General features: G+C 35.2%; 11 protein-coding genes and 1 pseudogene across 12 annotated transcripts in view; 6 read left to right on the forward strand and 6 right to left on the reverse strand.

Annotated features, from left to right (window-relative positions):
* Nucleotides 1-5,721: 5,721 nt before the first annotated feature.
* Nucleotides 5,722-6,957, forward strand: LOC115695453 (F-box protein At5g42460-like). The gene has a single exon (XM_030622517.2). It carries the CDS (start codon nucleotides 5,722-5,724, stop codon nucleotides 6,955-6,957), a length of 1,236 nt encoding a protein of 411 aa, XP_030478377.2.
* A 1,005-nt stretch (nucleotides 6,958-7,962) lies between these two features.
* Nucleotides 7,963-8,397, reverse strand: LOC133039365 (uncharacterized). The gene has a single exon (XM_061118243.1). The coding sequence runs from the start codon at nucleotides 8,395-8,397 to the stop codon at nucleotides 7,963-7,965; it is 435 nt and encodes a 144-aa protein (XP_060974226.1).
* A 7,299-nt stretch (nucleotides 8,398-15,696) lies between these two features.
* LOC115695620 (uncharacterized) lies at nucleotides 15,697-17,260 on the forward strand. Its single transcript, XM_061117482.1, has 4 exons — nucleotides 15,697-15,826; nucleotides 16,006-16,112; nucleotides 16,202-16,286; nucleotides 16,953-17,260. Exons 1-4 carry the CDS (start codon nucleotides 15,773-15,775, stop codon nucleotides 16,974-16,976), a joined length of 270 nt encoding a protein of 89 aa, XP_060973465.1. The 5' UTR covers nucleotides 15,697-15,772; the 3' UTR covers nucleotides 16,977-17,260.
* A 7,547-nt stretch (nucleotides 17,261-24,807) lies between these two features.
* Nucleotides 24,808-26,862, forward strand: LOC115725161 (pentatricopeptide repeat-containing protein At1g07740, mitochondrial). The gene has a single exon (XM_030654593.2). It carries the CDS (start codon nucleotides 25,168-25,170, stop codon nucleotides 26,542-26,544), a length of 1,377 nt encoding a protein of 458 aa, XP_030510453.2. The 5' UTR covers nucleotides 24,808-25,167; the 3' UTR covers nucleotides 26,545-26,862.
* A 1,406-nt stretch (nucleotides 26,863-28,268) lies between these two features.
* On the forward strand, nucleotides 28,269-28,783 carry LOC115725167 (auxin-responsive protein SAUR21). The gene has a single exon (XM_061117483.1). It carries the CDS (start codon nucleotides 28,269-28,271, stop codon nucleotides 28,536-28,538), a length of 270 nt encoding a protein of 89 aa, XP_060973466.1. The 3' UTR covers nucleotides 28,539-28,783.
* A 4,065-nt stretch (nucleotides 28,784-32,848) lies between these two features.
* On the forward strand, nucleotides 32,849-33,821 carry LOC115695456 (uncharacterized; annotated as a pseudogene).
* Nucleotides 33,822-34,046: 225 nt separating this feature from the next.
* LOC115725162 (thioredoxin-like fold domain-containing protein MRL7L, chloroplastic) lies at nucleotides 34,047-36,714 on the reverse strand. The gene is made up of 5 exons (XM_030654594.2): nucleotides 36,576-36,714; nucleotides 35,265-35,958; nucleotides 34,759-34,840; nucleotides 34,559-34,670; nucleotides 34,047-34,466 (listed from the first exon to the last, which is right to left on the reverse strand). Exons 1-5 carry the CDS (start codon nucleotides 36,604-36,606, stop codon nucleotides 34,318-34,320), a joined length of 1,068 nt encoding a protein of 355 aa, XP_030510454.2. The 5' UTR covers nucleotides 36,607-36,714; the 3' UTR covers nucleotides 34,047-34,317.
* Nucleotides 36,715-44,109: 7,395 nt separating this feature from the next.
* LOC115725163 (truncated transcription factor CAULIFLOWER A) lies at nucleotides 44,110-71,261 on the reverse strand. Of its 2 annotated transcripts, XM_061117484.1 has the most exons (8): nucleotides 70,994-71,261; nucleotides 70,656-70,859; nucleotides 47,096-47,162; nucleotides 46,429-46,481; nucleotides 46,256-46,346; nucleotides 44,990-45,031; nucleotides 44,463-44,504; nucleotides 44,110-44,340 (listed from the first exon to the last, which is right to left on the reverse strand). In XM_061117484.1, the coding sequence occupies exons 2-8, from the start codon at nucleotides 70,838-70,840 to the stop codon at nucleotides 44,242-44,244; spliced, it is 579 nt and encodes a 192-aa protein (XP_060973467.1). In that variant the 5' UTR covers nucleotides 70,841-70,859; nucleotides 70,994-71,261; the 3' UTR covers nucleotides 44,110-44,241. The 2 variants fall into 2 exon arrangements, with proteins under 2 accessions (XP_060973467.1, XP_030510457.1); XM_030654597.2 differs by having other exon boundaries at nucleotides 70,656-71,260.
* A 16,547-nt stretch (nucleotides 71,262-87,808) lies between these two features.
* Nucleotides 87,809-89,091, reverse strand: LOC115722844 (uncharacterized). Its single transcript, XM_061118244.1, has 5 exons — nucleotides 88,677-89,091; nucleotides 88,508-88,592; nucleotides 88,297-88,392; nucleotides 88,084-88,182; nucleotides 87,809-87,994 (listed from the first exon to the last, which is right to left on the reverse strand). The coding sequence occupies exons 1-5, from the start codon at nucleotides 89,075-89,077 to the stop codon at nucleotides 87,809-87,811; spliced, it is 867 nt and encodes a 288-aa protein (XP_060974227.1). The 5' UTR covers nucleotides 89,078-89,091.
* A 31,902-nt stretch (nucleotides 89,092-120,993) lies between these two features.
* LOC115695457 (uncharacterized) lies at nucleotides 120,994-122,203 on the reverse strand. The gene is made up of 2 exons (XM_061117485.1): nucleotides 121,820-122,203; nucleotides 120,994-121,723 (listed from the first exon to the last, which is right to left on the reverse strand). The coding sequence occupies exons 1-2, from the start codon at nucleotides 122,168-122,170 to the stop codon at nucleotides 121,139-121,141; spliced, it is 936 nt and encodes a 311-aa protein (XP_060973468.1). The 5' UTR covers nucleotides 122,171-122,203; the 3' UTR covers nucleotides 120,994-121,138.
* Nucleotides 122,204-122,808: 605 nt separating this feature from the next.
* LOC133038897 (uncharacterized) lies at nucleotides 122,809-123,751 on the reverse strand. The gene is made up of 2 exons (XM_061117486.1): nucleotides 123,254-123,751; nucleotides 122,809-123,172 (listed from the first exon to the last, which is right to left on the reverse strand). Exons 1-2 carry the CDS (start codon nucleotides 123,617-123,619, stop codon nucleotides 122,918-122,920), a joined length of 621 nt encoding a protein of 206 aa, XP_060973469.1. The 5' UTR covers nucleotides 123,620-123,751; the 3' UTR covers nucleotides 122,809-122,917.
* Nucleotides 123,752-143,604: 19,853 nt separating this feature from the next.
* Nucleotides 143,605-144,179, forward strand: part of LOC115725165 (auxin-responsive protein SAUR21-like) — a 648-nt gene continuing 73 nt past the window's right edge. The window contains exon 1 of the mRNA XM_030654598.2: nucleotides 143,605-144,179. This exon is cut by the window's right edge and continues 73 nt beyond it. Within this exon, the coding sequence (XP_030510458.1) occupies nucleotides 143,833-144,129 (297 nt within the window). The 5' untranslated portion in view covers nucleotides 143,605-143,832 and the 3' untranslated portion in view covers nucleotides 144,130-144,179.

The raw sequence follows: 144,179 nt of genomic DNA on the forward strand, positions 1-144,179 counted from the left end.
TTTAATCTCCAATGCAGCCAATTTTTGACTTCCTGGAGACAGTTCCTGCTGTAATCACAAGCAAAGAACAGGTGCTTAATTGATTCTTTCTCTTTCCCACATAAGAGACAAGTCTCATCTATACTCACATCATACTTAGCTAGCCTTTTTTTTGTGTTTAATCTTCCCCACATGACTGACCAAAGAATGAATTTATGCTTTGGAATAATAAGCCTATCCCAGACATCTCTATGCCAAGAAACTTCCTCACTGTTAGAGAATAACAGATTGTATCCCTGCTGAATTTTGTATTTCTGCAGTAAAAAACCAGCAGCATCAGTCTTCTCTTTCAATCGATTTTTGACTCCAACAATCTTCTTCCAATACCAGCTACAATCGGTAGGAGTATTATACTCCCACCATTGTTGATCCTTAAAATAGACAGCATGTATCCATCTCACAAATAAGCAATCTTTCTTGCTTGCTATATCCCAAACGTACCTACCAAGTGCAGCAGTGTTCCAGTTCTGAATGTTTCTGAAGCCTAATCCCCCCGATTTCTTTGAATTACATACACTCTCCCATGCTATCAAACCAGGCCCTGCTCCTCCTTGAATGCCTTTCCATAAGAAGGATCGACAAATAGCTTCTATATCTTTGAGTAACTTCTTAGGCAAGATCATTATTTGAGACCAATAAGTGTGGATGGAAATCAACACGGAATTGATCAAAGTCACTCTTCCCATGTACGATAAGTTTCTTGAACTCCAAGACCTGATTCTACTCACCATTTTCTCCAGAAGTTCCTGACATTCAGCTTTACTAATCCTCTTCGAACAGATGGGAACTCCCAAATATCTAAAAGGAAGAGTACTTCTTTTGAATTTTGATGCATCAAGAATCCTGTTCACCTCTTCTTCTGCCATACCCGAACAATAGATAGCAGTTTTCTGCTCATTAGGAAGAAGGCCAGAAGTTGCTGAAAACAGTTTCAAGCCCTGGAGCATTAACAAGCTGGAGACATAATCTCCATTGCTGAATATTAAAAGATCATCAGCAAAGCAGAGGTGATTGAGTTTCAGACTTGAGCACCTATCATGGAACTTAAAACCTGGCCATTCTCCCACCTTCTTAAGGATTCTAGACAGATATTCCATGCCTAGAACAAAAAGCAAAGGAGACATAGGATCTCCTTGCCTTAAGCCTCTTTTAGCACTAAAAAATTCACATAAAGATCCATTGAGAAGCAAAGAAAACTTCGGGGTACTTATACAATTCATTATGAGAGTAATGAACTGATGTGGGAACCCAAAAGCTACCATCATTTCCTCAATAAAACCCCTCAATTGTATCATATGCCTTCCGAAGATCGATTTTGATCATGCAACTTGGCTTACAATTCTTCCTTCCATATAGTCTAACCAAATCCTGACAAATTAGGACATTATGTGCAATAAATCTCCCATGAACAAAGCCACCGTGGTTATCTGCAATCAAATCAGGCAATATAGTTCTCAATCTATTGCAAATCACCTTGGTGGCAATCTTGTACAACACATTACAGCAGGATATTGGTCTGAAGTCCGCAACAGTTTTTGGACAAGTCGACTTGGGAATAAAAGTGATAGTTGTGGTGTTGATCTCTTTTAAGATCTTCCCTGAGTTCAGGAAAGAAAGGACAGCCTCTTCCACTTCAGCTCCCACTATATTCCAATTATCCTGGAAAAAAGCACTCCCAAATCCATCTGGACCTGGAGACTTCAAACCAAGAATAGAGAACAGAGCCTCCTTCACTTCCTTTGGGGTATATTCAGCATTCAGAATGCCTCTATGAATCTCATTGATCTTAGGGCCAAGATCAACAACACACTGCTTGACTTTCCTCCTTTGTGCCATGGAATTCCCCAACAACCCAGTATAATAATCAAGAAAGGCTTGTTGCACCCCTTCCAAACTATCACACCAGATGCCATTCCCATCTTCAATGGAAAGAATTCTGTTATGAACCCTTCTAACTTTCAGAGATGCATGGAACAAAGCTGAGTTTTCATCCCCATATTTCAGCCATGCCATCTTTGCTTTTTGCGAAAGGAAAAGAACATAGGCCTTGTGAACCTCAGAATACCTCCTGCAAGCTTCCTGCTCTGCTAGCATTTTTTCCTCATTAAGCGGATCTGTACTCAACTGTTGCTGCGCTTCTTCTAATGCCTCCTTTGAAATTTTTTTCAGCTTTATGAATCTCTGAGAAGCCTTCCCTATTTATGTCTTTGAACACCTGCTTTAGCCTTCTTAACTTGGTGACAATTCGAAACATTTTGGATCCCTCTACCATCTGATTCCAACTTCCAGCCACTTTATCTTCATATCTAGGTGCCATTTTCCACATATTGAAGTATCTAAAGGGTTTTTTCCCAAGATGCCTTTCCATGTAAATGGAAACCAGAATCGGGCTGTGATCAAACACACCTTCAGGCAGAAACATTGCTTCAGATTCCTCAAAGGATTCTATCCAATCTGAATTCACCAATGCCCTGTCAATTTTGAAAAATACTCTGTCATCTGGTTTTTGTTTATTATTCCAGGTATAAAAATTACATGAGAATTTCAAATCACTCAAGCCACAAACATCTACACAGTCCCTAAATCTCTGTGACAGATTACTCCCTGCTCTTTTTCCCACCCTCTCATTGGCATTAAGTATTTCATTAAAGTCCCACAAGACTAGCCAAGCTTCTCTAATATTATTACTTAATACTTCCAAATCCCTCCACATCTGTTCTCTACTATTTTCATCATTGAATCTGTATACCAATGTAAGCTGGAATTGACCAGAACGTTGTTTGAATTGCAGAGAACAATGCATCAATTGGCTTGAACAGAACTGAATGTCTACTGTGTATACATTTGGTTGCCAAGCCAATGTTATTCTTCCCTTATCCACCCAAGCATTATTATTCGAAAAACACCAACCCGAGAAAATACTAGCATACAATTTACCCATATATTTTTATTCTGAACCTTCGTTTCAAGGAGACTAACCAAGCCAACACGCTTAGAGTGAATCAATTGCTTGATTTCTTGATGCTTCTGTTGACTGTTAACTCCCCTTACATTCCAACAAAGCATTCTATCCATTGGAGGTAGAGGGATCTCCCCCTCTCCCATAAAATAATGTTCTGCTAGAGAATCAAACATATTTCCTACCTCAGTTGGAACCACCTCCTCATCCACTACAACTCTTTTTCCTTTCATCACCCTCTGAAAACCATCACCATCTGTTTCATTCACGACTTTACTCTGCTGTTGTTTTGGCACCCAAACCTGGTTCCCCTTTTCCTTTCCTTTCTCCTTGTTCCTGCAATTATCAGTCTCATGCCCAATACCAGCACAATTATAGCACACAAGAGGGATCCATTCATACTTAACCTCCAACTCAATATCATGATCAAACTCATCAGTAAAAGAAATCGAGTTAGGAAAGTCCTGTGAAAGGCTAACCTGAACAAGAATCCTGGGATACTGTAATCTGTCCCTGTTCTTCGTGATGTTATCTACTTGTAATGGTTCCCCAATTTGCCTTTTAATCTTGAAGAGAGCAGTCTCCCCCCAATATTTGATGTCCAAGCCCTTCAGTTGAATCCATGTAGGAACATTAGTAACCTCTTCCTTCGTAAAATCGTCTATGGGATTCCACGGCTTCATCACCATCGGTTTCCTATCAAAGAACACATATCCTTGCTGCATCACCTTGTCCCTTTGCTCCATGTTCTGAAATCTTATTATGAATATCCCCTTAGCAAGAAGTCCGACCTTCACCACTGAATCTTTCCATATACGCCTCACAAAACCATCCAGTATATTGACAGGAGGATTTGCACCAATGACATAACAAACAATAGAAGGTTGCCAATAATTGACTTCATCCTCAATATCAGTAAAATCAATCTTCACCTTGCTTTTCGATCCCTGTAATTTCACCTCACTCTTCGGTTTGGAACATTCAAACGCACTATCCAAATTCCGAACTATGTTAGATCTAAGTATTGGGGGAGATGGATGCTTTCCAATACTTACCTCCTGAGAAACCTTGTTTGCAGCATCAATCCACGCTGAAAATTCCTGTTGAAAATCACTTCGAGTTGCTTCAGTCGCATCAGGTGAAGAGCAATGCTCCTGGTACTGTTCCATTGAATCTGGTATCTCTGGTATTTCTAGTTCCTGTACTCCAAGAATAGCATCCATAGATCTGGTCTTGATGACCCTATCCGAGGATGACGGCCCTGTTTTCTTCCCTTTTGCTTTAACTTTCCCAGCCAGTTTCGCCCTTTTTGCCATGGCTCCGGTGAACACCGAAAGAGAGAGAGCAGCGGAGAAAAGTTTACTCCGGAGACCAAATATGTATTATATAAAAATCGGAAGTTAAAAATATTTTTGTAACACTTGTTTTATTAGATTTTGTTTTTTTAATTAGAAAAGTGAAAATATTTTCTAAAAACATGTTCTATAAAATTGTTTTCACTTCTTAATTTTTTAATTGAGAATCAAAAGTTTAAAAATTTTGTAAACAAAAAAAAATCACTTTCAAATTTTTTTAATTTTTTTTTTCTTAATTAATATTTTAGACTTCGACCCCAATCTGGATCTTGGGACTTAGACTCTGGCCCCGCCCCAGCCTTAGACTCGGACATGGACCTGACTTAAATAAAATTAAAAAATAAAAATAAAAATTAAGGTTATAGAACACACTTGTGTATTTTCTGTTTTTAAAATTAAAAAATAGAAATTGTTATAGAACACATTTTTATTTTTCAAAAATAAATTTTAAAGACACAAATTTTACTTTTATTTTCTATTTTTAAATGGGAAATTTGAGAAATCATGCTAAAAAATAACATATAAAAATGGTTTTAATTAAACTAAAAAATTACACGTTGTAAAAATATGCTAAATTTTCAATTGGCTTCCAAAATTACCCATAACTTTTCAGTTTCCCCCTCTTCTCTAAGAGCCTTCTCTCTCCTCCTTCCCTCTCCATTCGAACCCAAAAACCTCGAACCCACCCCCTCCATTCGAACCAGACCCAATCGACCCCAAGCTCCGACGACCCTCTCGACCCCAAGCTCACAAAAAAATTGTGTTGTGATAAAAAGGTTGTCACTTAACGTAACAATTTTTGTAGTGACTTACACAAATTTAGAATATTGGCTCAAATAAATTTTCTTAATTTGTAAGCCCACATAATGGATTATTAAAAATAAAAAAATAACTCAATATATCATTAATAGGTGTAATTAGTCACATGTTCAATCATTCGGGATATATATTCTACACATTATTTTGATGCTTAGCTTATGGGTCATATAATTGCTGTTAAACAAATAGTTTGGTTAATCTATTTTTGCTGATTATGTGTAATTGCTGTTAAAAATCTTTCTCTATTTTTAATTATTAATTTTTCACTTAATGAGTGAAAAGATCTCCTCGTCAAACAAAATATATAAAATATAAAAAAGATCTTATATATTAAATTAAATTTATTATGATATAAAATATTTTCCTTAAAAAAATCTTATATAAAATCATATTTCTCTTAATAAATTCTCCTAAAAACATTCAATACGTATCGCCAGTCTTCTTAATTAATTATTAAGAAAAAAAAAGTGAGATGCTTCCCTTACTCTCTCTGTGTTTTTCAGAGAAAAGAAAATAAAAATTCAAAAAAAGGAAAAGATAAAAAGTGAGATGGATGAATTACCTGAGGATATAATTGTCATCATCTTCTCAAATTTAGATGTGAAAACTCTTCTAAGTTTAAGGTTCACATGTAGACAATGGCATCAAATAATCAGTGGAAGCTCTTTTGGGAGACAACTTGCAGAGAAGCAAAACTTGAAGAAAGGTGTAGTCCAACAACCCATGCTCTTAATTTTCTATCATAATCATAACCCTTCTTCTTCTGATGATGATCATCATCGTATCCTTAACCCTAACCCTAATAATAAGGATGAAAGGGTTTTGGAGATTGATTTGAACCTATTTCCATGGCCTAATTGGCATTCGAACAATAACAAGGACCCATTATTGTTTGAGAGTTGTGCCAATGGTATATTTTGCTTCACAAGAAACTCATCTTGCACTAAATCCTATTTGGTTAACCCTTTGAGAAAAGAGATTTTAGAATTACCACCTCTGAATATAGAACCGCCACCGCGATTGAAATACCGCTATTGTTATTACGGATTAGGGTTTGATAAATTAAAAAGAAAGTACAAAATTGTATGTGCTGTTATCGATTGTTATAAAGATTCGATAATCTTTACTTTTTACACACTCAAAGAATCAAAGTGGGTTCAACTCATCACAAAATTACCATCACAATATGTTCCACTGAGATGTCCTATATGGATTGATAATAAAGGAGTTATGTATTGGATTTGTTTTGATCCTTATGGTAATAATATTGATTATGATCATAATCGTTATATGGTTATGGCTTTACATCTTGAGAAAGAGGAGTTTAGGTTTGTTTCTTTCAATAAAGGCGAATATGGTTATTCTTATAGTGCTAATACTCAATTGGTTGATCTCAATAATGGAGTTTTGAGTTTAGTATATTATTTGGAGTATGATACGGAAATATGGAATTTGATCAATGTTGATGAGAAAGAAAATTGGGTTAAAATGTACAAAATTGAAAATAGCAGAAAAAGTAATTATGTGTTTCCTTATAATATTCACCACCAGTATTACTATTGTCATTATCATGATCTTCCATATAATGAAGTTATAGGGCCATGGGAGAATGGTGAAGTATTGATAAGATGTAGAAGAGGGACTTTCATGGCTTATAATCCAAGCACTAATACATTTAAAAAGCTCAATTTTTCACCAATTGATCATACAAAATTCTGCTATTCCAATAGCTACACTCCAAGCCTTGCTTCTGTCTCTTGGATTCAAGATCATTTTCTTAATTAATTAGTTATGATCTATTTTTAGTTTATTAATTTATATTAATTTTGTTAATTTTTTTATTTTTATTAATAAGAGTGATGAATTTTTAGTTTATCTCATACATATATATATATTTTTATTTATAATAGTTTTATTTTAAAATAGATAAAATTCTATTGTTCCATTTCACATGAATTTTGTATTGTCTAAAGCAAATCCAAATGAAATGAAATAATCGTACAATATACTCACTATAAGAAATTACTATTTTTAGTGACAACCTTTTAGTCACAATATAAATTTTTTGTGATTAAATGTGACTTTATTTAGCTACAAGTTGGGACTAATTTAGTTTTAGTCACAACATAAATTTTTTGTGACTAAATGTGACTTTTAACATAGCATTTAGCTACAAGTTGGGACTAATTTAGTTTTAGTCACAATATTTAGTTTTAGTCACAACAAATATTGTGACTAAAAATACATTTAGTCACAACAAATTGTAATTTTTATGACTAACACTTTTAGCCACGGACCTTTTACACAATAATGATAATTTATAATTAGCCACAACCTTTTTATCTTTAATACAAATTTTGTTGTGACTAAAGTAAATTTTTTTGTAGTGACTCGATGTCGTAGTTGTTTCTTTTGCCATGAGATTGAAAATTTTGAAGGTTCATATATTAAATAAATATATAATTAGGATGCATATTTAGTGTTTTGAAGAAACTTGACCCAGTTATTTATAGTGATGAAATAGTAATCTAAGTTAATATATTAAAAATAAATTTGCAGTTGTATAAACCCACATTAGGTTCTTGAATTATGATCTTGTAGTTGTACGCTAAGGGTGTGTTTGGTAACACTTTTTTTTTTTTTGATGAATAAGGTACTTGTATTGCTCAAACAACATTTACAAATTCACAACTTTACATCTATTGATACATACAATGATCCAAATTCCTCAATCTACCCCCAGACTATCTATGCAAACAATTACATCGAGTCATTCTATCTAGCAATGAATTAGATATTCACAATCCATTCTCTATCTACATCTTTAGTTTTCTTGGGCATAATCTCTATGATCCTAATCTTGCTCTCCCTTTGAATGTGCTTCACTACTGCCTGGCTGCGCCTCACCTTTTGGTTCCATAGAACATCGTTCCTAGCTTCCCAAATATGATAAATCAACCCAGCTATTACAACTTTCAGCATGCTTCTTCTCGTTGCTGAACTGGTCTTGTTGTTTTTTATGTTTTTCATTATGCCTTGCACCGACTCTGCATTTAATCTCCAATGCAGCCAATTTTTGACTTCCTGGAGACAGTTCCTGCTGTAATCACAAGCAAAGAACAGGTGCTTAATTGATTCTTTCTCTTTCCCACATAAGAGACAAGTCTCATCTATACTCACATCATACTTAGCTAGCCTTTCTTTTGTGTTTAATCTTCCCCACATGACTAACCAAAGAATGAATTTATGCTTTGGAATAATAAGCCTATCCCAGACATCTCTATGCCAAGAAACTTCCTCACTGTTAGAGAATAACAGATTGTATCCCTGCTGATTTTGTATTTCTGCAGTAAAAAACCAGCAGCATCAGTCTTCTCTTTCAATCGATTTTTGACTCCAACAATCTTCTTCCAATACCAGCTACAATCGGTAGGAGTATTATACTCCCACCATTGTTGATCCTTCAAATAGACAGCATGTATCCATCTCACAAATAAGCAATCTTTCTTGCTTGCTATATCCCAAACGTACCTACCAAGTGCAGCAGTATTCCAGTTCTGAATGTTTCTGAAGCCTAATCCCCCCGATTTCTTTGAATTACATACACTCTCCCATGCTATCAAACCAGGCCCTGCTCCTCCTTGAATGCCTTTCCATAAGAAGGATCGACAAATAGCTTCTATATCTTTGAGTAACTTCTTAGGCAAGATCATTATTTGAGACCAATAAGTGTGGATGGAAATCAACACGAAATTGATCAAAGTCACTCTTCCCATGTATGATAAGTTTCTTGAACTCCAAGACCTGATTCTACTCACCATTTTCTCCAGAAGTTCCTGACATTCAGCTTTACTAATCCTCTTCGAACAGATGGGAACTCCCAAATATCTAAAAGGAAGAGTACTTCTTTTGAATTTTGATGCATCAAGAATCCTGTTCACCTCTTCTTCTGCCATACCCGAACAATAGATAGCAGTTTTCTGCTCATTAGGAAGAAGGCCAGAAGTTGCTGAAAACAGTTTCAAGCCCTGGAGCATTAACAAGCTGGAGACATAATCTCCATTGCTGAATATTAAAAGATCATCAGCAAAGCAGAGGTGATTGAGTTTCAGACTTGAGCACCTATCATGGAACTTAAAACCTGGCCATTCTCCCACCTTCTTAAGGATTCTAGACAGATATTCCATGCCTAGAACAAAAAGCAAAGGAGACATAGGATCTCCTTGCCTTAAGCCTCTTTTAGCACTAAAAAATCCACATAAAGATCCATTGAGAAGCAAAGAAAACTTCGGGGTACTTATACAATTCATTATGAGAGTAATGAACTGATGTGGGAACCCAAAAGCTACCATCATTTCCTCAATAAAACCCCACTTAATTGTATCATATGCCTTCCGAAGATCGATTTTGATCATGCAACTTGGCTTACAATTCTTCCTTCCATATAGTCTAACCAAATCCTGACAAATTAGGACATTATGTGCAATAAATCTCCCATGAACAAAGCCACCTTGGTTATCTGCAATCAAATCAGGCAATATAGTTCTCAATCTATTGCAAATCACCTTGGTGGCAATCTTGTACAACACATTACAGCAGGATATTGATCTGAAGTCCGCAACAGTTTTTGGACAAGTCGACTTGGGAATAAGAGTGATAGTTGTGGTGTTGATCTCTTTTAAGATCTTCCCTGAGCTCAGGAAAGAAAGGACAGCCTCTTCCACTTCAGCTCCCACTATATTCCAATTATCCTGGAAAAAAGTACTCCCAAATCCATCTGGACCTGGAGACTTCAAACCAGGAATAGAGAACAGAGCCTCCTTCACTTCCTTTGGGGTATATTCAGCATTCAGAATGCCTCTATGAATCTCATTGATCTTAGGGCCAAGATCAACAACACACTGCTTGACTTTCCTCCTTTGTGCCATGGAATTCCCCAACAACCCAGTATAATAATCAAGAAAGGCTTGTTGCACCCCTTCCAAACTATCACACCAGATGCCATTCCCATCTTCAATGGAAAGAATTCTGTTATGAACCCTTCTAACTTTCAGAGATGCATGGAATAAAGCTGAGTTTTCATCCCCATATTTCAGTCATGCCATCTTTGCTTTTTGCGAAAGGAAAAGAACATAGGCCTTGTGAACCTCAGAATACCTCCTGCAAGCTTCCTGCTCTGCTAGCATTTTTTCCTCATTAAGCGGATCTGTACTCAACTGTTGCTGCGCTTCTTCTAATGCCTCCTTTGAAATTTTTTCAGCTTTATGAATCTCTGAGAAGCCTTCCCTATTTATGTCTTTGAACACCTGCTTTAGCCTTCTTAACTTGGTGACAATTCGAAACATTTTGGATCCCTCTACCATCTGATTCCAACTTCCAGCCACTTTATCTTCATATCCAGGTGCCATTTTCCACATATTGAAGTATCTAAAGGGTTTTTTCCCAAGATGCCTTTCCATGTAAATGGAAACCAGAATCGGGCTGTGATCAAACACACCTTCAGGCAGAAACACTGCTTCAGATTCCTCAAAGGATTCTATCCAATCTGAATTCACCAATGCCCTGTCAATTTTGGAAAATACTCTATCATCTGGTTTTTGTTTATTATTCCAGGTATAAAAATTACATGAGAATTTCAAATCACTCAAGCCACAAACATCTACACAGTCCCTAAATCTCTGTGACAGATTACTCCCTGCTCTTTTTCCCACCCTCTCATTGGCATTAAGTATTTCATTAAAGTCCCCCAAGACTAGCCAAGCTTCTCTAATATTATTACTTAATACTTCCAAATCCCTCCACATCTGTTCTCTACTATTTTCATCATTGAATCCGTATACCAATGTAAGCTGGAATTGACCAGAACGTTGTTTGAATTGCAGAGAACAATGCATCAATTGGCTTGAACAGAACTGAATGTCTACTGTGTATACATTTGGTTGCCAAGCCAATGTTATTCTTCCCTTATCCACCCAAGCATTATTATTCGAAAAACACCAACCCGAGAAAATACTAGCATACAATTTACCCATATTTTTATTCTGAACCTTCGTTTCAAGGAGACTAACCAAGCCAACACGCTTAGAGTGAATCAATTGCTTGATTTCTTGATGCTTCTGTTGACTGTTAACTCCCCTTACATTCCAACAAAGCAATCTATCCATTGGAGGTAGAGGGATCTCCCCCCCTCCCATAAAATCATGTTCTGCTAGAGAATCAAACATATTTCCTACCTCAGTTGGAACCACCTCCTCATCCACTACAACTCTTTTTCCTTTCATCACCCTCTGAAAACCATCACCATCTGTTTCATTCACGACTTTACTCTGCTGTTGTTTTGGCACCCAAACCTGGTTCCCCTTTTCCTTTCCTTTCTCCTTGTTCCTGCAATTATCAGTCTCATGCCCAATACCAGCACAATTATAGCACACAAGAGGGATCCATTCATACTTAACCTCCAACTCAATATCATGATCAAACTCATCAGTAAAAGAAATCGAGTTAGGAAAGTCCTGTGAAAGGCTAACCTGAACAAGAATCCTGGGATACTGTAATCTGTCCCTGTTCTTCGTGATGTTATCTACTTGTAATGGTTCCCCAATTTGCCTTACAATCTTGAAGAGAGCAGTCTCCCCCCAATATTTGATGTCCAAGCCCTTCAGTTGAATCCATGTAGGAACATTAGTAACCTCTTCCTTCGTAAAATCGTCTATGGGATTCCACGGCTTCATCACCATCGGTTTCCTATCAAAGAACACATATCCTTGCTGCATCACCTTGTCCCTTTGCTCCATGTTCTGAAATCTTATTATGAATATCCCCTTAGCAAGAAGTCCGACCTTCACCACTGAATCTTTCCATATACGCCTCACAAAACCATCCAGTATATTGACAGGAGGATTTGCACCAACGACATAACAAACAATAGAAGGTTGCCAATAATTGACTTCATCCTCAATATCAGTAAAATCAATCTTCACCTTGCTTTTCGATCCCTGTAATTTCACCTCACTCTTCGGTTTGGAACATTCAAACGCACTATCCAAATTCCGAACTATGTTAGATCTAAGTATTGGGGGAGATGGATGCTTTCCAATACTTACCTCTGGAGAAACCTTGTTTGCAGCATCAATCCACGCTGAAAATTCCTGTTGAAAATGACTTCGAGTTGCTTCAGTCGCATCAGGTGAAGAGCAATGCTCCTGGTACTGTTCCATTGAATCTGGTATCTCTGGTATTTCTAGTTCCTGTACTCCAAGAATAGCATCCATAGATCTGGTCTTGATGACCCTATCCGAGGATGACGGCCCTGTTTTCTTCCCTTTTGCTTTAACTTTCCCAGCCAGTTTCGCCCTTTTTGCCATGGCTCCGGTGAACACCGAAAGAGAGAGAGCAGCGGAGAAAAGTTTACTCCGGAGACCAAATATGTATTATATAAAAATCGGAAGTTAAAAATATTTTTGGTAACACTTGTTTTATTAGTTTTTTGTTTTTTTAATTAGAAAAGTGAAAATATTTTCTAAAAACATGTTCTATAAAATTGTTTTCACTTCTTAATTTTTTAATTGAGAATCAAAAGTTTAAAAATTTTGTAAACAAAAAAAATCACTTTCAAATTTTTTTAATTTTTTTTTTCTTAATTAATATTTTAGACTTCGACCCCAATCTGGATCTTGGGACTTAGACTCTAGCCCCGCCCCAGCCTTAGACTCGGACATGGACCTGACTTAAATAAAATTAAAAAATAAAAATAAAAATTAAGGTTATAGAACACACTTGTGTATTTTCTGTTTTTAAAATTAAAAAATAGAAATTGTTATAGAACACATTTTTATTTTTCAAAAATAAATTTTAAAGACACAAATTTTACTTTTATTTTCTATTTTTAAATGGGAAATTTGAGAAATCATGCTAAAAAATAACATATAAAAATGGTTTTAATTAAACTAAAAAATTACACGTTGTAAAAATATGCTAATTTTTCAATTGGCTTCCAAAATTACCCATAACTTTTCAGTTTCCCCCTCCTCTCTAAGAGCCTTCTCTCTCCTCCTTCCCTCTCCATTCGAACCCAAAAACCTCGAACCCACCCCCTCCATTCGAACCAGACCCAATCGACCCCAAGCTCCGACGACCCTCTCGACCCCAAGCTCACAAAAAATTTGTATTGTGATAAAAAGGTTGTCACTTAACGTAACAATTTTTGTAGTGACTTACACAAATTTAGAATATTGGCTCAAATAAATTTTCTTAATTTGTAAGCCCACATAATGGATTATTAAAAATAAAAAAATAACTCAATATATCATTAATAGGTATAATTAGTCACATGTTCAATCATTCGGGATATATATTCTACACATTATTTTGATTCTTAGCTTATGGGTCATATAATTGCTGTTAAACAAATAGTTTGGTTAATCTATTTTTGCTGATTATGTGTAATAACTATTCACGGATATTTCATTTTTCTTAAAAAAAAAAAAAAAAAATCTTTCTCTATTTTTAATTATTAATTTTTCACTTAATGACTGAAAAGATCTCCTCGTCAAACAAAATATATAAAATATAAAAAAGATCTTATATATTAAATTTATTATGATATAAATATTTTCCTTAAAAAAATCTTATATATAATCATATTTCTCTTAATAAATTCTCCTAAAAACATTCAATACGTATCGCCAGTCTTCTTAATTAATTATTAAGAAAAAAAAAAAGTAAGATGCTTCCCTTACTCTCTCTGTGTTTTTTCAGAGAAAAGAAAATAAAAATTCAAAAAAGAGAAAAGATAAAAAGTGAGATGGATGAATTACCTGAAGATATAATTGTTATCATCTTCTCAAATTTAGATGTGAAAACTCTTCTATGTTTAAGGTTCACATGTAGACAATGGCATCAAATAATCAGTGGAAGCTGTTTTGGGAGACAACTTGCAGAGAAGCAAAACTTGAAGAAAGGTGTAGTCCAACAACCCATGCTCTTAATTTTCTGTCATAATCATAACCCTTCTTCTTCTGATGATGATGATGATCATCATATCCTCAACCCTAACCCTAACCCTAATAATAAGGATGAAAGGGTTTTGGAGATTGATTTGAACCTATTTCCATGGCCTAATTGGCATTCGAACAATAACAAGGACCCATTATTGTTTCAGTGTTGTGCTAATGGTATATTTTGCTTCACTAGAAAATCATCTTGTATTAAACCCTATTTGGTTAACCCTTTGAGAAAAGAGGTTTTGGAATTACCACCTTTAAATAGAGAATCTTTTGCGGGATTGAGATTCCGTTATTTTTACGGATTAGGGTTTGATAAATTAAAGAGAACGTACAAAATTACATGTGCTGTTATCGATTTATGTGAGAGTAATTTTGGAGAATATTCGATTATCATTACTTTTTACACATTGAAAGATTCAGATTGGATTCAACTCATCACAAAATTATCATTACAACCTCATCGATATGTTCCAATGGGATATCCTACTTGGATTGATGATGAAGGAGTTTTTTATTGGCTTTGTTTTGATCCTAATACTAATTCTACTCATAATAATAATTGTTATATGGTGATGGCCTCACATATTGAGAAAGAGGAATTTAGGTGGATTTCATTACCTTTAAAAGCTAACTGTGATTATTTTTTTGGTGTTAATATTAAGTTGGTTGATCTCAATTATGGAGTTTTGAGTTTGGTACATTATACGTCTTCAAATAACATTAAGATATGGAATTTGATCAAAGATGATGAGGAAGAAATTTGGGTTCAAAAGTACAAAATCAAAATTAGGACAACACTTATACAAGATTCTTGGCCTTATATGCCTAATTACCATAACCCTAAGCATTCATATGTACATATGAAGTCATGGGATTCGTACTCTCATCATCCCTATGAAGTTATAGGGCCATGGGAGAATGATGAAGTGTTAATAAGATATTTAACAGGGACTTTCATGGCTTATAATCTAAAGACTAAAACATTTAAAATGCTCAATCTTCCACCAATTGATTCAAATTGCTTTGCCTATAGCTACTTCCCAAACTTGGTTTCTGTCTCTTGGATTCAAGATCAACAATTATTGGGAATATAGATCAATGCTTCTTTATTACTTAGTTCTATTATTTTACATTAATTAATTTTATAGCTTTCATGCTTTTTATTTTTATTTCTTTGTGGATATGTATAGAAGAAAAAATAGTAAAGAATGTTTAGTTTATCTCACACTAGGGAACGATACCCGACAACAATTGTAAATTGGTATAGTTTTGTAACAAATTTTATATATTTTTTAACATATTTTTCAATTTTTATTTAAAAAATATATATTATACTACTTGAAACTATAATCCTTATTATTATTATTATTATTATTATTATTATTATTATTTAAAGTGCTACAACTTATTATAAGGATTTAACTTTTATGTATTTTTAATTTTTTTTCTTAATGATAAAACTTATAAAATAAAGGGATTATTTCAAAAATACACAAAAATAACAAAAAAATTACAAAAATACAGTTTTATTGCCTCTCCTCTCTTCCGCTTCCAATTCATGGACCTTTAAGCCTCTATTTGGCGCTTCTTCACCAATGCATCATTCTCTGGGTGTTAACTCCATTATTTCTTCTCGATTCCCTATGTCGGTGAGTTTGGCATTTGATATCTGTTTCAATTTGTATGCATTTTCTCTTTCCGTTTGGTTGCTGAGAATATGCGTCATGAAAACTAGGATCCTCTTTTTCTTTCACAGAAGTAAATTAGGGGTTGTGTGTTGATTGAGCAGTAACTAACTGAAATTGTGTTTCTTTTCGTGTTTGTTAAGATGGTTCAACTGCGGCACGTCGTTTCTAAGAGGGATAGATGGAAGAGGAGGAAACCGATGACACCAATCACTTCCAAGCTCAAGAAAATCAAAATGAAACCATTCTCGTAGGTTTATACTCTGATTGATAATCTTAAACCCTGTAAACTTAAGGTTTATTAAGTTTCCTAGAATAATTGGTTTAGATGTCAACCAGGTCTTACAAATCAAGGTTTAGGACTATGAATGATGGGAATATCCGACGGTGGAGGGAGGGAAAACGACACAATGCGCATTTGAAGGTGTGCTTTCTTATCCTAGAATAATTACTGATGCATGATATAAGCAAAAATATAATCTTGAAGGGAACATACATTGGGCGCTTTGTTTGTGGATGTTGGATTCATATGATTGATAATAATTTTCCTGACTTTAAAAGAATATAAGTTGTTAGTGATTGGATGATATTTGTTTGCATTGTAGTGTAGTTTATATAATCTCTTATGTGTGGTGGGTTCTTTTTAGTGAAATTTGTTCTTCTGAGTTTGTTCATGCTAAGTAGAACGAATGAGAAAATTAAATAAGGTATTATATATATTATGTAGAAGATCTCTGTTATGAGATTTCATTATTTCAGTTGTTCACCATTTTCTGCTATCTTAATATTGCTAGAAAGCATTAAGAAATCTGCTCTTTTAGTGTTATGTTGAACATTTGATGAGGAGCTTTCATGAGAAATTTCTATTTGCATTTGAGCTCTCTCTCTCTCTCTCTCTCTCTCTCTCTCTCTCTCTCTCTCTCTCTCTCTCTCTCTCTCTCTCTCTCTCTCTCTCTCTCTCTAATGAATAATAAATTTATTGAAAAGTGATATTGACTTGCCCTACATTATGTAGCTATATAATAAAATTCTTGGTTTATGAGAAATTATTGGGTGACTTTTTTTAAAGAAAAAAAAAATTTCAATGTAGGGATGCAGCTCATCAGGTAACTAGGGCTCTCACAGAATACCAATGTTAGACCCATCGCCAACAAGTCGACGCACACCTGCCCGAACTAACTCCTTGGCCTCAAAAACACTTCTCCAAATATAGCTTGAATTACTACCCAACGAAGCTGTAAGAAAAGAGCCAGTAGAGAAGTACCTTGCCTTGAAAATTTTCCCCATCAAGCTATCCTCACATGTCAATAATCTCCACCCTTGCTTAGCAAAAAGAGCCAAAATAAAATCTCTTCAAGCTCTCGTGGATGCTTAGCAAGGAGAGCCAAATTGTAATTATGCGTTTCAAAAAAAAAAAAAAAAACCCATGTTATGTGTTTCTTTACAAGTAAACATCCAGGATGAGATTAATTGTGCAGGATAGTTTGTCTAGGATTTGCTTACTATATCTAAGGAGTGGTTATGAAAGATAGGGGTCATGATTTCGCTAATGCTTTTAATCGTCTTGGTAATGTTGAGATATTTTCTATTTCCATATAGATCGGAAAGGTAGGCATTAATGTATTCCAACTTTGTTTTATTATTTGAAATATTTTAAGAACAACATGAACTTTGTGTTACCATTTTTCCACAAATATTATTGACTTTTCTTAATTTTATTTTGTGTATGTTTTATTTTTCGAACATTAATTTTTGGTTTATTTTTGGATTAACTTAAGAACAAATTACAGTTAGATTATCAAGATTTCTTAAACATTTATATATTGTATTATTAATTGAATATACATATTAATAATATCAAACAATAATTAATAATATTTTTTCTTTAATTATTTATTGTATTATTTTTAAATAAAGCAAAACACATCTAGCATAAAACTTAATATATATATATATGTGTTTCGCACGTAACATTCTACTAGTATATATATATAAATATATATATATTTATATTTAAATTGTATAAAAATAAAGATATATTAAATAATGATGTATGAGATTATAATATATATCTTGAAACTATCGTAGTATCATGAGGTTTCTAACACTACAAAATTTTTTACTTTTAGTTACAATAAAACTTGTGACTAAAAGTGAAAAAATTGTAACTAATTATAAATCATTATTCCTATATGTTGTGATTAAAAAGTCCGTGGCTAAAGGTATTAGTTACAAATATTACAATTTTTTTGACTAAATGTATTTTTAGTCACAATACTTGTTGTGACTAAAACTAAATTAGTGACGACTTGTATCTAAATACTTGTTTTAGTCACAAGTAACATTTTGTTGTGACTAATTTATCATATTTAGTCACAAAAAATAATGTTGTGACTAAAAAATTGGTCACCAAAAATAACAATTTTTTTGTAGTGTAAAAATGATATAGAATAGATATATAAAATAAAATATTATATATTTGAATATATGATATAGACATTGTTGAGGTGTGTTAAGATCAGTGTCACCGTGGAGTTTGTTTTAAGGTGCATGGAGAAATATTAAAAGGTATCGGGCACTATTACATTGTTATTAGTAAAATCTAGTATGGTGTCTCACATAATTTAATTAATGAATAATTTTAGGGCAGCTGTAATACGTGGGTAGAGTGTTAGGATTTTTACAAAAATATTAGATTTTGAGCAAAAATTTATAATTTTACTGCCAAATAGAATTTTTACAAACATACTGTCTTTTTATAAAACAACATAAAACAACAGTAAAAAAAAACAGAATAATTAAAAATAACAGTAGAACAATTAAAAAATAATCATAGAACATCAGTAAAAATTTAACACGATACAAACAGGAGCAGAGGCAGAAAAAAATACCAAGGGGGCCAACTAATATACCAAGGGAAATTAGTCATGTTGATATTTTCATACAATTATAAAATAAAGTTTTAATTTAAAATTATGTTAGATAATTAGACAAAACAAAATACTTACAAAAACCATACACTCAATGAGTGATAATAATATATCCTAATAAAAATATCTTTTTTTAGTACATCATAAAAATATTTTATAATCTTAATTTTTGAGTACCAAAGACACAAACTCTAATATACATAGGAATATATATTATCGTGGAATTGCTGGGGTATTCGTAGAACCCCGGCGACTCAAGCTCTCCAAGCTTGGGTTAGGATACACAAGCCGAAATGCGTGTTCTTAATGGAGACAAAGGTGAATGAAGAAGAGGGCAAATCAATAGAGAAGCTTATTGGTTTTTTGCACTCGATGTCAATCCCTGCTGTTGGAACTGCTGGCGGCTTCATGCTGTTATGGAACCAAGACATTAAACTTAAGGTTAGTGACTCCTCAAATGGAATATTTTCGGCCATAATCTTTGATCCTTTAAATGGCCTTAAGTGGATGTTATACACTGTATACGGTAGGCCTTACGAGGCCAAAAAAAAAGTGTAAAAAAGTGTTTTGGGACAACCTCACGGATAAAATCAACCTATGTCATCTGTCGTGGCTCTTGGTTGGTGATCTCAACCTCATCGCTCACACATGGGAGAAGAGGGGGGGAAGAAATGTTCGCTATTAAGACACTCTCACCCTTCAAAATTTCATGTTGAATTCGGGCATCGTCGATCTTGGCTTCAAGGGCTGCCAATTCACTTGGCAAAACAATCGATTCAACGGGGATATCACCAGGGAGAGATTAGACAGAGCTTCAGCTTCAAGAGACTGGTTAACTTCTTATCCAAATACTTCGATCACCAACTCCCCCCATCATGGTTTCTGACCATGGTTACATCTTGGTAGATACCAGTGACAGAACTAGTTTGGGCTATAAACCTTTTCGATCTTCGAAGCTTGGACCAGAGAACCGTCTTGTTTGACAACCATTGAGAAAGCTTGGGGCACTTGTGACCCTCTTGGGAAGAAACTCTCTGCAAAACTCATTGATACCCGACGAGCTCTGCAGAAATGGAGAAAAGATGTTTTCGGCGACTGTGAAAAATAGATCAAGGAAGCGGAATCCCGCTTGGCCTGGATCCGAAATCAGCCAATCTCCTTGGCCTTATCTGCTGAAGAAGAAACAATTCAGCGCCTCATTAGGGAGCTGTGGCTCCCTAAGGAAAGTATATGGCGGCAGAAGTCAAGAGAAATGTGGCTCAAACTTGGTGATCATAACTCTAAATTTTTCCACGCATCGACAATTATAAGGAGACGAAGAAACAAAATTGTGACCATCAAAGATAACAACGATAATTGGGTTCGTAATGAAAAGAGGATTGGCCAAATTTTTAATGAATTCTTCAGCAATTTATTCGAGTCCTGCAACCCGATCATTGGGGAGGAATTTGATCTCCTTTTCAACCCTATGATCTCTCGAGAGGATAATGATATGATCAAGAAAGTCCCCCTGCTTGATGAGATCACTTCTACGATTGCATCCATGCACCCCTTAAAGGCCCCAGGCCCTGATGGTATGCCGGGGTGCTTCTACAGGAAGTACTGGAACGTGGTTGGTAGTGTGGTTTCTTCCATGCTTCAATCTTTCTTCTCGAATGGTTGCTTAGACAGCCAAATCAATTACACTTACATTTGTTTGATCCCTAAAGAAGAGAACGCATGCATGGTGGATAAGTTTAGGCCAATTAGTCTTTGCAACTTCGCCTACAAGATCATTTCAAAAATAATCGCCACTAGGCTCAGATGTGTCATTGACAAGTTGATCTCTCCCCTCCAATCCTCTTTCGTCCCTGGAAGATGGATTGCGGAATCATCAATCTTAACTCAAGAGTTGGTTCACACGATTAACACAAAGAAAGGCAAAGGTGGACTAATGACTATTAAACTTGATATGTATAAGGCGTTTGATAGAATGGAATGGAGCTTCCTTGAGAAAGTTCTACGGTGCAATGGTTTCGACAGTCAAGTTAGCGGGTTAATTATGAAATGTGTCTCCACGGTCTCTTACTCGGTTCTCCTAAATGGGGTCCCTCAAAAGAAGCTCTTTCCAAAGCGTGGCCTACGCCAAGGGGACCCCCTTTCCCCCTTCCTCTTCCTTTTATGCCATGAGGTTTTGTCCAAGCTCCTCCTCCGGCAACAAGGTTTGAAGAATCTCCAAGGTATCACAATCTCAAGATCCGCTCCGGCCATTAGTCATCTCATGTTTGCCGATGACACAATCCTTTTTGCCCGTGCAAACAAGCAGAATGTGGATACAATTTTGAAGTGCATCAATAACTATGAAGCTTGGTCAGGCCAGAAATGCAGCCTCTCCAAATCTAGTGTGCTATTCTCGAAAAACACCTTACCTTCTGTTAAACAGAATATTAGTAGAATGCTGAAGGTAAAAAAGTGTCTGGGAAATGAAAAACACCTCGGGATCCCCTTAGTCTTCAAAAGAAAAAATAGAGAAGAATTCAAGTTTCTGAGAGATAAGATCCTTCAAAGAATCGAAGGTTAGAAATCCAGGTTGCTTTCTCTAGCGAGCCGCACCACTTTGGTTAAATCTGTTGCCTCTTCTATCCCCATCTACACCATGTCCACTTGCAGAATCCCCCTTGGGACTTGCAGAGAGTTAGATAGCCTAATCAGAAAGTTCTGGTGGACAGGGGGAAATGACAAGCAACGGTATATGGCTTTGACTAGTTGGGATAAACTTTGCCACCCTCTAGTTAATGGTGGGTTGGGTTTCAGGAGACTAGAAGACATCAACAAGGCTCTTTTGGCAAAATTGGCTTGGAAATTCGCTTCGGGGCGTGACACACCCTGGATCAAGTGTTTCAACGCTAAATACTGCCGGCGAAATTCCTTCTGGGACACTGAGTCCAAAGGGAATGACTCTAGCGTCTGGAAAGGGATCCTCCTTTCTAGAAGCATCTTGCGTTTAGGTAGCTTAACTCTCGTTGGTAGAGGCGTCTCAATCGACATATGGAAGCAACCTTGGATCCCTTGGTTGGATTATGATGAGTTCTTGACTCTCATGAGAAATTTTCGATCTCGATTTCCTTTGTTAAAGATAGTGGGCGACTTATCCAATTCGGATGGGGGGTGGAATCGTTCTCTTGTCTCCAAAGTGTTTGGTTCCGATATGGGCAACAAAATTTGCAACATCACAAGACTACCTACGAATGGGCCTGATACTCTTGTCTGGAAACCCACTAAAGACGGCAGCTTCTCTGTGAAAGAAGCTTACAGAGCACTCAATCCGAACCAAGGTAATGACTACAACCCGAAATTTTGGAATTTAATTTGGAACAAAGACATCCACACTCGCCATTCTATCATGATCTGGAGGGCTCTAACAGGGTGTCTCCCAACCAAAGACAAATTGCCTTTTGTTATTGATAAAATGTGCCCTTTGTGTGATTCGGCTCTTGAAGAGTCTACTCATTTATTTTGGGACTGTCCTTTTACTAGTGCCTTGTGGTTTGGAGGCCCTTTCCCTATGAACCTTGCCAACTTCATAGACTCTTCTCTGGCTGATAGAGTGGCTGCGGCTGCTCTTGTTATCCCCGCAGAGCTCTTGGTCCAATTCTTTATCTTTCTGGGATGCCTTTTGGAGAGCGTTTGGAAATCAAGAAATGAAGCTATTTTCAAAGGTCAAGTTATCAAATTGAGATTACTAGAAAAATTTTGCTCTCTAGATTTGAGGAATCAATCCTTATGAGTAATCTAGATGAGTATCATGCCCCCGTAACTCACTCGGCTCCTCATAGAAACTCCTCAGCATGCCTAAATACTTCTCTCATCTGTATGGTGGACGCCTCCTGGAAAGAAGGGACTGCAGGCTTAGCGGTTGTTCTTCTTGATCGGTTGAATGACTCTTGGAAGTGGTATGCCAAAAGTATAAAATCTGCCTCAGCTGTGGAAGCAGAATTACAGGCCATCTCGTGGGCCATGAAGCTTGGTAAGGAGATGGGGCAAGACTCAGTGACTATACTGCCTGATGCTCAGCTGCTAGTGAACGCCTTAGATCACAGACGCTGCCCTCCGCTATGGGATATTCGTGCTTTGGCTCTCTCGGTTCTCAATGATTGTAATAGTTTTAGTTTTTGTCATTTCTGCTATATCCCTAGATTAAACAATGCTACTGTTGACTTTATTGCCAAGAAGGCTAGAACATATATTAGATGTTCAAATGGCCATTGTATTAGGGAGGGGTCCCCTGTTGTGATTCCCAATTTTCTCTTTCAATGAACTCTCTTGTGTTCTTCCAAAAAAAAAAAAATTAAAAAATGTTGTGACTAATTAAAAATCACTATTCCTATATTGTGACTAAATGTATTAGTCACAAAAATCACATTTTTTTGTGACTAAATATGTTTTTAATTATAATACTTGTTATGACTAAAACTAAATTTGTGACAACTTGTATCAAAATACTATGATTTAGTCACAAGTAATTTTTTTTTGTAAGTAAAAAAATTACATTTAGTCACAAAAAATTTATCTTGTAACTAAAAAGTTGTTACTAAATGTAAATTTTTTTTTATAGTGTATAGATATTTATTGTCACAGATATTTATTGTTACCTTTTCATGAGAAAATTCTCTCAAGACTCATGTTTGACATTCGCATTATGAAAAGTTAACAGTCTTTTTCAGAAATTGAGTTTGAATCATGTAAATTTTTATTGATTCAATTATTTTTTAGATTTATCCTATTTCTTTTTAATGTTTCTTTGATTATGTTCTTGAGACTTGAGAGTGTTACATTGAACACTATAGGCCCCTTTAAGCAGGGTAAATCAATTCTTGTCCTATTTTGGAAGCACCACCTATTTTTATAACACTATTCTAGAACCAACATTTCTAATTTCAAATGTCTAAGAATTTGTTTGCCCCAATTTGTTAAGGTTGAGACTCACATGCAATAACAATTATAACCACACTGAAATCCAATATCAAATATGTGGAAAATGGTTATTACTAAAATCCAAATGGCAATAAGAAACCTGATCAACAACTAATTGGAAATTTGCTTTAGTTGTCTCTAGATGTCTCAAACATGTTTCTTTCATACTCACTAATTAGCCAAAGAGGCTTATCTTCAAGAAGAATTTTCAGTTTTATTATTTTACTTAATGGTGGTTAGCTCTTGCCTCAAGCCATTCATATTTATTAGAAGTGGTAGGACATTATGTTATCTTTATATAGATAGAGTTAGACCATTTACATGTGAAATATTATTCTTGATACTAAGATAGACACACAAAACCATGTGAACTCTCTCAACTCAAGCTAGTGTGTCCCTCTTTTTCAACAAATCACAATGATTATCTCAAATAACCTTTCAATTATAACTATATATATATATATATATCAAAACAATCAAAGCTGAGAAGAGAAGCTAAAGAAGGGGTTTGGTGTTCCTATTTCCTACTGTTGGAACAGTCTTCATTCCAAAATTTTACCAAAACTACTCTGTTTGAAATTGAAAAGTGTGTCATTACTAATTATAATGTTGTTTGGTTGCTAAGTCTCAATGAGAAAAGACTATTTATGAAGCTTGATTTTCAGACATCCTTAATTCAAGGTGAACAACTGTCCAACACACTCAAGAAAAGAGGTCAGACTGTAATTTATTCTCATCATGTTGGAGTCAAACTGGATACTTATGGAGGCAGTTTCTTTCTCTGAATATATTTATATAATCACAGTTTTATATGCCACACAAAATTATGAGCTAATAAGGTTAGATGAGAATACTACCTAGTTCATGTAATTCATGTCAAGTCAACCAAAGTGTTGATTTTCGAGTACTTGAAATCTGATTTATATTCTAATTAGTATGTCAAAAAAATACTTTACTAATATCATGATGATTAATTTCCTTAAATTTTGATTAAGAATTTTATTATTATATTATTTTATACATTTGGGTTTTCCCTTTCTAATAAATAGCTTCAATAATATTTATATGAAAATTATTTTAAGAAAATGTTAAAATATTTATTTCATATGTTTATAATCTGCTCAATTCTAAACTTATAGTAACCCCCAAAGAAAAACCTCAAGAATTTTCATAGTCCTAATAATTAATACTTATTGAATAAATAGTGTAAATTTATTCATTATAAAAAAAATAAAAATAAAAATAAAAAAAGTGTTTTTTTAAGAGAATTTTTTTGCAGACAATTGACTCACTGTTTGAGACGACATGAAATCGTGTATTGATTTTTAATGCCTAATCTGTTTTTCATTTTCTGATTCTAACTTCTCCCAATCAGAACATATATATATATATATAATTACAACTTCTTGGTGTAAAAGGAGGATGAAGCTAATACAATCGAACCTGGTTCGTCGTCTTTATAGTTTAATACATTCTCAATCATACCGTACGATTCGTTTCGACGGAGCTAAGCCGCGGCCCCAACCAGAAAGACGTCGGCCATCTTCGTCTAAGATTCGCAATCCCACGCCTTTTGTGTCCGATGTTAAACAAGTAAACGACCCAGATGAAGCTTTGTCTCTGTTCCATGAGTACACCCAAATGGGTTTCAAACACGAGTACTCTTCCTACTCTGCTCTAATTTATAAGCTGGCTCGTTTTGGGAACTTCGAAATTGTTGAGACCATTCTCAATCAAGTTCGAGAAAGGAACGTTCGGTGCGAAGAGAAACTTTTCATTGCTTTGATTCAGCATTATGCTAAGGCCAATTTGATGGAGAAAGCAATTGAGATTTTTGACAAGATTCCATCTTTCAATTGTGAACGGACGCGTCAGTCCTTCAATGCTCTCCTTAATGTTCTTGTCGATGGTGGTCGGTTTTCTGATGCAAGAGCGGTTTTTGATCGTTCCTCTAAGATGGGTTTTCGTCCAAATTCGATTTCTTTCAATATAATGATCAAGGGTTGGCTTGAGGAAGGTGAATGGGAAGAAGCGTGTAAGGTGTTCGATGAAATGCTTGAGAGAAAAGTTGAGCCTAGTGTTGTGACTTATAATAGTTTGATTGGCTATTTGAGTAAAAAAGGTGAGTTGGATAGATCTTTGGGCTTGCTTGAGGAGATGATCAAGAAAGGAAAACATCCTAATGTTGTGACATATGCAATGATAATGGAAGGTTTGTGTTTGTTGGGAAAGTATTCGGAAGCAAAGAAGATGATGTTTGATATGGATTATCGAGGGTGTAAACCAAAGCTTGTGAACTTTGGTATTTTGATGACTGATCTTGGAAAAAGAGGTAAGATTGAGGAGGCAAGAGCTTTAGTTAGTGAGATGAAGAAAAGGAAGTTTAAACCTGATGTTGTGAGCTATAATATATTGATAAATTATCTGTGCAAGGAAGGTAAGGCAATGGAGGCATATAAAATTTTGATGGAAATGCAAGTTGAAGGTTGTGAACCAAATGCAGCTACATACAGGATGATGGTTGATGGGTTTTGCAGGGTGGGCGATTTCGAAGGTGGTTTGAAGGTTTTGAATGCAATGCTGAGAACTAGACACTGTCCTCGTTTGGAATCGTTTAGATGTTTAGTGATAGGTTTAGTGAAGTGTGGTAAGCTTGAAGATGCTTGTTTTGTTCTTCGGGAGATGAGAAAGAAAGATATGGAATTCGATTGTGAAGGATGGGAAGCTGTGGTTGTAGAATTGTGTGGTGGTGATGTGGTTTCATGTAGCATGGTAACTGAACTAATTTCTGCAGCCTAGCAGTGTGACATGAATAGAATTTTAGTTTCACTAAAATTACTAACTATGTTTGCAAGAAAAACTCATATTGCTATCCTTTGGCCTAGATGAGTGTTACAAAGATGGATGGAACTTTTGATTAGTGATGTGAAAGGGAAAAGTGATAACAAAATTGCAGTCCTTTGGAGATGAAATAAGTGTTTTCTTTTTTCTACTAATTGTGGCCATTGCAAATTGCAAAGCCAGTAAGTGTTGAAATTTTTAACTTCACAATACTTGTGTTGATACAGGATTATTGCATACAAAATAATCAGAGAATGAACTCTTTTTCATTGGATACACAATTGAAACCAAGTATGCCTCTGGTTTATGACTGGGAGGGAGGCATTGATGAAAAAAAAAAAAATTATGGTATCACACACACATACACACGTGTATTAGTAGTTAAATAACTTTTGTGAATAGATTTACTTTATTTTTTTCCACTTTAAAGACTAAATGACATTTTTTTCTTGCTTGGCAAACCCCATGTATACTTGTTTCATTTTTCTGAAAGAAAATAGTAAAGTATCATTATTCTATGGTGATCATGTATTAGAGTAATAACTATGACTATGAGCTAGGAGCTTGTGTGCTTTGATACCACATTACATTATTCTAATCTCCTAAAAGCCAGCTTTTTGAGGGAGTCAGCCACTAATTTCACTAACAGATACAAATTTTACTTCTTTGATACACTTGGAAGAATAACTTTGACAAATTGCTGAGTCTAGTCTTGTAACATTTCTAGAAGAAAATTCTTTTAGTATTATACAAGTAATTTATCCTTAAGACTCAACTAGAGAGAAGCAAAAGCTTTTCAAAATGGATAAATGTATTGACTCCTATGTTTCTCTCATTTTAACATGAACTGCCTTACCAAGCTTGAGAATCTGAGTTACCTATTACAGTTTTCAGACATATAAAGTAATTAAAGAAATAGCTCCAAATGGACTGAATTCATTTGGGACCACTCATAATATTAGTAGGACACACTTCACGTGCTCATCAGAAGGGTCTGTCCTAGAAATAGTCTAGTGCACTACTACAAACATATGGTGTAACAATATGCACAGAACATGTCATTTAGCTCTATTTTTCATTTGCCTTAACTTTCTTTGTGATGACATTTTCAATGCTTTGCTGGCTTTTATGTTTTTGAGTTTTCATGTTCTTCTTTTATATAGTTGTGTTCAATACTTGTCCAAATTCATCAAAGAGTGTGATTATGTTAGTTACTCAATAATTGTATCAGTAGTAGTAGTAGTAGTAGTAGTAGTAGTAGTAAATTCAAATAATCAATATATCATTAAATATCTAATTATTTCAGCCACTTAAAATGAACCAGAGACTTCTATTATAAACTTACTTTTATAATGCGTTTGGATCCATGTAGATTTTGAAGACATGGACAACACATACAAAGTCTCAATTAATACCAAGTTATTACCAAAACTTGTAAGACAATACCATGTGATGCATACAAGTTTATGCTTCTTCTATTCATTTTAAGCCACCAAATTTCCTCTGTATTACCCACTTGTTCCATATTTTGGTGTATTTCACTTCTCACCCCCCTTTACATTCTCTTTCTATAAATACACAAACATACAATCATCCAAACCAAAAAAAAACCTCACTTTTCTCTTCTTTCTCTTAAATCACTAGTGAACTTTCAACCACTTCCTCACTCTACATATACTCAAATGGCTATTAAATTAGGTTCCATTATGCAAACCAAGAAAAACAACAACAAATCAACTAATATCCCAAAAGGGTATATGGCAGTGTATGTTGGAGAAGAGCAAAAGAAGAGGTTTTTGGTACCTGTATCATTTCTAAAAGAGCCTGCATTTCAAGAACTGTTGGCTATGGCAGAAGAGGAGTTTGGATACAACCACCCAATGGGTGGTCTCACCATTCCTTGCCCAGAAAAGATCTTCATCAACCTTACTTCTCAGCTAAATTGGTCTTAGTTTCCATGTCAGCACCATTGAAAAGTCAAACCCAGCTGAGAAAGAAGTACATGCAAACAGCTTCTGAAAAAACCTTTAAGAACAAGATGACCATGCACACTCATTTTTTTGGTTCTCTGAGGCCCCTAACGGCTATATCAATATATCTGTATCTCAGGATGAAAAGTTTTCTTCAACTTTGTTGATGTTTCATTTTTTTTTTTAACTATCTTTCTGAGGATATGAAAGAGAAGAAGCCCTTTTGATGTTTTTTTCTCTCTTGAAGTGTAGATGAGATTTGTAATGGCAATGGCTGCCATTGCAGTGCCTATGAAGCTTGAAAGCTTGTGGTTATTTTTTTATTTGCCAAAGTTTTGTAACTCTTCAATAAAATAATTGAAGTCCAAGCTTTTCTTACCAATGTAAAATCTAAGTACGTTTCAATAGTAATGCTTTGCATTTCATGCGAAAGTAACAATCTTGAATTGTCTATTTTGGTTTTTTTTTTTAGCACCAAAAAAAAAATTTAAAGCATGTTTGATATTGTTTTCTGTTTTTATGTTTTCAAAAAATTACTTTTATAAATGAGAACAAAAAAATAATTTTTGAAGTTTTTAAAATACAAATCACGTTTGGTTTTAAAACAGAAAATAATATTTTGTTGTTTTCAAAATTCTTGTTTTTTGAGACTTTATTTTCTGAAAACTGTTTTAAAAAAAAAAATAGCTAAATAAGCCTAATTGTTTTCACAAAATAATTTTCTGTTTTTTAAACAAAAAAACAGTTATTTAATTATGATGTCAAGTATACACTTAATTTTCTTACTTAAATTCTAACATATAAAAATAATTTAGTTTAGTATCAAAATAAAAAAGGCCTTGGAACATATTTTTTTTGGTTAAAGTGAACTATATTTTAACTGTATATTACTTATTTGGAGATGCTCTTATTGCCTGACTAAAAACTTTCAAGTGTCACTAAAAAAATTCTTTTTTAATGAGTAATTTGTAGTATAAATACTTAAGTTTAATTTTTAACGGTAATAATATAATTTAAAATTCCTGCAGATATTTGGTCATTGCATGTTAAGTAAAATTGCCACGCGACAATCTCTAATTGGTTCAGATCATTAAATTTTTATTTTTTTAAAAAAAAATAATTTAAATATAACAATAAAAAATAACACGTAAATTATAACTTGACATTTAACGATCAAGACTTACAGAATTCTAAAAATATAACATAGATATTATTACGGTCAAAAATTAAATTTAATTATTTTTTTGTAACCGAAAATTAAACTTAAATATTTATACCGCAAATTACTCTTTTTCTAATTTAAATATGTCATAATAGTTGTTACCCTCTAAATTAAGAACATTAAAGAACAATGTAGCATATCTTGTAATGGAAATGGTATATAAACTTCATTTGCTACTATTTTTTTAAAACCAAAGATTTAGCTGTAGAACATTTCTGAAAAGAAAGTAGGCATCCTGGTCAGATCACAGTTGGCCCATATGACCCTATATATTAGATACAAATAAAGTCTGTCCCCTGCTTAGAAATTAGAATGGCCAGCCACATAATATTATTGTTGACCATTTATCTAACAGAAGAGAAAAACCATTGTCAATTTTTACAAAATTAGGTAGTATTTGGCATTAATATATTATAAGCTTCAATAAATCACAAACTACATTGGGGTGAGTTTCATCAGAATAGACAGTCCCATATGATGTTTTAGGTGCTGATGTTTCCCTCCACATAATGACATAAATAATATCACTGTACAAAATAATAATAATAATAATAATAATAATAATAATGTATGTGCACAGAAACTACACCAAATCAATATATACATTTATGGCAAGTTTTTTAACTAGTTTAAAGTAACTTGACAGGAATTGTAATGATAATCAAAATGCTCATTACCTTGTTTGCTTTAACTTTTTAAGTTATGTAATCTATTATGGTTAAGAAAAAAAAAAACAAACAATGCAATGATCATTATAATTACACCCCATTACAAAACTAATATAATATTATCATAAAAATATAACAAAAGAAACTCACAAGTCCATTCTATCTTTCATTTAAACTAGGTGAATGTACGTGCCGGGCCACGTATTGATAGTTTTATTTAAGATTTTAGTCTTTTTAAGATTTTGAATATATTTTATTTTTAAAGATTTCAAATTTTTTGTTTGAAAAAATTAAATATTTATATTTGAAATATTATTTAATAATGTATTAAAAATAATATTAGTGTAATTATAAAATTGTAAATAAATTTATTATTGGAGTAGTAGATTATTCTATTTAGTTCTTTTTTTAACATAACATTATAATGTAAGTTTATATTTATAAATATTCTGTAAAGTGTTAATATTATATGAACATCTGCATTTATAAAGCTATAAAGTAGGTCAATGACAGAAGTGGTATATCTGCAATCACACAAAGATAGAAGTGGTATTTCTGCTAAACCATGACACTTGAATCATCGGGGCGAATTAACACCAACCAATAAGAAAGAAAAAAAAAAACAGAGAACGGTTTCAAAGTGGAGTATTGTGTTTAATATATGAGTTTGCACGATCATATTTAGAACAATTACAAATAATGAGAAAGTAGATACAGAATTAAATCTAATCAAATTTAAATTTAAATAGTATATGATTTAGATATTTTTAATTAATCTATTTAATATTTAATAATTATTTAGTCAAAAAAAAATATCTACAAACATCATAGTGAAAAAAATAAATTAACAATAAAAAAAATAGTTATCCTTATATAATAGAAAAATAGAAAAATTAAATTTTATCATCAATTAAAATTAATAATTATACGTGTATAATCAATAGGTTAAAAAAAAGAGTATTGACCTATATTATAGATAGATATATAGATTATGGAGTGTAAACACTTGACTACATTTGATGACTCTCTATTGCCAAAAATTTCTTTACATTAGAATAGAAAAAAAATTAATAAAGCAATTAAAAAGAATAACATCACATTATGCATAGGAATCAAAAAAAAATAAAGATTTTTTTAAAAAAATAAATAAAAAAAAATTATTAATATTCTCCCAAGATAGGTTTGTTAGAGAGATATATGGTTAAGATGATTTTTTTAATTTAAAAAGAGATTATTAATATTTAAAAGATTGTTTAATTTTTTGGGTTTAATTATTGGGTTTATTTGTTAACGGGAGATAAAACCTAATCGTTAAATTTAACAGAATATTCTTTTTTATTTTTAAGTATATTCTGTTAAACCAAGAAATGTCGTTAGATAGACAATAACATCACATTATGCATAGGAATCAAAAAAAATAAAGATGTTTTTAAAAAATAAATAAAAAAAATTATTAATATTCTCCCAAGATAGGTTTGTTAGAGAAATATATGGTTAAGATGATTTTTTTAATTTAAAAAGAGATTATTAATATTTAAAAGATTGTTTAATTTTTTGGGTTTAATTATTAGGTTTATTTGTTAACGGGAGATCAAATCTAATCGTTAAATTTAACAGAATATTCTTTTTTATTTTTAAGTATATTCTGTTAAACCAAGAAATGGCATTAGATAGACACTTTTAATATATAAAGATATTTTATAATTTTATAATTATAAAAATAAAAGTAAAAGAGATATTTTAGTCAATATACATTGTATTCCGTTACATTACCACACCAAATTAAACACAATAATGTTGACCACAATACTCATTCCAACACCAAACCAAATATTATAATCAATTCTAATTACGATTCTTATTTCCATTGCCATTATTATTACCGTTGCGCCAAAACAAACATCACCTAAGTGTGTGCGATGTTTTAGGATAGTTTTTATGTAAATATATCATTACCAAACAAAATATTCCGATACAACTTAATATATTTATTTATTTTTGTTAATAACAGCTTAACATATTTATATATTGTATACTATGCTCATATTTTCCATTTTCATCTCTTATCTCTCTCTATATAAATATTATACATGTAATTAGTTACATTAATGTGTCCAAGACAATAGTCAAATTAACTAATGATTAAAAGATATCTTTTAAAACAAGACAAATGAGTAAGAAATTTGATGCTGAATCCCAATATAAGACCAAAATTGTCGATGTTATCAAATAAAGTTAAAACATGAAAGTAAAACATGCATAGGCCAGCCTCTGCCAAGCTACACAATATGCATATTATATATTATTATGTTATGATTGCCAACTTTACTGACTGAAAATTAAATCACATTGAAGCAATTGAAAGACAAAGGAACTGATAACATCGAGGAAAATATCTGCTAAACAAGTTGTCATGTAAGCAAATATAGAATATAAATATTATATTTTATATATGTATAAAAGATGAAATTACCATTGTGAATTAAGAAGTGATGAGCATGGAGGGACACAGGTTGATGGGGTTGTGTCTGATTGTGTTGATGGTGGTGCTAAGCAGTGGTGCCTTGACAGAAGCTTTGAAGAGTGAAAAACTATGCAGCCAATGCTCCAAATGTGAATCAAGTAAATGCCCTCCAAGTGAAGCCTACCCCCACATGACAGCTTTTGATGATTCTCTTATTGTTGCTGCTTTACAATCAGATTATGTAGCTTTAAATGATAGAGGAGTTTACTCAGTACCTAACATCAAAGGTGGTCAATCTACAAAATACAATGTCTATTTTGGTTGGGGTTCAACTTCTGGATCAGCTTCAGGCTACCACAGGTAAAGATATTGAATCGCTATTAATCTCGGTAAAATAACAAAGTACTTAACTAAGCCTAGGCCGTTTCATTCCATTGTAGGTTTAACAATTACATGGACAAGTGCTCTGATGAGGATACTTATCTGACAGTGGACAAGCATGGCAAAGTGAGCATGCGTAAGTTGAGCTCGTTGCATAGCTTAGCTGAGGCCGATTGGAAATCAATTAATCCCCCAAAGAAATTAGACCACCGAGAATTACGATTCTGGGTATCCAACGCTACAGGAAAATGCCTAACTGTTTTTGGAGGCAAAACAAAGAAAAGAACTGTAGGTGTAGCTGACTGCAAGTTTGATGGCTCGAATCTTGGACAGCTTTTCGCCTTTCGCTTTCATTACCATAATGCCTTTTGTTGTTGCGGAGTTCACAACATCTAAGTTCACCCCCACAATATATATATTACATTTGTTGTGACATGCATTCTAAACTATTATGCCAAGCAAACTCCTCAACTTCCAAAGTTGAGACATATATGAGCTTACAATATACCTTTTCATGTTCTGATATAAAGAAAAATTCCACTGAGGTCCAGACAATATAATGAACGGAATAAATAGTTGTTTACCTCATTACACTTGCATCAAATCAACATGAAAACTCTCCAGATTTTGATCATTTAAAATGTTAAATGTAATTAAAAATGAAACATAGACTTGAGCATAAGTTAACTGGCATGCTTTACCTTACTGATTCATATATGAATCTCCCCATCATGTTTTTGGTGATGCTGTTAAAATTAAGAACAAAGTGCTAAAGAAGCTACATAAAACTTTTTGGTTTACTCTGTATAGTAAGTATACTTGCAAACTATGTAACTGGACAACAAAAATTTCCTACGAGTTCATTCGTTTATTGGAACAGATAGAAAACTACAATATACGAAAGCAACTTTCCTACAAAAATGGATTTTCTGTATAAAGGGATATATAGGTGAAGAAACAACATATCACTGTGAGATCATACATAACCTAGGAAACTTCTAATGAACCAATGGCTAATGACAATTATCAGTTACCATCAGTCATAAGTTGGGCAGTAATTGAAACTGAAGGAATTGCTTCCTCACTAGCTACCACAGTCTTCAAACAAGGAGGCTTTGCTGCTCCATAATAATAGTATGCCATTATCTTTGAAAGCTCGTCTGCAGTTCGCATTTCTGGAAAAACAGCCAAAGAATATTTGAGAATCATACAATAAAAAGAACAGAATCAAAACTGAGATAGTAATACTAGCATCAACTAAAATAACCTCTTTCACGATACAAGATCTTTCCAGCCTTGGTAAAAATCATCTCAGGGAAGACAGACACTTGAAGTGCAGAAACCAAATCAGTCTCGATAACAGCATCAACAGCGACACACTATTCAATATGACAATAATAGTCATTAGTATGACTAGTATAGCAGATGTGGATAAATACCCTAATGATAAATACTAGATTTTCTCACTCTTGGTGAAGGTAGTCGACAGTTCCAGATGATGTGCACAGCCTTCTCTATTTCATCTCGAATTTTTTCATTTTCCTTTGGCCTAGGAAGTGTCAAAAATATTCATTATTCCGAGACAAATATGGTCAATACGCATTTGATGAAAACCCAATAAAGATCAAATTTGTAAGAAGATCGAAACAAGATCATAGATATAAGTGAGAAATAATTGTTTCCAATGAGTAAAAATTGCTTATATCAAGTGTATGCATGCAGAAGCAGAATTATGTGTCAATTGTAAGCCAAAAATACTTGTGCTTGGAGATCACCCTCTTATCTTATAGAATAGTCTAATGCAGAAATATATTTGGGATTGACACTAAGTACTTTCATTAGGTTAGTTCCTCTATAGGTTGATGAAATTTACATAAAAATCAGCAGCAAAACAGGCAGTGCAGTAAATTTGAATCAATAAAGATATAATATTTAAAAGTAAAAAACAGAAAATTGAGAAAGAAGGAGCACACCTTCTATAGCGATTGTGTACAAGAATAATCAAAGGGCTGATGTCCTTGAAAACAGTCTCCTCCCAATCAGCTGTGGTTATGTCTTTGATGGGGCGTATATAGTTATCATCTTGCCATACAATTTCATTTTTGCTATCATCATCATCGTCATCGTCATCATCAACTTTTTTAGGATTATTCTTAATGGTTATTTTGTCAAAGAACTGGCCCAAGTTGAATCCCCAACCATCAGCATCTTCTGGCCAATCAGGATCATCCTCCTCCACAACAAGTGGGTATTTATCAACAAGCTCTTGTACCTTCTTCCTCCTCTCCTCAGGCATAACCTCTTCTTTAACCTCAAGGTTCCGCACCATCACTTCCCTAATCTTCCTCCTCCATTCTTCTCGTTCTTCGAGAGTCATTAAGTAAGGATCATTCTTATCAACAACAGGTTCATCCTCATCATCAGAGTCACTAGAATCTTCTTCTTCTTCTACTCCCCTTCGCGCTCCTCTGGAATAAGCAAATGTGTTTCCTGTCTTGGGGATATGTGATCTACTACCATTGAAACTAAATGATAGAGTTCTACATTCATTTCTTTGGATACAGTTGTATAGTGAATTCAGGCAAACAATTGAATTAGACACTGCAAACTTGTTCTTAAATTGTGGGAAAGAATATGGCAACCTTGTGGTACATTGTAGAGCCATTTCTGTAAATAAAAAACACAGAAAAAGAAATGACACATGAGCAAATAGAATCAATGCAACAAGGAGTTGGAATTGCCAACACTAATACATGTAAAGGTTTAAACTTTAGTTTGACCACTGTACTCCTGAAAACCCTAGCTCACCCACACCAATAAAAGAAATCAACAGTTGGGTTTTGGTGTCAAGCTCAGGCATTCAAAACCCATATAGCAAGTCTCAAATAAACCCATTAAAACACATGACTTGTCCAAACCATCAATATAAACTATAAAGAGTTAATAAATCATATACCTCTCTTGTCAAGTAGTTCTTAAGATATATCAGCTTATCATATTACACCCAATGTCCTTTCTTAGAGCAAAACCTTCATTCTGCTATTTCAGCTTTCTGTCAATCTTTGTAGTTTTATCTTAAACGAAAAGAAAATACCCCTTTTATATCTTCTTCTTCTCTGTTTTATGTAAGATAAATTTGGGCAAAGATTTGAGCAGTGTTAGAGTCAGTAGAGAGAGAGACAGTTTGCATGTAACCAAAGTTGACTACTTTTGAAGAAAACATTTGATTAACACGAAGTTAGAGCATAGATATTAGATGCGGAATCAAAAGTGTAAAACCAAACCTGAGCAAGCAGAGAACTCGGCTGGTCTCATCGGCAACCAAATTTTGTGTGCTACTCTCTATTTATCTTTTTCTTTTTTTCATTTAACAATTTCCGTATTATCTATTGTACTTTCTTGTTTTTCTTTTTTGGTTTTCTTTTAAAAAAAAAAAATGAGGGGGGCTTATTATTGTTTTTGCTTTGATGAAAAATTATGGCATGTTTTACTAATAAAGGAATCAATGCTAATGCTAAGGTAGTAATTCTCTCAATGCATCTCCCAGTTCCCACTATTTTTTTTAAGAAACATTATTAATATTTTTATTTTATTTTTTAATATTAAATATATAATAATAATTTTATTCTTTAAAATATGTGTTATAAAATAATTATCATATATTATAGTTTAATTATAAAGGATAATTTAATCAATTTAAGCATTCTGTTTATGTTTACTGATAAAATAAACAAGATGTTGATATTAAAAAGTAGTCAACATCTGCTCGTTAGATTTGTGAGAATGAATAAGTTATTAAGTAATTAATAAGAGTGACACACAAAATTTATAATAGTTTACCCATATGTCGTGATAATAATGGGGCTACGTCTACTTTGAATTTTATTTCTCACAAGATGGTGACTACAGCAAGTGTTTAAGTATCAAAAACTCCAAACTCTAGAGAGAGAAAGTCTAGAGAGAGAAGCTTTGACTTTGTGGGTATTTTCTGAATCTAAAAAATGAGCTAAGGGAGCTTTTCTTTTATAGGTGACAGAGGCCCACAAAAATAGGAATAAAATGCAAATAAACTATTTTCCATCGTTGATGATAATCTAACGGTAAAAATTAGCTTCTGGTAAAGAAATTTAATTCTTGGTGTCTGGCAGGTCTCGTTGACTATCAGCGCCCAAGTTAACATTGCAGCACCCAGGTTGACATCTGAAGTCAAACTGGACATGGTATAAATGTGAAAACATCCAAGGGGAGTCCTTTGAGATGCCTAAGTGATGCCGACTTGAATGGAATAAAGCTCGACGATCTCGAGTCCTATGTCACGATAACAAAACTCGATCATCAACTTATCCAATCCCCGAAACAAACCCTAATTAACAACCAGACAAATTCTAACTCCCACTGGTTCAAAGTTAGCTTAAACATCCTTAAAACACCCTAATCCAAGCTCTGAGAAACACCCCGAGCAAAACCGGTTTCGAACCAAAAAACTAGGGTTTCCCCTATAGGAAAATCGGTTGACCGGTTTCACAGCACCTGTAAAACCAGTTAACCAATTTCTCAGCTGCAGAAATGGGAAACTCAGGCTTTCGCATCAAAACCCAACCAAAACTCCATCAAACCTGCTCAAACTCTCCAAAATAGTTTAACAATATAAAAATAATAAATCCAAACATCTTAACTTAGAATTACAATCAAATCACAAAATCACCATGCTTGAACCAAAATTAGGTTCATAAACTTAATTTTCCAATTCAAACCTCACAACTCACAAAAAACATCACAAACACACTTGAACAACCTTCAATTTAACTTAGAAATACACTCTGAACATAACTTAGCACTACAGCCCCAAAACATATGAAAACACCACAAAACCTAACTCAAAACCTAGAAAATTAAAGAGAAGAAGAAGGTGATCTTACCTCCAAGCTTGAACAATCCTTAAACCTTATCAATCCTGCTAGAAATGGTTGAATTTGAAAGAAAACCCCATAGCTTCAGCTGGGTTCTAAGGCTTCGAAGGAGAAGAGGAGGGAGAGAGAAAATACTATGCAATGATCCTTATTTTTCTACATTATCCCATCTTATTTCCTAATATTATTTAACTTAATATAAACTTAATTTTAATGAAACCTCAGCCTAGAAATTCCATACAAAATAAAAATCCTAACCCCCACCAAAAAAGACCATTTTACCCTTCGTAAAACATTAAAGCCTAAAATTAATCCTAGGGGTATTTTAGTCGGGTATTTTAGTCATTTCTAATTCCCCGAATAAACTAGTATCTTAAATTCCTTAACTAGTCTGGTAAAAATCCATCGTATCACAACTCAAATTATCGTGATATTTCTGACCACTCCGTCGAGTTTTCCATGACCATCGAACTCGAAAATATTTTATCCTAAAAATAGTATCTACGATACCCCCATAGTCAATAAAATTTCCGTAATTAATAAATTACGCTTTATTTATTCATTTACTCATATTTTCCTAATTAACTCGTAATTAGTTTAAATAGGATTATAATCCTACTCTAATGGCCACTCAAATCACATATTTAATAAAATATGTCCAATTAAAATATCATTATATTTTCTAGTATATTACATTATTCTTCACTAAAGTCAAAAAAAGGAGAACAAATTCATTTGGCTTCTTCGAAAGCATTGACAATATAAACTTAGACACTTATCATTACTTATAACTTCAAGCAATTACATTAACCCATTCATGTACTTGTAATTCACTTCAAATTTCAAGTCATATTGCACTTTGTCAACCTCCAACTACGAGTACAAAAGTTCAACCAGTTGTGAGTAACTTATGTTCTTATCAATTTCCAATGTCAAATTTTTTGCTCCATTAAAAGTCAATCTTTATCCTCACGCTCACAAACACCATTATACATCAAGAACACGAACACAGTTGACCTTGTCATTCGAAAAAAAATACAATAATGAAAAACATAAATGCTAAAATAACTATTGAATATGTGTAATATCGAACGTATATCGAACACCATCAGGCTATAATCGTACTCAAAGAAGAATATTTTAAAATATTATCCTATCACAATCGAACAATCATTGACCTATATCGTACTTAATAGGCAGTGTTAAACATCAAGCTCTTCTCATCCCCCATTAAACAATATTGGGACATTATTCTTGACTCTTCACCCGAACATCATTAGGCTTCTATCGTCCCCAATCAAATGTTCATCTGGACATCACCCCTAATCTCTGAACTAAAAAACCATTGGGCCTCTATCGTACCCCTATCAAAAACCATCGAGCTTAATAGAAAAACTCAAAAACAAAAAAAAAAATGAAGAATTTTTGAAAAACAACGATTCACATAAAACATTTAGCAAAAAACACCAACAACCCACAGATTGAACATTTAAACAACATTCTTATAAAAGCATTTACCCATTGCTCAAAATAATGCTTCCCATGAAGCATTGTGCTTGGCTCTTGGTGCAGCAAAAATCATCCCACCTCCAATCCACCTCCGATCTAAGCTTGGAGCAGCTTAAATCTTCACTTTTTAGCAAGATGTTAGTGGGATTTGGTTAGGGAGAAAGATAGAAAATGAGTGAAAGAGTGAAGTGAGAAAAGAGAGAAAAGAAAAAGAGAAGAGAAAATGATGTTAACTTATGAGAGGGGTATTTTGAAAATAAAATTTAAAAATCAGCCTAGATTACATATCGTCTTCAACATGGGTTTAAGTTTTTATTTTTAGCCTAATGCATGCTTGTAAAATTAAATTTCTCTTATAAAATACATTATTTCAAAGATTATCAATTTAGTAACTACAAATAATCAACGAGTACCCGTAACCTTTTTTTTTTTTGTAAGAATTACAAAAACAAATTACCAATCTAGTTTTTTTTCTTCTTTCTTTTAAGAGAAGATTTACTGATCAAGTTACTCATGTAATTACTATTTTCTTTTCAAGCATTACTATTGGATACCAATGTTGCTTATCATCACCTTGCAATTGATTAACGATACTCCCTAAAGCTATTATATTAAAAGGATTATTTCACAAAAACATAAAAACAACAAAAAAAATTACAAAAATACGGTTTCACGGAATTTTAAATATTTTTACGATTTTTTTTTATTTTATTTACAGAAACTACGGTCTTTTTATGTTGTAATCTTGTTAATTTGTTGATTTTTTGTTATCTATATGTTATTTTTTGTTGTTATTTTGATGTTATTTTCATGTTACTTAATTTTATGTAGTTTCCTTGTTGATTTTACGTTGTTTTCGTGTTATCTTTTGGAAAACTGTAAAAATATAAAAAAATATTCTTTGAACGTAAAAATGTAATTATTTTACAAAAAATGGTACCTTATGTAATTATTTCTATATTAAATTATATGTGACCCAATACTTAGGTGACATTTGGTTTACCGTCATGGTAATAAATAGGTCCATTATGTTATTTACTTTTGGGCATTTTACAATTTTGTATACATTATTTTAATTAATTACAAAATATATGTGCAAAAAATTTTATTATCATTTTCTCATACATTTTTATATATAACTAAAAACTTTTTTTAATTTTTGTTATAATATATATATATGGTAATAATTATTGATTATTATATATATGGTAATATTGACTATGTTTATTTTTATGTTTACAATTATAAAAACATACCAATAATATAAAATATTTTATATATTTGTTTATTTTATTTTCTATTAATTAAACATACTAATTTAATAAAAAAAAAATAATAATATTCACATAGGTTTATTATATCACTCTATGTGTGTTATGTTTATTTTCTAGAATTTTTTTAAAAAATAAATAATATATATATAAATATTGTTTATCTTTATCTTTTTCTTTGTTTATTGTGTCATGTTTATTTTTTCTAATTAAATAATTTTTGGAGTTTATAAAGTTATGTTTGTTTATTTATTTTTTGATGTAAGAATTATATTTCAATAGAAAATTAGTTCACTAACTCATTGAAAAATAATCAATATATAGAAACAATAGAAAAAAAAAATATACTTATTTTAGTATAGTATAAATTAGCTATGTCTATTTTTATGTTTACAATTATAATAAACATATTAATAATATAAAATACTTTGTATATATATGTTTATTTTATTTTCTATCTATTAAATATACTAATTTAATAAACAAAATAATAATATTTACATATGCTTATTATATCACTCTATGTGTCATGTTTATTTTTAGTAATTTTAAGTATTGATTTATATTTATATATATTAGTGTTTATAATTTTGATATTGTATTTTATTAAAAAAATTCTTATTAAATTATAATACTTCATACTAAAATAGATAATAAACATTAATCTTTTAATAAAAAAAATATGTAATTTGTTTATTTTTATAAAACTGTTTAATTAATTTTACGAAATTGTTTATTTTGAGTTTTAATAAACATATTTTATTATTTAATGATTAAAATGTATGGTTCCATGTAATAAGTTTTTAAAATAATTTTTTTTTGCACATTTTTTGTAATTATGTTATTTTTGTTGTACATTTATGAAAAGGGGAGTTATATTTGCACCCCATAAAATTATAAATACACCCCATTATTAAAAAAAAATAAACTTAAATAATTTTTAAAAATTACTCTTAATATTTTTTCTAAATTTTTTTCTCACATTATTTTATGTTAATTTCAATACTTATTTTGATTTTAATTTTATAATTTTTTCTAACTCATGTATATTTTTTTTTTATTTTTTTCTAAGAAAATTTCATATAATTTTTTATTTTTAATTTTTTTGTCATAATTTTTAAAATGTAATTTAATTTTGTTTGATAGGTATATATTTTAAGAATATAAATTGAAAGAAAAAAGTTAAAAATACTTAGTAAAATTAAAAATATAAATTTTATATTAAATAAAAATTATTAAAATGGGGTGTACTTAGAAATTTTTGGGGGTGTAAATAAAATTTCCCTTATGAAAAAAGCCCTTTGCTTTTCCTTTTAAACTTGAGGAAATTACACTCTATACCCTTTTTATATTGTCCTCTTTTATTTTTACCCTCTTTTTTAAAGTCTATCATTTTTACCCATTTTTTTAAACATTGTACTAATTTTACCCCTGTCACTTCAAGATACTCTCCATGTGACTCTCTTATGTCAGAGTATTTTGGGTACAATACATATAAAAAGAGGTATGTTTCAAATAAATAGAAAATTAAAGGTAAATTTGATTAATTGATTAATAAAAGGGGTATTTTTCAACTTACCCCTTTAAACTTTTGTAATCCATTACAATGTAATAGTTATTACATTGAGTATTGTAATGATGATTATATACCAAAATTAATGTAATTCTCATTACAATTACACTCCATTACAAAAGAAAAAAAATAATATTTTAATAAAAAATATAGTAAAAATGGTCAAGGGTCTATATTACCCTTTTTTAATATTCTATAATTATAAAATAAAAACAATAGGGTTCTTCAAGTCCGGCCCCCAAAAAAATTTTCTTGGGTCGTTACTATAAAAATAAATGGTATTTTTAAAAATTATTAAAAATATATATATTTTTTAAAAGATATTTTTTTTATTTGGGCTCCTAAAATAAGTGGACCCTAAGCGCGGGTCTAGCCCACCTATGCCTAGAGGTGACCCTAGGGTTCTTTTGTTCAATAAAAAATTGAGAGATAAGTTGAAATATACCTATTTTTTGTATTCATTAATCAAAAATACCCTGATATTGTTTTTTTTTTATTAAAATATACCCACGTTTTTGAGTGGATTGTCTAATATACCCTCACTCTCTACTTAAGTCTAACATATTACTTACATAACCTAAGGGGTCTTATGGAAACATGGGTATATCTAAACAAATTATGAAAATAGAGGTAAAAATTAAAACAAATAAAGTGGATATACAATGTAATTTCCTCTAGAAATTTATTCCATTACATTCTTATACTAAACCACTAATACCATTTTCAAAAAAAAAAAAAAAAAACCACTAACACCACCTTAATATGTAGAGGTGATAGGGCCTTTTAGCCTTCTCTTTCTTTTCAAAGCTTCAAATGTTTTCGAGCTAATAACATAGTTAGAAGAGAGCTTGGGAAAATGTCATTATTTCATGGGACTTTTATGTTGGAGAAAAAATCTGCCGAGGATAAAGACGTTTGTGATTCCAAACCAATGGTTTTTTTTTTTTTGTTGACGTTTCATTGGTGGCTTCGAGATCTGAGTACTGAAATGAAATTCAGAAAATTAAAGAGCCACATGTTTCACATTGCCAAGAGACAATGTATTAACAACATCAAGTCCCAAATTTTTGTAATTTTTTTTTTATTTTTATTTAAGCATATAAAATATATACTAAAATAATATTAGAATGATGTAACAATATTATATCATACAACTTAAAAAGAATGCTACTACTAATTGTAGTATTTCCATTTGTCAAAAAACAAAAATTGTAGTATTTCCGCGTTTATTTTTGAATTAATATTATAATTTATCTTTAGTAAAAATAAAACAGAGTAATATTTATCTTTGAAAGAATATATAGACTCAACTCAAGTACAAACAAAAATAAAGTGAAATCAGTATAATAAATTTGGGAAAATCAGTATGCAAAAGACTTTATTGTCACCATCATTATTGGAAATCAAATTATATGAACAAAGCAAGAGCTGTCATATATAGTATTGTAGCTAAAATAGCAAACCATGATTGGTGGGCAAGACATGCAAATTGACAAATGTCAAGCCATTAATGACACACTTATTAATTATGTTTGTATATATAAATATTGTAATATTATGAAGTTAGAGAGTCTTTCTATTACAATATTTCTATTCAGACAACAACAACAGTAAAGTTGGAATATTTGGTCAATATATATATATCTAAATAAATATTGTAATATTATGAAGTTAGAGAGTGTTTGTATTAGTAAAGTTGGAGTACTCGGCGCATGGAATTGGGAGCGTTACCCTTAACCTCATTCGCCTCCACTTTCTTTCCTCGTTCTCCAACCATTTCTTCAATCTGAAAACTCAGAGGTAGGTACATACATTATATATACATATATATATATATTGTGTTTAGATATAGAATGACATGAGTTGAGAGAGAGTTCTCTGTTATTATCACCAGGTTTGGAGTTTTACCTTGTTTTCTAGGAGCTGCTTCTCTTCTCTCAGTTGCTTTTCCTGCATCAATTTTCATATAACATGGCAAATAGAGTAAGTAAGTTCCTTTGGCCACCACAGCCATATTTTCTTTGATTGATCATATTGTGTATATTTATATATATATAAATAGTTCTGAATATGGTCAAACCATAATGGTTATCAAATGACAGAGTACTTTTGCAACTTTTGTCCTTTTGTTTTTGTAGCATAATTTTATAGCTGTGAAAAATCTCAACTCACAATGTTGTAATTATTGGGCAAAGAATGGATAAATATACCTTTACATTTTCTAACAAACAAGATGAATCCTTTAATTTCTATTTCAGTGATAATTTGTATTATCCAACAACATTAATTCTGTACAAGTTTGATGTTACTACACTTTGTTAAAGGTAGTGACCTTTTTTTTTTGTTACTCATACAAAGTTACACAACGAACAAACATGCATGATTTGCCAAACGAAACAAGTTAACTTTATAAAAAGATAATAGGTGGAATGTACCTGATCAGAAAGTGTTGATACAGTCTCCATCATTAGTTGTGCCTGAAAAGTAGAAGATTCGTTAGCAACATACCATCATATTCCTTTAGTGACAATTACACTTGTCAGTGTCATGAAAGAGTAGAAATGACCTATAAGTAAGGGCGACAATTGGATCGTTTTCGTGTTGTCTCGAGGCTTAGGTTTTACAAGCAATTACTAAATTTAAATCCAACTCATCTATTAATCTAAAAAAAACTAAAACACAAATCTAATACGTTTATAAACAGGATTATTTAACCTAACCTGTTTATATAAAGGATCATGCTTAATTTGATTACTTATCAATTCATTAGTTATAACAAGTTAAACATATTTACAACAATTTTATGGCATATTTATAAGTAATTTAACATGTTTATATACTATTTAACTAACTTAATACACTTAACATGAAATAAAATAATAGTAAGAAGAAGAAAGTATACTTTTAAATAGGCCCTAGTGTCATTTTTTGGTTAGGCATGCCAATTTGAATATAATCTGTTTAATAAACAAGTTAGTTGTGTTACCCGAAAATGATCCAAACCCATATATGGTAAATTCTATTGTGGACATTGTCCCACATAGAATAAATGGTAGAGAATTGAGAAATATATAATAACATGGGCTACTCCACTCATAGCCAATTGGTTTTGAGATGGAACCTCATGATTCTTAACATGGTATCAAGAGTCATATCCCTTGCGGGATCCGCACCTATACAGATAGTGACCATGTCCACTCTGATACTGTTCAAGATTGATGAGCAAAAACGAATAAATAGTAGAGAATTGAGCTATATATAAGAACATGGGCTACTCCACTCATAGCCAATTGGTTTTGAGATGGATACTCATGATTCTCAACAAACCCAAACCCAATTATTTTGCATGTCTGACAAGTCGTGTTATCTTGTTTAACCCATTTTGCAGCCCCTCCCTACCATAAGGATGAATTATACTTCATCTAAACATTAGAAAGTGAATCACTCTCTCTTACCGTCAAGGTAATGGCTAGTGTAGTAGCAATACATTTATGTTTACCATTTTTTCTGTTTGATTTTGTCCCCAGCTTTTATACATAACAAATAACAATAGGTGAACTCAAATTCTTGCTTCTAACAAAACAAGTCTAAATTGGTTAGGAAATGGTTTATTAAGAGTTTGTGGGTGTATATAATTGAGGGAAACATCTAGTTAATGGCATGTGAAAAGTTAAAAAATGTATTATTGGAAATTATCTAACCTTTCTTTGCCTTGTTAGTCTTAATAAAGCCTCCAGTTGTCTCTCCTTATGAGCAAGTTCATCCACTGTTAGATGTTCTACATCGAGATTACTGTGTTCAATGTGTAAAGATAAACACCAATATTAATTTCAATCTCCATATAATCATGTAGACATAGTCTTAAATAACATACCTAACCCCTTTCAACAAATCAACATCTTCCCAAAGTCCATCATAGTCACAATTCTGCATAATCAGCCAAAACAAGTGAGGATTTACACAAGAACAACATACTTTCTACATCCATAACATACCTTTGAACATTTACATTAAGACTGTGTTTAGTAAAAGGGAGATTTGGATAGTTTGATTCTCTCATACAAAAGTCAAATTCCTTTCCTTAGTGTGTGTATTTCTTCTCCCTAATATAGGCTAAACTTTGTTCATATTATTAGCAAGGGCATCCACAATATTTCACAATGAAAGGTTTGCTTCTCTTTAAATTTGAAAATGGAATAAAACCAACCAAACAAGGGAATGAGTACTCTACTTCCTATCTTCCTTCCTAAACATAGCCAAAGTCTACAATTTGATTATTACAGGCAGAGTCAAACACTGTTTTTATTAATGTTATTATTATGATCAGAACAAATTACTGTTTGCTTCAACTATCTAATCATAATACATGTATCATTCACTTTCACACGTTGTAAAACTAAGGTCTAAACATAATTACACTTCCTTGGTTATATTTATAGCCAAATAAGAGTATCAAAATAATTGGTATAAGAATGGCCATTCAATTAAAGAGGAAACATTATATTAGATAAAAGCTTTTCTATTGAAGAAGTGCGGTTGACCTCCAGTTCATTAGAGCTCTTTTCTTCTTTTCCTTTCGTCTTGTAGCGTTCGATTGTGTTTCCTAAGCTGAAGAATAACATAATGTTAGGATATAATCATCTGAAACATGTAATTTGAATTCATAGCAACAAAGAAGAAGGCTATATGAGCAATATAACAAAATTGATGTATGAAAGCTAAAACCAATTAAAAGTGATTATTGTAGCATTTGAAGGGGTAGGCCTATTTAAGGACATTGAAATGTTTATTTTTGATAACGAGTTCCAAATTGATAATGTGTGTAAACTTAATGTTATTTATAAGATGTATAAGCTATTCTTCTCATTACCAATTAATTTTGAGATAAAACTTCAGACTTTTTAGTATATACCTTACCGCATTTTACTTTTTAAACCATATTGCCACATTCTAACATGGTATCAAAGTGGAAAGAAGATTAACAAGTATTTGATCCAAATTAAAAAATAGATTGAAAAATGAGGGCAAAAAGTGCCACTTGTGATTTGTGATTAGGGAATGGTGAGTCAAAAATGAGCTACTTGTGATAGCTGTTTAGGATTGGTGAACAACAATAGCCACTTGATAGGAATATTAGAGAATCCAACATTAATAATGCGTGGAAACTTAAAACTATATAGAAGATGTATGGACTACTTAACTCATTGTAAATACTTCCGCATTCTATCATTTAAGACCTTGGAACTGTTTCCATTTTCGTATGATTCATTAAATTTAGCCACAAAATAGATCTTGAACATGGAAACTACAATGACATTTTTTTGGCTTCTACTTCTGTTTTCCTTAAAAGGTTTTGGAGAATTCTCATTCTCTTTGATCCTTTCAAGATGATAATCTATCAACTAAGGGTTCTAATTTCCAAATAGAACAAAAAAAAAAAAAAAGAATTCAAAATGCTTAAAAAGTACAAATAACTAACAAAAGTTTACTTTTTTTTTTCAAAGTTTGTAAACTTTCTACATAGTGTTTATTTCTTTATTGTGAAAGAACCCAACATGTTGTTTAGGTAATTGCATTCCATAGTCTTTTCCTTATTTTTGATCTGGATCCTAATTCTCAAATTAATAAGAACATATCATGGCAATGATGTCATATAGATAATCTTGAAAGTAGTATTTGTGTTTAGTCATTTTATGAAATCTTTGAAAGATGAAAAATAGTAGTCAATCCGTTGGCATAGGCTCACAAAAAGAGAAACTATGAAAAAACTTGATCCTACCATGATAGTTTATTGGAGGAGATGATTGGGTTGTCAAACTTCTAAATGGTTCAATCTCTAATTCGTTGTAGTGATAGAGATGGACTAAAACAACAATCACGTGAAAAACTATAAAAATATTGTACAGAAATGTAAAACAACATTTAAATTAATTCCAAGCCTACCAAGTAGTTCTTTATACAGCTAGGGTAAATTCTAGGGTTGTTAGTCTATTCCTATATTTGTGTAGTTAATTATTAGTCTTTGTAGCTACTTGAAAGAGCTTTTCAACTACAATTATGATTCAATTATTCAAACCCGCATGGTATCAAGGTCGAACCCTAAATCATAATATTTTAACCTTAAAACCCTAACGTCATAATACTAATGGAAAGCCCTAAATCCTAAGTATCATAACGAAAATAGAACGTAGTCTTTGACCAAAAAAAATCTTTCTCTTATTGCTACCAAGACTATTAGTTAGGGAGCTGCAGTTAGTTCAGTTAGTGGTTGACAGTTGACTGTTTTAATAGTTAACTAATCGAGTTAGCTAATAGTTAATGATTAATTAGTAGTTGTTTATTAGTTAACAATTCCACTTAGCTTTCTTATTGACTTCTTAGGCCATTGTAATAGATACAAAGCGTTAAGCTTGTACAAATTCATTCAAAGGCGATAAAAGAACCAATTCATTTATTTTTTCTTGTTTTTCACTTGAATGGTGATGTGAATTGGAATCAAAGACTTGCATTCATTCCAAACAAACTGGTATCAGAGCTTGGATTCGATTGAAAGACTTGAATCGATTAGAGGATTAGGAGAAGAACGAAGATCTCTATTTGTTCGAATAATTGATTCAAGGGAGAGATGGGGAGTGCGAAGTTTGATTTGGAGAAATTCATAGGGAAGAACGACTTTGGCTTACGGAAAATAAAAATGAGAGCTCTTCTGGTACAACATGGACTTCAAGGAGCCAAAGAAGGAGAAGACAAGATTGAGGGGAAGGCAGAAAATGAGACATTCGAACTGCTCGAGAAAACTCCTAGTGCAATTATTCTATGTCTTGGAGATAATGTCTTGCTGAAGGTATCGAAAGAGAAGAGTGCAACAAGTATGGAAGAAGCTTGATCAACTTACATGAATAAATCCTTAGCCAATTGATTGTTCTTGAAACAAAAGCTATACGCCTTTAAGTTATCTCCTGAAAGATACATTAAAGATTATCTTGATGACTTTTATAAGGTTATCCTTGATCTTGAAAACATAGATGTTAAAGTAGAAGATGAGGATCAAGAGATCATACTTATGAATTCACTTCCAACAGATACATATGAGCATTTCGTGGATACTATGATGTATAGAAGGAACTCATTGATATTGTACGAGGTTCACATTGCTATAATATCGAAAGAGTTAAAGAAGAAATTAGAATAGAGAGATGAAATGGCAGAGGAAGTTCTATTTGTTCAAGGGAAATAGATAAGAGAGATAAAAGGGTTCAAGAAAATGGCAAGAATGGAAAATCTCATCCAAAGCACAAGAAGAAGTGTTACATCTGTCATATAACGACTCACTTAAAAAGAGATTGTCCTGAATTGGAAAATGTTGGAAACAACAGAAAATCTGGCAATGTTGATATTGCAAATGGGGATGAGAATGATGGATATGACAATGTTGGAGTTATGGTGGTGTCAAATCAATACTTTGGACTCGATTGGGTAATTGACTTAGGTTGTTCCTTCCATATCTGTCCAAATAGATCTCAATTTTGCGGCTGCAAGGAAATTGAGGGTGGGACAGTGGAGCTTGGTGATATTAGAGCTTGTCGAGTGGTTGGAATGGGATTTGTGAAAATTGAGTTGTTAGTAGGAGGTTTGATTGAACTCCAACATGTAAGACATGCACTACAAATTTAGAGAAATCTCATCTTAATGGCTATGTTGGATAAAGATGGCTATCTGATGAAAATTGAGAACAGTACCATGAAGATTCTTAAAGGATCAATGGTTATGATGAAAGGATCAATGCTAAATGGAGTGTACATCCTGCAAGAGAATACAACAAAGGAACAAGTAGCAGTGGCATCAAAGGCTATGGTAAACTCCACTATGCTTTGGCATAGAAGGCTTGGACATGTTAGCAAGAAAGGCCTTGAGATTCTGTCAAAGCAAGGACTACTTGGTGAAAATATTGTGGAACACATGGAGTTCTGTGAACAATGTGTGTTAGGGAAGGCAACAAGATTGAGATTTTTGGTTGGAAAGCACAACATAAAAGGAACTCTTAACTACATACATTTAGATTTGTGGGGGCCATCTAGAGTAATGTCCAAAGGTGATGCCATGTATTTTCTAACCTTTGTTGATGATTATTCAAGATATTTGGGTGCACATACTCAAGAACAAGAATGATGCCTTTAAGACCTTTATAGAGTGGAAAACTTTGATGAAAAATCAAAAAGATAAAATGATTGAGAATTAATAATGGATTGGAGTTTTGTTTGATGTGTTTAGGAACAATTGTAAACAAGTTGGAATAGCCAAGCATTTGATTGTAAGAGACACACCATAGCAAAATGGTTTGGCTGAAAGGATGAATAGGAAAATCCTTGAAAGAGTAAGGTGCATGTTGATTTATGCTAGTTTGCCAAGAGACTTTTGGGAAAAAGCTATGTTAGTTGCATACTGCCCTTCCTCAGCAATCAACTTCAAAACTCTAATTGAGATGTTGTCAGGGAAGCTAGCAAGATATGATCACTTGAGGACTTTTAGGTGTATTGCATATGCTCATCTAAGACAAATCTCTATATGGTCTAAAGCAATCTTGTAGACAATGGTACAAGAGATTTGATGACTTTGTCACCAGATCTGGATTCAAGAGGAATGCTTATGACAACTGCTTCTACATCAAGATAACAAGGGTGAGATTAATTGTTTACTTGCTATTATATGTGGATGATATGCTCATAGAAAGTAAAGAAAAGTCAAAAGTAAGTAAAGTAAAGGTAATGCTGAACAAGGAGTTTGAGATGAAGAATCTTAGGCCAGTAAAGAAGATTCTTGGAATGGAGATTTTGAGAGATAGAAAGAGTAGAAGGTTGTTGATCTCTTAAAGTGGATATATCTCCAAGGTTCTCAAAAGGTTTGGGTTTGAGTATGTTAAAAGAGATTAAGAGAAAATCATAGTTGACTGAAGAAAGAATAGGAGATGGCTTGCTTGTTTGACGAAAATTATTCAAGAAAGGGAACAAGAATTAGAACCCTGCCGGAAAGGAGAAAACAAGTTCAAAATTTGAAAGAAGGTATTTTATTTGTAATCAAACAACACACCTTAAGAGGGACAGTCCAATCATGAAGTAGTACAATATGAAAAGATATGGAAATGTTGATTTTGGTCTTAAATGGGAATGACATCGATGGCTATGATAGTGTAAGTGTATGGTGGTAACAAAGGAAATTCCAAACCAAAGATGTGTTCTTGATTCAGGGAGCTTTCTTCATAACTTTCCTGATAATAACCAATTCAATAATTACCAAGAAATTAAGGGCTGCATTGTCATGCTTGGAGATAACAGATCATGTCAAATTGAGGTAATGGTATAGTTGAGTTAAAACTCAGTGATGGAACCGTTAAAACTTAGAGCAAGTTTGACATATTCTAGAGATTAAAAGAAACTTAATCTCAATGCTAGGTTAGACAAAAGGGGTCAAGAATAATCATGCAAGGCTCAACTATGAATGGGATCTATGTTCTACAAGGAAGTCTAGTTTAGAGTCAAGTCAATGTGATGACAACAAATGTAAGAAACAAAACAATGGTTTTTCATAGGAGGTTTGGTCACATAAGTCATGGAGTGCTTAAAGTTTCAACAAGAGTTATGCTCATGTGATCAAGATAACTAGAGTTAAGTTTGGAATTGGAATTCATAAATTTAAGCGCTTCCTAGACTACTTGCATTCAGATTTGTGGGACCCTCAAGAACAAGTTCGAGAGGAGGTTCTAAGTAGTTTATATCCTTTGTTGATGATTTTTCTAGGCATGTTTGGGTATTCCATTTGAAGGAGTTTTGTGCTAACAATGTTTTAACCTAATTTGCATGAAATTTGGTATTGGAAGGCACTTTATAGTACTAAAAACCCCACAACAAAATGGAATGACAAAAAAGATGAACAAAACAATCCTAGAAAGGGTGAGATGTATGTTGATTCTCTTGGATTTTCTTAAAATTTTCTGGGCTAAAATTGTTGTTACAACATGTTAACTAATCAATAAGTGTCCCTCCTCTACTAATGAATTCAAAACACTAATTGAACTATAAACATGGCACTATGCTAAGTATGAGCAAGTAAAGGAAGCTTATGCTCACATTAAGCAAGGAAGTGCATATTTTTGGTATATCCAAAAGAAGTGAAGGGATACAAGGTATGGAGTATAGATCTCGAAAACAACTAGAAATACTTTATCAGTATGGGAGAGCCACTTTCTTAATTTTGTTGCCCAATTTGTTACTCTCTTTGGATGCAATAGTCTCACGTTAGTTGAATCTAGCTTCCTTGCTTTATCCACGAGTCAATTGGCCACCATAGTTTGCTTTCCTCTTTTTATCCCACAAGCACATAACAGGGTGGAATACACAGATAAAACCATAAATTTGAGGAGAGACCTTGACAACTCCATCTCGGATCTCTTGCAAATATTCTAACTTTCATAATGATCAACTAATGTTCGACACCCAACTTTAATAGATGAAGCCTGTGAAATTATGAGAAGAAATAAAAGACAGGTTGCCCGACTCCCATGAGATTGACAAAGCCACCTCACCTTCCTGAGGGTTAAATGGTGAAGGTAAAACAAGCCTTGTGACCACCAATCCCACGACTCTGTGGTTTTCTAGAGCTGGAGGACATTCGTCTCTCCATTGTTCGTGCTGAAGGACTCACATGATGGTTGTGTGGTATTCTCGAAGAGGAAGAAGAAGAAGATAAAGTTGATTTGGCTTCACCATGGTCCCAAAAGGTCAGCCCATTAACTTAAATATGTAGGTTGAGATAATAAAAAGTGATTTCATTTCTAGGAATATGAAGTTTATGGTTTAATCAATTTGTCATGTTTACTCATTTGGGTCATATCTGAATTAACATTCAATGGGTTAGTTGTGGACCAAATAAGAAAGAGTTTAATTGCATGACCTTTTCTAAGTTGGGCTGACTTTATATGGATCATGTTGGAAACAATAGTGAATGGGTGTACAGGGTTTGATCACCAATTGGTAGTGTTTTAGTGTTGAATTAGAGGGGAGCCTCTTACTGAAGTTATTCTCATAAGAAACGGTTTGTTTGCCCACTAGTAAAGTTGACTTCTTGCCCACCTTTGGTAGCACCACCAGTAGCTCTTCCTCCTCCAGCATTGACTCTTTCTTTGGTGTCAACTCCTTCTCTGGCGTCGAATTCTACTTTTGATTCTTTTCCAAACTTTCGACGGCTAATACAAGTACCCTGGTTGGACTTCTCTTAAGGTCAGACTCGAATAGAGCCACGAAAAGAGTCCAACCGCGATGCTCAATCTTCTCCAATGACTTCTCCCGCTTCCGCTGTTTCTCCAGCATACATAATCAGTGAGCCCCACATGTTGGTTCATCGTATAACCTTTGAACCCCAAAATAAGGATGAAGTAGAAGAAGAAGAAGATCGATCATGAAATTCAGAGCCTTTCTCCCTTCCTGATTACGACCATTAAAACTCCTTCTCCCAATCGTGATAAAACCCTGCACATGAAGACGATGGTTGGAACCACGATTTCCGGTCGTTCCTTCTCTGAGGGTGATGACTTTGGTGAGTTTATCTTTGACTATGTCTTGTGTAGCTTCCAATCAGTCTTGGGCAATAACCAAGTGATCCACACCTTTTTGGACATAAATTTCACTCCATGATCCTTTAATTCAACTTTATAGTCATTGAGTTGACCTTGTACACCAGAAACTACTGATTCCAACCTATCCACTATGGTTTCCATCCTCATCGTCACTCTCTTACACCAATATGATAACTATGATATCAAATGATAGACCTTGTTGCCACATTCTTAAGCAAGTAGCAAAATAGCACACACAATAGCAAAGTAGCATTATGGAGTAGAATGTGGAAGTTAATATTGAATATATGAGAAACCAATTATAATTGATTAGAGCCCTTAGGCCTCTTTAATGCAAAGATTTTACTTAGTACATTGCAAAGATAAAAAATGCTACGCTACTTTTTATCCATCGCATTGTCATTTTCAAGACTAGAGTTGGAGAGGACAATTGACAATGTTAGGGAAAGTGATGGACTCTATATAAGAGGTGAAGAGAGAGCGCTTGCCTACATATTTCTACCAACCAAAGTATAATGAGATTCATTTGTTGCATTTTTCGTCTAAGAATGAGATTATTTGTAGGTTCAAACTCTAAGTCTAAAATAGAATGATTCATCAAAGCTCTTGCACTGAAATTTTTGACAAAAATAGGTTTATTTTGAAGTTACCCGAGCATAATGGGGTGATAGTTCACTTGATGCTATTTATTTGATAAATCAAATGCCTTCAAATGTTTTGATTTTTTTCTTAATGTACTATGTATAAAATATTTGGATAGCCCCAATTTAAAGTATACAAAAATTTTGATCCACGGATATTTAATTCTTAAAGTAAACATTAATAGTGAGACTTCAAAGTGACAAGCAAAACTCTAACCTTTATCCTCCGAATGCCTTTAGAAAAGAAAAATGAGCATGAGCAAAATGTCTTGATCCTACTTATGTCTCACATTCAAAAATCTCTTGTAAATACACTATTTTGTCAATTTGCAAAACGTGTCAGTGCTTCTTTTCTCAAGAAAATGTTATACATAGCAACCCTTTCTCCCTTGTTCTTATTAACATATGGGAACCCTCCAAAGTCACTACTTCTCATGGTAACTGTTGGTTTATTATGTTCATTGATTATGGCACACATATCACTTGGGTCTATCTTCTTAGGTGCAAAGACATTACCATGTATCCATTCAACTAGCTAGAATTGACAAATACTTTAATTCAGCCTTTGATCCATTTTCACATAAGGGATTGTTAATCAAACCTAATGTGTGGATACTCCTAAACATAATAGTGTTTTCGAGTGAAAAATGTTATCTCTAGAAGTAGCTTGTGCTTGTAATTGAAAAACCATATTACATTCTTCAAAATCTCTACCATCGCGTTTCTCCTAATACAAAGTTTTTGGTTCTACAACTTTTGAAAGTGTTCATCAACGCATTGGAGTAAAGTGGATCCTTGAGCTCTTAACATAATTTCTCATGGCTAGTCTCTTCCCAAAAAGACTATCGTTGCTACTCTTGGAGAAAAAATCGCAGTTCCAAATGATGTCACATTGTTTTTGATAATGCTTCGCATTTCTTTCCCTCCTCGATTTAGGGGAGCACATTCATCACAAGGAAGATGCTTAGTGATCATGGGATTAGAAATATCACTCAATTATCAATCTTCAATACATCCCTCTCCTTCCAAGCCAAATCGATCCACTATCATCATCACCCAAGTCATAAATTCTTGTGTTCTATTCTTTTAAGTCAAAAATTTTCTAATTTTCACAACATCCATCAAAACTAAAACATGAAAAAAGAGATATATGTGTACTCTAAAAGAGAAAGAAATAATCAAGTTACAAATCCTCAACACATGCAAAACACCAATTTGATGGATTCTTCTCCACAAAATCAGTATGATTTAGAGAATCATTCCTATAGCATTGAAAGTAAGTCTTGCACTCAATATCACATCCCCAAGTTTATTATTGTGATACTTAAAAATATTAAGTATGATTTATACACTCCTATAATTGATGTATTTTTAAGTATGATTTAGACATACCTATAGCATTGACCTAGAGTAATTTTTGGATGGGTGATTTCGTGGGAAGTTTTCCCAAAGAGCGCGGAGCGGGGACAAAGCATGCTGGAAACACTTGTTTTGGTTAGTAGGGCTAGTCGTCAATTCAAGAAGCAGCCAGAGTGACGTACTCGTGTATAAGAGTCATTATTTCGTGGGTGTAAGAATTTAGTGGAGGCTTAAAGTGGGAACGTTACAAATGGTATCAGAGTCTTGACTTAGCCGGAAGTATAGTCAACGAGGATGTCTGACCCCGTAAGGGGGGTGATTGTGATAATAAGTAGTCCCGTGATCCATAACGGAAAACGGCAGGTAAGTTGTGTCACGTGTCATGATTCTGACACTGTGTAGGTATGAGATTACACAATTGAGGAGGACTTAAATGGATTGATGGAAACTACCTATATCAACAAGGTGCATCTTGTTTTCTGGTAGCCCATCATGAAAATAACTCCAAAGTTAAGCGTGCTTGACCTGAGATAATTTCAGGATGGGTGACCTCTTGAAAAGTTTTCTGAAGGAGCGTGTGAGTGAAGACAAAGCACGTTGAAAACACTCGCATTGGTCTGCAAGACCAGTCGTCAATCCAAGAAGCAACCGGAGTGGCGTACTTGTGTATAAGAGCCATCATTTCGTCAGTGAAAGGACATATTGGAGGCTTAAAGTGGGGATGTTACAGTTGCAAAGACTCAAAAACTCAAAAAAAAAAAGTATTGTCAATGCTTATTTATTTCTTATTTCAAAATGAATTTCCAAGCCTTTTCTTACACATTGATTTTATATGTCATGCCTTTGAATAATACATGTGTGTATATCTACCCCGCTTGTTAGGGTTAGGTAAGTTCACAAACTTGACTTGATATTATAACTCAAAGTCTTTTGACTTTGGTAAAGTCCTAAGAACATAAATGGCTTTAATTCCACTAAACCTTGCAGTGCAATTTCTTTCTTTAAACACACTAAATTTTAAAATTAGTTTACAATTCCAATTTACTTTCCTCTAAGAAATATATCTTGGGTTAACAAAGGTGACATGACTATTTAGAATGTATATGTTGATGATATTATAGTCATTGACAAGAATACAAAAGAGATGAATTCAATTAAAGAATTATTAGTAAAATAGCTTGAATTCGAAGATTTTGGAACACTTGGAAATTTTTTGGGTAAGGATTTTGTTAGGAGTAAAAAGAGTATTTCTGTATCATAATAATATACTCTTGATCTCCTAAAAGAAATAAGAATGCTAGATTGTAAGGCTTGCAAAACTGGAATCAAACTTTGGAACAAAGTTCGAATGCTCAAAAGAAAAGCAGATGATAAAGGAAGATACCAAAAATTTGGCAAAGCTTATTTGTCTCTCACATATTAGGACAAAGTGCATCGAGTTTTGAGGTATTTAAAGAGAAAACCGGGCAAAAAGTTATTTTTCAAGAAAACATTCAAATGTAAATGTATTCATCGATGCAAAATAGGTTGGATCGATTGACGATAAACAATCAACATCTAGCTATTGTACTTTAGTGTGGGGCGAAAAAGTAAGAAACAAATTAGTGTCGCAAGGAGTAATGTAGAATCTGAATATAGAATCAAGACTCATGGAGTGTGCGAGGCAATTTAGCTTAGGAGACTGAATATAGGAGAAGTGTTCAACCCTACTATGACAAATAGTATACAAAATAACAGGAAACAAAACACTTGAAAGTGATTCATCACCAAAGAATTATGTGAGAGTATTTAATTTCCTTGCAGACAAGCTTAGGCTCATCAACATCTATAATCCAGCTTGAGTGGGAGTATTGAAAAAATAGGAAATCAAATCTTAAACAATTTGTTTGTATGAAGCATTTGAAAAATTATACCAAAATTATATACATTATTCTCCTAATTTTACAAATTTTACAGCATATCTTAGATTTGTAATGCAAGAAGTTTCATCCTCTAGCCAATGAATGGCTAATTCAGTGTGAATAGTTGCATAATAAATTTCTTTACACAAAATGACTCATTAACAAAGTTTTTTTTGTTGAGAAAATTACGCAAATTTGATAACAAATTTTGGTAGGTCTCTAAATCTCCTACAAATCTTTTATTGAAATCAAGAAATAAAAATACACAGTGTTTTACAACACTCCTCACAACGTACATATGCCCAAGAATTTTTCTCACAAAAATTTCTCTTGAAAGCTTTTCTCTCTCTAAGCTTCTAACTAAATCATTTCTTCTTTTTGTTTTGTGATATGTGAGAATGAATACATAACATTAATTTATAGGTTTTTCTAAACCATATAAGTACACATTTTTAGTCGTCCTATATTAACTAATTAACATAAGCCTTGCTTTATTTTAGTAAAACTATATTAATAACTCTTAATATAAGAGTATCAAAATATAATATTTATTTTCTTAATAGTCTTCCAATTAAAGATTGATTTCGATTTGTTTTCACATTTCACCTCTATGCAGTCTTCTCATTCTTGTACTCTTGCATGCCAACTAAAGGTGAACACAACTTTAGTTTCTCAATCAACTAAAGTTGAACACTTCATCTTCCAACAAAGATATGATAAAATAATAACGAAGTCAAATATGCTTAGTTCTAGAAAGAAATGCTAAATTATTTATCAACTATCACCTATGCAAAACATTATTCTCTTGCTTGAATTCTAGCTTTCAACAAACCTTGAAGCCATTTGAGTTTAGACTTGAGTTTTTAAACTGTTTGGGTTCTTTGCCCCTTCTCCCCTCCTCCCAGAAAGACATTTTGGTTTGGAAGGATTCACAGGATGGGAGGTTTTCTGTTAAGGCTGCTTATCATTCGATTTCCAAAGGGAGGCAGGGTGGAGTGGATCGTCTTTTCAAGAGTTTGTGGAAATCCTCTCTCAGTGAAAGGGTCAAGCTCTTTCTTTGGAAGGTTGAGAGAGACATTCTCCCCTGCGGGCAGAGGCTTCATTGTTTGTTTGAGAATTCTTCTTTCTGTGTTCTTTGTGATGGTGATGTCGACTCCCTGGAACATCTGTTCTTCCACTGTCATGTGGCTCATTTTTGTTGGTTTAGAAGTTCGTGGGGTATTCGGAGTGATCTCATTCACTTCGGGTCCCCGCGGGACATTGTGGAATGGATCTTCTTCCCTCCTTTTGCTGACTGTGTTGACTCAAATCAATTCTCCCTTTTTGCGGCGTACCTCTGTTTTTATCTGTGGAAGATTCGTAATCTGTGTTATCACGAAGGTGTGCGAGAACCCCCTGAGGTTATTTTTAAATTCTACACTTAGTGAACTCCTGTGATCTCAGGAATCGAGATGATCCCCCTCCCCTGGTACTGTGCGACTCCTTGTCTTCGGTTGATCTTGGTTTGGGCAACCGGGTGAATATCTTCGTTGATGCTACTGTGAGAGACAATGTCGCTTTCTACGCGGTTCTTGTTCTTGATTATTCGGGGAAGGTTTTGGAGGCCTTTGCTGGTAAGGAGAATGTTGTTTCGTCTCTTGATGATGAGGCTCGTGCCATCCTCAATGCTATCTCGAGATGTCTTTCTTGTGGCTGGTCCGGGGCTATGATATTTTTTCAGATTGTAAAGTGGCGGTGGATGCGATTCTGGCTAGGCAGGTCCCTTCTTGGAGGCTTTATCCTGTTTTTCTGCAACTGTTTAACTCTTTTTAATAATGGTACTTCTTGTAATGTCTGTTGGATTTCTAGTGTGAACAATGGCGCAGCTCATAAGCTTGCTGCCAGGGCTGCGTCCCAGAGTTTTTGTGGCTTTTTTGATCAGTCGGTTGTGTACTCTGTGTTGTAAGCCCTGTTTTGTGTTTGTTTCTCGTTTACTGTTTTAATGAAAGTTTGTTTTCTATCAAAAAAAAAAAACCTTGAAGCCATATTATCTCTTTATTGGCTCAATCTCTACGACATACTTAGCCTATGTAGTGGATAAAGCTAAAATCTTTTGCAATTGAGACATCCAACTAACAACTGTATTTCCAACAGTGAATATGTAACCTGTGGTGCCTCGTAGATACCTCAAAAGCCACTTCACTGCTTCCCAATAAGCTTTCCCTGGATTTGACATAAACCTGGTAAAAACTACAACTGCATGTCCATTATTTGGTCTTGTACAAACAATCGTGTACATCAAACTCCCAATAGTTGAGGCATAATGAATTTGACCCTTGGATAAGTGAAAATGACTTGCCAAGGGTGTACTAACTGGCTTGGCATCACCCATGTTGAATCTCTACAAAATATGTTTGATGTACTCTGACTGAGATAACTATGAAATCCCTATATGCTTATCTCTTATGATTTGTATTCCAAGAATCTTCTTTGCTGGACCTAAGTCCATCATGTCAAACTCTTTTGACAATTGTTGCTTGCAAGTTTTGATATCCTTCATATTTAAACTTTCTTTTAACATATCATCTTCTGAAATAGCAACAGTGGTCAGTATTGTACCTTTGGAAGCCTTATGCACAAAACTGTCAAACTTTTTGTACCATTGCCTTGGGGCTGGTTTTAAGACATACAAACTTTTCTTAAGTTTTCATACCATACTCACATTTTCTAAAAAATATTCTGATTGATGCATGTATATCTCCTCATCCAAGTCTCCCTGAAGAAATGCAGTCTTCCTGAAGCAATCTTCACGTCTAACTGTTCAAGATGATCTTCAATGGCAACAATACTCAACATTGATCTAATAATATTGAGCATCACAACAGGAGAAAAATCTCAATATAGTCAACTCCTTCCTTTTGCAAAAATCTTTTAACTACTAAACGAGTTTTATATCTCTTAGAACAATCGTACTCTTTCTTTACTCGGTACCCATTTGTTGTGAAGTGCCTTCTTATCCATGGGCAACTCAACTAGTTCCCATGTCTGGTTGGAAATCAAAGACTGCATCTCATCTTTTATGGAAAACTCCCACTTGCTTACATCACTAGTCTTACATGTTTCATCATAACATTCAGGATCTCCTTCATCAGTCAACAACAATTAGTTCATATATCTCCTGTTAGGCACATGAGGCCAAGAAGACCTTCTCAATACAGGAGCTGGAGTAGGAAGTAGTGTTGCATCAGATTGTTGGATATCGCTTTGTCCAATAAGTTCCTCTTGCTGAGGACTTGTCTCAATCATCTCTGTCATAGAACTATTTGGATCATAATCTCCATCTACAAATATTGGCCCAGTACGCTCTGAGTCGCTAGTGTCAATTTTGTCTCTATCCTTGTTCACTCTTTCATTGAAAATCACATCTCTACTACGAATGACCATTTTGTTTTCATCATCCGAAATATGATAGCCAGACTCATCCCCACCATAGCGAATGAAAGTGTATTTCTTAGATTTAGGATCAAGGTTATTCCTGCCTTGATCACTAATTTTCCCATAAGCTACACAACTGAAAACTTTTAGATGTGATAGGTTTATCACTTTTCCACTCCATACCTGTACTCAAATGGACTTGATGGGCCTTGATTAATCAAGCTAATGTGTTGATTGCTTTGGTAAACCTAATTGTATACTTTACTTTGGCTGCTTCTGGAATAACGAGTGACCTTCGAATCCAACATGATTCTTTCCAGCGTGCTTTGTTCTCACTTGCACGTTTTCTAAAAAACTTCTTAGGTCACTCGTCATAAGATTTCTCTAGGTCAATCATCACTTAACTTTGGAGTTCTTAAGTGATTGGCTAACGAAAGGAAGATGCATTTTGTTGTCATAGATAGTACCTATCAATCTATTTAAGCCTTATTCAACTACGTAGTCTTACACCTACACAATCTTAAAATCATCACATTTGACCTTCCCTAAAAAATGTGCGATTGCACAACTTACCGGTCATTACCCTTACAGATCACGGAACTCTAAATCTCATACTATGAGACTAAATAATTTTAATTTAAGAAATGTGCCTACAATCATTAGCTCCTCATATACACGAAGTTCTTACACATTGTAATAAAGAAGAGTAACGACTAAGGATCTAGAAGATGAATATTTTCTATTTTTCACTAAAATCATATTTGAAGTTGTTAGTCTTTGAGAATACTCTTTCCCCCTTCATAAAGCTTTATAATGAGGGCTTTCAAATAATAGGATAAAATAAGCCTATGAATTTTAAGAGTGCTTCGAAGCACAAGGTAACTTTCTAAGTTTTCACTTTCATGAGATACAATTCAAATTCAACTTTCGAGATTGAAATTAGCTATTCAGGCTAGACAAGATAATTGACAAATTAATTCTGATTCCTTTCAAGGGCCACTTATTTCTCAATAGGATAAGTCTAAGGTTTATTTGAATTGGGACTTACAAGGTAGAAGGAGCATGTTCAACAGAGCAAGTATGTTGGAGTGTTTTGAAGGCAGTTGAAGACACATACCTTAATTCTCCTTTTTGTTTCTTTAATTACTCCATCTTTGTTTTATGAGTCAGGATGTTCTAGCGGTAATTTATGTTCATAACTTAGACCTTTTATAGTATCAGTCCAAAAGAAAAAAAAAGCAATATGCCATATGCAAAATGCAAGTTACCCTAGGCGATTTTTTATGTGTGTTGATGGCACCTTTACTTTTGCAAAGCCAATTTGAGTGAGATTAGGGTGGTCCAAGATTTTATTTAGAAATAATGTGATTGGTCGAGACAGACTATCAATGTCAGGAGATCTATTGTGGTCTTCTCTTCGAATAGAAAGTTGAATGTAAAGAAAGAGATGTTTTTGTTGGGTTTTTGAAAGCTTGGCATGTAGGATAAGTTCTTCAAAAATCCACTTTTGTTGTCTATTAATCAGGTTCGGGATTTTGAGTTCATTACGGAATGCATCTTGAAGAGGTTGGAAGAGTGAAAAAGTAAATTGTAATCTCTAGATTGTAGAAGAACCTTGTTTAAATCGATTCTCTTCTAAATTTATTTGTACTATGGCTACCTTCATACTACTCAGGGCATGTGATTCGATTTGGGATGCTTAAAGCAAGAGCTATATCCGGTCTGGTGCTCACCAATACATATATTAGGCATCCTAAAACTATTGCATAAGGTACATCCTTCATTTCCTCTTTCTCTTCCGCACTAGTAGGACACTGTTCCTTCCTTGTTGGCTTTGATACTTTTGATCACCGATTGGTCTTTACTCATTATAAGCATATTGTCCAGATAGAGCAATAAGAACACAACTGTAGATTGCTCTAGATTCTTGTATATAAACAGTGATCATATGCTGATTGTTTGAACCCAATTTGTTGCATATAAGTATCAAACCTTTTATTCTATTGTCTTGGAGACTGTTTTAAACCATATATGCACCTGTGAAGCTTACATACCAATTCAACTCCTTTCCTTTCCATCTGAAACCCAAGTGGTTGCTTCATGTAGAAATCTTCATATAAGAATCCATTCAGAAAGGCAATTTTGACATTAAGTTGTTCAACTTCAAACTCCATTTGTGTTGCAAAAGACAACATCAATTTGTCTTGTACTTTACCACAAATGAGAAGATTTCAATATAGGCAGCTCTTTCCACCTTAGTAAAGCCATTAGTCACTAACCTGGCTTTGAACCGTACTGGTTCATTCTCATTGATTTTCTCTTTCACCTTGAGAGTCAATTTTCATTTCATAATCGTTTTGTTCTCCGATTTCGGTAAAACAACCCAAGTCTGGTTCTTTTAGAGTGAATCTATCTCCTTATCCATGGCCTTAAGCCATTTTGACTTGTTTCCACCTAAAATTGCCTCTTCGTAGCTTCTGCGCTCTTCAATTTCAATATGTTGAACCACTGCCCGTACAAATGCAATCAAGTCTGCCTCAGCGAACCTTTTTGGAAGGTGAATCTCTCTTTTGGTTTTATCCCGTGCCAACTAATAACTTTTTAGACCTTTCTGTACGGATTCTTCTTGAACATCTGTTTGGTTTTCATTATCTTTCGGTTCAACACCAGCTTTTGTGTGTGCAATATCTTCTGGTTCCACCATAGCTTCTGGTTTCTGGAATTTTCTGCATCATACGGAGAAACACTACCTTTCTCGATTGTCAAGAGGGGAAATTGCAACTCATTAAAGACCACATTCTTACTATTATTACCTTTGGTTTCCCCTTCTTGGAGATACATATTCTGTAACCCTTGGCACCGAAGACATAACCTAAGGAAGTTTCCTTAACTGATCTAGGTTCCATTTTGTCAATAGATTGGTGTACATACGTTGTGTGAGAGTCAGTAGTCCCGTGATCCGTAAGGGGAAACACCGGGTAAGCTGTGCAATCCCACACCGCCTGGGGAAGGTCAAGTGGGATGATTCTGAGACTGTGTAGGTATGAGACTACACAGTTGAAGAGAGCTTAAATGGATTGATTGGTACTACCTATGTCAACAAGGTGCATCTTGTTTTTCAGTAGCCCATCTTGAAAGAACTCCACAGTTAAGCGTGCTTAGCTTGGAGCAATTTTAAGGATGGGTGACCTCCTGGGAAGTTTTCTCAGGAAGCGTGCGAGTGAGGACAAAGTACGTTGGAAACACTCGTGTTGGTCTGTAGGGTCAGTCATCAGCCCATGATGCAGCCAGAGTGACATACTCGTGTATAAGAGCCATTATTTCCGTGGGTGTAAGGACCCAATGGAGGCTTGAAGCGGGGATGTTACACATTGTGCACCCAAAGGTTCTTAAATGTATTAGATTTGGGGTTCTGTTATACTACATTTCATAAGAGGTTTTCAAGCCTATAACTATGTTTGAGCTTCTATTTATAAGGTAGGTTGCAGTAGCTAAAACTTCCCACAAAATGGTTTTTCTAATTCAGAACTGAACAGTAGGCACGTAACTTTGTTTAACAGGGTTCGGTTCATCCTTTCAGCAACACCATTGTTAGTCCTAAGGTACTTAACTTTTAGATCAGTTTGCTTTTCAACTAGATTTTTCCAAATCCTAAATTGCTTTAGGCATTCATTCTCAATTGTTAGCAAATAGGTCAAAACACATACTTTAATCATCAACTAAAGAAAGAAAATATTGCTTACCAGAGTAAGTAAGTACTTTATATGACCCCCAAAGATCAACATTCACATATTTGAGTATCTTCTTATTGTATGCCTTGTTGGTGTGAATTTCAATTTATGTTGTTTTCCTAAAATACAAGTTTCAATGGTAAGACACAAGAATTTAAATTATCAATTATACCTTGTTTGTGCAGTTCTTTGAGGCCTTGTTCACTGATATATCTGATTCTTGCACTTCTACCAAACTTGCTACTCTGGCTAGAATAATTTTTCCTTGGAGAATGTACAAAACATTGATCGTTTCACCTTTCATCACTATCAAAGAACTTTTGATGATTCTTAAGCTTATGTTCGTGGACTTGTATTCACAACCCTTAACTTTAAGCGCACCTAAAGATATGAGGTTTCGTCTTAAATCCAAAATGTGTCTTACGTTCGTCAGCACTTTGATTCCAGCATCATACTATTTGATGACAATCTTTTTGATTTCAATGACCCTGCATGAATTATCATTTTCCATTAGAACTTTACTTCTATCAACTGATTTATAATCAATGATTTTCGACTTGAACACATGTGATAAGTGCATTTGGAGTCAAGAATTCACTCCATGATCATTGAGGATTCTAAGATGGAAAAAAATTCTCCATATGTTGAGCAGTCATCACTATCCTCCGTGATCGCACCTGAATATTTTTTGTGGTGATGATGCATGTCGTCATTCCTATCTCCATTGTGAGGTTTGTTGAAGTAAGTGTTGAAGCCTTGCTGCAAAATCTTTGCAAGTGTCTAGAACTTCCACAGTGATGGTGTTTACTCTTTGAGCTTCCTTTCTTGGGTGATCTCCCTCTTGCCAAATACACTTCTTTTTTCTTGGATTCCTTTTCCAATTTTTATTCAATATCCTTCGACTTAAGTGCAGTAATAACATCTTTACCATATTTAATTGCAGATTTGACTTCTTGATGCACGATTGGGAGAGATCTCAACAAAATGATGGACTGACTTTCTTCATCAACTTTATGATTTATTAATCCTACAATAATCTCATTAAACCTATCAACAAGTTTTCTTCTAACACTATTGGACAAATACATGATGATCATGTAGAATGCTACCTCCTCCATCTCTGCTTTCTTTTTTGGATTCTTCTCAGTTGATAACTCGAAAAACTTTAAAGACCTTCTGGTGCACTAGAATATCCCTTTCAAACTCTTTCAATAGACTGAAATCTCATGTTCCATCAAACTTTTCCAATTTGAATCTTGCCATTAATGACATTAATCTTTGCTTCAAGAAATGCAGCCAAAAGAATCTTGATTCTGCGTTCTTGATCGATTATCAAGCTCTGATTTGTAGGGAAATTACTAGTATGCAGAATCAAATCAACTAAACTAGAATCACGAAACAATTAGCATTGACGAGATTTCAAATTTGCAATCCAAGATATATACTGGTTTAGGTCCTTTACATCGAAGTCATCTATGTCTCTACTCCAATTATAGAACACCACCGAGAAGTCTTTATTGATTAACTAAGTATAAAGGTGCAATACAGCCGAGATTGATTCTCTATTTGGATTCTCGCAAAGTGTTTATCTCGCACACTCTTATCCCAGAATCTTCTTCATCTACAGAAGATTATTTATACAAATCCCAAAACCCAATCTCTCTTTTCTCTGTACCTTTATCTCTCTCTACCTCTCAATCTCTCTCTTTCTTTCAATCTTCAACCTCGAAATCACTTCTCAATCACACCTTGTAAATGATGAGTACGGTGGTATTTATAGATCTGGGATATGGATCCCAAAGTTAGTAGCTACAACAACTTAAGTTGTTAGTCAGTTATGACTTAACAGACTTAACGACCTCCTCTTAACACTATCTCCACATCAGCTCAAGAAAGAGCTTCTCCAGATGAGAGGCACACTTCCTAGACAAAGGTTCTAGAGAGACGAAGTGTGTCCCTTGAACTACGTTCCGAATAGGTACAAAGCTAGCTGGAACAAACTATCTTGAACTTCCTTCTAGGAGGTGACGACTAACCTTACGGAATTCCTTTTTGGAGGAAGGCTAGCTTTATAGATGACTCCATTGATGAATAAGCTAGACTTTCAAAACTCCTTTCTAGATACATACAATTTAAAATAAAATTAAATATTTCTTTATACATATATTTTTTTTTTCTTCCTTTGAATTTGTTATTTGTTATTTTATTTATTTTAATTTGTTGTTGGAGACATAAAATAATAATATTTTATTTTGTTACCATTTATGTAAAAGAAATATATTTTTTCATTAATAATTAAATATTGAAAAGTAACCAGCCTAAAATAACTGATTCAATCTGCACTTTTGTAGATTGGATTAAATTGGATTTGAGCTATTGTGCGGATTAGATTAGATTTGAGCTATTGTGCAAATTAGATTGGATTTAAAATATGAAATTCGCACTTAGTACGGATTGGATGCACTATGAGCAAAATAATGCAGATTGGATTGGATGAATACCCCTATATAAGAGGTCGTGAAATCTGTACAAGTCAATCTCGAAGTTGTGCACAAGACGACTTTACGAACCCATGACAAGCATTATGAGATTCTTGTGATGCCATTTGGCCTCACTAATACTCCAACAAACTTTTGAGGCCTTGATGAATGAGGTATTTCGTCCTCATTTGCGTAAATTTGTAATGGTATTTTTTGATAATATTTTGGTGTATAGTGCAGCTTGGATGACCATGTTCACCATCTGTCTGCCGTGCTCCAACTTTTATCCGAACAACAATTTTATGATAATCTCATAAAGTGTTCGTTTGCTCAGAAAAACTAGATTATTTGGGTCACATAATTTCAGGGAAAAAGAGTGGCAATGAACCATTCTAAATACAAGCTATGTTAGATTGGATTGAACCCAAGAATGTCAAGGAACTTCAAGGATTTTTTGGACTCTGGTTATTACTGTAAGTTGTAAAATGGTATAGTGAAATGGCTTGGCCATTAACATAGCAGTTGAAGAATGAAAATTTTGGCTGGAACAATGTCACCATTGTTGCTTTTAAGGCACTCGAGCATGCTTCAACAATGGTGGATACAGATGCTTCAAGATTTGACAATGGATTTCATAGAAGGGTTGCCTCAATCACATGGTATGGATACTATTTTGGTGGTAGTTGACAAGTTGAGCAAATACGCCCATTTCATTCTATTGAATCATCTTTTCACAGTTAGAATGGTTGCTGATGTATTTTTAAAGTAGTGTGACTTCATGGAGTTTCGAGTTCCATCATTTCCGACAGAGATAAGGTATTCAAGAGCCACTTTTGGCTTCAAGTTACAAGGCACAAAACTCCACCATAGCAACGCTTATTGCCCACAAACAGATGGACAATCCGAAGTAGTTAACCGTTGCCTGGAGACTTTACTTAAGGTGTTATACTTAAGATCAACCCTGATCGTAGATGTGCTTGCTTGCTCGGGTCGAGTATTGGTACAACAATCTTTCCATACAGCAACCCACCATACGCCTTTTTGGATCTTGCATGGACGTGAACCACCTTCTCTTATTCGATACAAGCAGGGTTCAACCCCGATCTCGTTAATTAAGGAAACACTAGAAGATAGGGATGCACAGCTAGATGATCTCAAGATGCATCTCTCCAGGCTCAACAAAAAATGAAACATTTTGCAGACAAGAAGAGGATGAGCAGTTTTTTGTGGGCGATCCAGTATTTGTTAAGCTCAAGCCATATTGACAGATATCTCTAGTTTCAAGGCGGAGTGAGAAGCTTTCTCCTCGTTATCATGGTCCATTCGAAGTGCTTTCACAGGTTGATGAGGTTGCTTATAAGTTGAATTTTCCAGCCACATCTTCACCATTGCTTCCTCCACAGTTGAGTCTTGACTTAGAGCTCATAGTTGAGCCCACTGAGTTACTAAGGGTTTGCAATAGTCAACCTGATGGGAGGGGTGACATGGAGGTAGGGGTGTTCAAAAAAATCAATAAACTGAAACTGACCATCAAACCGACCAGACCGTAACCGAATTTTCGGTTCCACGTCATCACCAAATTCGGCGGTCGGTTTCAGTTTCAATTTTTTTGACATGGCGGTCAGTTTCGATTTTTGAAATATAAAAATGGTTAAACCAAAAAACCGCCAAAAACCGCAATAAACCGCCAAAAACCGTACAAAACTGCCAAATCGAAAAACCGCCAAAAACCGTACGATCGGTTTTATACGGTTATAATTTCTAAACGGTCGGTTATAAAATTGTAAAAGCTGACCATAACCGACCGATTTTCACTCCTACATGGAGGTATTGATCAAGTGGAAGGACTTACCGCTATTTGAGGCTACTGGGGAAACTACACTACCTTGTTGCAGAAGTTTCCCTGATTTCACCTTGAAGACAGGGTAAAAGTGTGCGCAACGAGTAATGATAGACCTCCAATAAGTTATATCTACGATTCTAGGGCACCAAAATGCAAGGATAAAACCAACACTACTAATTTGCAATGAATAACTAGTAGATTGTGGAGATCAAGATAAAAATCATGGCGAAAGAATGAATAATCAGAATAATATAAGGCAAACCTTCAATGAAAAAAAATCAAAGAGTGTTACCTATCACTATCCTAGCTTAAAATAAGAGAAAAAGAAAATTAAAAGTACTATTAATTTGAATGTCAAGCTAAATTTCTAAATTCAAAAAAAAAAAAGAAAAAATAAAAATAGTAGGTAATCTATTATGGGAATGAATGATGCCAAATGCTCTTACTTATTATATCTACAACATCATTAACAATGATGTCAGGCATGTCACCCCATGTCATAGATCTATGATATATATATACCAAGCAATTATTCCCCATACTAAAATTACCTTTTATAGCATACTATGAATTCTGCTTATTATTATATACTTGAAAAGATCACACATTACACACGTGTAGACAGCCATTTTCACGTATACAAGTAATCTTAAAGCTTTCACCAACAACAAATAAAAAATTAATTAGCATATAATTTAAAAGAACATAATATATAACACAAGTATATAACACACGAATATCAATAGTACATAATTTTATGAATAAATAAATATGATATATGATAAAAATATTTTTCTGTCATTTCGTTCGTATAGCGACAGTGACGAACAACACGCAAAGGGGAAGGACCAAGTTTCATTTTACGAAAAAAGGTCAATCGCTTTCTACAAAAAGCCATTAATAATAATAATAAGTTGCCTTGAAACTATACAATATGATTATCGATTATTAACAATTTAATCCGTTTTTTTTTATTATTACCATAAATATAAATAAAAACAAAAATATAAATATATATAATATTTTCATGATATTTATGCTGTACGTACGGAAAGTAAAAAAGTCTAAAGAGAAGAGAGAGTACTTTGTTAATTTGTTCTTACCTGTGGCCACTGCAAAACTCGTAGAGCCTACCGTTGCCGGAGAAGACGATGAGTCCAATCTCCACATCGCAAAGCACAGAAAGCTCATGAGCCTTCTTCATAAGCCCACTTCTCCTCTTCGCGAACGTCACTTGTCGACTCTGCTTGTTCTCGATTAGTTTCATCTCTACTTTTCCTCTCCCCATTTCGATCCAACCACAAACCCTAACCAAAACCAGTTCTCAAATTCTCGATTCTCGATCGATCGATCGATCTAACACTTAAAGAAGACTAAATAACTTAGTAAATAGAAATAAGAAATAGAAGGAGAGAGAGAGAGAAAGAGAGAAGGAGAGTACTAGAAAGGGCGCCAGTGAGAAAGATAGCCGGTGATTTTTTTGATTCCAAATATAGAGAGAGAGAAAGAAAGAGGCTTTTTGGGTTCCGACACGTGGCGGAATAGGAGTGGATAACTGTATTTTTCATAATCATAGAGTATAAAATCCCCAGTAATCGGCTCCAACAAGTTCGAAGATGATGGGTTTTGTTTGTTTTTTGGTTAAAAACGTCTTGAATCTGATATTTGATTTTTGAAGAACCCTTTTTTGTTTAATCAAAGCATATTTGAAGAAATGATTTAATTTATTGTAAGGATCGGCTTTTATTTATTTATTTATTTGATAATAATGAAGATAAAAAATAATTTTACACGTGGAGCTAGCATTGCCTTAAAAAAGATTTCGTATATTTTTTTAAATAAAAATTAGAAAAATTGTGATTGGTTACAAGTGTCAAAGTAATTAGATAATATTTTCTTTCCATTAATGCTAAGGTCTTTACATAGTATTTTGCTTTTTTAGTCCACACTACCACCAATAGCTGCTAAAAGAGTGTCTCCTTTAATTCAAAATAAGACTGTTTCCTTCTTTAGTTGTCAAATTATTGTTTTTTTCTTCCTTTCTTTCTAACCTCTTTCCAAGTTGCCCAACATTCTAATCGGTTACTCTAATAATTATATCAACTTATTATTTTCCATCAAATGCATTACCAAAATCTCACTCTTTCTCTCTCTCTCTCTCTTTATTTTTTATTGAACATCTATTAGCATATTTATTTTTACTTCTCATGCATCAATAAATACACATCCTTAAGATTATTAAAATTTATTTTTATTTTTTATATTCACGTACATTATGACTATTTAAGATATTTTATAAAATTTTAAAAAATTCAGAATAATTTACACAATATAGCAAACAATGTTCAAACAATCTATGTTACACGCGTGTAAAATAAAATAGTCACGCGTGCAACACACTGCTTGAATACAATTTTCGACGTGTTAAACTTTTTTCAAATTTTGCATGATGTCTTAAATAACTATAATTTACATGACCATGAAAAAAAAATTTACTAAAAAATTATTTCGGATAGTAAAACAAATAAAGAGTATGTATCCCTTTTAAAAGGGTGCATTCTAGAATTTTCTTAAATTATTATATCTCTAAATATATCACTGTATAAGTAAGTTTTAATTATTATTTATTAATAATTTAATAAACCTACTTCGATTTGTAACTTAGAATGCAATTTGAACAATATAATTTTATTTTGGGTAGAGTAAGATGACTCATTATCTCTAAAAAAAAGAAAGAAGAAGATGACTTATATTAGTCAATTTCAGTCATCGTCAAGTACTGAGTCAGTTGTTGGTATCCTCCAATTAACTTTACATTTCCATTAGGATAAATATGTGGTAGGCTAGTACGGAGCCACTTGCAAACAATTTTTTTTTTTTTTCATATATATATATATATAGGGACAGCTGATTTTGTGCCCATATATGCAAAACACGGATTGGAATCCGTTGTACGGCAGGGGGGCCCCACCGTACTTTTAAATGTTTTTAAATTTTTGAAATGTAAGTGGTAACCGGTTGTTGTAGGTGTGATTACCGGTTGGGAGTTTATTTTTTTAATTATAAAATAATTAGGTACGGAAAAAGTACAAAATGGTACTGTTTGTGTTAGTTAGAGTACAAAAAGGTACATCAGTCTTCACTGTTCCTGGCAGTTGATGGTACGAAAATACTTTAGGCAGTGGGTCCATGTTGTCGGATTAAGGCTATTTTGGTATTTTCCTTCATTCATAAGATCATATGTATATGTGGGATGGTAATTAAGTACATTATATAGAGTACTGTGTACATTACTTATTTCTGCGTGATGTTTAGTAAAATTAGTGTACATAATATCACGTACCGAGTACAAAATTTCACGTACCGAGTACGTTCATTTACGTTTCGTAGTATATTGTTTAGAAATTTTTTTTTTAGTGATGAAATTATTTGTTGTTATACATTGAGTTTTTAGTTGGTGTAATTTTGTAATTGTAAATATTTCGTATATTAAAAATTACCAGAAAAATATATTTTTTCACCTTATAAGATTCAGTTTTTTTTCCTAGGCATAATTTAGTTGTTCGTCAATAATAATTTTGAGGTTTGGTGAAGATGAGAGAATTACCTTAAACACAGCAAACATAACAAGAAGTATATAAATGTAGAATTTTTGAAGCAATAAGTAGAGTCATAAACGTTAAAACAACAATGGCTAAAAGTAGCTAGTTATAAGAATGACCATAGTAAGACTCTTGTGTGGAGGAAGGCGGTTCCGGGAAATACGCGTTGGAGTGGTCATTGAATGAGTCGTATGCCGGTTGATTGTTTGGAGGTTGTTGCCCCGAGATCCAAAGTGTTATGTTGACGATTTGGGCACCGTCGATAATCATGGTCCGATGAGCGACAAATGCGACAATGTCTTGAGTTTCTTGGGATCTCGCTCCCGTTTGGTCCTTCCCTTGTATTTCCCGTACCCTTTGTTCTCACAACTTCGGGGTCTTTAATAATGTTGGGGTTGCTACGATATCTTCCAGGTTGTGGCGTCTCTCCTTCCGGATTGGAATTCAAGTCAAATTCTTCCTTGAACATTAGAGTTAGCCGTTCAAGCTCTTCCTTTGCACGGTTGTACGAGTCCTCTCGATTTCGCCGCATAGAAAGTGAAGTTATAAGTCGTTGAACCGAGAGATCCAAACCTAGCCATCTCGTAAATGTGTCATTGTGGTTGTCATGGCGGGTTAAAATGTAGGTGGAGATTTATCTTTTCGGATTTGCTCCATCGCTTCATGAGAAGAGAATTAGGTATTCTTCTCATGTTTAATCTTTTCATTGTAGCCCATAAATGTCTACAAGGGTACCCTTGACTTTCATAGAGCAAGCAACTACAGTGTAGTGCTCGTCGGCCTTCACAGTAATGAACCTCGGTATTGGACGTCCGGATGCCGGAACTTTCCAATGGTGAATATCTGCCACTCTCCTTCGCTCTCGAGTTAGGACAAAATAGTTATTCTCTAAATCAAGCCGCTCAAAGCAACCTTGTGGTACATAGTTCTTGTGTAGAATTCGGCACATTGGTTGTAGTAAGTGGTCAAGCATGTAGGATTAGGTGGGTGAGGTCGAGTGCATCTACTTTTGAAGTCATTTGCGTCTCGTTGTGTCTGAGCTTTGAGACTGTCATATCTATGGTTGGTACAAATTCACGCAAGCAATAATTCGTCTCTAAAAATTTTTTTAGAGCAGAGTTGATGGATTCGCAACGTTGTGTGGTTCTCATTCCCGCAACGAATGAACCCCTTAAATACGTTTCTCGCCCATTGTTGTCTTCGACTCGAATGTTGTTTGACACCATTCATTATCTGTTAGTTGTTGGGTTTGGATGACGTCTAACCATCTTGATTCAAATTCTTCCTCCTCGTAGTAGTTGTACGTGAGATCCTTAAATGTTTTTAAGAAGATCGGATCTTTAACCTTTTTCGAAGCATTTGTATTGAGATGTCAAGCGCAGAGACGGTGTGTAACATCGGGCATGTGTTCAACGATAGCATGTTTCATGGCCTCATCTTGGTCAGTAACTACAACACTTGGCTTCTTATCTCCATGGCATTCTAGAAATTTTTGAAGTAGCCAAGAATATGATGGAAGCTTCTCGTGGAGGAGGAGAGCAAATCCGAAGATGCATGTGTTGAAATGGTGGTTGACGCCAATGAGAACAAGTGAGGGGCTTATTGTACTCATTCGTCATGTAGGTTGTGTCAAATCCTAGTACATCCCCAAAAGCTACATAGTCCACGCGTGAGTTTCCATCCGCCTGCATAAGTTAGCCAAGCGATTCTCGTCGTCAACCCGATAGACAACGAAGAAATTAGGATCCTTCTCTCGCGAGACAATCAAGAAATCCCGCAGCCCCTTCGAGTCCGTCTCTATCTTCTCTTCTCGCTTCGCACCAAGAACCCCGTTGTACACATCTCGAAGTTGACATGGCATTTTCTCGTAACCTCCACTTTGCAAAGCAACATGAGACATTATGTTGGCAGTTTTAATTCCTACGGAGTTCATCGACCTGACTTGGGCAAGCAACCCATTGGAGACAACTCTATATGATCTCAAAAATTGTACCTCACTTGATGAAGCCAACTCGTGATTGTGCATTGTGCTGAACTCTTTGCATTTCCAAGTGTTAGACGGTTGTGTGAGTAAAATACGCAATGCCGCTCGACATCCGGTTCTAGTGACATCATGAGGTCTTTTTTTTCTTGGTGTGTCCGGTGATGCGATTTTTTTTCGAACCCTCTGAACAGCAAACCCACCTCCGCATTACAATGACCCCATGAGAACGTCGTACATCGTCTTTCCTTGTGCCGAAACCCATCCGTTTCGCATACATTTCGTAGAATGCTTCCCATTTTTCCGGTTGTCGAGACTCTTGCCTAGCACGTCCTGTATCTCAATCTCATTCACTGGTTTTATGATGTTTAGCTCTGCTGTGATGGTTTCCCATTCATAAGTGTGTTCGTCATTCATGTTGGCTTGTTATTGATTTGTAAGAATTGTAGATGAGGAGTAAGGTGTAGAGGGTGGTGAGGGGATTGAAATTAGATTTTGTGAGTATAGAAGGCTGAGATAATAGGGTTGTGTGGAGTTGGTGATCACATTTAAAGTCATTGGTGATATTAATGGGCCTCTTCAATATTACAATCTGAACTCAACTCCTCTCGTACGTCATAACAGTATAATAGTACAAATTGTTTTAATTTCATTCCACATGTAATTGTGAAATAAGGTTATTTGACGAAAAATTTGAAGGGTTGATGTTATTGAGTTGAAAGGTTTGGTGGTGGGATTTAAATAGATTGGGGTTATGTTAATGGGCCTTCACCTAAGTTTTTCAATGAGTTGAACCATATTCGTACGTCCGAAATAAAACATTGTACTTTTATTGTTTTTGGAAAAAAATATGTTAAGAAAAGAAGAAAATTTTAATAAATGGTTAGTTGTTCACATTTAAATCCATTGGGCTTATATTAATGGGCCTATACCAACATCTTTTAATGAATTCAACCATTCCTGTACTTTACAAAGATAACGCAAGACTATTATGAAAACCCCATGCGTGTACACGTGTATTAAAGTGATGTCTTATTTTAGTAGAATGGGTAGTTTTACCGATTTATATATGTTGGGGATTTATTTATGTTGGTGATATTAATGGGCCCTTCACCTACATCTTCTTATAAGTTAAACCATCGTCGTACGTTAGAACAAGATGCGTAGGACATTAGGTTTTTTGGAAAAACGGCATTGATGAATAATGTTGACATTTGACCATACTACGTACGCCTACACGTGTATTTAATTGTGTAATTCGCAGATTTAAGCACCCCTCTTTTGACACATCACATTTGCCCAATGGAGTACATCCCAATGGAGTACAAATAACTAAAAAACGTACTATAGGGTTATTCTCCACGACTTATATAAGACACTTGAGACGTTTTCCAATCCAAAGCATCAAGTTTATAGAGAAATTAATTTGTAACTTAGTTATTAGCATTACAATATATCAAGTATGAGTTCGTGTCCACACTTTGGGTTATTTTCAATGGACCAAATGAAGGTATCTATAGTACGTACGAAGATGCCGTAAGCAAAAACACTACTTCGATGCGTCCATAAAAATAATTCGTTATGAATCTTTCATAGAAGCTTTTTCTCGCTTTATGTCTACATGGAGAGACGGGAGAATGCTTCACGCGTAAAGTTAGAGAACTTTGCTTTGTGTTAATGAGTTTCCCCGCATGTGGGATTCCGATGATGATAATGATGAAGAGGCTATCCTTAATTCCGTTTGCTCACCGTTTGATGAGGGTGAATGTTCGTGCAATTAAATCACCCGAACAGACAATGTGAAAGATTCGACCGAGAAAGGTGAGGACCGAAATGGAGATGATATAGAAGTTGGAGACAAAGGAGGAGTGGATACTTCTCCCAAAAACGATAAATGATGCACTGTGTTAGTGTCCAAGTTATGTTATTTTATATTTTAAGCTATAATGTTGTACGAGCAGTATTTGTTATGAAATATGTACTTTGGTTTATTTTGGAGTATTAATGTCACTTTCCTCATTAATTAATTGTGGAAGTAAAAGTGAAGTGAATCATTGTGAAATCACAACTGCAAACAGAAAGCAACAAAACTGAAAATAATATAGTAAAGTTACAAGCAAGTAGATATATAATAGAAGTGCTTCAATCTCATTAAATGGCCTAACAAAAAGTTGATTCAACGACCATATGAGATGAGTTGTAACAAAAGTACGGTATATATATATGAAAAATACCACGACTGAAACCGAACGGATGTTCAATCAAGTTCTATAACTCGAGGGAACTTCCTTTGAGACGGAGGGCTATTGTCTACGAACGGGGACTTTGGTCGTGAAGGGCTTTCTCTTGGAGTAGTGCTTGGTGATTCTTGTTTCACATGAAGTAGGTAGTGGGGAATGGACACCTCGGTGTAGTCGAGAATGTCATCCATGATACCCTCTAATTTTTCTCTTGAACTGTTGGCTTCTTGCATGGCGTGGGCTGAATGGTACAGATGTTCCGCAAGTTTGTATGACTCTTGCTTGGCCTCCGTGGCTCGTAAATGAGCCTTCTTTATAATTTTTTCGTGTTCGTGGAGAACGTACTCGAGCCTTGCACGGCTAGGACATCCTGAGATGGACGCTGAACGGAGTCTTGGACTCCGTGACGGTGTACCTACGTGTCTTGTGGAAGAAAAAGGATGCGGTGGGGATTTTTGAGGACTTGTTTCAAAAGGGTTGAAGTTTTGGTAAGGGTCCATTTGATGTAGGTAACAGTAAAACGGGGTTTGATAAAAATGCTTAGTGAATAGACATAAACTTTACTTATATAGTGGGTTGGTGGGTTGATGTACACGTGATTGGGTTGATGTAATAATATTGGTTTTCTTTTTCCGAATTTAACCATTTCATAGTTAATAAATTTTGACAATGGTAATATTTACCCATTTATTAGTTAACCAATTTTAATAGAAGGAGAAGGTGAATCAAATCCCACAAACAAAATCTAAGCAATATCGGGAAAGTACTAAGTGATGTGACATGTTTATATTAAAAACAAAATTACGTACGGTTTTATGATTTAAATAATAATTTCCAGAATTAAAGTAAAAATAAAATGCTTTTAAGTATTAGTACAGATGGAAGACATAATGAATGATGTGAATTGATTTATTACAGCCGTATAAAAATGTCACATCACCATCTTTAAGTAATAAGTACACGGTTTGAAACATGAAAAATAGTGTTTTTATTTTTCAATCTAAAATTCAAAATAATACCCAGATTTTGTTTTTGAAAATATTTAACTAAATCAAGAATTTGTATGTAGACCCACCTTTTGAGTTTATAAAAACATAAAATTGTTTTCAAATCTTAAATAATAAGAAGAGTCACTCTGAATTTTTCTGGTTTTGTTTTTATTTTTTTTTAAAATTGTTTAAAATAATGATAATATAAAACATACTTTGAAGTTTTCAAAAATTAAAAAATATTTGTTTGATGTAATTTTGTAAAAACAGAAATTATTTATTTATTCTTTCTTTTTTTCTTAGAAAATAAACTTCAATAAAAAAATTAATAAATATATTCATAAAAAAGAAATGCATTTTAAAAGTTTTTTCAATAATAATGAGATAAAGTAATTTGGAAAAAAAAAATTGATGAAATTAAACTCCGACAAATAACTTTTTGGTGTTCTTAAAATTTTATATTTTTTTTATTTTATTTTTTTTAAAAAAAAAATCTTCTGAAAATATTGTCAAACACTTATAATTGTAGGCATTATTAAAAAAAAAATTCAGTTGTTAAGAATAAAATTTATTTTTTAATTATAGTGCCAAAACACCATCTAAATAATTTGTCAAAATGAGTATTTGCCTTCTTTTTTGTTAAATGTTGTATTAATTTAAATTTACTAGCCTAAATTTAAATAAGAACACAAAATGTTTCTAAATAAAATATTATATATAAAAAAAAAATCAATATTAATTGAACATAAAGATCAAATGTGAGGTCCCATGCACCATATGCATTAAAATTTAGAATTATAAAATTAATTTTCAGAAAAAGAAAAAAAAATGAAACTGTATTATATGTATTAACAATAAATGTTATAATATATTGATATCAAATCATGGTGCTCTTAATTGTATTAATCCTAATTATTTTATTACAAATAAAGTAACTATATGTAGGATGTTTGTCTATTTATAGAGATCAAAATATAAGGTACATAGAATAGAACATTCCCTACAATTATAATAAATAATAAAAACAAGTTTTTTTTTATAATATTTGGCACAATACTCGAAGAATTCACGTGACATGTATGACTTTTTTTTTAATATTTTGGTCGGATCCCACAGAAGGAGTAATTATTTAATGAATACTTTGTCACCTAAATATTTAAATGTTATGGTAATAATAAGTACATGGTTTAAATGGTGAAATTTAAAAAGGTGATGTGACATCTACTCATTTCAGTCGTAAATAATTTATTAAAATTTGACATCATAATCGTTGTTGGTACTACTATCATAATTTATTAAATCTGACCTAATTGATTTGTCCAAATTTTAATAAGAAAAATGTCATATTAGTATATTAGAGCCCAACAAATATTAAATCTCCTTAAGTAATTACTGGTAGGTTTCGTGTTTTGAAATAGTATATTAATTAACTCAAATCAGGGAATCCCATGAGATCTGCATGTCAGAATGTAGTCAGTTTGATTTGATGTTACACTGTGAAATCGCTGACGTACGTTATTTAAAGTGTAGGAAATACTCCATTTAACGTCAGTGAGTACACTGTGGGACGTACACAGAAAATTAAATATTGATAAGACAACTATTGATTTTTTTAGTTAGTATCTACAAATTAAAGAGGAAATAGTCCATACTTGGTTAAGAAGATTACAATATTTGGACAATTTTTAAATAATTCCCAACAACTTAAAAACGTGGTCCTAAATAGGAAATGGTTCAAAATGTATTAAAATAAGTAATGTACGAATAAATATGTTCGAAATTATAGTTTACATTTGAAAAAAAAATCTTATTATCTCATTAAATTCAAATATTGAGTAAACATAATTGCACCGTACTGTATTTTCGATTTAAGGTACTCTGCACGTATATTGATGTACGTTATTTTCAAACTTGAACTTATCGAGATATGGGAGATCCAGCTTCTGACGTACATTGAAATACGTTCCAAACATATTTTCATATAATTTATTTCTGTGACTGTTGAAAATTGATTTTAGGGTTGGAAAGACATACGTAGAAATACGTTATTAGAATAACGAAATCGTTTATATATGCTAATTAATTTGTAGTAACCACATTACAATTTCTCACTTCTTGATTACAATAAAGTATTCAACATTACAATTTTCAAATAATAAAAGTGAACAACCAACTAATGGATTAACATTTGGATTAACCCAACAAAATGGATTAATTTTTGTCTTTTGTTAATAAAAACTCCTACAGTACATATGATGTGACATATATATTTAAAACTCACCCAAGTACGGTTTTATAATAAAATAATAATTTTACCTAAAAATGTAAAAACGCTGACATTTGCCTCCCGCGTATCATGGTTGAGTGTCACTCAGTGCAACCCGAGGTCGAACTGGATTCGGTTAGTTCGTTGGGAGAGTAGTGATTCCGGTACCCCAAAGCGAACTGGACTACATATTGTGTGTCACCGGGCCCGTAAACACCGCAAGTCACAATGTCAGTAGTACGAATGGTTGAGTGTCACTCAGTGCAACCCGAGGTCGAACTGGATTCGGTTAGTTCGTTGGGAGAGTAGTGATTCCGGTACCCCAAAGCGAACTGGACTACATATTGTGTGTCACCGGGCCCGTAAACACCGCAAGTCACAATGTCAGTAGTACGAATGGTTGAGTGTCACTCAGTGCAACCCGAGGTCGAACTGGATTCGGTTAGTTCGTTGGGAGAGTAGTGATTCGGTACCCCAAAGCGAACTGGACTACATATTGTGTGTCACCGGGCCCGTAAACACCGCAAGTCACAATGTCAGTAGTACGAATGGTTGAGTGTCACTCAGTGCAACCCGAGGTCGAACTGGATTCGGTTAGTTCGTTGGGAGAGTAGTGATTCCGTACCCCAAAGCGAATCGGACTACATATTGTGTGTCACCGGGCCCGTAAACACCGCAAGTCACAATGTCAGTAGTACGAATGGTTGAGTGTCACTCAGTGCAACCCGAGGTCGAACTGGATTCGGTTAGTTCGTTGGGAGAGTAGTGATTCCGGTACCCCAAAGCGAACTGGACTACATATTGTGTGTCACCGGGCCCGTAAACACCGCAAGTCACAATGTCAGTAGTACGAATGGTTGAGTGTCACTCAGTGCAACCCGAGGTCGAACTGGATTCGGTTAGTTCATTGGGAGAGTAGTGATTCCGGTACCCCAAAGCGAACTGGACTACATATTGTGTGTCACCGGGCCTGTAAACACCGCAAGTCACAATGTCAGTAGTACGAATGGTTGAGTGTCACTCAGTGCAACCCGAGGTCGAACTAGATTCGGTTAGTTCGTTGGGAGAGTAGTGATTCCGGTACCCCAAAGCGAACTGGACTACATATTGTGTGTCACCGGGCCCGTAAACACCGCAAGTCACAATGTCAGTAGTACGAATGGTTGAGTGTCACTCAGTGCAACCCGAGGTCGAATCGGATTCGGTTAGTTCGTTGGGAGAGTAGTGATTCCGTACCCCAAAGCGAATCGGGACTACATATTGTGTGTCACCGGGCCCGTAAACACCGCAAGTCACAATGTCAGTAGTACGAATGGTTGAGTGTCACTCAGTGCAACCCGAGGTCGAACTGGATTCGGTTAGTTCTTTGGGAGAGTAGTGATTCCGGTACCCCAAAGCGAACTGGACTACATATTGTGTGTCACCGGGCCCGTAAACACCGCAAGTCACAATGTCAGTAGTACGAATGGTTGAGTGTCACTCAGTGCAACCCGAGGTCGAACTGGATTCGGTTAGTTCGTTGGGAGAGTAGTGATTCCGGTACCCCAAAGCGAACTGGACTACATATTGTGTGTCACCGGGCCCGTAAACACCGCAAGTCACAATGTCAGTAGTACGAATGGTTGAGTGTCACTCAGTGCAACCCGAGGGTCGAACTGGATTCGGTTAGTTCGTTGGGAGAGTAGTGATTCCGTACCCCAAAGCGAACTGGACTACATATTGTGTGTCACCGGGCCCGTAAACACCGCAAGTCACAATGTCAGTAGTACGAATGGTTGAGTGTCACTCAGTGCAACCCGAGGTCGAACTGGATTCGGTTAGTTCGTTGGGAGAGTAGTGATTCCGGTACCCCAAAGCGAACTGGACTACATATTGTGTGTCACCGGGCCCGTAAACACCGCAAGTCACAATGTCAGTAGTACGAATGGTTGAGTGTCACTCAGTGCAACCCGAGGTCGAACTGGATTCGGTTAGTTCATTGGGAGAGTAGTGATTCCGGTACCCCAAAGCGAACTGGACTACATATTGTGTGTCACCGGGCCCGTAAACACCGCAAGTCACAATGTCAGTAGTACGAATGGTTGAGTGTCACTCAGTGCAACCCGAGGTCGAACCGGATTCGGTTAGTTCGTTGGGAGAGTAGTGATTCGGTACCCCAAAGCGAACTGGACTACATATTGTGTGTCACCGGGCCCGTAAACACCGCAAGTCACAATGTCAGTAGTACGAATGGTTGAGTGTCACTCAGTGCAACCCGAGGTCGAACTGGATTCGGTTAGTTCGTTGGGAGAGTAGTGATTCCGGTACCCCAAAGCGAACTGGATTCGGTGTTTTTTGGTTAAGGTGACACACAGTATGTAGTCAAGTTAGCTTTGGTGTACCGGAGTCACTATCCTCCTAAAAAACTCACTGCATCTAGTTCGAGCTAGGGTTGTACGACGCGACAGTCAACCATTCGTAGTACTGACGTTGTCACTCGCGGTGTTTACATGCGCGGTGACACAGTATGTAGTGAAGTTTGCTGTTGGGTACCGGAGTCACTCCTCTTCTAACGAACTCACCGAATCAAGTTTCACCTAGGGTTGTACAGAGTGACACCGATGCAGTATGGGAGAAGTCGCACTATGAATTTAGGTTGTTTGGGCTGAGTGTGTACTCAGTTCATCATGAAGCCTACCGGATTCACTATTCTCCTGATTTTATTACTAGAGTCACTTCTTCTCTTAAACTACTATTGTATTCATAACATTAAACAGTTTTGTTATTAAATATCTATATTTATATAGTATTCAAAAAATTATTGTAATCTTGATTCCAACGATTGATATGTTAATGTAATCTTACAAAAATTATTGCAATATTTACTCCAACGAATAATATTTTAATGAAATATTAAAATCGTATTTAAATAAATATTGAGTTTTCATTACATTATTAGTAAACATCCTAATTTAATTTCTTATTCATTTGGCCACACATGTTTATTTGGACATAATATTAGGATATTTGTTGCTACATGTGATAACAATGGGAGCAACATTTACCTTATTTAAATACATAATTTTTGTTTAGCACAGTGAACCAATTCAATGTTGTCACCGAGCATGCATATTGGTTCCAATTACGTCTTCCAAGGAAAAGTTAGTAGGGGGTTGGGTTTGTTGATACTACGTTTTTCAAGGGATTGAAAAAGTCAAATAAATAGCTTTAGGTTATTTGTAGCCGTACCTAGGGTTATATTATTAATTATTATTTTTAAATTTTTGTGAAGACTACACTCAACAATCACATCCACAAGTACTATATATACCCCTCTACCTCTCCTTACTCCTTCACCTCTCAATTTAGTATTGTTTTCTTTCCTAGAAAACTCACTCCCTATATGTAGACGTGTGTATAATATATTAAAAAAATAAATTATGTATTGTTGTTGCACCAAAGTGAAGATGTGTAAACAGAAGGATTGGTATGCACTGCAACCGTGTGTTGTAGGTGCATCAAGGGAATTTCAGCAATTCAATAAATCATCTCATAACAAATTTTGGTAATAACTCAACTCTTTATGTCTATTTATTTCAATATTATATTATTACAAATTGTTTCTTAAAAATTTTATGTATGTGGTACATGTGTATTCAGGAAATGTTGACGAAGGTTTGGGATGGGTGGACTAGGGTGGCGGGAACTACTTCCAAAACGGCCACCCAAATATATCATCCTACCGAACCTTAACCTCCCGAGTGGACAAGGCGACCGAGGAATGAGTGTTATAATATTTGACACAACGGTGCGCCAGACTCTTGAAGAAAAGATATGCGGGAGGCGAATGTCAGCGTTTTTTACAGTGTTAGGTCAAATTGCTTCCTCATGTACAACCTACTGATTTGACCGTATATGGATTGATGGGAAAATATTATTAAAATGTTTATTATTTTAAAATACAAAAAAGGTCTTCCTCATTTATTTAAAATCGTTTTTTAGGGTTTTGAAGGATTTGTTGTTTACTTTAAGTGTTGAAATTATTATTTTATTGTAAAAACGTACTTGGCTGAGTTTTACATAGTTATATGTCACATCATATGTACTGTAGGAGATTCTATTAACATAAGACAAAAATTAAGTTTCATTGATATTAACCCAGTCAAAATTCAAAATGTATATTTAAATGACACACATTATTTTCATTCATATTGACTTCAAAGGTTTGTACATTTAAATAAGTATTTTTTATTTTATTAAAGAAGGTAATACATCCTACACATGTCAACTGATTATTGGAAATTAGAATTCCAATACAAACTACTAATTTCTTACACGTACAAACTGAACCAAACCATAACAAAATTTGGACATAACATAAAATTAAAATATAAGAAAGTTCATACAATTCCATTAAACCAAACTAAACCGGCTGTATATGTGGTTTATTCATGTGGGGAGAAATATTTATGTGTTGTACTTTTAACTGTTCATAGAGTTAACATAAAATATTATTTTAATTTGATTGGACTGCTTGTGATTGATTGACACTACTTTTTTGTATATAAGTATAGTGCACCAAAGACTTTGAAGCAAATATTTGAGAGGAAGCACGAAATATGCTCCCCAATTTTAATATACTTTCTAACGTTTTCAAAGAAATTCGGTTTCCCCCCTAAATTTATTTTCACAACCTATTTCCACCATAAGGTCAACGGAAACACTCCTTTTCAAGCCTCACTAACACCCTAATTTGGTTTGTTAAAAAAAAAAACATGGTGGCTGGTTCTGGAGAGGACCCCTACGGGTTCGAGAGGGATTTCCCTTCATGGAAAAATTCACTTGGGGGACACCCCCATTGCTACTGTGGTGATCTAGCTTATGTTTGGACTTCTAGCAGTAGAGCAAATCCGGGTCGTCGCTTCTTTGGATGTCCGCACTATGTAAGACTTCGAACGCCTTAATAATATTTTAAACTAGGCTTTGTAAATATGGTGATGTACTTATTTTAAATTCAGGAGAACAACGAAAGTCGAGGATGTGATTACTTTTGTTGGATCGATCAAGCTCATCCTAAAAAACCTGCAGACACTACTCTCGGTTTGCGAAACCAAGTAAGGAGTTTGGAGAAAGAGAAGATGCACCATGAAAACATTATTAAAAAATTATATTTCATTATATTAATTTGCCTCTTCATCATTTGCCAACTTTTATTTCGTTAGAGATATTGTATGTGGTATGATGTTTATTTTATGTTTTTTAAGGACGTTATTCAAAGGAAAGGTAGGCATTTAAGTTGGTTCTATTAAAAATTTCTTAATTACTATTTCGTCATTGATTGTGAATGTCAATATGTGCGTAGTACAGTAATTAATCTAGTGTGAAATACTAGGATTTAAAGATAAATATCGGTAATTTTCACAATATAATCCAAAAAGTGTCATAATAACTTAGTCAATATTGTTGTGTTTCACTAATTTGCATTTTAAAAATACTTCAACTTTTTTTTTCAAAGTTTAATGTTTAATAGATTGCTACCATTTTCAAACGTTGATGTTCAATACATTGCATTTTTGAAAAACACTAACCTTTATTTATTTTGGTAGCTTTTAATTGCATTATTTAGAAATGGTGAACGCCAGAGTTATTATGTCTCATTACTGTACAGTACTTTAACTATGTGTTTAATGTTGAATAGATTGGTACCATTGTTTTTAATTTTTAATATGTTGGAGGTATCCATATAATTGTTGTAAAGGTTGATGTTCAATACACTGCATTTTTGGAAAACAGTTTTTTTTTTATAGCCTTTAATTACATTATTTAGAAGTGGTAAAATTGTTACAAAGGAAATTGTGTGACAAAGTTATTATTTCTCATAACTGTACTGTACTTACTCTTTTTGATCCAAATTTATGTCCAAGGCCAGAATTAATGCCTTCGTTGTTGATTGTAGGTATTTTTATTATTTTGGACATAATTGGAGTAAAATTGGTCAATTTCATTTTTTAAATAATGTACTTCACTATCCAAAACCTAATAGTACTGGCAAAATATAACAACAGTAATAATATTCACAATAATAATGGGAAAGTACATAAGTATAAGTATTATTATTATTTTGGCTATGGACATCATTGGACTAAAACAGATAGTGCGAAAAGGAATGTAAAATTGGTTAGTTTCATTTTCAGAATAATGTACTTCACATATTGTTATGGTAAAAAAAAATCCAAAACCTAATAGTAATGGCAAAGTATAACAACCGAAATAATATTCACAATAATAGTAATAATGACCATACAATAATAATAATCAGTTCCACCAAATTCTAAAAACTACCACAAGTCTTACCCTATAGTAAATTATAAAATCACCAACATTAGTGCAATTCCAAATCACCTAACAGTAGTATGATGCAAGTATATAACATGACTGACTAAATATAATTTACGACCTAAAACCTAACTTTTGTAACCATTGTACTGAACATAGTAAATATATAAATAAAGTAACTTTTCTAACCATTGTAATATACTACTTGTTACTTATGGCCAGCCTTTTAGAATGACGTGTTTTCGGGGACTTGCTCTTGCCAGTCCACATGTTTTCGGACCTGGCCTTCGGCCGTCTTGAATCGGGGTCTCGAGGAGACCTTGATGGACTACGTAATGGTATAGTTGTAGATGTAGATGGAAGAACTTTGGTTTTGCTCAATCCAAATTGCTTCTTAACTCCCTCCATCACAAAGATGTTTAGCCTTGTTACTCTCGTGGGTGACAATTTTCCCAACACAATCCGATCTCGCTTCAATAGGATCAAACTGCAGTGTACATTAGGAAACCAATTCAGTAATACACATGACAACCAAATCCATAGAAACAAATCCATCAAAAAATAGATTGACAACTCAATTTTCACAATATAAACAGTTAGTTAACTGGATGAAAACTTAAACTAAAGAAATGAACATTACATTACCTCTTCCAATATTTCATTTTCCTCGAACAGTGATTCCATGTACTTCATTACAAACATTCCACAATCGTGGCCATTTTGTTGTTGTGGGTAGTCCTTGCTTGAAGAAATAATTACAAACTCGCTGAAATTCAGGTCTCCTGGCTTGACAGGGGCAAACAATTGGTCCAAAGTCTGGAGCTGCAAAAAAATTAAAACAATCACCGTTGAGATTAGTGCAATTACACTAATAAAACGGCAAACCGTGTACACACGTGCATACCATCTCTACGCAGTGTGCTCCGACGTGACCTCTTATGCATTGCAGAAGACAACGAGTCCCTAATTTCCACTGTTGTATTAACCATGCTCACATTCGCCGCAAACCAGTGCGGAGCACTCTCGGTATCCAGTAGGGGTACCACCATCTGCGACAAAGTAAAACAAACAACGTCATCGGAAAATTGAACTACACACATTTGATTCAACACGAAAGTTTCAAGAAAATGCAAATTACAGTGTGACATAAACTCAAATCTGCATCGTAATAAAGAGTGGACCACTCTTGCTGCTTCGCCATCCTCTCCACAGTCATCGATCTTCCAAGTAACTTGCTCTGCACAATAAGCACACATAATAGATTACATTTTAAATAAAAACATAGATTTAACAGAGTTTACAAGACAAATACAAAAGATTCATGTCCACTTTTAAATATCAAATTTCATACCGAAATTCTGGTGGGCATAAACCAAGTTCTCTTACTTCCAATGCCGTTGCGCTTCTTCTCTCGAAAATTCATGATTTGAGCAAAGCAATCAATGAGCTGACATTTACACAAACAATATCCGTTATGTTGTCATTCATACAATTTGTAAATGGCATTAACTAAAATAATGAACTAAAAATTTCAAAGCACCCAAATGCCAACTTCTACGTACACTGTGTGATATATCGGTCTCCGGTTTCATGCATTTGAAATACATCCGCTCGACCTCAACCTTCCCAAAATGGGCTAACACTTCACTGAAATACCAAACAAATAATCAACAACGAAACGAATGTACTAATATCAACTACGTACACAGTAATCATGACACATGAGATTACCTCGGATCATTGGCGCTAGAGAAAATGTAACGGAACAACTCGTACTGTTGATTTGAGTAACCCTTCTTCACAGTGAACGGACCAATCACCTTCCCTCCAGATTCTTTGAATCTTTCGAACGCAGCATCATCAAAATCATCCTTCACTGCCTGCTCAACTTCCTCTTTTACAATAGCGGGGAGATCTTCTCCCCAAAAGTTCATAACCTCAAACGAATCATCAGAAACAACCACCTTAGTTGGAACAACGACCTTCTCTTCTGATAGATTAAGTGAAGGGACACTCTCTACATCATCAACATCCTCTTCCAATTGATCCTTCGTCCCTTCACCATCCTTTTCCTCGACAACCACGTCATCCTTCGTCCCTTCACCATCCTTTTCCTCGACACGGTACGTCATCCTTCTTCTCGGTCTCCCCGTTGAACGAAAGCGAGCGCTGAACTTTGCTCGTCTCAGGTATCTCCAACACTTCTTTCATAGTCCCCTTCCCAAGGTAAGTGGAGACTACCTTCGCAATGACTCTTTTGCGCTGCTCACCTTCAAATCAAGCCGAAGACCTCATCTTTCAACTCACACACGGCTTTGTATATTGCGTCATTTGTGGGTTGCCCAACTGACGGATTCAAAACTTGGCAAGAACACATACGTGTTAGTCAACTTCACCTGCTTAGTACACCAAAAAAACTAGTTAGCATATCTCTCAAATAAAATTCTAACGCATTAGAAAATTGAAGTACTAAATGTACCTTTCCACTTGTGTGACCACCCTGGTCTCGAATCCACTTGTACACTGACTTGCAGTGTTTTGTGGTCCAAAAGTCAATTGGAGCCACAGTTCGGTCCACGTGAGTAGCAGTCCCGCCTACGTGCGTCAAATATACAAGCCGCCACCAAACAAAAGTGCATACATATATTACCACAAAGAAGACACGAGAGAATAAAATTACTACCATCACAATAATTCGAAAACTTACCTGTAAAAATATCGTGCAACCGGAGACATTTTTGGTGTTCTTCGTCTTGTACCGGTGTAGAGAGCTCATTAGATATCGATATCCCATAGCCGCCCAATTCTTCTTCTTAATTGACCTTATGTCAACTAAAGAATGCATGTAGCTAGTGCGACCTCGGTACCATTCTTCGGCGGCAACACGGTTCCAATACGGACAAGGAGAAACTTAATGAGAAACGGGTAGTCACCGTCGCCGGTTTCCACGAGCTCATTCTCCAGCAAAGTCAGGGAATACCTATAGTCCTTGGCCTTGAAGAGGACGTCAAACTCAACCAGGTCACGCTCACTTTCGGTTGCCACGGGTTCTCCGCCATCCCGGATTCCCATGACATCCTCAAACAGCTTGGCGGATAGTTGGATTGTTCTTCCAAATATCTCCAGCCGAGAAGTGGTTGGATCCACGTGATCGATCAGCCAACTAACAATCTTAGCGTCTATGTACGGGGCATCCTCCCTTAAAAATGTTGAGAAACCGCATTTCTCACCATTTCTTTTTGAGCCTCGTTCGGCGGTGGGACTATTCTCCCCAAACGCTCGAATGAGCAACGACCGAAACTTGAACGTCCCCCACACCTTCGTTGTTGTCAATCCACGGCTCGGCGAGATAATGTCTCCTTCACCTTCTTCCCTTTCCCTCTACCACCAACCTTGGAGGGGAAGCCTCGACTTCGTATGCACCCAATTCTCAATCTCTTCATCGGTAAGAAGCTTGAATTGCTCCTTAAAACTACGAAGCACCTGCAATATTAAGACTCGATTATTAACAAAAGTACGCTAAATCAAAGATAAAAAATAAAAGATCCATAACACAGTCCAAGTCACTCACATCTGCTTTAGGTTTCTCTTTGTGTGCATCAGCATAAGCATAGAAATTGGCTTGGTCGCATCAATTAAATAAAGGAATGGAATTATAAATATTATTTTCAAAACCAAAAAATATTACCACTAAAATAACGCCACAAATAACTCACTAGTACTTCGGCCAAGCTTCCTTCGGATCCTTCTTCTTTATCTCTGCTTTGCATCCTTTTTGTCTGCAGCGGCCCCTCTTCCGTTTAAATACCATTTTATAAACCTATTACACAAGACAAAATAACTTAAATTAACAAACATTCAAAACACTAAAATATTAGAAGACAAAGACTTTGAATAATTCATGCAATTGTCTAACATTTCAGTGTATTCATGACATCCCGACACTTAATTTTCTATATGTGTACAATAACAGGTAAGCATCTCTTCCCATATAACATAATTTCATAATATGTATTACATGGAAACTGTTAAGTACAATGTACCAATATGCCTAAATAATGGATTCGTAAATTGTTAGTTTTGTTATAATTCTAATTTCCCAAAAGGAAAATTCAAATAAGATTAAAATTCAATTAAAAGCAATGTCAATTTCCCAAAATCGAGTGGGTTGTACCAAACCAACAACTCCAGTTACTGATTGGAACAAAAAAACCGCAAAGTACAGCAGTTCACAAACAATTAATAAAATAAACAAGTAATAATAACAATAAAAATCACTCATCTTGTTGCAAAATAGTCTCCCTTTGCTTCCAAGTTATCATATTTTCCTAAGATAATTTACTATTACAATACCATCCCAGCAAAGTCAGTTATACAGTATTCACTTTTAACATACAATGATGCCAACATATGTAATATAAAATATAGAAACAATTATATTAAGATTTTATTGTAGGCATCTCAGTGTAGATGCAGAAGGAACATGAAAATATACACTGAGAAGAATAAATAATAAGGATCTACCACAATTTTTTAAACTTATTTTCTATCCCTTCCACATTTTTTCCCTATACCTAACATAGTCAAAAACTCCATAATTCTTCAAAGGAGAATGCAACTAATGTTTTACTTGCTAACTAGAGTACTTACTAATGTCTTATTACACTTCCTCAAGTATGAACATTAAGCTTTGATGGGGTTGCAAAATGGGACTTCTAAACCTTGTCCACTTCTATATTACTTTACAAAATAGCTTTCTTTTGATACTATTTTATAAGATGAATTCTATCTGCATAAGTGAAAAAATTTCGAAAGGGTTTTAATTTTATAAGGTCTCAAAAATGTACGAAAATTTTATTTTCTATAGTACAAATATCTTTACAAAATTTAAAACATATATTTTTTTAAATTATTCTTATCCGAATTTTTAATAGTACTCCTAATTTATCTGTGTTAAGTTTTTAATTCAATACACAACTTGTTTGGTTTGATAATATCTCCTATTTCTATTAGGATATTTAAATTGTATGACATTATGCTCAGTACCAATAAGTTTAGTGCCTCTAAAATTGGTACCATACTTACAAATACTTGATGTTTTCATATTTTATCCCACAAACAAGAAAGAAAGCAAAATCAGTTACATAATGATAAGATCACTAAAACAATATCCAACCTAATATTATAGAACTTGTGAATTATATTTTTCGGGTGTTGCTCAAAAACATATGATACATTTATATCTTTAGTCTTCACCGTACACATAACTGAAAAAAGATAACATCTTTTTCTCTAATACCTATACATAAGGCCATAATAATAATAACAATACAACTATTTTTGTTTTATTGGGTTCAGATTTTTAAATTGAAATGAGTTTTGTCATATTGCTCAAAAAATCTCCATTTATCCAATCCCCAAATATTCAAAATCCAAACAAGTCAACTAACACATTTCACAAATACCGAAATCAAAATACCTAAATCAAAACCCCTAAATTACAGTGCATTCCACTTTAAATAGAAATACCGAATCATATATTCATAAAAAACTAAAACGAAAAACTCAAAACAATTTAGAGTACATTCCACACATACAACCAAGCACATGCACGGGGGGAGACAGAGAGAAAGAAATACAAACTCCATTCAACACAAAACCAGAGAGAAAGAGATAGAGAGAGATAGAGAAAGTAATACCTCCACACAGAAATGCACAATCCTTGCAACACCTCACCCTCCACACCTGAGACAAAATGGAAGATATTAAGTACACGAAAATGCAAAAACACCACGTTCGCTTGAAAAATGTATTTTTTTTTCTGTGAAAAGTATGTAAAGTAGAACAGACAAAGTGTAAAACCCACCGTTGACACTCCCTGTAACAACTCCAACAATGGCAGACTTCGAGTAATGTACACCACAGTGAACAAAATGTACAGTATGGGTTTCACCAACTCAAATGAAAATGGAAAATGGAAAAACAAAATGGAAAATGAAAAAGAAAATGGAAATGAAAGAACTTTGCTTTTGCCCACAGCGAGAGACGAAAATGGAAATGAAAGAACTTTGCAAAATAAACAACAAAATAAAAATAACAATGAAATGGTATAGTGAGTGGAGAGGGACGACGGTTGATAGGTTGATAGGACTTGATTGATGGATGTAACTGTTCACTTTTCCATTTTTTAATAAATTTAAATTTCAAAAAAGTAGCCGGTATCCATTTATTTAACCCTACATACCCCTACATCAACCCCTACATGAACCCCAACCTTTGGATCAAAGTAACTGCCCATCCGACGGTTACAGTACATCACGGATTGCAATCCGTGTCCGTACAGTAACGGGACAAAATCCGGTCCCATATATATATATATATTTTAAACTAGATAATGTTATGTTTAGAGTTATAACAGGTTATATATATATTTTTTTAAAATGTTATAATAATTAAATAATATATAAATAATACATAAGTTAAAATGAAAGGTACAATTTACATGTCAAAAGTATATTAAAGTTACTATATATATGATAAAATACTAGTATTATTTTGTACTTGTTATTATTTGGGTAACAAATTAATCTACCTTTTAATGGTAGTAAATCTCTAATTTTTAATTAAATTTATTTTAATAATATTAGCTCAAAGAAAAATTTATTTTATCAAATTTTAAAAAAAATATTATTTAAATTAATTAAAATTAAATAATAAAATCAAATTAAAATATTAGTCTTATATAATTCATATCGTAAAAATAAATTAAAAAAAAAAACTTAAATAAAATAATATTAATATTTATAAAGTAAACAGTTGTAATAACATCTGTTAAATTTAATGAAATATTCTTTTATTTTTAAAATATATTTTGTTAAACCAACAAAAATAGTTAGATAGCCACTTTTTATATATAAAAATAAAGATATGTAAGAAAAAAAATATTATATACAATTATTAGCAATTAGCCCCCCAAATTTTTTTCTTCACAATTTGCCCGTTAGTTACTATAGTTTGTTATTTTTCTGTTATTGTGAGCTGTCTTATTCTTATTTGTAACTAACTTCCTATTGTAACTAACTTCTCTTCTCCTTGCTTTCTATATAAAAGCTTGTTGCCTCAATTTTTTTCCCAAAATACATGGCCACGGCTATGTATGACACATGGACCAAGAGGACACCTCACTTGAAAATTAGTTAAAAATCGTATAGAAGAGAAGAAGTGTGGTTTGAGGAGAGTAAGCTCCCGGACCAGTGCAAAAGGCACCACTTCTTCTCCGGGAGTTGAGATATAGTAAGGCATCTCCGGGACGAGAGGGGCCTATTCGAACAGTCACCTCGCATTTAATGGAGCATGGGGAAAGCGTCTGGAAACACCCATTAGAGGACAGGTCAGACATCGTAAGCCTTATTTAGGGAAATTACACGATAATCAAAGGGGCTAGTAACAGCTCCATTATGAAGAATCACATCAATCATGGAAGGATGAAGGTTAATCTCACTTAATCTCTATGACACCTACTAAATAAGTAATGCATGCCCTATTTTATATTTTTTGGGAACTTGTGCTTATTCATAACTAGCACTCAAAGACAAGTTACCCTTTTTTAACTATTCCCACCAATCTCTATAAATACCCCTGATAAAAATGAGAAGGGGATCGAAAAAAGGAGAGAGAAAAACACACCAAGAACATTCTCTATACAAGAAATACTCTCATTAATAACAAAGACTCGTGGACTACGACTCATTAATGCCCTAACCACGTAAAAATCATCTGCACTATTATCCCAAAGCTCTTATCGTTATCTCATTTAATTGGTTGCCGAAAACCTCGACCAACATTTTAGTGCTTTCATTGAGAGATGTGGGAAGTGTTGTTTGAAAAACGACAGTCGAAGATCAAAGTTGCAATGGTGGAAACTCGAAACAACACACGCCAACCTTGTCCCCCCCAGGATCCTCAGAACCCAGAAGGTGAGAAGGCTGCTTCACGAGTGAATGTGGGCTCTAAGGAACGAGAAGATTCAAACGACGAGGAATACGAAGAAAACCTTGAAGGGTACGATGCTTACGACGAAGGTAGCTACACTGAGTTGCTGGTTGTTAACGCGGATTTTTGTAAACCAAATTTGAGCCTGAATAATAAACTTGCACAGAAAAATAAAAGAAACTGTAAAGGAAATAAGAAGGAAAGGATGAATACGAAGGTTTTTTACGTGGTTTTACAGTTAAAATTCTACATAGTCCATGAGTCAATCTTATTAGATTTCTGATGGATTTTCAGGGCCTTTTTTCTTATGATTTTTTCGTCCCTTTTTCAGTCTAACTTGCCTCTATTTATAATTACATAGTCAGGCAGTTAATTACAGAGTTGATTGTAATCTTTACAACAATTCTCCCATGAAATCGTGGGGTTTGATTACATATAACGTAATGTAAGTCCGATTATTTTGACAATCGAAGTTCTTAATAACAAAGAGTACTTCAGCATTTAACATAATTTGAACGTTATCATCTGACTCGCCAAGACTATACATCTCACTAAAAGATGTCCCAAGTTTATTGGTGAAAGTAACAGGAGCGCGCCTTCTTATAGCGAGATAGGCGCCTCGCTTATTAGTTGCTTGAGTTCACTTGATTGTTATACTTAGTTTGTATATTGTACATCATACGCTAAGTCTTTTCGCAATTATTATCTTGCTTACGTCTACTCATACGTAACGAGGTTGAGGTCTCGCCTCATGCATCCAATATCGTATGGTTTCTCGTTAATACACGAGGCAACAATTTGTATATCTTTACTCGCATAAGACTTTATAGTCTACAAGTTGAAAATATACTCTGTCACCTCCGCATTTAATGAGTTATTCCATTAAGCATAATTACCGTTACACGCATTGATCCATATTCTCCTTAATTCGACACGTGTCCTCCAATGAAATAGTAGCCAAATTTCAGGTATAACAATCGCCCCTTAAAAAGTTCTTTTTAATAAAAAGTACTTTTTAAATGCTTACAGAGGGTATATTCATCACAACCCCTTTCTTCAAGACCACGCATGCCCTCAATTTTAACGACTCCATAGTTTCGAGGGTCATTATTAGTATTCATGAATCACCTTTTCATCTTCTACCTCATACGCAACCATTAGATTTCTCAACCTTTGGCCTTACCGTTACTAGGTTCTAAGTATAAAATGGTGGCTCAGTCTAGCCATATTCCATAAACTCATGGCTTTTGGTGAGTTTTATCCAGGATTTAGATTGTTACTCTCCTGCAAAGATGTCCCATCCAGATTCTGAAATTTATCGTTCAAAACTTGTAACGCTGGAATATACCAACCATTTTTCCTCTCCATATGTTCCCCAAAACTTCAAACCTTAGTTTAAATTGGAAACGAAAGATTCCAAGATTGAGGATCGTCCGATTAATCCAAACCAAGTAGATACAGTCAATCATTACAGACGATCCCCATAAGAGATTTCTGAGGGTAAGCATCATCCTTTGCGAATGGTGGTCTGATCTGAATTCGTCGTTTTTTTAACCACAATTGCTTCATTGATCTTTTATCTTTGTCTCTACAAGAATTGACGTAGATTTTGAGAGCAAGTTCAAAGGTCCTCCTCAGGCTGACAAGGAATCCAAGAAGAAGTGAAAACCTCTGACACTTATCACACTTATGACAAACTCATGGGTGTCCTTATTGATCGTTGGCCAGTAATATCCTTGTCTAATGATCTTTTTAGATAGAATCTGCCAACCTGCATGATCCCCACAAAAGCCTTCATGAATTTCTCTGATGATCTTGTTTGCTTCTGCAGGGAGAACACACCGAAGTAGAGGCATCGAATAACCTCTTATGTATAGTTTGCCTTCAATTATTGTGTATCGAGGCACTGAGTATAAGAGTTTTCACACTTCGTTTTTGTCAATTGGAAGTTTCCCGTTGAGTAGATAGTTGATGATAGGGGTCATCCATGTAGGTGAACTGTCTATCATCTCCACGTCTTCCTTTTCCCATATATTTAGCTCGCTCTGCATCTCCACCGAAACTAAGTTCACTTCATCCAAGTCGTTCTGCGAGGCCAGTTTTGCCAAGGCATCAGCTTTGGAGTTTTGTTCTCTTGGTATTTGCTCGATTTTAAAGTAATTGAATCTTTCCAAGTTCTTCCGAACCTTCTCTAAATACTTAGCCATTTTTAGGCCATTAGCTTGGTATTCCCTGAGAACCTGGTTTACAATCAGCTATGAGTTACTATGGCAGATGAGATTTTTGACTTTCAATGCATCAACTATCTTTAAGCCAGCGATCAAGGCTTCATATTCACCCTCGTTGTTTGATGCGTCAAATTGAAATCTCAAAGCATAATGAAACTTAAAGCCTTCCGGTGAAATTAATATTATCCCTACACCCGAGCCCTGCTCGTTGGATGCACCATCCACGTATAACCTCCAAGTGTCCGCGTCTCGGTGAACAGGCGGGATTTCTTTTAAAGCTATTCCTTCTATTAAGAAGTCTACCAAGGCTTGGCCCTTGATGGATGTTTAAGGGTGGTATGTTATGTCGAACTACCCCAGTTCGATTGACCATTTTATCAATCTTCCAAAAGCATCTGGTTTTGATAAAACTTATCTCAAGGGCTGATCGGTTAACACTTTTATGGGGTGTGCCTGGAAGTAAGGTCGTAGCTTACGAGATGCGTGGACTAGGCACAAAGTGATTTTTTTGAGAGGGGGATATCTAGACTCTGCCCCCAATAACCTTTTACTTACATAGAAAATAGGTTGCTGGTGCTTACCCTCTTCTCGCACTATAGCCGCACTAATCGCATCTTTTGAGATAGCCAGATAGAGGAGTAACATTTCTCCAGTTATTGGTTTCGCCAAAACTGGAGGCGTCGCTAGATGCATTTTAATGTTCTGAAATGCCTCTTCACACTCTTCTATCCACTCAAATTTCTTGTTGCCTCGCAATACATTGAAGAATGGAAAACACTTATCAGTTGACTTCGAAATGAATCTATTGAGTGCAACCATCCTTCGTGTTAATGCTTGCACTTCTTTAGGCTTTGTTGGTGATAGCATGTCTATCAATGCCTTGATTTTTTCAGGGTTTGTTTCGATACCCCTCGCTTTGACTATGAATCTCAAAAATTTTCCTGAGGATACTCCAAACGAGCATTTTTTCGAGTTTAGCTTCATATTATAATTCTTTAATATTTTGAAGCATTCCGCGAGGTCTGTGGTATGATTCCCACTTTATACTGACTTTACTAACATATTATCAACGTAAACCTTCATGTTTCGTCCAATCTGATTTGCGAACATTTCATTCACCAATCGTTGATATGTTGCCCCAGCATTCTTCAGCCCAAACGACATGACCTTGTAGCAGTATAGTCACATGTTGGTTACGAAGCTTGTATGTTCATGGTCTTGGACATGCACTTTTATTTGGTTATATCCAGAATATGCATCTATAAATGACATAAGCTCGTGCCCGGCAGTTGCATCCATTAACTGGTCAATCATGGGTAGTGGGAAACAATCTTTTGGGCACGCCTTATTCATATCAGAAAAGTTAATACAAGTTCTCTAAGTTCCGTTAGATTTTGGGACGAGAATAGGATTGGCTATCCATGAGGGGTAAAACACCTCGCGTATAAAGTCATTGACTAATAACTTGTCCACTTCCTGTTTTAGCGCCCCTTGTCTCTCAGAATCCAAGGTCTCCTTTTTCACCTCTTTGCTGGGTAGTTTGGATCGACATTTAAATGATGGCAGATAATATTAGGGTCAACCCCTATCATATCTCCATGGCTCCAGGCGAACTGATCCTGATTCGCCCTTAAGAAACTTATTAGTTGCTATTTTAATTGCTCGTCCAAGTTCTTCCCAATGTAAACACACTTGGCGGGATTTCCTGGGTCAAGAACAACTTCTTCCAATTCTTCAATTAGTTTTAATAAGTTCTTTTCATCTTGAACCTGAGGATCAAGATCCTCGTCCTTCTTTTTGTTTCCTCTGTCAAGGCTGGCATTAACTAGTGGCCAGCTTTTCTATGTTGTAGCTCTATGCAATAACAATCGCAAGCTAGCATCTGATCGCCTCGCACCACTCCCACACCTTCTAGTGTTTAAAACTTCAGAGATAGGTTCTTGATCGAACTAACTGCCCCTAGTCCGATCAATGCTGGATGACCCAATAATATATTGTAAGTCGATGGCAGGTTGACAACTAGAATGTCTTGCATAATTGTGGCGGATAGGAGTGCCTCGCCCAAGGTTAATGCGAGCTCAATTATGCCCTAACTGGTGATACTTTCGTCGGTGAAGCTGCAAGGATTTACCATGCAAGGCCTCAATTTTGCCTTTTCGAGTCCCATCTTCTTCAGTGTTTCCTTATAAAGGATGTTCATTGAGCTCCTGTTATCTATCAACACCCTCTTTATCCTTCTATTAGCGAGCTGAATAGTAATCACCAATGGATTGACGTGAGGATATCTCACGTTCTTTTCATCTTCCTCTGAGAATATCATTGGAGGTTCTTCAGTTTTTACCTTCTTGGAAGGTTCTGAAGCAAATACCGTCTGCTCATTTTTTATCTCTTTAACATATCTCTTTTGGGCGTTGTTGCTCTCTCTAGCAATATGCGGCCCTGCCGAGATAACCAGGATGTCCTCTCCTTCAACAAGAAGAGGTTGTAGTCCTTGGTTGTTTGAGTTGTTGGGTAGAATGGGCTGGTTATGTCCATTGCCCTATCTTTTCACATACTGCTTGAAGTGGCCCCGAGCGATGAGACTTTCGATCTCATCTTTCAACTGACGGCACTCATCTGTTGTGTGCCCAATGTCCTTATGGTATTTGCAATACCTGGTAGGATCTCTTTTGTACCTCGCATGCCTCATGGGCTCGGGCTTGCTGAAGGCAACCTTGTGCTCATCTGCGAGGTAAATATTTTCCCGAATTTCATTAAGCTTGGTATAAATAGTATAAACCGGCACGTACTTATCGTGCTTCTTATGTTTCTTTTTGTCTTTTGATGACTCCTTAGAATTGTTTTTTCTCTTCGAGTCAGAGGCCCCTGAGTTATAAACTCTGGTTGAGATAGTACTTGTTGAAACATTGTTGAGTTTGCCTCTCGAGCCTGTTTTTAACAAGTTCATCTCTTTTTTAGCGTCCTCTTTTCGGACGAATACCTCAGCCTTTTCGTTGAACTCAGTGATGTTCTTCACTTGACGACCTTGTAAGTCGTCCCACAATTCGCCCCTAGCGGTTGATAGATCAGTAGTGATCCCCGCCTGAAAAGCAGTAAGTTGTGTACTATCACCCAGATTTCTAACCCTCGCAGTAGTCGTGTTAAAATGACTTAAGTAGGCCTTAAGCGCCTTGCCAGGCTGTTGCTTTATATTAGTTAGCGAGAACGCCTCGGGTCGTCTATCCCTTACAACCTGGAACTATTTTTTGAAGTCCTTAGACAGCTGTTCCCAGGAAGTTATGGAATGGTGAGTAAACTTGTTGAACTAGCTACTTGCTGCTCCAACTAGCAAGGTGGGAAACAAAATACAACGTAAATTATTTGTCACATTACTAGCGCGCATTATTGTGTTGAAGTTATTCAAATGTGAGACTGAATCGGTGGTTCCATCATTTGAAGAGACATGAGGGCTTTTAAATCCCGAGGGAAAAGGAGTATTCATGATATCTGGATGGTATGGCTCGAGTTCCTTGTCTAAGTCGTATCTAGATTGTCTCCCTAATTCCCCTACTTGATATCTCCTGAACTTATCCTTTAACTCGTCTATTCGCAGTTGGATAGGATCCTATTGCTTTGGACCGAGTTATTGGCAAAGATCGGGTTTTTTTTTTCAATTTAAGTGTTCTTGCAGATTCGGTTGGGAGTAATTACTAGGAGACTTCGTTCTACTCACAGATTGTGCCCTACATACAGATCTCGTTTTACTCATGGACCTCATCCTCGAGTGACTTGCGGGTTTACTGGTTCCCGTGCTTTCTCGATCATTAGCTCGTTGAGCACTCTCTCTTCCTCGAGTTGATCGACTGTGGGTCCTTGAACGCCTTGAGGTCACACTTGCTTCTTCACGCTCTGTTCTTCCCCCTGAGCGTGGTTTGTCGTATTTCCCCCACTGGGATTTGTACGAGCCCTCTCTCTATGGGTTCGGGAAGAACGCTGGTGATTCCTTGTCGATGACCTACGTTCCCCAGGTTGTGTCCCTAGGTCTTCCTCATTTCCATGAGGAATTTCTTGTTCGTTTTTTTCTGGTTGTCTCCCATTCTCATTTCTATGAGAGGGTTCTCGATGATCATTTGGATTTTCAAGGGGAACCTCATTTTCTCTAGGTTGTTCTTCCTGAGCAGTTTCGCGTCTCCTGGTTCGTGATCCACGAGACCTGCCTCGTGATCTTCTCACTCCAGGGTCAGGTTGATTTTGAGTGTTATTCCCCTGTGCCGCCCTGGCTGCGGCTACATCATGCTCTAATTTAGCGTTTCGCCGGTTTGCCTCCTCTAGACGGCGCCTAGGGTGGCAGTTTTCCACGTCATAAGTACCTTCACCCATGGGCTGAGCACCTCCACGATTGGGCCCTTCATCTCTGACTCTAGGATTTTGGCCATTCCTATGCTAAGTCCTCCTCGAACATGTCTTTCGTGTACTGGGACCAGCCTCGGGTTGGATCTTCCTGGAATGAGTGGTCCAAGTACTGGGGCCACCCTCAGGTTGGGTCCTCCTGGAGCGGGCGGTCCGTTTAGAGTGTGAGTTGGAAGGCCTTCTAGAGCCCATGGGTTCCTTTCCAGGACGGCGATGAGTTCCTTCATGTGGCGTGTTAACGTTTTCTGGGTTGTCAGCCATGAAGGAGATTGTTTTTTAATATATGCAATGAGGGTTTTTTCTGAGCTTTCACACAAAGGCTCTCAATAAAAGCACCAAACTGTTAACACAGATTTTTGTTAACCAAATTTGATCCTGAATGATAAACTTGCATAGAAAAATAAAAGAAACAGTAAAGGAAAAAAGAAGGAAAGGATGAACGCGAAGGTTTTTTTACGTGGTTTTGCAGTTAAAATTCTGCACAGTCCACGAGTCAATCTTATTAGATTTCTGATGGTTTTTCAGGGTCTTTTTTCTTATGATTTTTTCGTCCCTTTTTCAGTCTAACTTGTCTCTTTTTATAATTACATAGTCAGGCAATTAATAACACAGTTGACTGTAATCTTTATAACAATTCTCCCCTAAAATCGTGGGATTTGATTACATATCACGTAATATAAATACATTTATTTTTTGAATATCACATAGCTGGGATTAATTCGCTTTTAGTGGGTCAAGATAATCGTGTATACGTTTTAAATTACAACGTTTTGGGATGTCTCGATAGGAACTCAGTACCAATGACCTTGATAGCGAGCTGGAGCTTTTTTCCCCTATCTCTCTAAGGTTGGTAATGTACGCCTCGTCGCTTCTTCGCTTGAGGGTACAACACTTCATTTTGACCATCGAAGTTCTTAATAACAAAGCGTACTTCAGTAGTTAACATAATTTGAACGTTAGCTTCTGAATCGTCAAGACTATAAATCTCACTAAAAGATGTCCGAAGTCGATTGGTGAAAGTAACAGGAGCGCACCTTCCTATAGCGAGATAGGTGCCTTGCTTATTAGTTGCTTTAGTTCACCTGGCTATTATACTTAGTTTGTATATTGTACATTATACACTAAGTCTTTTCACAGTTATTATATCTTGCTTACGTCTACTCGTACATAACGAGGTTGAGGTCTCGCCTCGCGCATCCAATGCCGTATGGGTTCTCGTTAATACACGAGGCAACATTTTGTATATCTTTATCTCGCATAAGACCTTATAGTTTGCAAGTTGAAAATATATTCTGTCACCTCCACATTTAATGAGTTATTCCATTAAATGTAATTACCATTACACGCATTGATCCATATTCTCTTTAATTCAACACATGTCTTCCAATGAAATGGTAGCCGAATTTCGGGTATAACACTGGTCCTAAGGCAAAAAGCGGTTGATCACGAGGCCGAACTGGCTGCCTAAAAAGAACAGAATAGAAGGATGCAAGAAATAGTGGTTGCCATGCAAAAGGCCATGGAAACAGCTAGAATACACGTTCATCCCAAAGCCGTGCCTGCGGGACTAGAGGAAACACAAGAGGAGTCTTCACCAAGCACTCAAAGGCCCAAAACTAGGGAGCCAAGCCCCATACGATATCCTTCTAAGGAAGACCCTAAGAAAAATCCTACTTCGATCCCTGGGTGAAACAAAAAGGCCTAGGATCTGCAAAAGGTCCGCTCTGATTTCCCAAAGGGAAAGGTCCGTAAAGGGGTAAGCTCCCTCGAGAGAGTCTTGGCCCTTAGGATCGAGAGGCCCGAAAGAGTGTATTTGTGCACCAAGAACCTGGGGAAAGAGGGAGGAAAGGTCGAAGGCATCTCCCAGTTGATCTAAGGCAAAAAAATCAATGAGAAATATGGTGACTTGAGAAACCACCTCGAAAAGAAAAAGCATGCATTACCAGTATCAGGGGGCGCCTTGAACGAAGGAATCTTAGCTGAGTTAGCAATCCTCCGTAAGGACATTGCTAGAGTCTCCCAGAGACAAAAGAGGGATGACTCAGATTCTGATTGCGAGGACCAGGAACCTTGTGCCTGAAATATCTTAGAGGCAGAACTCCCCAAAAATTTCCAAATGCCCGAAATGGCAACCTACACAGGAGACTCGGACCCCAGTGACCATTTGTCCCGATTTAACAGGGTGATGACTGTCGTGAGGGTCAGTAACGACGCAAAGTGTCTATGCTTTCCACTAACTCTGAGCGGGTCGACCGAAGAATGGTTTAAGAAACTAGAGCCAGGATCGGTGGACTGTTAGAATAAGTTTCAAGTAAGTTTCCAGCAGTAATTTGGTGCGGCAAGAAAGATCAACCTCGGGGTCAGTGTCCTAACCAGCATAAAACAACTGCCCACGGAAACCCTAAAGAACTTCATAAAGAGATTCAAGGAGGAGGCCTCGAAAACCAAGAAGGTGGACCACATACAACAGCTGGCCCTTCTTCAGGCTGGGATTCGTACGGGAACCCCTTTTTGGAAGAAGCCCAAATAGTGGCTTACAGAGGGTATTACCCAACCGGAGTATCAAGATATGCATCAGGAGCACAGCCTACAAGAGCTCCACCTCCTGCCACTCCCCAAACAAGCGGAATGCAGTTCTCCACTACTCCAGGGTACAACCAAAGCCTCACTTTAACTCCTGCATTGTCGCATTTTGGTGCGCCCATGAGCAACCCCTCTGGGGTGAGTGTCCAAATTTCGTCCCAGTCCGCACCAACCACCAGTATGGTAGGAGCTCCGCAAAGCTCCCGGAGTAAGAGATCCTTTAAAGGTAGCATGCGCACTGATAACAAAAAATAGCGAAGGGGTAATACTCCATAATACACTCAGTACACTGAGCTTACAGATTCTCAGGAACGTGTGTACTTTGCCACCCAGAAAAATACGCATTACCGAAAGCCTTCGCCCTTGTATAGGAATAGCTCCCAAGAGACCCCAACAAAAGATGCGACTATCACAACGACATTGGTCACACCACAAACAAGTGTAAAAACTTGAAGGACGAAATTGAAAATCTAATTTGATTGGGTCATTTGTATCAGTGGATCAAAAACAGGCTACCACATTTAAACCCAGCCCAAGGGGGAGGCCCCTTACCTAAGGGAAGGGTCGAGGGTACGCTCGAGGGACAAGTACCTCCGTGAGGGGTACCTCCTCAGCAGACGCCCGAATTACCACCCCAGCCAAATGGGAGAGTCGCCATGATCTCTGATGAGCCTCATATCAGAGGAACCACCAGGAACGAGTTAAAGCGCTACGTTGGAGCCCTAAGCATGATGAAGTATGGGAGGTCACTCAACTCCCAGCGCAGAGGCCCAGGCTTATGGATCAACCCATTACTTTCACAGAAGAAGACGCGAAGCCAGTGCGCTTCCCCCACCATGATCCCCTAGTCATAGAAACTCTTATCGCCAATAAGGTTTTGGCTAGGATATTGGTAGATAATGGAAGCTCCGTGAATCTATTGTTTAAAGAATCTTTCACAAACATCGGGCTCACGGATAGGGACCTTTTGCCCAGCGGTTCACATCTTACGGGGTTCAACGTGACAACTCTCATCCCGATGGGAAAAGTAAGGATTCTCGTCACCCTGTGTCCTAACACCCTGCAAAACACCTTCAAATATTGCACCTTTGTCGCAGTGGATTGCCCCACTGCCTACAATGACATCCTCGGTCGGCCGACCCTAGTCGATTTTAGAGCAATTTCCTCCATTCGACATTATGCCTTAAGTTCCCTACTTGGGAGTCCGGAGTAGGAACAGTGAGGGGGAACCAAGGAGAAGCGAGACAATGTTATAACGCTGCAGTACGTCTGTCAATTCTAATGGTACGAAAGGATGAAGAGCCTATGGCAGCAGAACAAGACGAGTTGGATCCCCGTGTTGGATCCGAGATAACTTTAGAACCTATGGAGGATGTCGAGGAAGTGAGGGTGTGCGACCTCATCTCGACCAAAATTATCCGCCTTGGAAAAAATCTAGAACCGGAGGAGCGGAGTAAGATTATAGACGCGTTAAAGATAGCTACAAATGTCTTTACATGGTGCCAAGGGGACATGACCGGAGTAATCCCCCATGTAATCACCCATGTCTTGAATGTCAACCCAGATATGCCTCCAGTACAACAAAAAAGACGTCCCCTTGACCCCGTGAAGGCCGATGCCTTGGAAAAAGAGGTGGATAAGTTACTATCCAATGGTCTTATCCGGGACGTGTATTACTCAGAGTGGCTGGCTAATCAGGTGTTGGTACCTAAACCAAATAGGACTTGGTGAGTCTGCATAGACTTCACTGATCTTAACAAAGCTTGTCCGAAGGACTGCTTCCCGTTGCCCTGGATTGACCAGATGGTAGACGCCACCTCGGGTTTCAAGTTGCTATCCTTTATGGATGCCCACTTCGGGTACAATCAAATTAAAATGCATGTCGTAAATCAAGAATGTACTAGCTTGAGGACCGACAAGGGGATATACTGCTACCTGGTCATGCCCTTCGGATTAAAGAACGCCGAAGCAACCTACCCACGCATGGTTAACCAAATGTTTAAAGGCCTCTTGGGAAGGAACATGGAGGTATACGTAGACGACATGCTGGTCAAATCTAGAACTTTCATGGGCCATGCAGATGACCTCACTGAGTTTTTTGAAGTAGTTCAGGGATATGGGATGAAACGTAATCCGAAAAAATGCACTTTTGGCATCAAATCAGGAAAATTTCTAGGATTCATCGTAAGTCAGCGTGGGATAGAGGCGAACCCTGAAAATATACAGGCCTTGTTGAACATGCCTTCCCCAAAAAAACACAAGGATGTACAAAGTTTGACCGGGAAGGTTGCTTCCCTAAGTCGATTCATCTCCCGCTCGACTGACAAATGCATCCCATTCTTTAATATTTTGAAGAAATGTCAAAAATTCGAATGGACTGGAGAATGCGAGGAGGCATTAAGAAAATTGAAAGAACACATGGCCAAACCACCAGTATTGTCAAAACTGGTTCACGGAGAAGACTTGTTCGTGTATTTAGTCGTCTCCAAGAATGGCGTCAGTGTGGCACTAGTTCCGAAGGAAGAAAAAGTTCAACACTCGGTATACTATGTTAGCAAACACATGATAGGGGCCGAAGCTCGGTATCCCTTGATCGAAAAATTAGCTTTCTGCCTTCTGATTGCTTTAAGAAAACTAAGGCCCTACTTACATGCCCATTCCATCAAAGTACTTACGAACCACCCACTCCGGCAGGTCCTGCAAAAACTTGAAGATTTAGGAAGACTCCTTAAGTGGGCCATGGAGTTAAGCCAGTTCGACAACACTATGTTCTGCGTATCTCTATAAAGGGTCAAGAACTGGCAGACTTCATCGTAGAGTGTAACGAAACGGAAGCCCATGCAGTACACTAGCCCAGAAGATGCCGGCATGGAAAGTATACGTCAAGGGGGCGTCTAATGAAAGTGGATCTAGTGTCAAAATAGCAATGATATCACCGAATGGGTTATGGATATAGGCCACTCTATGGTTCACATTCACAGCTTCCAACAATGAAGTCGAATATGAAGCCCTAATTGTAGGGTTAAGACTGGCCAAGGCTGTAGGAGCCAAAAGAGTAGAAGTTTTCAGTGATTCCTTGCTAGTGGTTAACCAAGTGTCGGGAGAATACCAAACTCGGGGAGAAAAATTTGCTGCTTATGTGGTAGTTGTCAGGGAATTGCTCCATGAATTTAAAGAATACAAAGTGGAGAGAATCCCATGAGAGAAGAATGCTCAGGCAAACTGCTTAGCTAAGTTTGTTTCAGACAACAAGATAGAAAGGTTGGGGGTGGTACCTGTCAAGCACCTTATGGAACCAAGTATCAAAACCAAAGAGACAGTGGCTACTAATGAGTAAGAGTCGAACTGGATGGACCCCATCGTTAGGTACATAACAAAAGGAGAGTTACCCTAAGAGAGGGTTGTATCCAGAAAGTTACAATATCAGGCTGATCAATACATGATGATGGACAATGTCCTTTATCGAAGAGGGCTTAGCATGCGGTACTTAAGGTGTGTGTCGGACCCTGAAGCTAGACGGATCATGCAGGAGGTCCATGAGGGGTTTTGTGGAGACCACACCGGAGGTCCGAGTCTCTCAAAGAAATACTGAGACAAGGATATTTCTGGCCAATAATGAAGAATGATTGTGAAGACTACGTCCTTAAGTGTGATACATGCCAAATATTCGCGAACATACCAAGAGCCCCGCCTAATGAAATTACTCTAATGACTAGCCCATGGCCCTTTACGGTTTGGAGAATAAATTTCATTGGTTCCCTACCAACGGGAAATGGTAGGGTAAAGAATGCCATAATGGCAGTGGATTACCAAACAAAGTGGACGGAGGTAGAGCCCATGAAGACCATAACTGCCAAGAAAACCTTGGACTTTGTTGTGAAAAACATTGTGTGTCGATACGGGCTGCCCCACAAAATAGTCTCAAACAATGGAAAACAGTTTGACTGCAACAAAGTCACAAACTTCTGCAACCATCACGGAGTCATCAAGAGTTTCTCCGCGGTCACAATGCCACAAACAAATGGACAGGCAGAGGTCATCAATAAAATACTAAAGGTCACTCTAACAAAAAACCTGCTGGCCTGCAAGAGTAACTGTCCTGAAGAATTGCCACGAGTGTTATGGGCCTACCAGACCACCCCAAGAACCACAGTCGGATACTCCCCATTCTCAATGGTGTACGGATGTGAAGCCATGGTACCAATAGAAACCTTTCTCCCATCCCATAGAAGGACCACGTATGATCCGGCAACGAACCAAGCCTTATTGCAAGAGGTGCTGGATCAAATATACGAGCTCCGAGATGAATCCCAAATATGGATGGGAACTTACCAAAGAAAGGTGGCGAACACTTTAATACTAAGATTAAAGATAGGAAATTTACCATAGAGGACCTAGTCCTACGAAGGGTCTTCCTGGCCACCCAAGAGCCAGGAGTGGGGGTACTTGGGCCAAATTAGGAAGGACCATACGAAATTGAAGATGAAATAGGCTCTGGGACCTACAAGCTAAAATTTACCATACAATCACCTCTGCAAATACTATCAATAGTTAGGAGAATGTTAGTTTATATTCTTTAAAATAACCTGTGCAAAACAAATATATGCGATATCCCATGCAACTTTAAGCTAAGTGACCCAAAAATTCTTTTCATGTCACTTAAGGGGGTATTAAGGCATAACATACACGTAAAAATAGGACGAATATAAGGAAAAAAAAAGAGAAAGCAAAATAGACGTAAACTTATATAAGTTGTCTAGAATATAAATAGCAAAAGGCCTGGGGTCGGGCCATAAAAAGTCTCCCTTTACGTAAAATGAAAATACAAAAATAGAATTGTCTTAAAAGTGGGGGGAAGAACGAAATAAAAGAACGTAAAGACAAAAGGAAAAGACTTAATCAATCAATTCGAGGAGGAAGATGCCGACCCCTGCACTTAGCTAGGACAGCATCTAGCTTCTTATTCTTCTCCTAAAACCGAACTAGGACAACCTCGGGATTGGGATATAAGGGAAGGCGAGGTTTGAAATTGTTAACTTTCCAACACATGAACACCCCGTCATTGAAACGTTTTTCGCAATGCTGGTAGGTAATTGGAGCCAGAAGAGCATCCCTCTTGGCCTTGGCAGCCTCCTTACAGGTCTGATCTCGGAACTCACAGAGCTCTTTAAGTTCAACAACTAAATTAGTTGTTGCCTCTAACTTGGTCTGGTGCAGCTCATCTAGAGACTTAAGCTTCATAGTGAGTTCCTGGACCTCTTCCTTGGAGTCTCGAAGATCCCTCCTGGCCAAAGCTACGATCTCATCCCTGACCTTCAACACTTCCTGATGGTTTCGCTCCATGAGGGCCTCCTTCTCTTCGGCTTCATCTCGAATTGCCTTCTTCTGTTCCTCCGACTCCTGGAGCTTCTTCATCACCTCATCCATGCCACCAAATTCAGACATGGTAAACCTATGGTCGATCAAAGTCTTGGATAGACGATCGGCCTCCGCAGCAATCTAGCAGCCAACAGGAAAAAGTTAGAACTACGAAAGTGAAAATGTAAAAGAGACTTAGAAGATGGTAACTGATTGCAGTAAGGGCAACACTCATATCTTGAAACTGGTACACGGGGTTAGAAGAAGCGCATGTCGCATACCTCTTGGTGGGAAGTTGGCTTAGATCATCAACAAAGTGGCTTACCATTTCTGAGGCAAAATGAGCCAGGTTAGGCCCCATGAAGCGCTTAAACTAGTCCGTTAGAGGATCTAAGTTTAAATCACAGACGTCCCCGGCATACTCGCCTCAAAAGGGCCCATCTTGGGCCTCCCTAACCCATTTCTTTAAAGCTTCTGCCTCAGCATCTCCCCTGGACAGTTCTCCCATGACATAGTTATGCTTTACAATGCGGAGCTGAACCCTTTCCTCATCAGGGTGAGCAGGAGTCAAGATAATACTTGGAGGTGCAGGATACTCATCGACCTCAGAAGGAATCCCTGAGTCAACACTTGGACCGGGAGTGTCAGCCCTCTTTGGTTTCTTTGAAAGCTCTGGCTCGACCATCACACCTTTGCGCTTCCGATCAAGGGGAGGGACGACTTCTTCCTCTTCTTCTTCCTCATCAATCAGGACCACCTCTTGGTTCCCGAGGGCTTCGGCGGTAGGCCCCCCTGAAATCACGCTCACGTTGTGCTGCTCAGGTAGGTTGGTCTCGGGATTGCAAGTTTGAGCAAGGGCGTCCAGAAGGTCCTCCATAAGTTTTGTTATTCAAAATAAATAAAGGTGCCAGAACAATATCAAAAACCACGTATGCAAGTATAGTACAGTGGAGCTAGTCCTACCTTGGTGGTCTAATTCTATACTATTAAATTCACAAATTAAAAGACTATTGTCGTCATCCCGTAGAAAGCTATCCGAGAGAAGGAACCAACTTTAAGTCATATATTAGGAATGATCCAAGAGGATTGGTGCGGGAGGACCAAAGACCATCCGAAACCGACCTAGAAAGTGACTTAAGTTTGAAAAATAAAAGCTTTTGGCGTTATCACCCCACCTTGAATGGAGAATCCAAAAACTATACAGTCGGTTATCAAATTGTACTGGTCTTAGGCCAGCAAAGTCTCGAACAGAAGGGACGAGGTGAATGTTCAAAGGGGACTTACAGGTTCCAGAGGTGCTAGCACCGGGGGCCCCAGAGTTGGGAAATAGAAATGGGAACTTAGGTCGAATTGGGGTTTTCTCTTTCCCTGCCTTCTCTTGGGAGGTCCTCCCCGAAGCGGCCTATGCGCGAGCAAATGCTAGCTCCTGTTCCCTTTTGAATTTACACTTGCTATAATTATCCTCCGCGAACGAGATAATATCTCCTCGGAGCGCCTTCTCAGTCCCAGGATTTCGAGTGTTGGGGCAAAGAACCTTTGACAAATTGAAGTTGTCCACAGACTGGCTCTCCAGGATCAACTTAGCCCTCCGGCAGTTGGCAGTCATGACTAGGTCCCCCGTGTTCAACTCTTCCTTTTTATAACCAGCAAACACACGTGCGTGGTTTAGAAAGAGTTGAGTGGGGACGGTGCGGTGCATAGAGGGAACCCTCATCCAGTCTGTCAGCATGTCCAGGCGCTCAAAGGCTTTAAAGCCAAAGAAAAAGAAAAACCGATGGCGGTACTCCTTCACATTCTTCTAAAAGTTGAAAGGCACTAGACCCTCATTAGCTGGGTGGGCCTGGAGTTTGTAAAAACCATCTTTAAACTTGTCCCCATTTTTGGGGACTGATAGGAGTTCATAAAAATAAAGAATCTTAGCCGGACTGGGCGGGGCCCAGTTCTTGGAAACATAAAAAATATACAAGCCTGATAACAGGTTGTAAGCTTGTGATATAAGTTGGTAGGGCGAAAGGCCAACGAAGACCAAAAATCAATAAATTAGTACTGGAGCAGAAGCATGGCCCTAGACATCAAGTGGGTCTGGCTCCATGCCCCGAAGTCGTTGTAGTTATGATTATGCATCTCTTCGTCCCTTTGGAGACGATGGTAAACCCATGAGCTAGAAGGTTTGATTCCAGAAACAGTAATGATCTTTTCCAACTGGTGGGCACAAGTCTGTGTCAAATGTAGTTCATCTGCTTCCCAACCATTGGAGCGACAGGTGAACTTTTTGTAGACTACTGGGCCCTTCATTTCTTCATCCAAAGTGGCCAATTTCTTTGGCCCCTTCTTCGAAGATTTTGCTCCAGTTAAGGCGGGGGTTGACATGGTATGGATTTGATGAAGGTCTAGGATTTCTTGGTCGAACCCAAAGAAACCGTGAGTATGAGGGTCAGAGAGAACTTCACTCATCTAAAAATGAAAATCCAGCAGTTAGCCCCCATATCAAACCCTAGGATCAAAAAAGGGAATGGGGCTCCTCTAACCGCTAGAAAGAGGCCCCCTCTGGATGCCTACCAAAAAAGGGAATCCAGAGGTTCTCTAAGGCAAGCATCGGGTGCAAAACATCCTAGTAAAAAAGAAAAAAAAAAGGTATGGAAGTCGCTTCGAACACCCAGAAGCAAGCAAACAACAACAAACAACAGTGGTCGTTGGACGCCCCATTTTAGGCGGGGGGCGTCACAGTAACATTCACCGTAGCCACCTTGCCACAGAAACCAAGCACAATCAAATGAAAATATCATCATTTTTATTTTTCACTAACAAGCAAAAGAAAAGAAAATAGAGAGCGTCTAAACAAAAACTTACACAAAGGCATTAAGGAAGAGGTTGACGACGTTCGGTGGTAATATTTCGTTTGACAGCTTCGAGTAGGAGATAATCGGAGGTGTTTGGAATTTTGTCGAATGGGTTGGATGGACTAAAAATGGCAAGGTGGTGAAAGTAACCCAGTAGAGAAAAGTGTTGGCTTTTATAGACCATTAGGGGCGCAAGGCAGCATTGATCAGAAACCATCGTACGGTAAAGATTCGTAGCGATTCGAATTTTGTGATCCAACGGATGGATGAACGGGTATGAAGAGAAGAAAGGGCGGTTGAAACATTTGAGTACCTCTCTTACACCAGCATTAATGGAAGAGTCTATCAATGGACGGGAAGCGAATCGTTGCCTGCAAAAGGAAATAAAAATCAACGATGACGATCATTAATGCTGCACACGCGCTTGGGGCATGTGCCACTTTATTTATTAAGATCGGAGATGGCTCACAAGTCTCATTTACCCACTACTAAATAAGACTTGAGAGGTAAATGTTGCCCCAATTTTTTCCGAAAATACATGACCACGACTATGTATGACACATGGACCTAGAGGATACTTAACCTAAAAATTAGTTAAAAATTGTATAGAAGAAAATAAGTGTGGTTCGGGGAGTAATCTCCCAGACCAGTGTAAAAAGCACACCTTCTTTTATGGGAGTTGAGATAAGTAAGGCATCTCCAGGACGAGAGGGGTCTATTCGAACAGTCACCTCACATTTAATGCAGCATGGGGAAAGTGTCTGGAAACGCCCATTAGAGGACAAGTCAGACATCGTAAGCCTTATTTAGGGTGATTACACGATAATCAAAGGGGATAGTGATAGCTCCATTATGAAGAATCACATCAATCAAGGAAGGATGAAGGTTAATCTCACTTAATCTCTATGACACCTACTATATAGGTAATGCATGCCCTATTTTGTATTTTTAGGAACTTATGCTTATCCATAAGTAGCACTCAAAGACAAGTTACCGCTTTTTAACTATTCTCACCAATCTCTATAAATATCCCTGATAAAAAATGAGAAGGGTGATCGAAAAAAGGAGAGAGAAAAGCACACCAAGAACATTCTCTGTAAAAGAAATATTCTCATTAACAACAGAGACTCGTGGACTACGACTCATTAATGCCTGAACCACGTAAAAATCATCTGCACTAATTATCCCAAAGCTCTTATCGTTATCTCATTTAATCGGTTGTCAAAAATCTCGGTCAACAAAGCTAACATGTGTAATCAATGTAACTTGATTCATCTTCATCAATACAAAATATTGGTTTATTTACTTTTGTTTTTTAAGCTATACTCTGTTCTTGTTCTCAACATGGTATCAGATGCCTAAACGGTCCTCATCGTTTCTCCATGGCCGATTCCAGCTCAAATTCCAGAAGTCCTTCCTTTACTTCGTTACCCAAAACAAACACCCTCACCTTCAATCACTCGTTATCTATTAAACTCGATGAAAACAACTTCCTACCATGGCACCATCAAGTCTTTGATGCCATCAAAGGCCATCGTTTAATCAAATTTCTTGATCTAAAATCAATTTCACCTAAATTCATCACCAATGAAGATGAACTCACAAATCAAATTTCTGAAGAATTCATTGAGTATGACATTCAAGATAATCTTCTAGTTTGATGGCTCTTATCCTCCATGTCCGAGAAGATCCTCACTCGAATGGTTGGCTACAACACAGCTGCTGAGATCTAGTCCAACCTTGAAGAATATTACTCTGCTCAAAATTGTGCCAAGATTAGTCAATTTCGTACTCAACTTTGCAAAACCAAGCTCACTAGTTCTCTGAATGATTATCTACTCAATATTAAGCATCTTGTAGATTCTCTTGCTTCGATTGTCTTTGTTCTATCCACTCAAGATCACATCGAAGCAATCTTTAATGGATTATCTCAAGAATACCCTATATTCATCACTTCCTTATCAACTCAAAAAAAATGCTTATTATGTTGCTAAAGTTGAATCTCTACTAATGGCACAAGAGGTACGAAATGAATTGCTGATTTTGAGCTTGACATAGCCAAACTAGAAGTCAATCTTGTAGCTCAATCAAAAAATTCCTTACCTCGACCCAGATTTACCTCTCATCCTCCACCAAAAACTCATCAATCAAATGTTGGTAGAGCTATGTCCTTTTTACCACGAGCTGGTTATCCTATGTTTGGATCTTATCCTACTCCTTTGTACAACAACTATGGCTTTCTCCCTCTTCCATCATATCCACCCTTCTCTCAACCATTTCGACCTCTCAGGGTGGTTTTCGTGGTGCTAATACAACTGGTCGAGGATCATCAAACACAAAACCTCAGTGTCAACTTTGTCACAAACATGGACATACTGTCAACAAATATTTTTACAGGTTTGACAAAACCTTCACTAGTCCACAGTGTTTCTAGTCATTCCATGGCGGATTTGTAAATATGACAGAAATGCAGGCCATGCTTGCCTCTCTTGAGACTATCAATGATTCGAGCTGATACCTTGACTCAAGGGCAACTCATCATCTCACACCAGATGTTACAAATTTGCAAAACACTCAAGAATTCCAAGGTTCAAATCAAATTTACATGGGAAATGGCTCAGGTTTTCATATTATACACACTAGCTTTTCTACCATTCAATCTTCTTTCAATTCTCAACAACTTTACTTGAAAAATCTTCTTCATGTTCTTGCTATCACTAAAAATCTCATCAATGTCAATCAATTTGTTGAAGATAATCGTGTCTTTTTTTGAATTTCATCCTTATCACTATTATGTCAAAGATCAAGTCAATATGAAGACTTTGTTGGTTGGGAATGTTGAAAATGGACTTTACAAGTTTGATCAACCAACTACCTCATCTCAGTCTAGCCTCAATCCTACTATTGTGTCAAACTAGCACTCATTACCTATCACTAGTGACACTAGTTTACAATGCTTTAGTTCCTTTTCCAATGTACCTAGTTCCAATTTCAATTTGTGGCATAACAGGCTAGGCCATCCAGCTAAATCCATTGTTATGTCTGTAATGGAAACATGTAATATTTCTAATATCAATAAAACTGTTTATGATCTATACACTGCTTGTTGCCTTGGAAAATACCACAAACTCCCTTATCCTAACTCAAAAATAGTCTACACAACTCCATTTCAAGTGTTACACACTGTTCTATGGGGTCCTTCCCCAATAGACTCTTGCAATGGCATTAGGTATTGCATAAGCTTTGTATATGCTTACTCTAGGTATACTTGAATTTATCTTCTAAGAACTAAGGAAGGGGCCCTTCCTACTTTTATAAAGTTCAAAACAAAAATTGAACTTCAACTAAATCTAAAGAAAAAAGAGATACAATCTGATTGGGGTAGGGAGCTCAGATCCTTTACCAATCTCGTGAAAAGTAATGGAATAATTCATAGTCTCTTGTCTTAATTCCCATGAGCAAAATAGGATTGTGGAAAGGAAACATATGCACATTGTGGAAACTGGTTTGACTTTATTAGCACACTCTATAGTTTACCTTTAAAATTTTGGGATGAGACATGTAGAGTTTTTGTTTATCTAATGAATAGACTACCTACTCGAGTGCTACACAACATTACTCCTCATGAAAAACTATTTTACACAAAAACCAGATTACTCTACCTTAAAAACATTTGGCTGCTTATGTTTACCTAACCTTAGACCCTATTACAAAAACAAGATATGTTTCAGATCCACGCCAAGCACTTTCTTAGGATATAGTCTCACATAGAATGGCTACAAGTGCCTTTCCCCTGATAGTAGAGTATACATGTCCAGAGATGTTCTTTTCAATGAACATGACTTTCCTTACAAAAAGCCAGCAAATTCATCTTGTACAACATCATCTCCTCCTTCCAATTTTCCAATAGCAACTCCACATGTTGTGTCATCTCCCATAGTCTCACAACAACCTCTTGAGTCATCTTTAGTATCACCCTCATTCTCCTCATCCAATTCTTTTTCTCTTATTTCCCACTCTAAAATAGTGTCTAAATCCTCTTCTTCCTAAATAGTTTCTCTTCCCTCTCCTATCTCTTCTTTACCTTCTTCTTCCTCTTCATCTCCGCCTTCTCCCCTTCCTATAACAAATCAGCCTCCTATGCAAACCAGAGCAAAATCTGGCATTCACAAACCAAAAGTCTTCATAGCTTATCTTCTCCCTATTACTGTGAAGAAAGCTCTTGAAGATCCAAAATGGAATGCAACCATGAATTCAGAAAACAATGCTCTTTATAGTGAGGAGTGGTTAATGAGGTTTGATGGGGCCAATATAAAAGTGTTAGATTGGTCAGAGTCTGATCATAGACTGTCGGTGCTTAACATCTCGATTAGGAACTCAAAGGCGAAATGCGGTAATACTAAATGCCAAAGTAGATTCCACTTTGAAGAGGCATGGGGGGAGGAGGAGGAATGTCTCCAATCAATTCACAGTCATTAGGGAAGAGAGATTTGGTACACTCGGGGAGTCTTTTCAAACAAAAAATGAAGGATGTAGGGTCTAGTTTACAAATTTGGAATAAGAAAAAAAAAGAAGTTGAATGAGGATGTTGCTAAAATAAAAAAAAAATAATGAGAGAGCTATCTGCTACGCCAGAACTGGGGGCTTGGGTAGACTTTAAGTAAGTGGAGACGAGATTAAACTTCCTCTTGGAAAAGAATGTGAAATATTGGCGGCAAAGGAGTCGTGCACTTTAGTTAAAATGGGGAGACCAAAACACTAAATATTTTCATCATAAGGCCTCGGCTCGTCGAAAATAAATGAGATCATGGGTTTAATGGATAGTTTGGGGGTTCAGCAAGATGAAATTTCAATTGTGAGGCAGATTATAGAAGAATATTATGGTTCTCTTTTCACATCTTCTAACGGGTATCTTCAAAGAATGACTGAGGTTGTATAGGCTATCCAGCCTAGGGTGACAGACCCAATGAATGTATAGCTTATGGAGTTGTAAACTGGAAGAGATGTGGAAAAGGTTGTACATGATATGAATCCTAGCAAAGCTCCTAGAGAAGATGGCCTACCTGCCCTCTTTTACCAAAATTTTGGGATAATACAAGACCAAGTGTGATCGAGGTGTGTTTGAATATCCAAAATAATAATGCAGATGTGGGGGCCTTAAATGAGACAATCATTGCTTTAATACCTAAGGTTGAGAAACCAAAATGGGTGGAGGAATTCCAGCCTATTAGTCTATGCAATATCATTTATAAGATTATTTCAAAATGCTTAGCTGAATTGCTTAGCTAATAGGTTGTGATTTTCTCTTAATAAAATCATATCTGAATCCCAGAGTGCTTTCGTAAAAGAGAAGTTGATCCATGATAACTTTATTATTGCTTATGAGGGGCTCCATTGTTTGCAGAAGAATAGGTTTTAAAATGGTACCAAAGTGGCTCTAAAGCTAGACATGGCTAAGGCTTATGACCGGGTGAGTGGGAATTTTGAAAAGAGGTCATGTTGAGGTTGGGGTACAGTGAAGAGTGGGTTCAAAAAGTGATTTGTTACTGTACTTCGGTTCAGTTCTCTTTCTTCAATGGAGAGGTGCAAAGGAAAGTTTGTCCTCAACGGGGCCTACATCAAGGGGATCCCTTATCCCTATTCTTGTTTCTATTTTGTGCTGAGGCATTTTCAAGTTTGATCTAACATGGGGAATGAATGGAGAGGCTAAATGGCTTATGTTTTGGCCGACGGGGTTTGACAATTTCACATCTTTTCTTTGCAAATGATAGTTTAGCCTTTTTAGAAGCCAAGGAAGATGAGTGTCTTAATTTCCAAGATGTGTTGGCCAAGTACACATAGGCTTTGGGTCAAATGATCAATTTTCATAAGTCCAAAATGTGTTTTGGGAGGGGTGTTCCATAAGGAGTGAGGCGGCGGCTGGGTGAGGTTTTTGAGGTGAATGTAGTGGAAAATTACGGTAAGTACCTTAGACTTCCATCTTTGGTGGGGAGAAAAAAGAAACAGCTTTTTGATGTTATCAAAAGCTGGGTGTGGAGTAAGGTGAGAGGATGGAAAAGATCCATGTTTTTGGGAGCGGGTAAGGAAGTGATTATAAAGGCTATTTTACGAGAAATTCCCACTTATATACTATGAGTGTTTTTTGACTTCTGAAGAGCACTATTAAAAGCTTTCATAGTATGGCAACATGGTTTTGGTAGAGTTCATCAGAAAAGAACAAGAAGACTCATTGGTGCAAGTGGTCTTAATTGTGCAAACCAAAGGACAAAGACAGACTGGGATTTCAGGACTTAGGCCTTTTCAATCAAGTTTTACTTGCAAAAAAAATTTGGCGATGTATTTGAAACCCATATGTGTTGTGTAGTAGAGTGCTAAAGGCAAGTTATTTCCTAAATAAAGGGGTTTTCGAAGAAAAATGTGGACCCCATGCGTCCTTTTGTGTTGAGGAGTTTGGTTTGGGGAAGAAAATTATCCTCAGAAGGTACCGATGGAGGATCAGGGATGGAAATTCAGTCTGTGCCTTGAAAGATCCATGGTTACCATGCCCCGTTAGCTTTCACATCTTTGATAAACTTGAACTGCCAGAACAGATGTATGTTATTGATTTAAAAAAGGCGGATGAGACTTGAGATGAATAAGTTATTAAAGAAGTTTTTAATCTGAATGATGTGGAATTGATCTTGCAAATTCTTAGCGGCGGTAGAGATATAGAGGACCAAATTTGATGGCAGTACTATAAGAACGGTGAATATTCCCTGCAAAGTGGGTATAGGGTGGTTTTAGATATGATCGAGGCGGTTGAACATTCTTCTACTCAAGTCATGGAACATTGGTGGAAAAAGTTTTGGAAGCTCAAACTTCCCCCAAAAGTCAAGCATTTGGTCTGGAGGTTATAATTGGTTACCCACAAATACAATTTTGACTAAGAGAAAAGTGGCTATGGACCCGATGTGTTCGAGATGTACTTCAGGTAAATGGGAAGGGGTGTTCCATGCATTGTGGGGATGCAGGGCATTCATTCCTATGTTGAAGGCTAGTGGTTTGTGACAACTAAGCGAAGGATACAAGGGGAGGATGTCATCTTATATCTGCATAGATTGTCTCGAGTGTGGTCCATTGAACAATTTGATCTATTTCTTGGCATCTCTGATATATTCGCAATAGTGTTAATCATGTGGGGTGGCACCACGACGTGGTGATATGTTGGATCGGTGTAGCAAGTTTTTGGGGGAGTACAAGGAAGCAAAAAGGCTGGAGATGGGAGTTGGGTATCGAGGTGATGTTAAATGGAGACCTCTTGAAGTTAATTGTCTCAAGATTAATGTGGATGCTGATGTCAATACTACTATGAAGGGAGCTAGCATTGGCTTGGTGGTTCAAAATGTAGTGGCCAGTTCTTTTTGCTGCTGTAAAGTTTTTGGGTTATGTTCATTCACCTCTTGTAGTTGAACCGATGGCCATTAGAGCCGAGTTGCAAGTGGGTGTTGAACGAAGATGACCCTCAATCTGTGTCGAATTAGATTGCAAAGAAGTAAAATTAACTAATGCAAAAAGTTTGATGGGATCTTAATGGATATTCATGAGCTCTTGCAACATGTCTCTATTTGTGGAGTGCAGTTTGTATTCAGAGAAGCAAATTAATCTACACATTGTTTAGCTAATTATACTCTTATTAATAGGGTTGGTGCTATGTGAATAGGAGTTAATTTTCCTTGTGCTAGTCAAGCTTTAAGTTTGGACAAGCCAATTCCTTTGTAAACTGTTGTTTATGAATTATAGTTCAAAAAAACAAATTATTAATTTTTAAGATTTATTTTATTCTAATATTTAATTAAGCAAAATATACAAAAAAAAAAAAAATAGCAAATAATGTATCAAATTTAAAATAAGAAATGAAACAACAACCATTAAATAAAATATAAATGACAACAACAATTTTTTTTTTTAAAAAAATAGTGTAAATTTAATTTCTTATAAATGTAACATAAGTATTAATATGAACATCAATATTTATTTATTGATGATGATAAAAAATAATATGTTATTTTTGGGAGTAAAATTTGAAGTGGTTTGATTGGAGAGAAATAGTAATTTGAAGTAGAAAAATGTGATAAAATAAAGTTAAAAGTTGATTTAAAAAGGAGTAGAGTAGTGAATGGAGATGGTGTTAGCAAGTGTCCAGCGGTTTATCTCCACCAAGTGGTGAGGTGCAGAGTTGGCTCACCAGTTGTATACTGCCACGTGTTCAAGTTGTTCTCTTTCTCCATCATCTCAAATGACGCGCATGTTCAGAGCTCAACATCTGTCCGCCCACTCTCCCCGACTGCCACCAGATGTGACGCATAGGACAGCTCTCCTCAGCTTTTTGTGGCATTTTAGTCACTATCTTAAAGTATCTCCAATAAATTAATGGGAGAAATGAAAGGGAATAAAATGTTATGAAATCAAAATAATTATTTTAACATGTTGTTTACTAAACTGTCCGGAAACGGAATCGGAATCACTTTATTTTGTTTACATCAATAAGGAAAGGTAATCGGAATGCTTTAAGTTGACCATATTACCCTTAATATAATTTTTTTTTATTTATTAAATAAATTAATTTATATAATAATAAATAAATTCATAAATGATTACATAAAAAAATTAACATAATACTGCTAAAAAAAGTATCCTCATATTATTCAATTAAACAATATCTGACCAAACCATAAATAAAATCTCCACATGAAAATATTCTAATGTGAAACATAAAGATAAACAAAATTCCAAATATCTAGCAATTATAAAATTATGCATCATTTTACAACATATTCAGGATATATAGCAGTTTCATCTCATCTGATATTGCATAAAACACTCGCATCAATGGAGGTTCTTTAGCCAATATGTTGGTTGCTTGAATACACTGCATTGGAGTTAGGCCATTAATCTTGCTTATTTCTGTGAATAGATTGGTTTGCATCTCAGCTACATCCTTATCAGATATTGCATCAATTAATCCTTGAAACTTCGGGACAATATTAGATATAGAATCTGCTAAGGCACCAACATTTGTAGAAATTTCATCCATAACCTTAGTTTTTTTATTCTTACCACGTTGTTGGTTACTAGTAGTACTCTCAGTAGATCTACGACGCATATTAGTTGGTTGTTGAGTATGTGAGACACCATCAAATTCATCTATTTCTTCATCATCCTCACCGCCATCTATATTATCATCAACTCCAAATTCTACACCAGTTGCATCATTTTGGCGTATTTCTTCTTCATCATCATCAGCATTACCAGCATTTGTCCCAGTAGCTCGATCTCGTCCATATATTTCTGCTAGCTTGTTGTAATAAGGAAATGGTTTCCCATATAATCCACTTGCATCTTTTCGTTTCTGTACATTCACAAAAACACATATAATAAGTCCATGTTGTTGTAAATATAAATATATATATAAATACTTGTATTATAAAAATTACTTTATATTTACCTTCACATACTCATCAAATGCACTTTTCTCACACAATAATAAAGAATGTTCATTGTCCCAACTAAAACCACTTAAAGATAATAATTCTGCCAAGCAAGAATACTTCCCCTTCAAATTTTTAATACGAGATTCAATATGAGGTGAGGCCTTCAACTTCGAGCCTGGTAATTTTTCCTCTAACATAATCTCCATTTGTTGCAAATATCCATTCTTAAATCCAGAATCAGCTCGCCATGTTGAATTTTGACTCAACTCTAGAAGACATTCAATCAATACATTGTCTTGTGTTGGTGTCCAATAATGTTTATTTTTACCTCTCCCTCTTTGATCTGCATTAGAGCTTGAACTCATCCTATATATTCATATAATTTTTTTTAATATTAATAAAAAAGTATAAATTTGAAACTTGAAAGAACACATAAATTAATACTTTGAAAATTAAACACAAAAAATTTGAACAAAAATAAACATATATATCAAATAAATATAGACATCTGTTCTTATTACATCAAATCATAATTGAAAAATGCTCCAAAAAAAAAAATACTAAAGTAGTAAAGGTTAACAACATATATAGTTTAATCATCTAGTTCCCTGCCATGTATTCCACATTTCTTCTGCCAAATTTTGTCTCCAAGTAGTCCATAAATCTGAAGACTCGATACTATTAATATAATTATTATCTGTTGTGGGGTGATTTCTTTGTACACTATTCATCTCATTTTCTACTGGATCTATGCTCATTTCTCTTCTAATAAAATTATGTAGCATGCAACAAACAGATATTATACGCCGTTGTGTATTCATGTCATAAAAAGATGGACTTCTGAGAATAGCCCATCACATTTTCAACAATCCAAAACAACGCTCAATAACATTCCTAGCACTTGAGTGCTTCATATTAAAGAACTCTTCTGCTGTGTTTGGAAGGTGTCCATCATTCCAATCATTAAGATGATATCGTGTTCCTCTAAAAGGTGCAAGAAAACCTTGACTATTGGTATATCCAGCATCAACTAAATAATAATAACCTATCAAACATAATAAATAAATGATGTTATAATTGAATGGAAAACTATAGATATTGGTAGTCTAATCTCAAACACTGATAAGTTTTTTATAATTACCATTAGGGACTCTCAAACCATTTCTCCTAGCTAAAGCATCTCTTAATACACGCCCATCGTGTGCTGAACCTTCCCAGCCTGGTAGAACATATATAAATTGCATGTCTTGTGAACAAACTCCTAAAACGTTAGTTGCAATCTCTCCTTTTCTTGTTCTATACCTTGGTTTGTCAGCTTCAGGTACACGCACTCTTATATATGTTCCATCTAATGCTCCCAGACAATTCTACACCAAATTAATTATACTTATTAAAAATTATTTAAAGTTAACAATTACTAACTATAATTTTAAATCCTCAATTCATACCTTAAACCACTTCCACCTTGGATCAATTGAGGTCGCTAATATTGGCTCAGGTGTTCTCCAAAATTCTTTTTGGCAGCGAATCATTGCTTTTAAACACTCATGAAAGTATTTGCTTATGGTTTTTCCTGATCTTTTGAAACTAAAACCAACAACTCGGTTCTTATGGTGGTGTGCTAAAATATATAGGAACATTGCTACCATCTCTTCGATAAAGACATTTCGTGTCTTTCTTAAATTTCCCCTAGTACTGAGTATGTGACATAACCTTTGAAATGTTTGTCTATCCATTCTTAATTGTGAAACACAATTGACATCACTTGCATACACTAAATCATGTAAGTTTTCTAACTGTTTGTAGACTCTCATTATAGATAATGGCCGATTGAGACGTCTTTTAAAATTTATCAATGCATAAGCACTCACAATAGCACACACTGCTAAAATAATATCTAAGATTGCAATTAAATTCTGCACTACAATAATTATTTTTTGCTTTCTTGCTAAACTTAAACGAGCCATTGATCTACAATAAAAAAAAAAAAAAAAACAATTAAGAAACTAAATTATATTACAATATTGACATGACGAATAATATTTTTTCAATTATATATACATATAATCCGTAAACATATATATACATATAGCATATTTTTAATTCAGTGACTAATTATAACTATGTATATATATGATTCTTAAATTATACATATATTATATTATAAAGAAAAGGCTTTCCTTTTAAAAATAATAATATATATACTCTAATAATCATAAGAGAGTGGCATCTAAAGAATGTTAAAAGTAAATTATATTTTATTTTTGTTATTGAAAATAAATATTGATATGTTTTGAGTTTGTTGAATTTATTTGTGTATGTTTTAATATGGTAATTTAGATTGTATAATTATTTTATTAAAGGTACTATATATGTTTCTAAAGAAAATAAGAACAGATTATTTGTGTTGGTTTTTTTTTTTTTATTGAAGCTTTTCATTGGATTTAAGTTTTATTATGTTTTTTTTTTTTTTTGTAGCAAAGTTTTATTATGTTATTGTGTTTTTTACTAGAATTTGTTTGGTAATTTACGCAGTGTAATTGTGTTTTCTGAGAATTTGTTATGCTACACCAAGCTTCTACCAGTTTTCAAAGGCATATATGTATCTTTAAAAAAAAAAAAGAAGAACCACATATATGTATATATATGGGTAGATAGAGAAGACCTATATATATAGGTTATGAAATATATATATATATATTATGAAATATATGAGAAGCGTGAGAAGTTGTGAGAATAATAGATTATGACTTTTCAATTATACATAAATAATATAAAATATAATAAATAATATAAAAATTAAAATTAAATATGATGATGGTGATTGAGTTGGACTATTCAATTGTACCAAAATATATATGTCAATGTCAGATTTATATTATAGAAGATGTTTTTCAATTAAAATAATAATAAAACATGATAATAAACATAAACCATCAATATATGCATCATACATGCATTATCAAAAATTATATATATATAACGAATGATAAAGAATTAAAACTCACCTTGATGTTGATATGTGGTTGTTCCTCTCTCAGAAAAAAAAGAAGAAGAAGAAAATAGCTGCTGCAAAAAAAGAAACGAAAGAGAATAGAAAAGTAGTTTGTTTAGGGTTTAGGGTATATAATATATATATAATAGGGTATATAATATTTGGTGGCAAAAGTGTCTTTTTGTTTTTAATAATAAAAAATAAATAAAAAAGTAAAAAATAGCATTACCCGTAATGGTTTATACCTGAAGAAATTGGGAGGAAAACTTCTCCCATTCTTTTCTCTTAATTTTATGCCTTTCCCTTAGAGTATTCCAACCATTAAATAAAGTAAACAAATGAAAAGGAGTGATTACCATACCTATCACTCCCAATCCTGATTAGTAAACATGCCATAAAAGATTTTAAAAGACACTAGTAGTACTTAATATATATGTTAATATATATGTGTTAATATTATTAAGGATAAATATATAGCATATTAAATTTTTTTTATTTTTTTACTTTTATACTGTGAGGTGGAAATTTTTTTAAAAATACTGTATATTGTATTAAATTTTTACTGTTATTTTACGGTTGTTTTTTAATTATTTTACTGTTATTTTTAATTGTTTTGTTTTGTGCTCTACTGTTATTTTATAAAAACACAGTAATATTAAAAAAAAAATTCCGTATGACAGTATTTTTATAAAAATTAGCTCAAATTCTAGTATTTTATTTTATCTTACTTTTACATTATTTTTGACACTCGTATTTTTAAAAACACTTCAATAATCTCATACATTATTATTTAATATATTATTTATTTTAATTATAAATATACTATCACATTAAATTTAAATAAATTATATAATACTATAGAGAATTAATTGCGGTAAAACTCTCAATACTCGTATTCTGTTAGCAGATTACCACTTCCATCCAATTTTAATTGTTAACTATCATGCTAGATTAATAACGTGTATACAATATACACATGGCACAATCTTATTAGTCCATATAATTACATTATTTTAAAAAATAAAAATAATAATTTAAAATTAAAAAATAAAAATAAATCATATGAAAATTAAAAATTAAAAAAAAAATTACATAACTATTTTTTTTTCTTCTCTCTCCCCAAAATCACTCCCACCATAACCACCATTTCTCTCTTCCCAAAAACTATTTCTCTCAGTGTAACTCCCATTCTACCCACCACCATCAATACACTATTTTAATTCCCCACACATATTAAACCTCATTTTATTTTATATTTTATTTTTTTTATAATAAAAAAAATTACCTTAATTCTTACAACCAAATCCCTAATCTCTTTCCCCCGGACCTCTCTCTTCTCCCCTTAAAACCTCTATAGCTTCCACCATCCCATCACCACAACCAATTTATCTCCTCTAAACCACCGCGACGACCCACCGTAAGTTTCAGATCTAGAAAATCCCACTTTTAAAACTCACTTGGTCCGCTAAGACTCGTCATGGCCAAACTGAAGTCGAGAAGCTCCAATGTGTTTCTAAACATTTGGACACAAGGGCAAATCTAAAATTGTGGAAACGTTTCTTTTCATCTGGCAGTTGGCAGTTGATGAGTCAAGAACTTTCTTGATAAACAACTGACAGTGTGGATGTGTCGCCCATCCTTTGGATCCGTGAATGCCACACACTCAAAGGGGATACATCTATTGCAGAGAAACGAAATGAAGATTGAGTTATGATGTAATGACTATTTAATGCGAATGTAGATCTCGAGGTGAAAAAACATGATGAAGAATGCCTCAATTCTACTAAATGGCATTAAATGCAATCTTTTAAACTCCTCATATGTTGGATCACTTCTGTGCTCTCCTAGAGATTATCCTAGCCTTTAATTTTGAATCACATGGATCAACATCTTTTACTATAAATAGGCGTGAAATGGCCACTGTTCTTCTTTTTAGCATTTTCAAGCTTTTTGAGCAATAGCCCTCTCTTTATCAAAGAATAAAAACTATGAAGAAAAAAATCCCATAACACCCAAGTCTCATCTTTTGGTGAATGAGTGAGCTCTATGACATTCTCATTCATCTTTTCCTGCGAATTTGAGAGAAAGAGTTTCTAGAAGCACCCTATGAACCCGTTTGTGAACCAGCCCCAGTCGCCTGAGGCCATCAACGTTCAAGCGAGTTGATCGGGTCTTTTACTGGGCTCTCGATTTCAAGGCCAACTACCCTCATCCTCCTTCATCCCCACATCGTATTACAAGTAAGTTTTCCAGAAACCATCAAACTTTTCAATTTCATGCTAGGATAAAAATACTTGTTTGAGATGTGTTCTGAGGTTATATTGTTTCCATGCGATTGTTAGAGATAATGCCTAGGAAGTTTCAAGTGTAGTCTTGCTAAAAAATAGGATTTTTATGTTGTGAAAGCTCTTTAGTTTTCTAGGTTGACTAGTTCGATGGCTTCATCTTTCGTAAGAGTAATTTTGCGAACTAGATTAGGCTCTATTTTTCCCATTTGGAATTATTAGGTCATCGAATGGGGTTGTTTTCCAATTTTTTCCTTTGTAATTTCTCTGTGGGTTCCCGACTTGGTACTCAAAGGCATTTTTTCGCAAGGGCAATGCTTATAAGTATTGGGTCCAAAGGAGACCTCTCCAATATATTCTCGAGGAGGCCTTCCCCAATACCCTTATCGTCCTTAAGATCTAGGATATTTAATTGCTTGGGTTATTTTTTTTCTTTTCTAGTGACCAACCGCGACGATGAGTTCAACCTCAAGGCCATGAACCTCGAGGAGACTAAGGTTAGGGCTCCGACTAAGGAGCTCCAAAAAGATATTTCCTCATAAAGGAAGTAGGAGAAGGCAAAGGCTTCTGTTGGAAGTTATTTTACCAGGAACTTAGATCTACTCACAAGTATGTTGATTTAACAACCTAAATATGAACTTCTAAAACGATATGAAATTAAACACATAAGAGTATCAGAAATCTTACAGTGATTGCAGCGGAATATATGTCTCCTCCCACTCAGATCTCTAACCCTTGATTCCTTTCTGTAGCAGAGTATAATCAAGATCTGAGCCCGAAAGTCCTTCTTTGTTGTTTCTGAATTCTACACAGCCTTCCTCACTATGATTGAGGTATTACTTGATGTGTGTGGGCACTACTCTAGCACTCATACATTTCGAAACAGTGAAGGAAGAGAGAGAGAGAGAGAGGGTGGCGGCTCAGAGAGAATTTTCTGAGAGAAAATTCTTTCAGAATAATGCTGTGAAAAGCTTTTTCAGTTGTGTGCAACTCTGAAGCCTTTGCCTTCTATTTATAGAAGACCACCAAGGGCTATGATTGACATTTGGAATTGAAAAAATCAAAGGGAAAAGGAAGCTAAGTGTCCGGCCTAGGCAATGTGGAAACAAGGCTTGCCACTTTTCCAACTTTCCTTTTCCTACACTGATAGTTTCCTGTTTTGTAAAAAACTGGCAATTCCATTGTTCAACCATATTAATGACAAATCTAATTATTTAATAATTAAAAATAATTATCAAATAATATATTATCATTTATTTTATTAATAATGAAACTAATTAAAGTTTCCTAATTAATAAATATGCCCTTCAAAATCTCTATTTACTGTTTTGCCCTTAATAAGTGATTAATTCTCAAACAGACAAGTCCATCTTGAGAATTTTTAATTGATTAATTAAAATCAATTAAATGAGTCTTACAAGTAATATCATCTCAACTAGTGAGGGGACCATGGGTCTATATATCCGAGCTTCCAATAAGCAGATCTAGAATTTACCACTTAAATTCACTGACTTATTAATTCTTCGTTGAATCTACACATAGAACTCAGAATTGCACTCTCAGTATATAGAATGCTCTATATGTTCCACCATATAGACACATTATTAGTTATCCATTGTTATAATCCTAATGTGATCAATGATCCTCTATATGGATGATTTACACTGTAAAGGGACTTAAATTACCGTAACACCCTACAATGTATTTTATCCTTAAAACACTTAACCCTGTATAAATGATATTTCAACTAAGTAAAATGAGTACTCAATCATTTATCTCGTTTGGTTAAGCTCGAACGAAATCACCTTTTGCTTACTATTCGCCAGATAGAAGCTATAGATTCCATATTTATGTCAGCGCTCCCACTCAATCGCACTACCGTGTTCCCAAAATGTATGTATTGACCAGACTAAAGATTTAGGCTTAACTAACAAATCAAAGAACACGAATAACACTCTTGAAATTAAGCCTAACCATATCAGGATTTAGATCATGTGATCTAGGATCAACTTATGATATTGAATTGAATAGATGTTTACCATAAGTTTCAAGATCTAATTCAAAGTTCAATATCGGTCCATTCCAATGCATACTCCATGCATCCAACCTGATCTTTACTTTAACCTATGTTCTGGAAAGAACATAACATTTCTCCAAATGTAAGTAAACTCTGTTGTAGATTGTCATATCAGTGAAACCCAGTGTTCTGATAAATCTAGGAATACTTTATTCACATAGTCATGTTTATTTTCCACTGTGTTGACAACACAATAAACATGTTCAAGTATGTGAAAGGGGTTTGGATGAATTTATAAATCAAATAGACAAGCAATTGATTAAGTGAACCAAAACATACACAAGTGAATGAAAAATTACTTCTGTTACTTTATTGATATTGAATAATCTGGATTACATTGAAACAGAGTTTTATTTAGGGCATAAAACCCAACAAACTCCCACTTGCACTAATATAAAACAAATCAGTACATTTCAATTAATCCTAAATTCTAACGGTGCTTTTCGAATGAAGTTACTGCCAAGACTTTGGTGAATGGATCTGCCAAGTTGTCCTGCGTATCCACTTTCTCCACCAGTACATCCCCTCTTGCCACATATTCTCTGATAATATGATACTTTCTTTCTATATGCTTACTTCTCTTGTGGCTCCGAGGAAACTTACTGTTGGCTATAGCTCCAGTGTTATCACAAAGCAGGACTAGAGGCCTTTCCATTCCAGGAACTACACCAAGACTGGTGAAGAACTTCCTAAGCCAGACAACCTCTTTAGCTGCTTCAGCCGCAGCTATGTATTCTGCCTCCATGGTAGAATCCAAAATCGCAGTTTGTTTAGCACTTCTCCAAACCACTGCTCCACCCCCAAGAGTAAACACCATCCCAGATGTAGATTTCCTGTCTTCAAGACATCCCTGGAAATCTGAGTCTGTATAGCCTAAGGGATTCAAAGCACCACCCTTGTAGACTAATACATAATCTCTTGTACTCTTTAAGTATTTCAAAATATACTTAACAGCATTCCAATGTACCCTTCCTGGATTTGACTGATACCTGCTCACGATTCCAACTGCATAGCAGATGTCAGGTCTAGTGCATAGCATAACATACATTAGACTTCCAACTGCAGAAGCATAAGGAATTTTGGCCATGTCTTCTATCTCTTGAGGATCAGTAGGACACTGTTCCTTAGATAGATGGATACCATGTCTAGAGGGCATGTTTGCCCCTTTGGTATTGGTCATGGAAAATCTCTCTAGAACTTTGTCAATGTAAGCTGTTTGAGAGAGAGCAAGGGATCTGTTCTTCCGGTTTCTGACAATCTGAATACCAAGAACATAGGCTGCCTCACCCAAGTCTTTCATGTCGAATTGAGTGTCAAGCCATTCCTTGATGTGAGTCATTTTCTTGACATTGTTTCCAATGATCAAAATGTCATCAACATAAAGGACCAGGAATACTACCACTTGGTTTTCCTTGAGTTGGTAAACACAAGGTTCATCTTCATTCTGATGAAATCCGTAGGTCTTGATGATCTCATCAAACCTTTTGTTCCATGAGCGAGAAGCTTGCTTAAGCCCATATATGGACCTATTTAATTTGCAAACTTTATTCTCCTGCCCAGGAAGAACATAACCTTCTGGTTGCTCCATATAGATGGTTTCTTCAAGAAGCCCATTAAGAAAGGCTGTCTTGACATCCATTTGCCAAATTTCATAATCTAAAGCGGCAGCTATGGAGAGAAGAATTCGGATGGATTTGAGCATGGCAACAGGACTAAAAGTTTCCTCATAGTCCACACCTTCTCTTTGGGTATAACCCTTGGCGACCAGTCTAGCTTTGAAAGTTTCGACTTCGCCTCCAGCACCTCTTTTCTTCTTGTAGACCCATTTACATCCAATTGGACGAAAATCTTCAGGTGGTTCAACATATTCCCAGACTTTGTTCTTTTTCATGGAATCCATTTCTGAATCCATACCGGCTGACCATCGCTTCCGTAGCGGACTTGCCATTGCCTGTTTATAGGTCAATGGGTTGTCATCAATACCGTCACCAACGACCATATTGATTTCACCATCCAAGCCATAACGAGATGGTTTCGTAGAAACCCTCCCACTACGACGAGGAGCGGTGACCTTCTGAACAGGAGCTTTAGTAGTAGTTTTCTCAGTTGCTACAACTGAGGGAGTGGGATGTTCCTCTTCTTGAGTAGAAGAAGATGGTACATTTGAAGGAACAGTATCTATGAGCATTTCCTCTAATACAATTTCACTTTTCGGTTTGTTGTCTTTCATATAGTTATCTTCAAGGAAAGTTGCATTTGTAGAGACAAACACTTTGTTATCCTTGTGACTATAGAATAGTCCACCCCTAGTCTCTTTAGAATTTCTGACAAACATGCAAACCTCAGTTCGCGATTCCAGTTTGCCTTCTTTCTTTCTTAAGACGTGAGCAGGGCACCCCCAAATCCTATAATGGCGCAAACTAGGTGTGCGACCATTCCATAGTTCGACGGGTGTCTTAGGGACTGCTTTAGATGGAACAACATTTAAAATATCGTTTGCCATTTGAATAGCATATCCCCAGAAGGACGTAGACAGAGTTGAGTAACTCAGCATAGACCTAACCATTTCTAAGAGAGTGCGATTTCTTCTTTCTGCAACTCCATTCTGCTGTGGAGTGCTTGGGGCAGTATATTGGGATTCAATTCCAAGTTCAATTAAATGATCTTTGAACTGCATATCCATATATTCTCCACCTCTATCAGTTCGCAAGATCTTTAATGTTTTACCTAATTGGTTTTGAGCCAAAGCATGAAATTCCTGAAACTTTTCAAACGTTTCAGATTTCTTTTGCATTAGGTAAAGAAAACTATATCTAGAGAAATCGTCAATGAAAGTGACGAAATACTCATAACCTCCTCTGGCTTTTACATTCAGCGGTCCGCAAACATCTGAATGTACTAACCCTAGGGGTTCTTTGGCACGCTCTCCCTTTGCAGAGAAAGAACGTTTGGTCATTTTTCCTTCTAGGCAAGACTCGCAGACTGGCAATTCTCCTAAGACGACATTTTTCAATGGACCGTCTTTTGTTAGCCTATTGAGTCTATCAAAACCTATATGACCTAAACGTAAATGCCATAGATAAGTTTGATCATCATTATCAATCTCTTTTCTCTTAAGGCTTCTAGGTTTAGCTACATTGAAAAGTTCAGTATTTAGTGAGATTTGAGTATCAGGTCTTAAAACATAAAGCCCTCGTTCCATGTTTGCAACACATATATGAAATCCATTACGAGAAATTGAACAATTTGAACTCGAAAAATTCAATATATAAAATTGTGTCTGTAAACATGAAACACTAATCAAGTTTCTACTAAAATTAGGAATATATAAAACATTCTCTAAAAGTAAAAACTTCTTAGAATTAAACTTGATTCGGGTTGTTCCTCTTGCTTTAACTGATACCAACTCGCCATTTCCAACTTTAAGCTTTAACTCATCTGGGTGAAGATTCTCCCAAGTTTCAAGCAGCTGTAATGAAGAACATACATGGTTAGTAGATCCAGAATCAACAATCCAGGAGGATTTGCCGTTCTCTAAAACACATGATTCAAATACAAAAGCATCACCTTCGTTTGAATTGTCTAGAAGCCTGGGACATTGTTCTTCTTTATGTCCCTTTCCATTATAATTCGCACATAGAACATGATGTCTGATAATTGTACTTGAAGAAGCAGCTTTGTTAGAGCCCTCATGCTTAATCTTCTTCCTCTGATTAAAGCTTGCAATGCTAGGAGGTCTCATTGCAATCAGATCCCGCTCATGGGCCCTCAACTCAGACTCGAGTTTGTCCATGTCGGAGGAGTTAGGATTGTTCAATAAATAATATGGAACAAAACTGTTATACTCCTGAGGAAGACTATAAAGTATGAGTTTTACCCATTGTTCCTTTGATAAATCAATTCCTAGTAGATTTGCCTTTTGGAATTTCAGATTCATCAACAATAGGTGCGAGTTAATGCAACTACCGGGATGCATTTTCACACTATTGAGTTCTTTTGCAAAGATACTAACTAGGAGTGGATCGGGATGAGGGTTATTCATATTGGCACTACAACATATCAATAAACAGAAGTAAGGTTTTGGTTCTATAAATTCATACACAGGTTCAGAAAACAAATGATCACTTATGTTATAAAAATACTAAATCTAACATAGTTTATTTTCCAAGGTTTCCAACGAACTGATACAGTGTCCCGTTTAGGCGAGAGTCAAAGCATCATCCATTGAATAGAGTTGTCAATTCATCTAAAATGTCAAACATTCTAGCAACCTTTTATTCGATCAAGATTGGAATTCAGCGTTGTCCCGTTTAGGCGAGAGTCAAGGCAATTCTATCTTATGAGCTTCTACCATTGTTTCGCATTCTTATAAGTCTTACATAGTCGCCACCATTAGGGTGGTCATGAACCATATAAATAAACCTATAAGAATACTTATCTTTCGAGATTAAACGGCGCTAACTTGCTAATGAACGTTCCTCCATTAGGGAGGATTACTCACTAAAACAATAGCTATGTAAAACCAACAATGGAGATCGAATTTCTCTTGATTAAAGCTCATTATTTAAACATGTATTTTGTTTAATCATTTATATTCCATATCTCAATAATGAAATATTACAAATTAAAGTAAAAACTTTAATTAAATTTCAAAATGGAATAATTTTGAAAAATATCTTATTTAAGTTGTTTAGAAAAATCTAAATACCCAACTTAAAAATATTCCTCAACCAATGACTTAATTAAATATTACCAATTAAGTAGTAACCACTTAATTTAGAAGATATTCCATTTTAAGTTCCCATATTTGGAAAATATCAACTTAAAAAATATCTAAAGAATCTTAATAACCAATTTCCAAAATTCCTCAACTTAATTTATAATAGGAAATTCAAAAATATTCAAATCTAAGTTGATTTGATAGATTTAACTAAATCTCAACTTAAATAGGAACATTTAATGAAATTATAAAATTAAGATTCATAAAGAATTTATATGGTTATAATTCCATATTTAATTAAAAACAAGAAAAATACATATAGCTTTCCAGAATATAACTATTCAAACTATGTTTTTCTTAAATTAATTTCAAGGAAGAATGAAATTAATTATGTTGCTAATCAATTTTTTATTAGGTCAAACTAATATAATTAACCTAGCACAGTTATCCAAATCAGGCAAATGGGCCTTCACAATTGGGGTTGTTCATGTGAGGGGGGCTGGGTCCAATATGTCGCACCCACTTCTAAGGCTCCCAACTCTCACACAAGGCCCAAAAGAGAGGAATTTAACCTTACAATGAATAACTGTTATTAATTGAATAGGCTCACAACTAAATGAGCCTAAATAAAATCTATCAGTTGTGATATTTTATTTAGCAACAACCACCTATATGTATCTATAATAGAAATTAAACATATAGGCTCACACAGGCATACACATTTGGATGGATCCTATCATGTTGCTAGGTCATACACAGATGAAAGAAGTTTGTAAAAATTACCTGTTACAAATTATTTACTTGATCTATCGTCAATTGACCTTTGGTTAAAATTAGATCATCTGATCTATCATCAAGTTAACCAAGGCAATTTAGATCAAGCAATAATAGGTTTTAGAAAACTTACAAACAATCTAAAACATATACTCCTGCAACAAGGTTAGATTTGGATAGTTGGATGTAGGATTTATTTAATTTTAAACATTTATTTCGAAAATAAAATTAAAATTAAACCTACCATTTTGAAAAATTAGGTTTTGGATAACCTAAATGTCATTTCAAAATAAATTGCTAACTTTCCTTTTAAATTTCATGTTATTTAATAAATTAAATAATAAAATAGAAAATGGTAAATACATACCCTTTTCTTGTTTTACAATTTAATTTAATTAAAAAATAACAAAATTTAAAAGTTAACAAAAATACCTTATTTCCTCTTTTAAAATTATCATGATTATTATGATCTTATTTTAATTAAGGTCAAGTTACCAAAAAAAATTAATATTTGAACTTAAAAAAAATAAAATAATCAAATTTTAAAGGAAATAAGAAAAAAAAGTAAGCAAAACTTGATTTTTTCTATTTTCAAAATCAAATTACACTAATATCTAAAATTAATTTTAAAAATAAAATTAATTTAATTCTGATAATTAGATTTGAAATTTGAAAAACAAAAATCAACATACAAAACTACACAAAAAATCGAAATTTAATTCCATGAAATAGCATGAAAAATCGAAAAAATTGAAAAATTGGATGAACTGTACGGATGGCATGCAGTGCATGGCCATCCGCGCGCGGATCCAGGGTGCATGACCAAGAAATCACGGCGCAGGAAGGCTGCAAGCAGCCATTCCGCGCGCGTGATGAGTTGCTCGTCACCCCGATTTTTTCAATTTTCAAAAATTCATAACTAATTCAAATTAAATCGAAATCGAGTTCTGTAAAAAAGTAAATGGCTTAGAATTTTCCAAACTATCCAAAAAAACATAATTACAGAATAAGAACAGTAACCATTTTTCCCAGAATTCACAAACAACAATCAAACATCAATATGACACTCAAAGCAACATGATACCATCCAAAAAACAAGCAAATCGTTTTAAGTCCAAATTTCTTGCAAGCAAATCAATTACCATGGCTCTGATACCAGTTGTTGGAAGTTATTTTACCAGGAACTTAGATCTACTCACAAGTATGTTGATTTAACAACCTAAATATGAACTTCTAAAACGATATGAAATTAAACACATAAGAGTATCAGAAATCTTACAGTGATTGCAGCGGAATATATGTCTCCTCCCACTCAGATCTCTAACCCTTGATTCCTTTCTGTAGCAGAGTATAATCAAGATCTGAGCCCGAAAGTCCTTCTTTGTTGTTTCTGAATTCTACACAGCCTTCCTCACTATGATTGAGGTATTACTTGATGTGTGTGGGCACTACTCTAGCACTCATACATTTCGAAACAGTGAAGGAAGAGAGAGAGAGAGGGTGGCGGCTCAGAGAGAATTTTCTGAGAGAAAATTCTTTCAGAATAATGCTGTGAAAAGCTTTTTCAGTTGTGTGCAACTCTGAAGCCTTTGCCTTCTATTTATAGAAGACCACCAAGGGCTATGATTGACATTTGGAATTGAAAAAATCAAAGGGAAAAGGAAGCTAAGTGGCCGGCCTAGGCAATGTGGAAACAAGGCTTGCCACTTTTCCAACTTTCCTTTTCCTACACTGATAGTTTCCTGTTTTGTAAAAAACTGGCAATTCCATTGTTCAACCATATTAATGACAAATCTAATTATTTAATAATTAAAAATAATTATCAAATAATATATTATCATTTATTTTATTAATAATGAAACTAATTAAAGTTTCCTAATTAATAAATATGCCCTTCAAAATCTCTATTTACTGTTTTGCCCTTAATAAGTGATTAATTCTCAAACAGACAAGTCCATCTTGAGAATTTTTAATTGATTAATTAAAATCAATTAAATGAGTCTTACAAGTAATATCATCTCAACTAGTGAGGGGACCATGGGTCTATATATCCGAGCTTCCAATAAGCAGATCTAGAATTTACCACTTAAATTCACTGACTTATTAATTCTTCGTTGAATCTACACATAGAACTCAGAATTGCACTCTCAGTATATAGAATGCTCTATATGTTCCACCATATAGACACATTATTAGTTATCCATTGTTATAATCCTAATGTGATCAATGATCCTCTATATGGATGATTTACACTGTAAAGGGACTTAAATTACCGTAACACCCTACAATGTATTTTATCCTTAAAACACTTAACCCTGTATAAATGATATTTCAACTAAGTGAAATGAGTACTCAATCATTTATCTCGTTTGGTTAAGCTCGAAGGAAATCACCTTTTGCTTACTATTCGCCAGATAGAAGCTATAGATTCCATATTTATGTCAGCTGTAATGACCGCTTTAGTAATTTGGATTAGTAAAGGCAATTAGCACTAATTTTTATTATTTTATTATTATTTGTGAATTTATTTAATAATGGATCCCAATATTTAGAAATAAATATTAGAGTTATAATTTCTCAATTCCGGAGATTTTATTAGACTCTAGGGGTATTATTTAGTTTATATGTGGAATATAATATTTTTGTAATTTTTGTTCGGCGACAACGGAAAATGCGATGGATGGCTAGATTGATCACATGGGTAAGTTTAGAACCTTATTTCTTAGTGGGAAATATTTTAGAGAGAATAAAATATCGGGATTGAGCGGGGTTATGGAATTTGACCATTTTACCCCTAGCTTTTGGTTTATCCTAGTTTTATGTGTAAGGGCATTTTGGTCATTTAGTAAAATGGTTAATGTGGGTTAGGTGGCAGCCTTGGGTGATGACACCTACTTTATTTTCAGCCTAATTGAATGAAAGAAGGACTTTACTTTGGAGGAAATCAAACTAAGAAAAGAAAAATCAAATTAGAGAAAATATCACTTCTCTTTTCTCTCTCTTGGTGTTCGGCCCTCCCAAACCAGAAGGAAAACCCAGCCAACTTTTCATTTTTATTGTGTTTTCAGCCAAGGATTCAAAGGAGAACATTCAAGGTAAACCCTAGCTCCTTTCCTTTTAAGTTTATGAAGTTGTATTTTAGTTTTAAGAGGTGACTTTGGATTATAGGAGCTGTTAAGGTTTGATGTTTGTTTAGTTCGAATTCTAGGGTTAGTATGAGTTAATTTTAGTTCACAGCAGCTGGTGTAGTGATTGATTGTAAGTTTTATGCAACTTTGAGCTTTGAGTTCAAAGCTTTGGGCTTTAATGGCAACTTGGGTTTTGATGGCTTGTTCTGTGAATTCTTGGGAAATTATTGTTTATGCCCTAATTAGGTACTCTGGAAGGTTTCATTGCATTTGGTGGAAGATTGGGCATTGAATGAAAGGTTTTGGGAAACCTGGTGCAAACCGGCTAGCCGGTTTGCAGGGCCACAAAAACCGGCTAGCCGGTTTTGGCAGGGTTCCCCGGGCCTTTCATTTTCTCAATTTTGCCATTTCGATGCCTCGGATGGGTGTTTCCCCATTTCCAGAGTTAGAATAACCCATTAAGAGCATAGCAGAACCTAGGGTTTTGGTTTTGGATTTCCCGGGATTAGGGTTTTGAATCATGTAACTTACCCGGTTTCAAAATGTGATTAGGGCATCCATTTAGCACGAGATTTCCGTTCAGGTCGGCCAGCACGTTTGAATTCGGAAAACAGGTAAGAGCTGAATATAACATGTGATATAAATATCTGGGTGTATGTATATGTATGATATATATATATGCATGTTGTGTGTATCCTTGTATATGTTTGGGTGATATCATAGCGACACAACCATTGTGTCGGTTCAGCAGTACAGGCATCGTACTGGTTAAGAGTGTTATTCACCCTGAAAAGTATGATTTGGTACTATCATAGCGACACAACCATTGTGTCGGTTCAACAGTACAGGCATCGTACTGGTTAAGAGTGATATCATGGCCAATCATACTTTTGGATGCTATTGATGCTATCATAGCGGCACGAACATAGTGCCGGTCCTACAACACGATTATAGTGCTGGTAGGAGTGATATCATGGTCAGTAGCACAAGCAGTTAGAACGTTCTTGCTCATCTGTTAAGCCCTGTAGATAGGTGTATGGGCGCCTATTTACAGGTCGGAATTTATGTGATATGTTATATGCATTTCTTACTGAGTCTGTCGACTCACAGTTTCTACTTTCATGTGTAGGTAAAGGAAAGGAGAAGGCTGAACAGGAGTGAACCTGAGCTCGGGTGAGATTGTACATGTCAAAGCAGCGCGACCTGGAGTGTTCGGTCTCGGGACATCTGGGGATTTGTATTTTGGTAGTCGCTGTGCGACCTGTAATAAATGTATATTTTGAAAAGTTAATTTACAAAGTTTGAAAACGGGATCCCGATATATGTAAATATTTTATTATATTATGAAGTTTAATAATTAATATTAAAGTTTTAAATTGACACGTTTTTTTTTTTGAGAAAATTCTTTGATTAGCAAAGATTGCACAATAATTTGAAAAGCACTGTAGCGTGCCTTAGCATTAGGGCGTTACATCAGCGCTCCCACTCAATCGCACTACCGTGTTCCCAAAATGTATGTATTGCCCAGACTAAAGATTTAGGCTTAACTAACAAATCAAAGAACACGAATAACACTCTTGAAATTAAGCCTAACCATATCAGGATTTAGATCATGTGATCTAGGATCAACTTATGATATTGAATTGAATAGATGTTTACGGTAAGTTTCAAGATCTAATTCAAAGTTCAATATCGGTCCATTCCAATGCATACTCCATGCATCCAACCTGAGCTTTACTTTAACCTATGTTCTGAAAAGAACATAACATTTCTCAAAATGTAAGTAAACTCTGTTGTAGATTGTCATATCAGTGAAACCCAGTGTTCTGATAAATCTAGGAATACTTTATTCACATAGTCATGTTTATTTTCCACTGTGTTGACAACACAATAAACATGTTCAAGTATGTGAAAGGGGTTTGGATGAATTTATAAATCAACTAGACAAGCAATTGATTAAGTGAACCAAAATATACACAAGTGAATGAAAAATTACTTCTGTTACTTTATTGATATTAAATAATCTGGATTACATAGAGTTTTATTTAGGGCATAAAACCCAACAGCTTCACCCACAACCCCCATAGTATTTAACTCGTCCATCTTGTAGATGGACCAAAACGTTAACAAGTTCTGGACATATGACATGTTGGAGAAGTTTTCTTCTTTGGGAGGAGTTCACAAGTATTGGTATCATTTTGATCATTTCTCGATTGACATTTAACTTAAGTGTCTATTGTTACTAGCCAAATGGAAATTTTTTCCTAACATTATTGTTCTCTTTCATTTACCATAAAAATTTATTGGGTTTCACATGATTAAGCACATGTAATTTTCGGTAAATATAAATGCACAAATATTATATGGTTTCTAAAATTGACAGTATGTCCAAGGTGTTAACTAAATTTGAGTAATCTATGTGTGTTTAATTTGTTAGATAAATGGCTTTATTAGAATTTAATTTGTTATATTGGTAGGCAAATAATATGTTGATGAAGTGAAAGATAATAGTGGAAGATAGATTATTGTTAGTTGTGGATCCGGTTCTATTTAATTTATATTTGTTAGAATTGATTCTCTTATTTTTTTTTAATTAGAATTGGTTTTTTGAGCTATTGTATGTTATTTATTTTTATTAATTTTGTTGTGGCACCAGTTCTGTTTTAATTTATGTATCTGTAATTTTGGAGCTGATTTTTTTTAATTATAATCGGTTTTTTAGTTATTGTGTGTTATTATTATTATTATTACTATTATTATTATTATTATTGAAAAAAAGCGTTCTTAGATTAATAAATATCAGTTAGACCTCATGATCATTATATTACAAGTAAGAAGGAATGGAATCAATTGGAATAACTTCAAACCTCTGGTGGAACAAGTTCTATTTTAATTTATGTCTTAGTTGATTTTTTATTTAAGTCATTTCAGAAAATGGTTCTTGAAATATTTATTTCAAAATCAATTTTTGATTTAATTGATTCAATGAGCTGGTTTTTAATTTAGTAATTTTGGGAACTAATTTTTATTTGGTTAAATTAAGGAACTATTTTTTTTTTAATTATAACCGGTTTATAGTTATTGTGTGTTATTTTATTTATTTTTGAAGAAAAGTGTTAGATTAATAAATATCAATTAGACCTCATGGTCATTATATAACAAGTAAGAAGGAATAGAATTAACTGGAATAACCCCAAATCTCTGGTGGAACAAGTTCTATTTTAATTGGGAATTTTGATTTTATATACTTAAAAAATTAAAAAATTTTATTATTAAACCAAAAATCTAAACCCTAAAAAAACTATACCTTTTTCTTCAAAACCCCAAAAATACCCCTCATAATTCTCTCTCTGCATCATCTCTCTCTCTATCTCTCTCTCTATCTCACATCCAACCGCCCACCCTCACCACCACCTCCGACCCTCACCGCCACCTCCGACCACCCGCACCAACACCCCGACCCAGCCCCACTCTCTCGGACCGCCCAAAAGTCGCACCCCGAAAGCCCACTCTCTCTTCCTCTCTCTGAAATCGCAGAAAAAAAAAATTGCTCCCAGGTCCGATGGTCGGACCATGGGGTCCGACCAATCGGACCCAAGGTCCGACCATCGGACCTGGGTCTCAAAAAAAAAAAAAAATTCCTGGTGGTCGTTCATTAATGGAAAATATGTACAGGGCTCCTTCAAAAAAAAAAAAATATATGTACATGCAGTCATCATTAATGGAAAGTTTAAATAAGATTTTGTATTAATTAGATATTATCTTTTTACTCCAAAAAAAAATCTTCCATCAATTATTATGCATTTATTATTTGATAAACCATTTATTTTACTATTTAATATATATATATATATATATATATATATATATATAAGATGTGCATCTATTAGTCGGACTCGGATCTTGGAAAAAGAAAAAAAACATGCGGTCCGATGGTCGGACCCATGGTCCGACCATCGGACCGGTATGTTTTTTTTTTTTGCGATTTCAGAGAGAGGAAGAGAGAGTGGGGTCCGATGGTCGGACCATGGGGTCCGATGGGTCCGATTGGTCGGACACAGTATTTTTTACTTTTTTACTGTGCTTTTTTATAAATTTCATACTGCATTATACTGTGTTAAGTTTTCACTGTTGTTCTATTGGTATTTTTTAGTTGTTCTACTATTGTTTTGAGTTGTTCTGTTTTGTGTTCTACTGGTGTTTTATAAAAACACAGTATTTTTGAAAAGATTTCCGTGTGACAGTATTTTTGTAAAAGTTAACCCAAATTCAAGTATTTTTGTATGTTTCCCTATAATGGGCCACATCTCTTACAAAATGAAAGTTGCCCATTACCTTTTTTATTTATTTTTTTTTTCTTTTTGGATAGATTTGAAGTCTAAAGAAGAGGAAATTACACTCTATACCCTTTTGATATTGTCCTCTTTTATTTTTACCTTCTTTTTTAAAATCTATCATTTTTACCTCTTTTTTTAAACATTGTACCAATTTTGCCCCTGTCACTTCAAGATATTCTCCATGTGATTCTCTTATGTAAGGGTATTTTGGGTACAATACATATAAAAAGAGGTATATTTCAAATAAATATAAAATTAGAGGTAAATTTGATTAATTGATGAATAAAAGAGGCATTTTTCAACTTACCCCTCTAAAGAATGGGATATGGCAGACGTAGGGTAGGCCCATGTAACTGCAGCTCAGTTTGGAATGGGCAATGCTGAATGCTGAATATGATCACTCTGTAGTACTTCCTTCAGCTTTTGAACTACAAAGAAGAAAGAGCTATTGGGCCCTACAAATAAAGGAAGCCCGAATTGAAGACATGACTTCTACGTACTTGGCCCTAATGGGCTTTTTAACTTCCGAAAGATGCTGGTGAACTGGGCTTGAATTGGGATTGCTGAGTTGAAGGCCCCATTTAATCCGGGCCCAAAATTGAACATGGGCCAGCCCGCTGGCTAGACTTCAATTTTGAGCTGTCATAAATTTCTCAATTCTTAAATAGCACAAAAAGTTAAAAATAAAATAGTTTTTCTCTATATAAAATATCGATTAAAACCTAATATGTTTTACTCAATTTATAAGTCAAGAATATATTTTGTTCACTATATTATCATTGTCCAAAAAGCGTCAGTATTTCACCAAAAAAAAAATAAAATAAAATAAAAAACTAATCTTTTTTTTTTCTTGGAAAATGTAGCTGTTTTGTGTCAAAATAATGAGTACCAAGGTATATTTACGATAATTACACTCATTACTCATTAGTAATCGTTGTATCTGGAAATTAGAATATAGATCCAAACTTAAATTCTAAAGGTTGGTTCAGTTATCAACAACAAACAGATACCACACAACAAAACATTACCCCATTTGAGATATTTGCTAATATGGTTTGTATTTGCAAATGACCCTTGAATAGTATAGCCTACCATTCAATACTCTTGGCAAAAGAATAAAAATTAAATCACATTTGGGCAAAAGGACAAAGATTTTTCATTTGGAGAATTTGGAAAGCTAGTGAGAAAAATCTCTGATATTTTAGAACTTATGAAATTGTATAAATATAGTTTACACTTGAATGAAGATGAATGGTGTAGAGTAAGAAGGCCTTTAATGGAATGGGGTCTAGTGAGGCTGCTTAAGCAATCACATGATATTGTCTTTTTTAAGTACCAATATATACAAGAGTGACATATTTCATACAATTTTTCTGTTTTTTGATGCAACTATTTTGTTCCAAGTGGGCTCCCCTTGTTGGTATTTTACTTAGTAAGGTTTAGACAAATCACATATATATGTGCCAGTTAACAAAACTTCCATTAATGAGTTAGAAGACAGACTCATGTGAACTTTCAAATGCTTGTACATCATGCAAATTACAAAGCAAAATCAATTAGACTTCACAACCACTAGTTTTGAGTTAAAAACTTTTGCAAGAAATATTTTCTTCTCTATAAATATAGGCATATTACCATAGTGCTAAATCATCAACTTTTCTCATATTCTCTAGTCTTTCTCTAAACCAACAACAAAAAAAAGCTTGTTAACATGGCTTTTGGATTGCCTGGTTTTGTTCATGGTAAGAAGGCTTTTCGAAGATCACTTTCGGGTATTAAAGAAGCAGCTTCAAAGTCTACAACCATTCCAAAAGGCTACTTTGCAGTGTATGTTGGAGAGGAGCAGAAGAAGCGTTATGTAGTACCTCTTTCGTATTTGAACAAGATTGCATTTCAAGAATTGTTGAGTATGGCAGAAGAAGAATTTGGATATGATCACCCAATGGGAGGACTCACAATTCCTTGCAGAGAAGATGTTTTCATTGATATAACTTCTCAATTGAAATGAATGTAGTTTGTAGCTCTAGCTAGCTAAAACAGTTTTGTACATATACCATT

Source organism: Cannabis sativa, chromosome 6 (genome assembly GCF_029168945.1).
Source record: "Cannabis sativa cultivar Pink pepper isolate KNU-18-1 chromosome 6, ASM2916894v1, whole genome shotgun sequence".
NCBI lineage: Eukaryota > Viridiplantae > Streptophyta > Magnoliopsida > Rosales > Cannabaceae > Cannabis > Cannabis sativa.

Coding starts and splice junctions, on each gene's coding strand:
- LOC115725161 (XM_030654593.2), top strand. CDS start 25,168: ATGAAGCTAATACAATCGAACCTGGTTCGTCGTCTTTATAGTTTAATA.
- LOC115725162 (XM_030654594.2), bottom strand. CDS start 36,606: ATGAGACCAGCCGAGTTCTCTGCTTGCTCAG. Junction 35,959..36,575: donor CGAGTTCTCTGCTTGCTCAG/GTTTGGTTTTAC, acceptor TTTTATTTACAG/AAATGGCTCTACAATGTACC. Junction 34,841..35,264: donor GTACACAATCGCTATAGAAG/GTGTGCTCCTTC, acceptor GACACTTCCTAG/GCCAAAGGAAAATGAAAAAA.
- LOC115695453 (XM_030622517.2), top strand. CDS start 5,722: ATGGATGAATTACCTGAGGATATAATTGTCATCATCTTCTCAAATTTA.
- LOC115695620 (XM_061117482.1), top strand. CDS start 15,773: ATGCATCATTCTCTGGGTGTTAACTCCATTATTTCTTCTCGATTCCCT. Junction 15,827..16,005: donor CTTCTCGATTCCCTATGTCG/GTGAGTTTGGCA, acceptor GTGTTTGTTAAG/ATGGTTCAACTGCGGCACGT. Junction 16,113..16,201: donor ATCAAAATGAAACCATTCTC/GTAGGTTTATAC, acceptor GATGTCAACCAG/GTCTTACAAATCAAGGTTTA.
- LOC133039365 (XM_061118243.1), bottom strand. CDS start 8,397: ATGTGGGGAAGATTAAACACAAAAGAAAGGCTAGCTAAGTATGATGTG.
- LOC115725163 (XM_061117484.1), bottom strand. CDS start 70,840: ATGGGGAGAGGAAAAGTAGAGATGAAACTAATCGAGAACAAGCAGAGT. Junction 45,032..46,255: donor GACTAACAAGGCAAAGAAAG/GTTAGATAATTT, acceptor TCTACTTTTCAG/GCACAACTAATGATGGAGAC. Junction 44,505..44,989: donor TATCAACACTTTCTGATCAG/GTACATTCCACC, acceptor AAATTGATGCAG/GAAAAGCAACTGAGAGAAGA.
- LOC115725167 (XM_061117483.1), top strand. CDS start 28,269: ATGGCTATTAAATTAGGTTCCATTATGCAAACCAAGAAAAACAACAAC.
- LOC133038897 (XM_061117486.1), bottom strand. CDS start 123,619: ATGAGAGTCTACAAACAGTTAGAAAACTTACATGATTTAGTGTATGCA. Junction 123,173..123,253: donor CAAGGTGGAAGTGGTTTAAG/GTATGAATTGAG, acceptor AATTTGGTGTAG/AATTGTCTGGGAGCATTAGA.
- LOC115695457 (XM_061117485.1), bottom strand. CDS start 122,170: ATGAGTTCAAGCTCTAATGCAGATCAAAGAGGGAGAGGTAAAAATAAA. Junction 121,724..121,819: donor CATTTGATGAGTATGTGAAG/GTAAATATAAAG, acceptor GTGAATGTACAG/AAACGAAAAGATGCAAGTGG.
- LOC115722844 (XM_061118244.1), bottom strand. CDS start 89,077: ATGACGTACCGTGTCGAGGAAAAGGATGGTGAAGGGACGAAGGATGAC. Junction 88,593..88,676: donor TCTAGCGCCAATGATCCGAG/GTAATCTCATGT, acceptor TTGGTATTTCAG/TGAAGTGTTAGCCCATTTTG. Junction 87,995..88,083: donor ATTTGAGTTTATGTCACACT/GTAATTTGCATT, acceptor ACTTTGTCGCAG/ATGGTGGTACCCCTACTGGA.